The sequence below is a fragment of the Barbus barbus genome (genome assembly GCF_936440315.1).
Source record: "Barbus barbus genome assembly, chromosome: 19".
NCBI lineage: Eukaryota > Metazoa > Chordata > Actinopteri > Cypriniformes > Cyprinidae > Barbus > Barbus barbus.
In genome coordinates, this window is record NC_136747.1 from 14,386,433 (window position 1) to 14,506,125 (window position 119,693).

General features: G+C 37.8%; 3 protein-coding genes across 6 annotated transcripts; 1 reads left to right on the forward strand and 2 right to left on the reverse strand.

Moving 5' to 3' along the window:
- Positions 1-786: 786 nt before the first annotated feature.
- On the reverse strand, positions 787-16,075 carry smap2 (small ArfGAP2). 2 transcript variants are annotated; one of them, XM_079442357.1, is made up of 11 exons: positions 15,534-16,075; positions 6,984-7,117; positions 6,799-6,884; positions 6,626-6,704; positions 6,474-6,533; positions 5,880-5,952; positions 5,684-5,805; positions 5,398-5,569; positions 5,012-5,310; positions 3,791-3,885; positions 787-2,153 (listed from the first exon to the last, which is right to left on the reverse strand). In XM_079442357.1, exons 1-11 carry the CDS (start codon positions 15,634-15,636, stop codon positions 2,147-2,149), a joined length of 1,230 nt encoding a protein of 409 aa, XP_079298483.1. In that variant the 5' UTR covers positions 15,637-16,075; the 3' UTR covers positions 787-2,146. The 2 variants fall into 2 exon arrangements, with proteins under 2 accessions (XP_079298483.1, XP_079298482.1); XM_079442356.1 differs by lacking the exon at positions 787-2,153 and having other exon boundaries at positions 3,623-3,885.
- A 671-nt stretch (positions 16,076-16,746) lies between these two features.
- col9a2 (procollagen, type IX, alpha 2) lies at positions 16,747-35,624 on the forward strand. The gene is made up of 32 exons (XM_079441464.1): positions 16,747-17,667; positions 19,060-19,134; positions 19,898-19,933; positions 20,034-20,096; positions 20,728-20,781; positions 21,063-21,098; positions 21,332-21,355; positions 21,676-21,729; positions 21,946-21,999; positions 22,322-22,372; positions 23,278-23,334; positions 23,638-23,691; positions 24,793-24,846; positions 25,015-25,068; positions 25,831-25,884; positions 25,973-26,026; positions 26,122-26,175; positions 26,265-26,318; positions 27,614-27,667; positions 28,141-28,185; positions 28,322-28,375; positions 28,458-28,511; positions 28,597-28,650; positions 28,830-28,901; positions 29,300-29,335; positions 29,465-29,509; positions 29,602-29,634; positions 30,990-31,136; positions 32,082-32,136; positions 33,749-33,937; positions 34,035-34,112; positions 34,195-35,624. Exons 1-32 carry the CDS (start codon positions 17,596-17,598, stop codon positions 34,398-34,400), a joined length of 2,076 nt encoding a protein of 691 aa, XP_079297590.1. The 5' UTR covers positions 16,747-17,595; the 3' UTR covers positions 34,401-35,624.
- A 23-nt stretch (positions 35,625-35,647) lies between these two features.
- col16a1 (collagen, type XVI, alpha 1) lies at positions 35,648-113,899 on the reverse strand. Of its 3 annotated transcripts, XM_079441320.1 has the most exons (71): positions 113,403-113,899; positions 108,562-108,655; positions 104,647-104,715; positions 102,935-103,052; positions 96,041-96,164; positions 94,823-95,104; positions 94,235-94,315; positions 91,886-91,960; positions 84,346-84,378; positions 82,782-82,817; positions 82,254-82,310; positions 81,825-81,860; positions 81,062-81,106; positions 80,880-80,918; positions 80,720-80,782; positions 79,922-79,966; positions 79,693-79,788; positions 77,565-77,603; positions 77,388-77,432; positions 77,070-77,105; positions 75,146-75,271; positions 74,359-74,394; positions 64,756-64,791; positions 64,525-64,635; positions 64,126-64,170; positions 63,463-63,498; positions 63,313-63,357; positions 62,656-62,706; positions 62,447-62,578; positions 62,271-62,306; positions 62,090-62,197; positions 61,721-61,843; positions 61,063-61,116; positions 60,920-60,961; positions 60,744-60,779; positions 58,881-58,934; positions 58,716-58,784; positions 58,343-58,396; positions 57,816-57,842; positions 56,735-56,791; positions 56,536-56,577; positions 56,252-56,323; positions 55,273-55,326; positions 53,579-53,620; positions 51,133-51,249; positions 50,902-50,943; positions 50,294-50,371; positions 49,204-49,248; positions 48,265-48,309; positions 46,834-46,887; positions 46,699-46,752; positions 46,522-46,575; positions 46,081-46,125; positions 45,657-45,710; positions 45,285-45,320; positions 45,010-45,072; positions 44,671-44,742; positions 44,493-44,546; positions 44,206-44,250; positions 43,949-43,993; positions 43,475-43,528; positions 42,972-43,025; positions 42,292-42,342; positions 42,122-42,211; positions 41,974-42,009; positions 41,656-41,700; positions 39,297-39,494; positions 38,934-38,997; positions 38,463-38,639; positions 38,293-38,370; positions 35,648-38,195 (listed from the first exon to the last, which is right to left on the reverse strand). In XM_079441320.1, the coding sequence occupies exons 2-71, from the start codon at positions 108,635-108,637 to the stop codon at positions 37,999-38,001; spliced, it is 4,830 nt and encodes a 1,609-aa protein (XP_079297446.1). In that variant the 5' UTR covers positions 108,638-108,655; positions 113,403-113,899; the 3' UTR covers positions 35,648-37,998. The 3 variants fall into 3 exon arrangements, with proteins under 3 accessions (XP_079297446.1, XP_079297448.1, XP_079297447.1); XM_079441322.1 differs by lacking the exon at positions 55,273-55,326; XM_079441321.1 differs by lacking the exon at positions 82,782-82,817 and having other exon boundaries at positions 113,403-113,706.
- Between the last annotated feature and the right edge of the window lie 5,794 nt (positions 113,900-119,693).

Here is a 119,693-nt window from a genome sequence, read left to right on the forward strand (position 1 = left end):
AAACTACTTAATTACTGTAACGTGAGTATTTGTAATTCGTTACTTCACACCACTGGTTGTGAAGCACACCATATCGTTATACCAATGAGGAGAAATTGAGAAGAGATGGACAGAGATAACGGACAGCTGAAGCTAAATGGCAGTATTTGAAAAGACTTCTACCCCAAAGTACAGTACATCCTAAATTGTTATCAGGAAAAAGTGATTAAAAAGCCTACATTTGAACGATAAATGGATGTCAAACTCTTACCTTCTACTAATTTCCAACATGCAGATTGTGTGCCCTGCCCCCTAATGGTTTTTGCAATTGGCAGCAACTATTGAAACTCTTGAATACCTACACTATATTGACAAAAGTACTGGGACACCCCCTTCTTTAGAACAGAAAAATGCTTATATGCTTTAACATTTAGATTTGTACTCATGGAAATTACTAAAGTAGTCAAACCTGTTCATTAGAAGGGGGTGTACCAATACTTTTGTACCTTTATAGACAAATCAGGTACATATCCGCCATACAGGCAGCTACAATAACTATTGTTGAATCACTGCTCTTAATAAAATACTTTATTCACTAATTAACATTATATCATAAAAGTTGAATGAGAATATGCAAATTGAAATAAAAATAAAATACATTCCAATGCATATAAATCTGCACAACCCTCATTTGTAAAGAATTTCTCCACCTCCCAAAGAGTGTTATTGTAGTGTGTGGATGATTGTTATTTTATTTATTGCATTTGTACCACTAAAGAAAATATATATAATCACATCACAATGCTTAATTGCAGTCAAGATGTTTATTTATCATCTTATTTCACATTCAAGCCTTTGTAACGCATTTCAAAAAAAAAAAAGGAACTCAAATACAAACTTTGCAAGTAACCCACATACTGTATCTACACATTCACTGTGAGCCACAATGATGGGATCACTTCAGCATAACAGACACTTACATGACGTTACATCCTCTCACGTGAAAGTTCACAGAGGAAAAATGTTCAAGACCTCCACAACGTAAGCAGATGATGTTTTAGCACCGTTTCACCAAAGAAGTGATGAAAACCATTACACAGCTGTCGGAGTCTCTTCCTTGAGTGTGGAAACAAGCCCTCCATAGTCCAAAAAGTAAAAAAAAAAATTGATGCATACTGAGAAAACAGCAATAGAGGTTTTAACATTTACCACTAGCTTAAAACAAAAGCATTTATTTTATGTTGAATAAAATGTGCACTGTATACATAGCAGTTGCATTTTGTAGAAGACCTCTAGAATGATTGCTTCTCTACTGATTACCTATGTGCCAATGTAATATTGTAAATCAAATTTTAAACAGGACCCCGTATTGCTTTACATAAAGCACTACAACATTCTTTAAATGACCTGATCCAAATCACTCAAACCGGACAGATACATTCAAGTGGAAGGTTGAAAGCAGATCCACCTGGCGAGATGAATCTAATCAGCAGCAATAGTTTTCAGCCCACTGATACAGTATGACATCAGTTTGAACGTCCAACGATTGCTGTTTTGGAATGTCTAGCATGCACACGAATTGAATGTTGTCTAATCAAATTTCTCAGTGAATGATACATGCATACAAGCTGCAATTGTAAAGTGCCATTATAACAATAGTTTTAAATTAAAGATAAAACCTTGGACCATATATATAGGGTTATGTCTCATATCACAAGGTATGGTATTTACAGGATCACATGTGCCTAATTATGAGAAAGGAATGGTCTCATTTAATCAGAATAAACAAACCAAACATACATAACCTAAAAAATGCAGTGCAGATTAAAATTAAAACTTTTTGCACAATAAAAAAGACATTCAGCAACAAATGATGTGATACAAACACCACTGTACATCACTGATGATTACATATTGGCCAGTAGAGGGCAGTGATGTGCAAGACCACAATGACAGTGTCATTTCAGACCATATATTCACCAAGGTATAAAAAGCATAAGTAATAATATTAGCAAACAATTCTTCACATTCAGGTCTACAGTGAAAAACACAGCAACCAAATATTGTAAAATGTCGAGGCCTAGTGCAGTGAACTCCTCTTATACACTGCCACATATTGAGGAAAAATAAAAACGCTTCCTGGGTAGAACGTTTGGAGTCTCTATGGCTATGACCTGAAAATAAACACAAAAGCACAGTCATGTTTAATGCATGAACACCTGCTTAACCCTGAACAAAAAAAAAAAAATTACACAAACTAATCTAAGATAGATTTCTGATCTTGTTCAGGCTTTGTTTAAACTGGTCTTGTTGGTATCCCAGCTAGGCTAGTTGTTCTAAGTGCCTACAACCTGTTTGAAACCAGTAAACCAGACCAGCAAACCATCTTAGGCTGTTTATCAGCGGTTTTAAAGGGGTCCTAGCTTCTTCTTTTCACATGCTCTAGTTTAAAATAAGATCAAGAGTGAACCTCATCGCATTTGGTTACTTTAGAAGCAGACGTTAGGCTCAAACAAACAGCGCACAAAGTCAATAAAACCCCAAGCTGACTGCTTCGAAAGAACTTCACACAGTGGCCATGGGCAGCAGTCAGAGTGAAACATTCATTTGGTCTTGGTCCAAACTGCAGCCTCAGTGTCCCAAAATTTGGTTCTCTCCGCCAGCGGCGACCCTGCACTCAGTAATGAGGAGAAAAGCAGTGCACAATACAATCAATGGTGCCATTACACTCTTGAGGTCAAACCACAATGCTCTGAAATGACAAACAGCAGCATGGATCCATCTAGAACGTATCGTTCCAAAGATCTGTGCCGACTGCTGAGCACTAATTAATCTTTGGCTGAATGCGAATGTCCTGCTATGAGATGGATGTGAGAACCCTCATCCTCCCAAGTCTTTATTTCTCCTGAGTTGAGAGCGAATGTGACAGAAAGCAAAGTCAAAATGGCTTAGTTGTACCCTGTGCATTAGAAAGACGAAAATAGGAGAGTATCATTGCAGAACCTGATAGCACAGACACAAAATGAACATTTTCCTCAGCAATATCAAAGTTTAAGATCCTTACTAACTAAAATGGCTTCTAGCTGTTCATTTATGACAGAAAACATGCTTATGATGAGACATAGACTATGTTACATATTTAACTATATGATAAAGTGTTTCTGAAATGAAACAAGCTTTGTTAACTGAAACTAAAGATGCTGTCGCATTAGCGTAATTTTGGCGAAACGCTGTGGGCCAAAAAGGGTAATTGTATATTGTGAAGTATGAAGCACAGAAAAGTCACACCAAGCAGGTCTCTGTTGGCCAACGTGGCAAATTCACAAGCAAAATCTGCAAGGCGAAATCAATCGCCCTCAAGCAAATAAATTCCAGATTGTGAGGATTCCTAACCGGATTTTGCATGTGAAAATTCGCCCAGAAATGGTAAATGTGATTGCATCTTAACACTGATCAAAGAGAGAACAGAAAACCAAATCTTCAAGCGGATGGAGCAAAAACACATCATTTGGGAACATCAAAGCTGACATTCGGCTGAGAAGTGCATACACACTCTACCTTGCGAATGCCACTTCTATTCTCTCTCTGAGTATGTGACTGTTTGAAGGTAAGCATGAGAATCTGTCTCTGAGAATGAGGGAGGTAGAGACTTTGCTTCGGTTGCGATCATCTAATCGACTCCCCAAAGTGTCTGCTCCTACAATCTGTTCCCCTTCTGCTGTCAGTCAGTCGTGGCACCAACCGAGCCCAACCAATTCAGACACGCTGTCCCACTCTCTCTCTATGACTTCATCACTTCCACACATTTGACCTGATCATTGGATTAGAACCGGGAGCAGCCTCCCCCCCATATCCCATCATGTTATTGGCACCGTAGAAATTCATTCCTGCCATGTGTTGAGTCATCTGTGAGAGAGACAACAGAAACGGTTATTACTGGCAATTAACAGAAAACAACGATGACACTGCCATTTGTTGATTTCATTTTGTTTTCCCTCATGTTGCTCCAAACCTTTTTTTTTATTTTATTTTTTTTGTGGAACACAAAAAGAGAAACCTTATACTAGTTGTTTTTGGAAATACAGGATAATTTAGGAGACATAAAGAAGCTTTCAAGCTTCAGAAAGAGTGAAAAAATTATCATAAAGTATCATCTTCATAAGCCACAAGACAACTTCCTGTTAGTAACAGATGAAATTTAAATCACTATTAACCCTGATCTTGTCATATTATGTTAACAGCCATAAGAGTAAGAATAATACTCCTCAAAAGTTTGGAAAGTTTTGGTTTGATATCATTTTTGATAGAAGTCTCTTATGCTCACTAAAGCTGAAATTATCATAATCATAAATACAGTAAAAACAGTATTAATTTGTGAAATATTATTACAATTTAAAATAACTGCTGTGTATTTTAATATATTTTAAAGTTTAAGTTATTCATGTGATGGCAAAGGTGCAAAGCTGTGATCAAGAAACATTACCTATTATCAATGTTGAAACAGTTCAGCTTAATATTTTTGTGTAAACTGACATTTTTGTCAGGAATATAAATAGAAAATTCAAAAGAACAGCATTTATTTGAAATAGAAAAATTAGTAACATTATAAATGTCTTTATTTTTTCAAAAGTTCAACACGCTGATAAGTGAGTGGCAGTTAGGACCTCACAAACTGCATATGAATAAGAAATAAGAAACCAACCAAACTGTATCATTTACATTTAAAATACTTATAATATAGCGTATTAGTCTTATGGATACTTTTATTATGCCTTTGTGGGTTTTTTTAAGCTTGAAAACTACAGTCTCCATTCATGATAAATACATGGGGAAAAAAACCTGTACATTCTTCAAAATACCTTCTTTTGTGTTCCACAGAAGAAAGTAAGTCATACACGATTGGAAGAACATGAGTAAATGATGACAGAATTTTACTTATAAATCTTAAAATGTTTTGGGCTATCACTGAACAAAGCATAAAATATTTGCTGTTTCAAGTCAGCATGGTAATTGTGATTTCGGTGCTTGTTACCTGGCTGATGTTCCACTGCAGCTGTTGGGCTTGCTGTGCTCCATATGCCTGCTGGGGAACTGCTGCCATGCTTCCCATCATCCCATTCTGCATTCCCATTACGCCCCCCTGCACCCCTGCCATGTACGGAGGCGCAGCTGCCACTCCGGTGTGCGGCATGACACCTGCCTGTCCCAGTATGTTCATCTGTGGAGCCATCATAGGCCCCATCATGCCCTGCTGGGCACCCAAGGCCTGGTATTGGCCGTATCCTGCAGCAGGGACATAGCCCATCTGGGTTGCTCCCATGTACATGCCAGCTAAAACAGAAACAGATTAACATGCATTAACAGTACAAAGCGACAGAAAACATTTCAAATATGCATTCATCCTGAAACTAATCTCACCATGAGCAGCCATGTTTGTTGGTGGTGCTGTACTGCCATACAGGGACAAGATTGAGTCCTTAGACATCTTTTTTCCATTATCCTCACTTTTGGAGGGGGGATCCAGAAACAGGCTGAGGTTTTCGGGCACTGATGCAGCTACCCGTCCAGTGGGCATGGACCCTGAGCTAGGCTACGGGGGTGGGGGATAACGCTTAAACTACTCGGTTGCATTACATGCATTAATCACTCAATAGATAGATCCAAGATAGTCAAAGGACAGTGAGAATGAAGTGAAAATCTTTACCGTGCTCCTGGAGGAGTTTGAGCTGCTGGCGGCAGCAGGCAGAGAGCTAAAGAGGTCGAGGGCGGGACTAAGTTCAGTGTATGGTTTGCCATTGGACATGGTAGCTTGAGGAGCAGGGGCATCTGAGAAACAAAGTTTCAACATCAAGCATCTATATAGTGACTGTACGTGTATGGTGTGTTTGGTAGTTTCTTACCTAGTCCTAGTAAGTCATTAACTGACTGTGACTGCTTTGGACTGTTTCTGAATTGTTGTGACTCATCTTTTTTCTATAAGAAAAACAAACAATGTTAATGATGGAAACATCATTTTGTTATTTACATGAGAGTCGTTCAGTGAAGACGTCAACTTGGAAGCCTCCTTTAGAAATTTCTAATGTGATTTTAAAATGAAAAGGTTTTATGGTTGTGTTCAGTTTATGAGTACGAGTATGCAGTATATGGTTAGAAAGTTTCTTCAAGTAATATTAACCACAGTTTTACCCGTAAATCAAAAACTGCTATTCTAAAAACCCATTAGAATTCCAGAATCCCTAATGCATGGCTAAAGTCCTAATTCTCTTCCAGGTTTTATGTCTATAAACTATTGGTTCTAAAACAGGGGGTCAGGGCATAGAAGTACTTAGATTAATAAATTGTTATTAATATATTAAAATAATTCAATTCTAATCCAAATTAGATTAAAAAGTAAAATTACACGTATTACAATATTATTTGTATAATTTATTATAATAAAAATAATAAATAATAAAATTAAAAGATAAAATAATTTCACAAATACAGAAACCTACCAGCTTCATCTTTTCAAAAACAACAGGAGCCTCTTTCGTCACTGTCTCACTCTTTTCTTTCTGACAATGCAAAGAAAATTCATTTTATTCTTTTACAAAGTAAAAGATTAAATTACAATGACAATTGTTAATTCCAATATCTCAGGATTTACCCTGAAGGACTGGATGTCAATGCATTTATCCATATATTTCTTCTTATCATATTTGTCACGGATAAAAATCTCAGCAGCTCTGTAAGGTGTAGCTTAGAAAACCTTTAACATGAGGGGAGAATAAGCTTAAACATGCATGCACACACATACTGTACATAAGTGCTAAAGGATACTGGTCTGTTTCTGGCTGCTGGAAGCACTCTGGTAAAAAAGCCTCGTATAGTCGCCGAGCTTTGGCATTCCCCATCTCCTGAACAGACTAAGCACAACACAAACACATGCAAGTCAATCAGCCATGTACATAGATCATACATAAATGCAGCCCTTTCTACTGGAAACCTTGATCCATAAAGCTTACCTGTATCTGCTCATGAGTCCACTGGTCCAGGTTTACAGATTTAACTCGTGATATGTGCACGCCAAGATTCCGATGGATTCCCGCACAGCGGATACAAATGAAGATTCCAAGATTCCAGGATGCCCATCTGGGACCTGATGGGCAAAGAAAATTACAGTTTAATCTACTTTTTTTTTTAAGTTCCAGGAATATGAAATGATAGAAAATGCTTAATTAATACTGAAATGTCACTTTAATTGAATTCAAACGTATTTCATTCCATCTTTAAAAACTTTAATTTGATTAGTCATTATGGAAGGGCAATAATTCCTGGAATTATTAAAAAAGTATTTTCAAATTGTGATAATCACAAAATTTGACACTAAAATTAATTTTTAGGAAGTTACACAATTGTTGAATTGTTTTAAAATTCAACAAATTCCTCTTCCTGTCATTTCAATTCAACTTCCTGTGGGGTGTGGCCAATTCAATTCGAATGCCATTCTGTGAATTGAAAGCGAGACAGTTCTCAAAATCAGAATTCAGCCGAACCCAGGCTGAAGCAATTTAATGAGTCAGTGAAGGAGAGAATGGACAGAAAAACACAGACAGAAGGGAGCGAAAGATAGAGGGAGCCTGCTGAGGAGTGATATTTACATTCTCCTGTTTGGCATTAGAAGAGAAAATAAGAAGCTTCACGCACTGCAATGACTAATCCAGTTTGGGCGGTCATGTGGACACGCTGGCACAACGCTGATAACGCACACACACCAGCCCCTGCAGCATCTGTAGTCCTTCCCACTGCTCTTAAATCACACGTGTATGAAGACATACAGGCACACAGTCATGATAAAGCCCACACTACCTTCAACAAAGTCATATGAATCAGAACCATGCCTCAAGGTGCATATATATGTGCTGTTATCACCATTTCCCCCATTTTTCTACTTCAAACACATTATGTAACCATACTCTCCTGAGACATGAGCTAGCTTCAAAGACAATGCCTAAGACTGTCTCTGAGCACAAGTATCGAGCTTTCCTGCTGACGCAATATCAGTTTTGGCCAATAGGTGGAAGCACCACATTAAGTTATTGTTCTGGCTGGTCTCCTGATGTGATGTCACAGAGGATTGTTGTGGCAACATTTCTGCTTAATTGCTTAGAGTTCCCTGGAATAAGCACACAGCATCCTGGGATGGTCTGCTGTTTACCTGCTGTTTACACAGCGCACCTGCTGTGCTTATATTCATCTGAGTGGATCTAATTTGACACAAAATAGACAGTTTGCCTCTAACCTTGAGTAAGCATCAATATGGCACGCCCATGGGCTGTCCGTCTGACAGTCTCATGCGTATTGCATACAAAACTCAAAAGCACTTTTAAAAATAACAAGATCCATTCAGATTGTGCGGAAGAAGTAACTGGATTTGACAAATGTTGCTTTGCATTAAATCTCTGAAAAACAATTTTGTTTGAGTAGGAAAGGAAACGGAATCATTTTAATGATTCCATTTGTTCAGAAACTCTATGGAATGATTCTTTTAGTAGTTTTATTAGAAAAAAAATACTTTTATTGAGTAAGAATGAATTCAATTGATCAAAAGTGAGAGTAAATTTTTTTATATTTATTTTAATTTAATATTTTAATATTTAACATTTAAGATTTCAATATTTATTTTCCAAATTTTGTTCTTTTGAACTTCCTATTTATCAATATATATATATATATATATATATATATATATATATTAAAATGTACCAGTTTCCACAAAAAGATTATGTGACTGAAGATGTAGTAAATTATATATATATATATATAGAGAGAGAGAGAGAGAGAGAGAGAGAGAGAGAGAGATAGATAGATAGATAGATAGATAGATAGATAGATAGATAGATAGATAGATAGATAGATAGATAGATAGATAGATAGATAGATAGATAGATAGATAGATAGAAAACGGTTATTTTAAATTATATTAAAAAATACAATATGTTATTATAAAAACTTGTTACAGTGTACATTTAAATACGGAGTAATATTTATTAACTACATGTACAAACTATATGGTTAGGTTTTGGTTTAGGGTTACTTGCATGTAATTATGCATAATTAAGTGTTATTATAATAGTAAATGCATGGTAAAGTGTAACAAGGACACCTTAAAATAAAGTGTTACCTAAAAATCTAATATTTTTTAACAGTAAACAATACGATAGCGTATTATATTCCTGAATATTTGCTAAATATTACTGAAAAAAACAATAATGTATATTTTTGTCTACACATTGTCATCATAATATAGTGTGAATATAGTAAGTGATTCAATAAAAAGAATCAACTCATGAGAGTCATTTGTTCAGGAATTGGACTACACTGGTCATGAACCTTAAAATAAATAAAAAATATTCACAAACAGAACTGCATAATTAATTTTCAAAGTTATACATGTGAAATAAGTACAAATAAATGAACTAACAAAAGCACAACTGGACTTCTGGTTGAGCCATATAACTAACATACATACATTTATATATTGCACTATTCTATTATTGTGCTTTTATCTGATGCTATTTCAGATTCACTCACCGCTAAACAGCACATAAAACAAATAAACTGTGGTTGGGTGCTTTAAATGTCGTTCAGACAGTCTCTTCCTGTCTAAATGGGCGGAAGTGGACCAGTCTGTATTCTGGAAATCAATGGAAAGGCTATAGGCGAGACCATCTAACCTTGTTTGTTTTAACAATTTCCAATCATGCCAAAATCCAATCATGAAACCTGAGCTCTGATATTTATTCTGCTAGAAATGTGTTGATTTCGCCCTTAATGGAGCACCAGGGCTTGGGTTTACGTCTACAGTATGCTCACGGTCACACTCACATCTGAGATTTGGCACAGGCTCTAATGTGAGATGGCCCTGTGCCAGAGGAAAGGGATATTCCCAACGGGACGCATGCTGGTTCGCTACAGCTGTATAAAACACAATTTTCATGAGCTCGTGTGTGCTGTGGGCCTCTTTAGATTACCTATTCATCCTCCACCTACAAATATCCCTCCTCTCTCTCTCTCCCGCTGAACCCTGCATGGCTAAGGGGTAATCAGCTTGAGCGGTATTACTGGAGGACGTCAGCTCAAGCACAGTGAGAGAGAGTGTTTTCATGTGGGATGGAGGAAGGACTGAAGAACATGTGCGGCAGTAATAAACAGTCATGTGGAGTCAGGCAGGTTTCAGGGTGAAGCACAAAAGAGATGCATAACAGAACAGAGAGATTCACACGTGCAGATCACACTTATTAGCCTGTTAGAGAGAAGCACCAGTAAGAGCCCGAGAAAGGACACATGCCAAGCCACCTGTTTATTTTAGTGGTACTTGCTAAACCAAACATCACCATGCTTGTACTTACAGTTTAGGATTTGAACCGGTGGGAAAATCATTCTGCAGTGTTAATTGATATGGATATGTTGTTTTTTTTTCTATGTGATTAGGATTGTGATTTTTGACCTGGGAGATGACGAAACAAGAGAAAAGCATCCCATTGACTTACACTAGAGGAGAGCTTGAGTCTTACTCAGATCAACCTAGCAGCAACTGTGTACCAAAATAAGAAAGGGAAATTACTTTAGGGATAAACAATAAGGATGGCCTGATGGTCCAGGATGAGTGTAAGAGAGTTGTGTACAGATACATGTGCTTTGACGTGTTTTTTTTTAATGTGGTAGGCACAATAGTAGAGAGGAATGAGCATCACATATAAATAATCATATTTACACATAATAATAATTTTAATCTTTTAAAGTCTCTTATGCTCACCAAAGCTGTGTTTGATCAAAATAAAGTAAAATTATTACAAAATGAAAACTTATTGTTTTCTATTTTAATATATTTACATTATTTATTTCTGTTATGAATTTACATCAGACATTACTCCACCAGGTTCCTGTCTTCAGTGTCACACGATCCTTCAGAAATCTTTTTTTTTTTTTTATTCTTTTATTCGTCAGTTACTCCAATGTCCAGAAACATACAAATACAGTCTCAAACATACATTAGGAGGAAAAGGGAAGAAATACAATACACATTTCAAACATAACAGGAAAGTAATTACATCCGGTAGAAGAAGGAATCAGGAGAGGTTGTTAACATAATGCCAAAGAGGTGACCGAATCTTCCAAAAGTCATTAGACTTTTGATGCATGTCATAAGTAAGCTTCTCAAGTGGAAGTAATACAGATATTTGAGACATCCACATTTTGAAAGAAGGCACCTGAGAGGATGACCACAGTAACAATATGCATTTCTTTGCCAAATAAGACTAAAATGAAAAACAAGTGTTTAGCATGAGAATCAAATATTGTCTCCACTTCAATAGATAACAGATACAATTCCAGAGAGAAACATAATTGCAACTTAAGGAGCTGTTGTAGAAATGTATGTATTTTAGTCCAAAAAGGATGATTTTATTGCAATACCAAAAACAATGAAGAAATGTTCCCTTTAGCTTTTTAAAATTAAAACAGAGACCAGAAGAGTTCTTGTAAATTTTCTTCAAACGTACCGGTGTGAGATAGATTCTGTTAATGAATTTATAATTAAGTTTGTGAACCCCCAATGAGGTACATTTAAAGTACAGACTGTATTTAATCACAATTAAATAAAGGCAGGCAGATAAAAATCTGAGCTATACTGGCAGAGACAGTTTTTAATATTCCTCGACACACTCCAGGCAACTGTTGATCTACAAGAAAGAGTGAACACCTTCCCCTCCAGCTTGACAGGAGTCTTTTTTACAGTGTCTGTGTGGAGATTTACAGGAAGCTGTCGTATTGTTGCTGTTAAAGTTACATTAACATGCTGTGATCTACAATGTGTTCCTCTGACAGACAGCACTCTAGTCTGCCAAAAGAGGGTTGCAAGAAAAGACGCATGAGAGCGCTTCTGAATCAAACAACAAGGACCACTCAGAAGAGAAACATGGATTTGGTTGATCCTGCTGTGAGAGGATGTGTACCAACAAACACAGAGATAGTGGACAGACACACTCTTTTTAATACATAGAAACTAGACAAACCTGTTCAAGATGCATTAAGCCACATGGATCAACACGTCACACGTCTTTGTAAACAAGAATCTGAGAAGCTCTAAAGGGGTTCTGTACTAACATTAAAACATTATGGGGAATCGCAGACTGGGCTGTGAACTAAAGACCCAGTTTCTCCATGGGTTGAGGGATTCTTGGCCTGTCAGGCTGCCAGTTTTTCTGGGAAATGCAGGGCTTCTCCTATCGCAAAATAACCAGAGGACATGATGAACTGACTCTGGCACTCTCAGAGCAGATGGACTTCTATTCAGGATGAAAATTCATAAAGACAAGGCTTGTTCTTAATTATGTAGACATGAACACTCTGTCTGTGAGCGGCAGTATTAGGACTGCAGTCTGACTCTCGTGCTAATCTCCAAAGCAGACACGACACCTGGAGAACAGGGCTGGTTGAAGCTCTGTTATGGTGTCTCTTATTAATGGAGGATGTCTGCAACGCCTAGCAGTAAGGATACAACAATACTAACACCAATCTTTAAACCAAGTATTAATTCACATGGTGAATGTGAACTGCAAAAATTATTGTGGTCCGAAATAGCAGTCAAAGATGCGGATTCAAAAGACCCTCCCCCGACCAATATTTATACTTAGCCTATAATTTATATATTCATTCTAATTCCCTTTATTCATCCTAATTTTGTGATATTAGTCATATCGTTAAATAACAAAATACAGTCTCAAAAAAAGGTTTTCAAAATGACTTTAGGACTAATTTCTCTGCTCTGTCAGCTTAATTAATTTACCGCACAACCCTGTATTTGTCAGCCTTGGTGTGGAAGGAAAAACGCTGACATTTTTGGATGTCAGATTTGGATGGCAATTTAAAAAAAAAAACATTTTATGTAAAAAATGATCATTAAACCATTTTTATTTATTCCATATTTATACACTTGATTACTTTGGTAGGGTAGGGTTTAATATAGGTGCTACGTATTTTGTGTTATTTTTAAATTCAAAATAACATTCTAGTGACATTTGACATCTAGTGCCGCGGAACATTTTATTTTGAAAGTGTCACAAAATGCACAAGCAGTAACAAAACATTTTGTAGAAATATTGCAACAGGCACGTTTTTCCAATGAGCCTGGGTTGGAAAAGAAGTGCACTGGCTTCTCAGTGAGAGACTGAGAGGGTCTATAAGGGACAGCCATCGTGTCCTCCAGCATCACATCCTCAATCCACTCCAGCCTCTGCGGCGAGATCTCCATGACAACCGCAGAACAAGAGAATGCAAATGAGCCTCATACCAAGGTGTTCTGGGAGAAAAGGTCACACGTAAAACCACTTCCGTTCTCTGATTTCCATTTCATTCAGCTGTTTAAACACAGACTGCCCCCCACATACAATCAAACTGCCACTAAACAATGAAATAAAGGAACTGAAAGGACCACACACAATAAGAAATAGATAAGTGTAAACGATGACAGACGTGAAGATAAGAAATAGCCCTTTAATGGGAGATATGCACAGTTCCTGCTGTTCCAGCAGCACAATGAATCGATCGTTAAAAAGACGGCATCAGTTGATTATTATTATAGCTACTTGTATTACCTCCATGATTGCAGCTCAACTTTAAGTTACAGATTACTGAAAGTGAGCTTCAACCAAAACAGGAAGAAACAGATACCTAGTTACCACCACACAAAATTGCTAACATAACAAGCTTAAAGGAAACCATCAAAGGAAATCTAAACTGTACGAAATCTCAGTTTCTTTAGCTTCCTACCACAACAACACAATATCTGGGCCTATTTCTGAGTGTGCTCACAATCGTTTACCATGGACAAAAAATGCTTTTTTAATAAATGTTCAAGCAATTTTCATAACCAGTGAGAAATATTCATGATCTGTAACGTTTCTCAATTTATCCATTACTGGCAGGTGTGGCATAAAAGTGAATTTTGTGCCCTGCAGTCAAAACACATGGCAGGGCAGTACCAACACAATACTCTGTCTATCACATGACACTCTTCAACAATAAGAACAACCTTCCCTATTATGAACAACTCTTGTATGCTATGGAAACTGTGTAGCCTGTAAAGAGAAACACAGCCTTATTTCCACACCTAAAACTCTTCAGCACAGGGAGGGCTGGGAACAGATTACATCTGACCAATAGCAGCCGGCCTCTCAGAATAAGGAGAAGGGCAGAACTGTGTCCCTAAGGGCAGGAGGTCAAACAGGGAAGTCTGCCAACATAAAGTGTTTGACAAGCAGAATCACAGAAGCAGCATTGTTTGGCCAGCGAAACTGTGATTTGTGCAGTGTTAATGTGAAATTTAACCACAACAACAGTATCTTCAGTGCAATCTCAAACTGAAAACAAAATGTTGTTTCAACTCTTCATCCCATGGCCAAATCAATACAGTGGTTATTTAGAAAAACAAACAATCAAATAAATAAATAAATCATGTCTATAAGCTTTAAGAACTGACAAAAAAAAGAAAGAAAAAAGTTGTGCTGATCCAAGAATTAGTTGCAAGAACAGGTGTATTGCACAAGGCCTACCTCCACTAGTGTTTTCTATAGCTTATACCTTGTAGCTGACAAAGTGGGAGGATAAATGATAGATTTGCTTTGTTGTTTTTTTAAGCATGCGAAAAATAATACGATGTTTTCTGTTGTCTCTAAAAATTTAATAAAGGATAATAACTGTATTTTTGTCTAGTGACATGTTAATGCACCTGCAACACACCTGCACAATGTGTGTGCGCCGATAAATCCCACCAAAGAAATGGCGATTCATTAAAGTGAATCGGTTCTTTCAAACAGTTCTTTTCAAAGAACTAGTATGAAAACGATTCAGGTAATTATTTTAATGTTTGGACTTTAGCATGTCATCACGTGGGCCTTTTTATGTTTTGAAACATTTAATGAGACCATCGAGACACATTCCTGGTTATGATTTTGAATTAAAAGTTTTGTTAATAAAGGTGTTTATTGTTTCATATACGTCCCAATTCAGTGCAAAACAAAGTCTTTTTAGAACGTAAATATAATTGGGATTTACGTTAAAAGTTTTGTAAAATGCTATTTTTAAACCAACTCGATTCATATGCTTGTTGATAAAAACAATCACGTCATACTCATGTTTACTGTTAATTTTGTAGCATACCTCTCTCATTAGCCTATTGTTGGATATGTCAAGAGACAATTCTTAGTAAAGTGAGCGAATTGTTTCCACGTGACTCGGGGTTGTGTTTCATTAAGCCTAAGCAGATCGTAGAAACCCCTTTACAATAAACTTGGGGAAACGTGCAACCCAGACCGGTTCAACCGATTCATCAAAAAGATCCGGTTCATAAAGAACGATTCGTTAACGAATCGGACATCACACCAACCAAACTGATGTAAAACACACAGGGCCTAACCTAACCTCTCATACACAAACAGTGAACATAAATTCAATTTCTAACCATTTCTTTTTTATTTGTTCAATGCAAAGATGCTGTGAAATATGAATCTTACCTTTGGCGTGACAATCAGCGCAAAACTTGTTTTCCTCTAACGCGAGAAGAGATGTGAGAACAGCCTGATAGCGGTCAATGTCTTTGACTGATTTACCCGTCATCTTCAGAAATCAGTATCTCACTGTATCTCGCTGCTCTGTAATAATAGTCTAACACCGCTGAGAAGATGTTTGTCCGGGAAGCGGATCGCTGACTGCCACAACAGATGAAGAGAAAAAACACCACTGTACTGCTGGCTTCCGCTAATCTTACCAGGAAGAGGAAAAGGCATTGAACCACTGCTCATAAAAAAACTACACCATATTCCTCGCTGGTCCTTGACACCCAACTTTCCACCCGCAGTATCAGAGACGCATATCGAGCACACTTGAGTAACGTTATTACTCTCGCTTAGTCACCGCACTGCTTCTGGTCGGCATGTGCTGTTTAAAACATCCAGTGTCTAAAAACATCGCACAACTAAATCCAGCATCTGATAATCTGATGTTCGCTGTTCAATGAAGTGAATTACAACCTCTTTGTGTAATTTGTAGAATATGTGAAATTGCGCCACCCTGCGGGGAGAAACGACACTGCGGACATCCATGTCCCTGATGTTTAAAGATATTTCTTAATTGCTAACTGAAGGTTTTGAGTCAAAAGTGAAATTATTCAAATATTTGTTTCCCCTTTCAGTGGTTTTATATTGCATTCAAACACTTTTTTTTTACTTTGTGCTATATAGATTTTAACAAAAAGGTTGAAAAGGTTTCTCAGTTTTTTTTTTGTTATTATTATTTTGTTTCATGTGTTAAAATGTATTAATTACAAAAATTGTGATAAAATTTTTTTTTGAGTGTTTACATAGTTTAAAAAACCCATTCTAGATTATTATAAGGGCAGATCCCACTGTCACAGCTCATCAGTGTTGTTGTCATTAACAAAAACTAGATAAAAACTAGTAAAAACATTTTTGTTCATTGAAATAAAACTGAAATATAAAATTAGATAAGATTAGAAATGCAGCTATGGCGACTACATGGAATAAGGCTGTTACTAAAAAACGAAAACTGAAATAAAAATTCATTATAAATGTTTAAAACAAACAAAATCTAAAAAATGACAAAAACATACAACAAAATTACTAATATTTAAACAACATTAAAATAAATTAATAAAAACTAATTTAAAATATTAATAAATGTTATGTTAGTAATTAGTAATAAATTAGTAATACTAAAATAACACAAAATAGTACAAAATATCAAATGTCATGTGTTTGACCTGTAATATAAACATACTGTATATTTATTTTACATTTTCTTTTAAATAAATCCACCCTCTCTAGTAAAAAAAAAGTGTGACAAGATCTTGCCTAATGCTTACAACTGACAAAATTATGTTGATTTTGGATATTTTCTTGTCATTAGACATATGCCAGTGGGGAACTGACTTCATACATGCATTCAAAACCATCTTGAGTTCAGCTGGTTAAATGTCATATGCAAAAAAAAAAAAAAAAAAAACAAAACAGGAAAAGTTGCTAGAGTTGTTCATTTTGTGGCTTCCTAAAGCAGTATCTGTTTATATAGCCTCAAAAACAAACATTCCAGTGTCCAGAAGCTCCACAGACTGTACACTAAGTCAACGACTGGATGTTCAGCGTACATATTCAACAATCAATAGAGGTATTCAGTAATGGGGGCGTGAGAAACACGCAAATGCAGCTGTGTCCAGTTAGCTTTCTAGAGCTCTGCTGGATGCATGGACAATCATCAGAAGTCTCCGCCTCCCAGTGTGTGATGGCTTCTCAGGTCTGTCTGGTCCTCAATGCGTTGGGTTCTCTGAGCTCTCTGAGTTCTCAGGGGCTGGCTGTAGGGCTGGGTTACACCTCTCTCATTCCTCCCCTCAGGTCCCAGCCACTGTGTTTTTTCCCCCTGTCCTGGGCAGCGCGCACACTCACATCCACACACCTTTCTTTTCCCTGGATCCACCATCCTGGGCTGAGAAGCCAGGAGAGAGGGTGGCAAGGTTTGGAGAAACCGTTGGGCCGACTGGTTTTTAAATAGCGATTCTTCACCATGGATAGATTCTTGATCATCTTCAGAAGCCTGGTCCTGTTGCAGGTGCTCTGCTTGGCCTTATCGCAAGTGGTGAGTTTGGCTGCGGTTATCTACTTTTTCTTGGTGCTGGATGATCTTGGGAATGAGGCCATGCATCTTGGAGAACATGTTATGGATTGAGATGTGATTCACTGTGGATTGGACTGGATTGTCAGTCAAAATGCCAATAGATAAAGTTCATTTTGATGAAATTCATGTAATTAGTTCATTAGTTTGATAACAGTTTGACCTGTATATTGGAGACTTTTGATCCTCAAAGTTGCAAGACTTTTGAATTTTTTGATCTTCTGAAAGTTTACCCGAGTGGATAATATTGATTTCTACAACATGCAGATACAAGAGGCCTGCTAACTTCAGTCAGTGTTATCTTTTGATTCTGAAAAAATGTAAACAATTCAGATCAGTAAATGAAATGAATAAATGGAAAGCTGCTGAATAAAATATGAAGCGAGGAGAAAGGAGAAGGTAGAAAAGGAGAGACTACAAAGAGACCATTGAAAATACACTGCTGCCAGAAGCTGCTATTCAAACAGACAGAACCTGAAACTTTTCTCAGCAGAATAGCACATACTTGTCAGATTTAGAAGGACCACCTTAGCCCAATGCTTGCATGCAGCTCATATGCATAAAATGCAATAGATTAAATGAAAGTGCATTCATTTTTATTCAACCACCTTATCAAGTAATGCATTGAAAAACAGATGCATCTTTGATGCTGAATGGGGGAGGGTCTGTGTAAACCTTCCCAGCCTTTCTTTTCCCACCCCGGATACCCTGATTGCACAGCTTCTGCTTTTAATTTATTTTTCATCATAAACCTTGTTCTATATCAAATTTGAGCAAGTAAACATGTCTGAGGCAGTGTTGTTATCGTTAACTAAAACTAATAAAAGTATTTTGAGTAATTGAAATAAAGCTGAAATTAAATAAAACCTTCAGTTAAAAAACTTAACCAAAAAAAAAAAATGTGGCCTAAGCAACTAAGACTAACTAAAATGAAAAACTAAGACTAACTAAAAAAATCACATAAACAAAAGCATGTAAAATAAATACTAAAATTGAAAATATATCAAAATATTCATAAATACTAGTATAGTATTATAAATAATAATAAAATTATACTAGTCTGAGGTCCCAACAAGCATTATCAAACAATATAGGCTGTATTTGTTTGTTTATTCTCCACAGTTAGACTTGGATGCTAAAGGAATTCACCTAATTTTGTAAATTGCCAGAAATGTAGCTAATTACCATATGAATATAAATTAATAATACGACAACATGAATTAATTCTTAACATACATTTGGCTAGTTATGTGGAATTAAATATAGAATGCTGTTTAGAAGCATTTGTCAGTGCATATCAGTAAACAGCCTTTAGTAAGGATTAAACAGAAACTGTTTTAATGTGTTTTATTTTAGACCGGTCCACCCGGACCGCAGGGCCCCCCTGGTCCCTCTGGCCCCGCTGGAACTCCCGGTGCCGACGGCATTGATGTGAGTATTGGAGTATCGAGCTGGTACAAAGACAGGCATTGTGCACCTTGTTTCATGAGCCCTGTATTCATCTGCACTACCAAAATCTTGCCAACAGAGGGCGCAAGAAATAAAAATAATCAGACAGAAAGGTTCTGTTAGCGGTTGCCTCTTTCCCATACTGAGAGAGTGCTAGATGTTGGTTATTTGATACAGTTGTGGCCTAGGCTGGATTCAGTATAAAGACACTCAGCAGGATAAACAGGCCCGACTGATCCATTGCATATCAAAAACAGAAACAGAATCCCCCACGTTCCTTCATAAGCTCTATTATTTCAGGATATTTCGATTTTATAACCATAAACAGTGATAAATGCATACATATATTCATCAACACTTATAGTGGTTATTGTATATAGAATTCTGACACAAACTCAAAATACTGTAAATCTGACCTTATAAAGAGGTCAGGGTGGAGAAGAAGCTTGTTTGAAGAAGCTTATACACATCTTTTTATTTTACATTTTATTTACCTATGCTAACATGCTACATTTAGCAGAGCCCACGAGAATTTTGAGGTTATGTTTAGGAAGTTCATGAAATACTGTACTGTACTTTAATGTGTTTTAGTGTATGTTGTCAATCAATCAATATAAGCCACTGGATTAATTTAATTGTATTATTTAATTTTATTTTGCTGTTAGTGATTTGTCTCCATACTTTATATTGGCACTGTCTGCTCTCTCCCAGTTCTCTGTGCTCATGTTTTTTCTCTGATTTACAGGGTGAAAAGGGTCCTCCTGGACCTCTTGGACCAGCAGTAAGTAGTAACCACAGCTGATATTTATATATTTACACTACCATATGAAAGTCATACTCAAATAACTGAGAGTATTTGTCATGTGTGAACCACTTTACAGGGTCAAAAGGGAGAGCCAGGTGAGCCTGGTCCGGATGGATCTCCCGGGGATGATGGCATTGATGTAAGTAACACCTACAATTAAGGAATTACAATTATGGACTTTCATACGGTTATACATCAGTCATAATTTAGTTGGGACAAAAAAAAAACTATTTCTTCCTAAGTTATTTGGAGGTGAATAATAACGTACATTTCAGCATCCTGTCTCAAGTTTTCATATAATTAAAAAACAAAGCAAACCTGGAGCTCATTTTGAATGATTACATTTGTTTTATAATGAACAATGGCATTTGAAATCATGTTCTGGTGAAGGTTATTCACACCTCTACTCTAAAGTGCTGGCATGAGACTGAGAAAGGAGATGTAAGTCCTAGACTTTCTCAGTCACATGCTAGGAAGCAAACATTCCTAATTGGATTTTCTGGTTAATCTGCTCTGGAATGCCAATCCCTGTTTTTTTCTCCCACTAGATTGTGAATCTGAGGACCTATCTATGTATTTTTTAAATGTTTTGGTACTGAATGAGAATATGCACATGGATCTTCACATATTACTGTAAATGTTCTGCTTATAAATGACCTGCTTAACTCTTCGCATCACCTTAGAGGTGCTAACATGACCCAGTGAATGATTCCATATAAATAATTACTGCCTGAGTATAATTCAGTAGGCTTGTTTTTCTCTGTCTCCAGGGTTTGATTGGGGCTAAGGGTGAGAGGGGCCCTCGTGGTAATCCTGGACCAAAGGTCAGGAAATAATATTTTCTTTTCTTTATGGATGCAGAGTGCACACAATGTATATTCATGTGGATCATCATTTGGCCAACAAACATACATAAAATATCAGTTAATATTTAACAAATGGTAATAGAGGACAGCAACTGAAAACAATATTATGAATAACATGAATATTATGTCTGCATATTGAGGATATTATGAATAATATATAATCTTTTCAGTCAATGTTATTCAAAAAGTGTATAATGAATGGAATCTAATTTCGTATTATGTTTTATTGATTTTCACAGGGTCAGCCAGGGCCTGGTGGACCACCAGGGCGGCCTGTAAGTATAAAATAATATGTTATGAATTTGTTGAACAATAAAAATAATGGTGTAAGACCACCACTTGCAGTTACTCCTGCGGTTCAACAGGTGATGTTGTAATACAAAAATAGTAAAATTCCCGATTTTTGGAGTTTGAGTATTTCTACAGATGCAATAAACTGTATTCCAGTATTAATGGACTACATTCGAGATCTGTTACTAATAATGTTTTTTTTTCTTTTTACCTTCAGGGACCTGGACTGTCTGGACTTCCTGTAAGTAACCCAGTTCATAAATAATTTTGTTTTGCTTCCTTTGCCTTTCCTTCCTATTTTACTTAGGGCCCACACACTGATGGCTGTTATATAAAACCAATTTGGTTTGCTTTTGTCCCATGCCGTTTCAGTGAGAATGATTGGTGCTCTTATCTGTTTGCTTAAAACATTTTGCATGTGCTAAAGGCAAAACCTTCTGAAACATTATGGGATCTTAGCCCACTGAGGTTTTGTCTGTTCTAGATACAACAGCATACTCTTATTAGTGTATTAGATTAATAAACATGTATCTCATTTCACTGTTCATTATCTCATTACAGGGAGCAGCAGGCCCCATTGGGCTTCCTGGACAAATTGGGTCTACTGGGCCAAAGGTGGGTCTCACTCAAATATATTTTCATAATAACATGACAGTATATACATCTTTCATGGTTAAGAATGCTGTTCATGCTTAACCTTTGTTACTAGCTAAGACTGTAGTTTTGAATATTTTTAATTATTAAAAAAAAAAAACATCACTCAGCAAACCAATGTAATTAAAAGGATCACTGAACTGATGCCTACTTGAACTCAAATCTCTCATTCCATAGGGGGACATGGGAAGTCCTGGAGGTCCAGGATTACCCGGACCTCCTGGAAAGCCAGTAAGTCACAGAATGATTCATTTAATTCACTTTGAAATGTAGTCTTCTCAAATCAAACTGCAAAATCCAATTCTCTGTACAAAGCTGTAGGGCTGATAATAATTCAGCGTCAGAACAGTGTAAAATGACATCTCATCTCAGAACTACTGCAATTCTAGGCACACATTTTATTTCATTTTATGCGAAGGCATCCATTTGGGATCTGCTTCAGAGCCGTATTACTTCATAATAAACTCTCCAAACATAACTTTTCCTTCCCAGCCACCTACATTTATATCATCTTTCTCAGTGTTCCTTATCTTTATTTTTTTTTCATTTTCAGGGTCCACCAGGAAAGTTTTTGGGTCTAGAGGAAGGCAGTGCTGACTTCCAGGTAAGGTGACAGTTTCACTCCCAAACCATGATGTGCCACAACTGAATTCCCAAGTAGATTTCCGGAAAGGAAAAGAAAAGAAAAGAAAAGAAAAGAAAAGAAAAGAAAAGAAAAGAAAAGAAAAGAAAAGAAAAGAACAGAAAAGAATAGAAAAATAAAGCCTTAACCCACATTAGCTAGCTTGAAAAAAGAATTATAAAACTTGATTTCAAATAAAAAAAATAGTATTTGGAGGTACAAATTTATAAGAGAACAAATAATCTGCACATGATCAAACAGCAACATTGTACAAATTTGCAAACAGTAGGACTACCAAATAAAACTAATGAAAATAACTGCTTAATACATTTTAATTAGGCTTTTTCACTTGTTTTTTTCCCAATAAAAATATATTTTAAAAATCCTTGAAATCCCTCAAATACTCAGAACCAAACTTTCTCTGTATTTGGTTTCCTCTCAGAGTTTGCCGTTAGACCTTACACACCCCTTATTGATCTCAGTGTTCATAGATTTTCCTAATGAGCTTCATTAAATGGGTGCCATCAAAGGCTTCTGCCCATTAGCACCTCTCTGGATCAAGAAGCAGATCGGGTCCCAGGGCTGTAATCTGCAGTCAGCCTGCCAGGAGTCTGCTCAGCACTGGAGGATCACGTGGCAGACTGCGTGACTGCTTCTCTGGCCTGTATTGCCCAGCTGGCGCCCTGTTCTGTCTGGATCAATCCTTTTCATCAATTTACTGTAATTAGAGGGCTGGTGGAATGAGATCTAGTAATAAATAAATAAATAAATAAATAAAAATCCAAGGAATGTTTCACTCAGCTAAACAGATCTGACAGGGATTGTTTAGCCTATGTGATCTGGAATGTTGCGCTTTTTTAATCCGATGTTGCTGATGTGTGTTCTAGTGTCCAACCAACTGTCCACCTGGGCCGAAAGGTCCTCAGGGCCTACAGGGAGTGAAGGTCAGTAAGTTAACATTTAATATTTTTCTCAAATTTCTTTGTTGTGAGTTAATACGACTCAAGCCTATGGTTAAAGGGCATTTCAAAGGCCTGCAACCACTTTCCCCATGACTGCATTCACAAAATAGGCAACAAACAAACAAACAAACTAAGATTAAATGTTACTCTAGCAAGTCTTTCCATTATGACTGTACAAGTGTTTTGTTGTGTACATGAAATGATGAGTTGACCAATCAGCATTTGAAAAATATTTTACAAAATGGCAGAATTTAATGAGTGATCATGAAATTATTTTCCTCACAGGGACATAAAGGTCGCTCTGGGGTATTGGGAGATCCAGGAAGCATTGGAAAAGTGGTATGTTTTTCTTTACGATGATGCTTGTAATAATAATAATAACTCTTTACAATAATATTCCATTTCATAATATTGCTTAACTACACTAACATGAACTAACAATGTGCTTCTAATGCATTAATCCTAATGTAATGTTGCTTATGAACCTGAGCTAGAAAGATCAAACAATGAAAATGTATAGTTTTATTAAAAAACATTAACAAAGAACTACTGTAACAAATGAAATGCTCATTGTTGGTTATTATTAGTCAATAATGTATTAACTGATGTTAACTAATGGAACATTTGTAAATATTATTATTTATTATTATTATTATTAGTTGTAATAGTAGTAGCATTAATAATAATAATAATAATAATCAAAAATGTTAATTTGAAAATCCTTTTGTTATTTTGTTGGCCTGGCTTCATACTAAACGTTGTGATTGTTCTATTCAAGTAACAAATGGTGTGTACACTGTGTAACCACAGAGGGGCGCATGTGAGCACCTTTTTGAATGATGAAATGACATGAAATGCGTCCCTTTTCAACTTTAAACTTCATTAATCTCATATCATAGTGTGTGACATGCAGAGAACAACAAACATACTGATTGGTTGGTAAGGCTAAATAAACAATGTTTATTATTAAGCATCCAGATCATGCTTTGAGGTGCCCCAGGATTATGTGTTAATGAAGCCCCTCAAGGCATATAACTGCCTCTAATCTGAGTCTGAGTCACAGACAGAACACATTGACCCGGATGAAAGGAAAAAGGGGGCCGGCAGGTACTGAGAAGCTACTGTGCTGTGAATTAATCAGACTTAATGAGCCCCACAAGGACATTAGAATGGACTACAGCGACAGAGCGGCTTTACCCATAATGCAGAGCACGACTATCCAAGCTCAAGTCTTTGGGAAGTGCAGACTTTGAGATTGACTATCAAATTCAGAACTCACATATCTGAAGTGCATAATCAAAATTGTCATATATTTTAAAAAATAATGTTAGCAAGAAGGCCAAAGTGACAAACCACATAATATCCAAAAATAAAAGCGGACTTTTTTTTTTTTTCTTCAGAATGGAAGTGTCTGATTCATCCTTGTATTCTCATCCTCAGGGTGTAAAGGGTGAAGTGGGCATCTCCGGTGAACAAGGAATACCAGGCCCTCCAGTAATGTATTTATTTCTGTTTTGGTTTGACTTTAGACATTTTATAATTTAAGCCTCTGTTGCTGTTACATCATGGCAAGTAATTGTAGCAGTATCTTTTATGAAGGTCCTATAGGAGATCACCTGTGGAATAAAATATGTATGCTTCTCTCTACCACAATAACTTTAGGGTCCACAGGGTCTGAGAGGGTATCCAGGAATGGTGGGGCCCAAAGGCGAGACGGTGAGTCATAGTTCCAAAAATATTACTCGGTATCTCTTTATGGATACATAAAATATGATTTTGACTGGTCTGTATAGAGATATATAAAGGGATAGGTGCCAGCTTCACCTATGTTTTTTTGTTATTTGTTTTTAATAAACTGTAATAAAATAAGATGTTAGATGGAAAACTTACAGTAAAAAAAAAAAAAAAAAAAAAAAAAACCTTAATTAGAAATATAACTGAAATAAAATAAGTTTAAGCTGAAGTGGCAAATTAATAAAAAAGCTGAACAGACATATTAAAAAGCACAAAATTATTAAAACTTAAAATTAAGACTGAAAATCTAAAAATAAAATCTATTTCAAAATGTTAATACATAAATAATAATTAGTTAACAGAGGGGAATAGTCAATCTGCCTCAGGGTTGAAGACAGATAATACACATTTAGCATATCTATAACTGAGGCTGGGTGGTTTTGGTCCATTAAATCTGTGGCTAATTTTATTACACAGTCTTTGTGTGTGAGATGAGACAATAATCTTGCCAGGCGGTTTTAAATATAAGTGCATATAGCTTATTTTAGCTTCCCCACAGAATTATGCGTACGGGTTGATTTGCATGTGTTTTATTATATTCTGAAAAAACCCCAGTGGAACGCAAACAAACATTGCACAACTTCAATTGCATTTGTAAGACAGCAAATCTCCACTGACTGAATTTTTATAACTTTGTTTTACAATCTGTAAAAACTTAAAAGTGATTCATAACCTCTGTGACAGGGACCACGTGGTTATAAAGGAATTTCAGGACCAATCGGCATCCCTGGACGCCCTGTAAGTCGGCAAGACTTGTTTGAATACATTTCATTTTCATAACAGAGCAAAAAAAAGGTCAAAATTATAATCTTATGGTGCATTGCAGGGTGAAGAGGGACCCCAAGGACCACCTGGAGAGCCTGGCGACAAAGGCGACATAGTAAGTATTAGTAATATTATTCACATCTATTCATCCCGCCATTAATTTGTCCTTCTACATGTTAATTTATCAAACTTTTACTGTTGTTCTTGTAGGGAGAGCGTGGAGTACGAGGGCCTCAGGGAGTGGTCGGAAAGAAGGGAGGAAACGTAAGTAAAAAGCTAGCTAATTTAAATGCAATTTAAAATACGTCTCCTAAATTTATGCTCTTAATCTTGTGATTAATGTCCATTGTCAGGGTCTTCCAGGAATTGATGGAAAAGATGGTACTCCTGGCATCCCAGGAATAAAGGTATGGATGGCTCTTTTTCAGCTCTTAAATCAATTCCCACAGAAGCCATCATTATTCAAGAAGACACATGACATATGTAAAGTATAATGCACATTTAGACAGGATGAACAAGTCTTCTTTCATCCCGAAGGGCTTTATTTTATCAATGTCTATGACTGGTTAACTGTTCATGATCCTGATTATTACACGCCCAATTACTAATTAAAAAAATTGCAAAGCCTTGTTCTTGCCATGCAGACATTTCTGAGCGTTTATCCCGTGTTTGATTTCCTGTTGCCGACCTGGACTGTTTACCCGTTTATGAAAGAACTCTGCCTGCCTAATCTGACTCTGCCTGCCTTGCTGATCGGTTTTGTTATCTGTCTGCCGCCTGCCCAGACCTCTAGCCCGAACTCTGTTTATGATTCTGCCCTGCCTACGTGATTGACTTATGCTTGTATGACTATTCTTGTGTGATAATAAAGCTGAACATGGATCTTAAAGACACTGCCTCCTCGTTACAGATCTGCAAGGCAGGCAGAGTTAGATTAGGCAGGCAGAGTTCTTTCATAAACGGGTAAACAGTCCAGGTCAGCAACAGGAAATCAAACATGGGATAACCGCTCAGAAATGTCTACATGGCAAGAACAAGACTTGGCAATGAGAGCAAGGGTGGAGATTAAATAGACCAGTCAATGGGGAACACCTGTGCAGGTAATTAGTCTCAGAGACGGGGTGTGATGGGAAATTAAGTCCGAATGACAGAGTTAATACTCAGGTGAGGGTTCCCTCTGGTGGTGATCGGAGGGAGCCACAGAGGCTGAGTTCGTGACATCTACACTCTAAAAAATGGTGTTATACAGCACTAAAAATGGTTATTTGGTTATAGGGGAACCACTTTTGGTGCTTCAGTGCAAATCTTGGTGCTTCAGTGGTTCTTCACTGGTTCTTTGGCATGACTAAGGGGCTGTACCGCTACCGTATACAGAAACTGTCAAGCTCCTGTATGGTTCTTCAGCGGTTCTTTGGGGTGATTAAGGTGCTATATAGCACCACTGCCGTACAAAGAACCTGTAAAGCCCCTTTAAAGGTTCTTTACGAGCCAAAGAACCACTGTTGGTGATGTTTAGCACCATTTTTGTTGAAGAAATCCAATGCAATATGGCACCTCTTATGGTTCTACATAGCACCATTTGACAAAGGTGCTGTATAGCACCTTTAAAGATATTAAAGATATATATATTTTTAGAGTGTGTATATATACAGTATATATATATTTTATTTATGAATACTGCACTGTCTTGTACTTTTTTTAGGGAGCTACAGGACAAAATGGAAGACCTGGAGCCCCTGGTCTTCAGGGAGACGCTGTAAGTAGAATTTTAAATTTCATTATCCTTTCTATATCATATATACAGTAATTGTCAGCATTAGATGTGCAAGGAACCCTTTCCCATCTTCCTCACATCTGTCCATTGTCTTCCATTTGTTAAACGAGGGTGATTAAAGATAAAAAAGTAAAAGTTTAGTGTATTTTCTGCCTACAGTCACAGTGTGACATTCTTGCCCTGACTATTTTGGAGCCTAAACCACCTTGAAATTGCTCCCGCTATTAACTATTCATCATCATCAAACATGACTCTCCTGGTGACTTGGGGTAATGGAGCATGCTGGTTATGATACAAACCATCACAACGTACCTGCGCAAGCCATAATACAGGCACCCTCAGTAACAGGATGAGTTATTGCAGCCTTGCTCTGATATCAGCACAGAGGACAGACATGAAGGAGGTCTGCAGGGGTCACTGCATTCATTCTTCATGCAATTCTTCATATTTCTTAGGGTTTGCCTGGTATGCCTGGAGCCAAGGGTGGAATTGGAGTTAAGGTGAGATCATGCAGGTATTTTATGAATGCCTACATGGTTTTTGTGGAACCATAGTTTTTGGATGTCTGTTGATACTATACTATCCATTAGTGCTTCATTCTGCCCTTCAACAATTAATTTGTTCTTTTGAGTTTAGGGTGAGACAGGACCCCGAGGTTTGATGGGAATGCAAGGTTCTCCAGGACCTCAAGTATGTTACATCATTCAAGGTCAGTTTTACGCATAATCCCCAAACTTTTTCTGGCTTCTCATTATGTTTCCTATTCTTTCAGGGAGAGCCTGGTCCTCCAGGTGAAGCTGGCATGGAGGGAGTCCCGGGACCAAAGGTCAGTGGCCATCCTCATTAACAAATCATTTCATTAACATTGAAGGAAACGCTCTTTTCTTAAATTTTCACTTCTTGTCCAATAGGGTGACAGGGGCGAAAGAGGACCAGTTGGGCCTCCTGGTATTGTTGGCTTGCCTGTAAGTTTCTTTATTATTTTTTAGACATTTAATTATATATGATTATTTTTCTGCTATAATCAGGGTTCCCAGGGTAAAAAACCCAGGAAATATTGGGTAATTGTTCAAATAAATTTCAACAAGAACTACAAACAAATTTCCTTTCAAACCTTTACTGGTCTTCTCTGTTATACCTGCAGGGCAGTAAGGGAGAGAGGGGACCCATGGGCGTCCCAGGTGCTCAGGGTCTAACTGGAACTAAGGGTGACAAGGTTTGTGACCATATAAACACAGTAATTAAAACACAGTCTTCCTGTTAAAACTGATAGAGTGATGAGGTTTGACCACATGGGGGCAGTCTTCACTCGTGATTTGACTCTTTTCACTAGAGGACATCTATGCACTTAGATAATTAATATCCATGTTTCCAAATAATACCCCTCAATTCAGTATGAAATATGATCTTAAGAACACTTTAATGTTTGTTGTCCTTTAATCTACAATATCCTTGCCGTTTAATACATTGAATATTGTCAGTAAAAGCCAGTTGATTTAATGTGCTCGGAGAGTTTATGGTAAAATAGGATATTACCAACAATAAATTCCCTGCGCCTCACCCATTAGAGCTGACACTGAGAGATATCTGATGTACAATTGAATCTCCTCACAGGGATTCCAAGGCAAAGTGGGATCAAAGGGAGACGTTGTGAGTATACCCTCAGATAAATACATACACGTATTTATGGAGTGAAATAGAAACCATACATCACAGTCCACATCATAAAAGATAACGACTGAAGGTGACATTGATGGATCTCACCTGCTTCTTTCACAGGGTGATCCTGGTGTAGAGGGATTGGCTGGGGAGAAAGGAGAGAAGGTAAATAAGGCTGTAGTCGGATACATTTATTTAATAGATTGGTTCCAGAGGACTTCTGTTCATCTTAAAATTGCATTCTCTCCATCTAACAGGGACAATCTGGGGAGCCTGGACCTAAGGGACAGGTAAGGACAGAGTGAAGAACACTGATAATGCTAGGTGAAATACATAATTTAGTTAGATCCAGCTTTTTTAGTTTGTCTTACAATGGTGAAGGACATGTCAAAGGTGTTAGCTTTTTATTTTAAAATACTGTATGCTGTCCCAGTTTTATGAGCACATTTAAACAAGCCCTCTGACATGTTAACTTTTGCCCTAAACAATGGTGTGAGATAAGGGCAGGACTACTTTTTACTACAAATGACGATTAACACAATTAAATTTAAATGATTAAAAATCATGTTTGTTAACTGAAATAAAGTTGAAATCACATAAAATATAAATATTACATGCATGAAAACTTAAAATGAAAAAAAAAACTAAAATGAAAATATGAAACTGAATAACTGAACTAAAAACGAACTGAAATAAAATAGAACAAGTTGGCTGACTGAAATAAAAGTCAAAATACTAAAACTGAAATAAATATATATGAAATCTAAATTCTAGAAATATTAAACTAATAAAAATGACAAAAGCACATAAAAATGACTAATATGTACTGTAAGCTAAAAAAACATTTTTTTAAATATTAATAAATATAGTCAATACAATTATGAATTAAATATTAAACTAAACTTTATTAAGTTTAAAAACGGCTTACAAATAATGCTAATATAACACTGGTTTATGGGGCATGTTCAGGAAACCTGTTCGGAAACAATCATCAATATGAGTTTGCTTAAACGTATGATTCCTCTGGCCAACAATTTGACATGCAACAAGGTTTGTGCTACCAGACTAATGATTTAAATGGCTATAAGTTATAAAATAAATATAAAATATAGACTATAAAATGTGCAAAAGTAATTATGTAAATTATTAATAATTGTTAATGGTAACACTTTAGAATAGGGGCCAATTCTCACTATTAACTAGTTGCTTATTAGCATACCTATTATGAACATATTGGCTGTTTATTAGTACTTATAAAGCACATATTCTGCACGACCATATTCTACATCTCTAATCCTACCCAATGCCTAAATTTACGTAAACAACAATCTTTGAATTATAAAAGAAATTAAGGCAAATGTAGTTAATGGTTTGTTAATAGCGAGAATCTGACCTTAAAATAAATGGTGACCTTTTTATTTTATGTAGTATATATACAGTATTTTATGCAAAACTGATAAAAAATATCAAGTATCACTTATATTTACATTATTTTTGCTATTCCATTTTGTACCACTAGTGGTAAAGAAATTACATATTTCACCTTTAAAATTATTCTTGTTTCATCTGCATTATCATCTTATAAAACAACCAATAGTGATCCCAGTTTCATTATTTCCTTAATTACTGCCTCCTCTATCAACAGCAAGGTGTGACCGGCGATCAAGGGCACAACGGCCCTACCGGAGATCCCGGTAAACCAGGAGACCAGGGTCCTGCAGGCTTATCTGGTTCACGTGGCCTGCATGGAGAAAGAGGAGTTCCAGGGATGCCAGGAATACAAGGACCACCTGTGAGTGTTGAATAGCATCAACAATGCCCAATAACCATTTCCATCACAGAATTCCCAACCTACATCCCCCAACAAATAATTATGTTTACCAGAGAACAGCATTTTTGCCTCCAATACAACAAAGCCAAAGTGTTACACCAGCCAGACAGGTTGCAGTAGCATGCAGTGATCAGCTCAATAGAGAAACACTTGCAGAAAATAATAAGAACTCTTAGTGGTGAGGAAGACACTTTCTCTTTCACCCTTTTAAAGGCATAGTTCATCAGAAAATGAAATCGTTTACTCTCCATCATGTTGTCCCAAATCCAAATGGAGATGTTTAGCTTCCTGACCTGCTCTTTTTTAAAATAATGAACAGCTGTGGTCCCTATTTACTTTCATTATATGTGACCTTGGACCACAAAACCAGTCTTAAGTCGCTGGGGTATATTTGTAGCAATAGCCAAAAATACATTGTATGGGTCAAAAAAAATATTTTATGCCAAAAATCATTAGGATATTAAGTAAAGATCATGTTCCATGAAGATATATTGTAAATTGCCTACCGTAAATATATCAAAACTAATCTTTAATTAGTCATATGCATTGCTAAGGGCTTCATTGTGATTTTTTTTTTTTTGCACCATCAGATTCCAGATTTTCAAATAGTTGTATCTCGGCCAAATATTGTCCTATCCTAACAAACCATGCATCAATGGAAAGCTTACAGATGATGTTTAAATATCAATAATAAAAAAAAAATCCCTTATGACTGGTTTTGTGGTCCTTGGTCACACATGGAAAAGAGGAGCTTGGACATTTTTCTAAGTAACTTATTTTGTGTTCTGTACAGAAAAGAAAGTCAAACAGGTTTGGAATGAGAATAAATGGTGACAAAATGTTCAATTTTTTGGGTGTGCGAATTGGCAAAGTGTGTTTTCCTCATTCTTATGATTTTGTTTTCAGGGTCGTGATGCTACAGATCAACACATCATTGACGTGGTCCTGAAGATGCTTCAAGGTGAGTAGCAATCATTGTTCTTTCTGTAAATGGCTGCGATCCAAATTGGCTGCAATCAGTGTGTCAGGAAGAGGGCAGCTGTAATCTATTGAGCTAGATCTACACAGTACTTTTCATCCACTGAAATGTATTAACGTGCATCATCACTCCTCAGGGACAGCTTTCCTGCCAAACACCGCCATTTATCAGCTGTTCAAAATTGACTTGCACAGTTCTGTTTTCTCAGGGATTGTCGGTCTCTGCTCTCTGGCCTTCTATTTTGCAAGAGAGATATGTCCTGAACCAGCTCATGATAACCTCTGTTGGCTCCCACCATTTCACAATGTAATCCCTCAGCCTTTCAGCATGAGATTGCAAACATACCTTCACTTGTACATACCCACACACTCACCTGAACTGAGGTGAAGCATACCTCTCTCGTTCCCCATTGGAAAATCGATTAGATGTGGAGATTTGGTCACTGTGACACATTGAGAACTGGTCAACAGATGAATATCCACCTCTGGATTGTTATCTTAATGATATTTACCCAATGTTGCAGGACACCCGGTGAGATGTGACTGTGTGCTAAGCTAAGGTTCAACATTATTTGCAGGCATTCTTTTCGGGGTTGACCACCTCCATCACGCATTTTCGTATATTCCACTGTGCTGCTCTTTCACTGCTGTTCTATGTAAACATGAGCTAGATGGATGTGATTGACCTCTGCGATCATGTTTAGCCTCTTTTGCAGTATTGCACATAAGGGGCTGTTCACACAGAATACGTTTTTCCATTCCACTCTTCTACTTTCCCGTTGTTTTTCTATGTAAACAGGCTAGACAGACATATTTGAATATTGGGTTCATGTTTTTTGCAACATTTTCAACTTTTAAAAAACATGTTTCAAGGACCTGCGCTTTCCCACATTTCACTGCCCTCGTCTTATATTTTTCAAAGCAAATGCGTGTTCATGGTCCTCAACACAGCATTCTAAAAACATAGAGCTCAAGTTAAAAGAACTCACATTTTTACATTTCATTGTTTTTCTATTTAAACATGCAATAGATAGATATGTTTGACCGCTGTGCTTTAGCCTCGCTCCTTTGCAGCTTCTTGCGCATGAGGAGCTTCACACAGAAAATGTTTTTCCACTCCATTGTACTGCTTTTCTGTTGTTTTTCTATGTAAACACGTGCCAGATGAATGCTTGATCGTTGCTCTTATGTCACTCAAGATATGCCACTCAAGATAAAATAAGCAAAAATTTTAAGAAAAGTATCTCAAGTCACTCATTTTTTCCCCCAGTCCTCTGCAGTCTCTAGACCTTGCATTTTTAAATTCCACTGCCCTGCATCTGAAGTTTTTACATTTCACTGAGCTACTTTTCCATAGTTATTCTATTTATGTTTGTGATAAATGGACGTTTGACTGCTGCGATCATGTCTTTTTCAGTATCGCACAAGACATGGCATTCTAAAAACCCAACGCTTAAGTAAAAAAAACAATAATAAAAAATGTGTTTGCAGCATCTTGCACATGACATGATGTTCTAAAAACATGTTCTGCATGAATGACCATTTACTGTATCTGAACGTAATCATTTTATATTGAACTTGCATTCTTCTGACAGAGAAGTTAGCAGCTGTAGCGGTGAGCGCTAAGAGAGCTGTGCTGGGTGGAGCAGGTGTGATGGGACCTCCAGGTCCTCCAGGACCACCTGGACCTCCAGGATCTCAGGGTCCTCATGGACTGCCAGGCGGCCGTGGCATTCCTGGCATGATCGGGGGCCCAGGCCAGATAGGAAACACTGGCCTTAAAGGTTAAAAAACATTCTAAATATAGATCTTGCTCTTGAGAAAATACTGTAAGTCAAGCCTCATTACTGTAAACATCATCCCCATGTTTCTATTTTGCAGGGAAGAGGGGTGCAAAGGGAGAGAGAGGAGATCTTGGACGACCACATCCTGGCCAACCGGGACCACCTGGATTGCCAGGTAAATTCAAAGTCCACCTGTATACTCCGAGTTGTCCAAAGGGAAAGTGGTTTACTCAGCGGCCCATCCTGTTTTCTCACAGGTCCTCCAGGTCTTGATGGTGCTGCACGTGACGGTAGGCCAGGCGAGCGAGGACCCCAGGGTGCAGCGGGTGAGCCAGGCCGTCCTGGAAAAGCTGGTTCTCCTGGTCTTCCTGGATTTTGTGAAGCAGCTGCATGTTTGGCAGCATCCGTCTACACTTCTCCCAGATTACAAGAGGCGGGAACAGTCAAGGGCCCATCCACTTAAATCAAGCCCTCTACTGGGGCATAAGAACATCTGGGAGAGAAAGAAAGAGTCAGAAAGAAACAAAAGGGGGAGAAGCATGGAAAGAGGGGCACACAGGCCTTCTCTTCAGTGGACACATTGTGAGGGGGGAGGGAACAGCTGCTGCTTGATATTGTGAACTTTTGTATGTATTAGGATTGTTTATATATGACTTGACATCTACGGAAAGGAAGTGTTAAGTTGGCAATGTCAGCCGCTGCTGCTCTGTCCAACCTCACAGTACAGAGAAATGTGAGAACATTGCCAGTGACATCACTGATGACATCATCATCGTGCGCCCTGGACTAGAAGAACTGTGAGAATGACATTCAAAACAAAGGTGCTGTTTTTTTTTTTTACATAAAACTACTATTTGTTTTATGCATCTGATCCACACTCCTAAAAGATAAAGGATGATGGTGAGATTTTTACATGCCAGGAAATTCCCCTATAATTAAACCAATAAAAAGTATTCAAAGCTACTTTATTAATAGATTCATTTACCTTGTGCTTCAGTGAACATCTTCCCCGGCTCGAGCTGATACCTCATGTGTACATTATGTCCCTGTTTTGTATTGTTCCTGTCTCCCCCATGAAGCAGTGCCTTTGATCTGCTCTTCTAGGTGAGATGGCAACGTGCTCCCATTAACTTTATCCTCGATTCCATGCTGTAAATCTTTGTAAATGTGTATTAATTTTGTATGGACAGCGTGGGTTTAGAATATAAAACTGATCCAGAGTTAATGAATTTAATCAGCATTCAGGATCAAACTCCAAACAAAGCTCAGACTTTCTGGTGAATTACAAACCTGTATGCCACTTTGAACATACTGTGTGTTATGTGCTTAGAAAAGAACTGATTATCTTCATTAACAGACTATTTATTGTTCTTTTTTGGCTCGTCTGTAAACACTCCAAGTTTTCTTGCCTGATTGTTCAGATTTACCCCAATCAATAAAGAGGACCGTTTTGTAAAACTCAATGTTCTTCTGTATCGTGAACATCTGAGAGGAACAATGATTTTAACTTTTGAAGAACTTATTTTCTCTCCTCTGGACCTCAAACTTCTTTTTAGTTTTAATAAAATGTATTCATTTTGATGTCTTGTCCGTGATAAAGTAGCAAGCATTAAATGTACATGAACACTATCTAATCATAAAGCCTTGATTGGCGTTACTTTTTTTCTAAGCAAAAGAAACAACCTTTAAACTGTCTCCAGACCTTTGTTTAGGGATACAATAGATACATTTCTTTTTATTATTTCACAGGTCTGTGGAATTCTCAATTCTGATTGGAATCTCAGTATTCAGCAATTTTCTAATGATCTCCGTCGTCATGGCAATACCGTCAGTCAATCATCTAGGTAACATACATACACACATACATACATAAGAGTCAGTATATATATCTATCTATCATCTTCCTTGTGTGAGGGACCCCATCCTAAAATTTAAAAGCTAAGTAAGTGTAAAATATTATTTGGTTGCCTAGACCCAAGTTTGAAAACTCCTGCACCAGATGGTAGAAGACATAATGCATAGTACACCATTTGGGACACAACTCATGTTTCTCACATTACATTGCTGATTCATATTCTGATCACTATAGGTTACAACATTGTCGCCCCTTTTCAGTATAAGCAATCTTATTTCTATTTCCAAACCACCACACCATCATCATATATGCTGTTATTTACAAAGTGTTAAATTTAACTGGAAACTCTGTACCCTTGGGCTCAATTTCAAGACATTTCAGTCATCCTTTGTGAATACAAAACTGCTGCTGTTGTTACAAACTGAAGATAGATATATAGATATGTTGTTTAGGGATTGACAAGTGAATGAGTCCATAGAGAACTCTGCTTTCAAAACTTTTATTGCTTCTCTTAAGTTCTTCAAAGAAAAAATTTGCACACAAATGACTTTACTTACAAATAGCGCTATGACGAGATGCATGATGATGGGAGGATTTTTTAAAGCTTGGATAAAAAGTGGTTGAAAGGCCGATCTGAAATTGACATGCTCGTAACGTTCACGTCACGAAAACTGCATAATTTGAGAACTGTGACTGGCTCTGCTAAAAAACTTTTCAGCTATCCTCCCGATATAGATACAGAGTCTTCACACACACACACACACACACACACACACATACAGACCGAGGGAGCAACAGCGAGAGGATAAAGTGCAGAGTGTGAAAGCATCAGACTGGCTGACGCAGCAGAGAATCAGTGAGATGCTGTTTTCTTTAGAGATGACTGAACGGTGAAGGTTGGGTTCGGATGTTTAGGATGACTAGCAAAGCATATTTGAGATTAGAGTGTTCTAGAAGCTGCAAGTGGTACAGTATATCAAAGAAAATTCAAGTTTAAGAGTCCAGAGTGGTGGAGGAGGAGATGTCATCACAGAGCTCATCGAGAGTTAGGTGTCACTGAAATATTCTTATAAAAATAAAATCTCTTTCCGTCCCGTGATACATCACAAAATTGCTTTCTAACCCAAAATTGCATATAAAACCTACCTTTACAAAACATCCATTTGTTTAGATCTTATAAAATTATTCCAAAATATCTGAGACGACCATAAAAAGGGCTGCCATGCTGATGTCCATTTTTTTTTTTCAAAAAAATTACAAAAAGCCATTACATATAAATATGAATATGTACAACACAAGCCCTTGGGGATGTTCATTTCAAATAATTAAGTAACTTTATCTATGCCTAATGATAACCTCAAACTATTTCAGATTAAACGGCTCACACTGTGGAAGGAATTATTCACTGGAAACAGATGGATATTTATGCCACATTGTCTTTGCTAAAGCAGTTAAATAGCAAAATTAGCAGCTGCCAAAAACACCCCCTCACAAAGATATTATCAAAGAAACATTACAGATTCAATACAAGCCCTAACAACAGCACCTGTGGCATTTTCGGCAGAAAATCATTTTGGTTCATACCTCACTTTGAAAAAAATTAACTATTAAAAAATAATGTTGTAACATTTTTTTTTTCTCCACAAACTGAGGTTTGAGTCAAAATAATTCCTGCATGAATCAACAGCATGCCATGGATGATTTTAAGTTGTATTTAATAAATGACCTTGAAGATTGGTGTGAAGTGTCAGATGGAAACCAATATCTTTTATGGGGGCTGGTAAAGAAATGAAAAATTTTGAATGCTGAATAAATCTGGGCACCAATAATGACTGTCAACACCTTATATGTCCGGGGATCTAGAAGTCTATAATTGTAAAACACAAACTCAGAAATGATGCAAGTGGCATTATGGGCAAGTATTTAGGGGTTAAGGCACTCAAGTTTGGGATGTTGCACCAAATTGTAGTGGTGTAAGTTAATGCTTAGCCTTTCTTCACTGGTTCATCAGCAGACGATAATTTATAAATGTCCCCATTGGTGGTGAACTAGTGTTTCTGCATTGCATCATGTGAAAAGGAAATGACATTAATCCTTTGGTTCTCCATGGATCTTCTCAGAAGCCTTAGCAGGTACAGGTAGGTAACTGTGAGAATGTCAATCAATGGGTACCATCCTCCAACTTTTACTTTTCTTAAACCACTTTCTAGTACATGGGACCTTTGGGAAGAGGGCCCTTGGGATTGTACTCCACAGGCATACTCATACAGTCTGACGGGTGACAACGACCATCCTTGCCCTTCGTTCCAGATGGTCCCGGAGGTCCAGGAATACCGGGGATGCCTTGCTGACCAGAAGAACCTGGTGGTCCCATCTTACCGTAACCAGGAGGACCAGGAACACCTGAGAGGAACAGAAGGAAATTACAGTAGAATAAATACCACAAAGTTGGCAAAATTACTTTCACTTTAAAACTGGGTTTAAAAACTTGGAGTCAGACCTGGAGCACCCGGAGGGCCACTGTCTCCCATCTCTCCTACACCCTTATCTCCTTTCTCTCCCTTTACACCAGGGGCACCTGGGGACACATATGAAAACATCCATGTGGAAGACTGGGCAAATGGAACATCAGACTGCTGTAGGAAACATTAGCACATTAGTTCCTCTTACCGTGTGGACCCATGGGCCCTTGTCTTCCTTCGCGGCCAATCTGCCCAGGGCGGCCCGGTACCCCTGGGGGACCTGGCATGCCTGGATTTCCATCTTTCCCTGGGGGTCCTGGTCGACCTGGGGATGCAACCATCTCCACAGGCATCTGCATTCGGGACATGTAGTAGCCCATACGCTCTGCAGGAACAAATTAACTTAAAACCAACCTAAATAAATAATAATTATTAAAATTGTACCCTTGTCCCAACATTTTTTTTTTCTTTTACAAACTGATTTTAACGTGTATTTTAACTTGCATTTAATTTAACTCAGATTATTGCACTCGGATACTAAAGGGCCTTAAAGACTGATGTGAAATTATTTTTTTGGGGGGGGGGTGAATTAAATAATCTTAAGACTCTATCTCTGTGAAATAAACATCTAGAAATAAAGCTTGCTTCCAGATATGTCTGGTTACAAAAGTTCTCTCACCGTCAAAGATCTTTATGACCTGCTGCCTGATGAAGGACCTTAAGTCATCATAGTTTACAACAGCCTGGAAAAAATAGATACAATGTGAAGTTTAAATACTCATATATATCTACTATTCTGCAAAACATATCTTATCCATCATCCACTAAAAATAACTGGACGCGGATGACAACATAAGCCTAATTTATTTATAAATGTCCACTCTCATGTTAAAAAATATGGTGGATTAGGAAATTAAAAAACAAACAAATTGATTTTTAAAGTAGATACTGTTCAGTATGAAGCTAAAGGCGGCATTAACTGTTACTGTCAGTTAATAAACTCTTTCAGCCAGGCTGTGTACCACCAGTGAAAAAGCCTCACATCATTCCCTGGGTTTCCTGGTGGTCCGGGGGTACCAGCTGGTCCAGGTGAACCATTGCTTCCCCTCTCGCCACGGGGTCCGGCTGGTCCTATGATCCCTTCTGGTCCTTTGGAGCCAAAACCAAAGCCTCCTCCTGGTGGGCCGGGACGTCCGCGCTCTCCCGGGGGTCCCCTTTGCCCTCCAACTCCTGCTTCGCCCTGGATAGGATCAAAGGAGCAGCTGTGATTTACTACACAGGTGGTTCTAGGACAATGACCACAGGCTACTCAATGATCCCTGTAATAGCACCGCATAATGGGCTTTATATAGAAACTCATGCTCAGCACTATACAGTCCACAAAATAAAATCTTCAAGGTCCATCCCATCTACTTCTTTAATGATAAGGGTGACATGTATGAATGCAGTGAATGCTAAAGTTGTTGCTTATAATTTAATTCTGGTTTGCATTCAATTGTGATTTTCTACTTCCTGAAAAGCCCTCTGCTGGTTATGTATGTTTTTATAACTATTTTTGTAAATTAGCTATTGATTAATCAATACCGCTTAGTCAGGCTAGACTGCAGACGGGTGAGGGATAGCTTTAATGGCTTGTTTTGTAGCCTGTCTTTGCTTTGAAAACATTGGGGGAAAAAAATTGTGGATGTGACAATACAATATATTGCATATGCTATGGTTCTGTACGTATTGTACAACGTATTGTATTGTATGCCATGGTTCTATATCTTACAATTATAGTGAACAATGTATCTTACAATTGTAAGATTCTGTTCCCTTTCAGCTTCATTTTTATTCACATTTAATGAAAAATGCCATTGTTTCATTAAAAAGGTCCATATTACCCATGTAAACTAATTTACCATACTAAACTTATTTAACTGTTGTTAGCCCCATTTTAAAGGGAATATTGTCGGGATGAATGAATGAATGACAAATGAATGATGCATTTATATAGTGCTTTATTGTTTATTGCTGTACACCCAAAGCGCTTTACAATCATGTGGGGGGGTCTCTCCTCAACCACCACCAGTGTGCAGCATCCACTTGGATGATGCAACGGCAGCCACACTACAACGGCGCCAGTGCGCTCACCACACACCAGCTACAGGTGGAGAGGAGAGAGAGTCATAGAGCCAATCAAGTGTATGGGGATTATTAGAAGGCCATGATAGACAAGGGCCAGAAGAGGGAATTTGGCCAGGACACCGGGGTTACACCCCTACTCTTTACGAGAAGTGCCATGGGATTTTTAATGACCACAGAGAGTCAGGACCTCGGTTTAACGTCTCATCCGAAAGACGGGATTTGTGAAAGAATAACGCATAAATTCTGCAGAAACACTTCTGGATATTCAACATGTTTATTTTATTTTAATTTTGATTAAATTACCAAATCACACTGTATTGATGTAGCTGAGCGGTATTTTAGCATTATTACTATGCTATTATCGTATTTACTAATATTTTGAATTTGTATCTATTGTTTTTATTTTTATTTGTTTTATTATTTTATTAACGTTTCAGTAATTTTAGTTTTTTAATTACTTAATTGTATATTTTTTAAGTTTTAGAAAATGGCCTAAAACAAACAAATATTGGTTTCTTTCACTATGCATTTCACATCTACTTTTTTGTGGATATATATTTAGTTAATGCAGTTTATTGTTATGTTTACAGTTTACTTATATACATTACATTGTTGTCTAATTTTATTGGTTCAAATGTTAATTAATGCTAATAGTTGCATATTTAAAAAAAAAGACACTGCCCCCTAAATATCTTCAATGTAGATAGATACTTTTTGCTAACGGATTGTAAGGTAGGATAGTTTTAATACTTTACAGTTTCTAGTAGCATTCCCAACACTAATGTTGTACATGTAGCAGTCTATACAGAGCAAGTCACTTGTTTACACATTTAAGGGCTTCTGCTAATGGGTCGAGGGAAAAGCACTGCTCTCATCTCATTCACACCTAAACTTCAAAAGCCTGACAATGCTGTCCTGTCACAGTGACAGATAGAAGCTCCTCAATGGCTTTATTATGGAGCATAATGGTGTCACTATGTAAGCTGAGAGTGGTGTTCAAACAGGCTACTGTGGCAGATGAGGGAGGAAAAAACAAGAGTGAAGGCAAAGTGAGGTTAGACAACATGCTCTTGTGATTGCAGATGGAGCCACCTGACAAATTCATGAAACAAATGTAAGCACAAAAACGAACAGGATGTGTTGAGCACACATTGATGGGAGGGGAAAACTCTCTCTTATGCCTGAATAAGATGTATCCAAATGCATGTGAAAAGATGTCAGCATTCAATGGTGCAAAGACATTATAACAGAGATGTGAAAACAATGCATCTTACCTTCTGTCCCTGTGGACCAGATTCTCCTGGCAGGCCTGAGGCTCCCTGTGGTTACAAATAATTACAGGAGTGAAACTGGGACAAATAGTAGAAGTTTTGCAGTAATAATGGGCAAACACATTGCTGTATCAACCAGAATTTGGTCTTATTTTGATGATGAATGTTTCAATATAATAGCTTTAACCAAAATCAAATAAACACTTTTTCCGACCAAAGTGGAAACAGGTTCTTTGGAATTAAGGTTTAATCAAACAGATTTTGAAGTTGCATATTGAGCATAAAAGTTATATATAGGAGCCAATCAAAGGAGATACTTACATCTTTACCTGCTGCTCCATCACTTCCTGGTTCACCCTACAGAAAATAAAAAAACAGGGACAGAAAAAGGTTTAAAAGAATAATGTAATTAGATACTATAAATATTTATTTATATTAATATTATGGTAAACCAACTTTAGTTACTGACCATCAGCCCGGGATGTCCTGGGAGCCCTGGTGGGCCAGGTAATCCAGACTGTCCTCTCTCTCCTGCCTCACCTTTGTCTCCCTTAATGCCCTGGAAAAGAATGAGCAGATACAGTAAAGCATTCAAACAATTAAAAACATCTCTATGTGTTTTAGAAGACTTTTGCTCACCACTCCAGGTGGCCCAATTGGTCCCGGTGGCCCTGAAGATCCGGCAGCACCCTAAAAATGTCCAGTGGGAGTGTTAATTTAGTATCATATTCTCAATGGGGTTATCTGTACAATACCATTCAAAAAATTAGAGGTCAGTAAAATGTCTAATTTTAAAGAAATGAATAGTTTTATTCAGCAAGGATGCATTAAATTGAAAAAAAAGTTAAGTATAGACATTTACAATGTTACAGAATATTTATATTTCAAATAAATCATTTTAGTCATTTTTACTCTATTCATCAAAAATCCTGAAATAACAACTTTTTTTTTCCCCGACATTAATAATAGCAAGAATTGTTTCTTGAGCACCAAATCAGCATATTAGAATGATTTCTGAAGGGTCATGTGACACTGAATAATGACTGCTGAAAATTCAGCTTTGCCATCACAGAAATACATTACTTTTTAAAATATATTCAAATAGAAAACAGCTATTTTTAAATTGTAATACTACTTCACAATATTATTGTTCTCTTGATCAAATTAATTAATGCATACTTGGTGTGCATAAGAGACTTCTTTCAAAAAGATAACCCCCCCCCAAAAAAAATCTTACCAACTCCAAACTGTTGAATGGTAATGTATATGTACAAACTAAAGAAAAGTGGAGATTACAAGATTTAAAAAAAAATACTTACCATATGTCCTGGAGCTCCAGGTGGTCCTTGTGGTCCAGGAGGACCAGGATCACCCTGAAATGTACGTAAAAAATGTTTCACTTATCAAGACGAGTGTGTCAGATCACAATTTAAAGCACAATGCAAGTATGAGTTCTCAGCAAGGAAAACCATATAATATTATATTATAGACTAAGTGTTAACTGTCTTCCTACTAGAAGAGAATATTTCTGAACATATTAGATATTGTAAACATAAGTATGTCTCTTTATCTCCACTCTGTTTATAGAACAGGCTTGGCAGAAAAAAAGAGCCAACTCTATCTCTACCCTTGAGTATTGAGGTTTGTTACTGCCACAGTAAATTGACAACACACATTAGATATGTACAATGGGATCATGCTCTTGCAATACGTTAGCAAAGCATTTGCATCTGTTTGCTTACTTAAAGTATGTTACTGGTATAAGGGTGCAGAAACCTATTGTCAAAGCATTCTTTCATTATCTGAAATCTATAGAGCTTACCTCTAGACCAGACCTTCCCGCTGCTCCAGCAGGTCCCTGAGGTCCTCTTTCTCCCTACAGATACCAATGAAGAGTGGGTGATGTAGATTTAAAGACAAAGAGATATGTAAAAATACAGACTGTTGTGTGTAATTTCTGCATCATTGGAAGCACCAAATGGATTTGCAAAAATAATGATTGTTTCCAAAAAGTTTTCCCATTGTTTGAGACAGCAAATTGTCTTGTTCCAAACTTACACCACAGACCGAGCTCAAAGTTTGCATGTAGAGCAATTCAGACACACAGAACAATGTGAAAATGCAATGTTACTTTTGTAGTTGTCTTTGCTCATTAAGAGAAAGTATTTGAACATCAAAAACATTACAGGCATCAGCTTTAAATACAGGATCAATGGAAATAGTCATTTTTTATTCATTTATGCACTACACATTTCAAATAGAAATAATGACAAGGCTATGAAACTCAGCCACGTACTTTCATTCCTGGGAGACCCGTGTGTCCTTTGATGCCCTTGAAACCCTGGAATGAGAAACAGTTATACAAGTAAGCCTTTTCCAATCAGAGAAAAGTCAAGTCAAGCTCCTCCTTGGAGATGCCTAATTAAAGTTGACTTTGTTCTTTGTTTCAGTCTTTGTTCCAACTGTTGATTTTGGTATTCATGTGTCACTGATAAACTCTACAAAGAACTTGGAAAGTGAAAACGAAGAGAGAAAATACGGCACGGTTAATACCGGCATTCCCCTGGGTCCAGCAGGGCCAGGCGCTCCTGGTTCACCCTGTTTAATTGTGAGAATAAAACAAAGTTAGAAATAGCAAAAACTGAGAATAAGATAGAAATGGAGATACACATATATACACATTATATATATACACACACACACACACACACACACACACACACACATATATATATATATATATATATATATATATATATATATATATATATATACACACATACATATTTGTAATAATATAATATAATATGTGTGGTTATAGCATTTTTATCTTTTCTGACCCTTAAACCTGATTTTCCATCTTTGCCATCAAGTCCTTCCATTCCAGGTGGTCCCTTTAAACAAAGACAAAATACAAAACAATATGATTACTTTGTGAAAGTTTTAATTGTGTACAGACACTAGATAGGCTGAATGTTTGCTATAAAAGGTGTCTATCCAGAGGATTCTGAGACTCACATGCATGCCTGGGGACCCGGGAGATCCTGGGGGACCTGTGGGTCCCTGTGGGCCCTGAACTCCAGCACCACCCTAAGGGAGTAGATAAAGTAAGGGTAAGTGCATGACAGAGAAGCATCTAAAATCCAAAAGTCATGCCATTTTATGACTAAAGCATGGTATGTCATAGTGCTTCTTTGTGAAAGTGACCATAAGTGATAATGCATTTGAATGCAAATGATGAGTCGTTTATCAAATCTCATTGCTCATGTAAGGATTTATTTCCAGCATGAGCGAGGAATGTCACTATATTGTATAATTTCATTTATCAATGCATGTTAAGGCATTGCTGTCACTTGCCTTCTCAGCTTGTGGTCCCGGAGGGCCCGGAGGACCTCCTTTACCTGGGAAACCTGGAGGACCCTGGAGACATGAAGGCAACAGTAAGACATCTGGCTTGTCTCATTAGCATATTCAGAGAAATGAGGCTTATTTCAGAATTAAAGTCAAAATTAATTGCATTTTGGAATCCATTTCACATCTATAATGTGATTTTTTTTTTGTTTGTTTTTTTTAGCTTGAAACAGTAGGGGAAGTTGTTACTGAAAGATGACTGATAATGACTGAAGTCCCACCGGTTGTCCTGGGAATCCTTGGGATCCTTGGAAGCCCTGTAAATAAAAGACGCAATAACTGTTATTATGCGCACTGCAAATTGTAATCACAACAACAAAAATGAAGATGTTTCACCTGGGAATTTATTGAGTAAATACACAATGTTATAAATATTTATTTTCCAGGGGAAAAAAACAGGTATATGTTTAGCACACTTCTTAGATCTTGGGCTTGTAAATTTGAAGACGCAAACAGAACATCTTGCTCTACATAGTGTAATATCAAAGAATAAGGTATCATGAGAATGTGATATCAAGACATATGACATATATAGAAACATAGAAACATAAGAGAACAATTGCTGTCAATATATCAGTAACATGCTTTCATACCTGATCTCCCTTTGGTCCCACGGGTCCCGCTGTTCCAGCTTCCCCTTTGGGACCCTGCCAGTAAAGCAAACATATGTTTTTTAACAACACAAACTCTCACAGTTTTTGAAAACAATGTTGAATCTTTGTTAGAAATACAATCAAAGGAAAGAACAAAAAGATTTTCACAATGAATCTACAAAACGTTTGAAGCTTGTTTGTTTGATCTAAGAGTTATCACTCACAAAGAGAATACAAAAGGGAATCTGGCTTCTAACATATATACTGTGCATGATTATCAGCCATCCAAGATAAGCATAAGGGTTTGTTTTGAAAACCCCAATGATAAAAGTAGTGAAGTGCAGTTGAGGGTCATGACTTCAGGTAAAAGTCTATATATGTGAAGGAGAATAAATAAAGGCATTAAAACTGGATGTTTACTCACTGTAGGGCCGACTGGTCCTTGATAACCTGGAGATCCCGGTGGACCCTATATAAAAACAGTACAAAGTTTCAAAAACTACATCCCCATTCAAAAGTTTGGAGTCAGTAAGATTTGTTTAAAGAATACTTTTATTCAGCGAGGACACTTTTACTACTTTAATTCAGCAAATTGATAAAAATGACACTTTTATTTTGTTAAAAAGACCTCTATTTGAAATAAATGCTGTTCTTTTGAAAATCCAGCTTTGCCATTACAGGCAAAAAAATAAATAACGGTTTTCTATTTTAATATATTTTATTTGTTGTATTCTTTCACAAAATAACTGTTTTTACTGTATTTTGATCAAATGACAAAATTACTGACATAAAATAGTCAGATCCCATTAAAAATGGATGATCTGGATACTGGAAGATTAACATTGTTTAAAGAGGGCATTCTTACCGAATCTCCTTTCTGCCCAGCAGTTCCTGTACTGCCACGCTCTCCTTTAAGGCCCTGGAAAAAAAAAAAAGAGGCATAATGATTTTAACCCACCAATCAAACATTTAGCACAAAACCTTCATTTATGATTTTTTTTCCTGCATCTGGTCAATTGGGCAAAATGTTACTACCACTTACAGGAAGTCCAGGAGGTCCCACGGTTCCAGGATAGCCAGGATTTCCTGGTGGACCCTTTGTGAAAATAATAAAATTACCTCAATAATATAACAAACTGTCATGGGCTCCTTTTTAGTATATTCTTGAGTTACTCACCTGTTCACCTTTCTGTCCTGGAAGTCCATCTGTCCCTCGTTGACCTTGTTGACCCTATGATTAAAAAAGGCATTAGCGACACAGCCAGCAAAAATGCAAATAAAAGCATTTTATATATATTTGCCATATGCAAAAAAAAAAAAAACTATATTAAATTATGCAATTTCTTGTTGGAGTTTTTACAGCCTTCCATTTCACATCATTGTGATCTTAACAGCAAAACAAAACAGTTAATACACCTGCCAAAGCCTGGCATTTATTTTCTAAGCAAAGGCTGAAAGTAAGGGAATGAATTAATGAATCCTTCTTTCCTGCCATCTGTATTCCAGGAACAGACAAATGATGCAGAGTTATTGTTTTTATCGTTACTAAGTAAATTTGCACCCTGTGGGAAGAAAACATATATATATATATATATATATATTTTGTGTGAGGATTTTTCAGCAAGGTCAAGGACAAATGGATTTCAACATCATAAAGACTTTCCCTTAAGAAAAATAAAACTGCATAAATAATAATAATGAATTTAAGAGTTGCCGGCAGCAGGTTTAAAAGTCTCAGATTTGCTTCTTGCGTGTTATATAATTAAATGCATTTCCATGTCCAGCAGGTGTATTTGATCTTACTGGTTTAACTTTAATTTAATTTAAGAATGATTAATGAAAGTAGTCCGTTCTAAACTCTCATCACTGGTCGAGCCGGACTTCGACATGTCGGACCACTTCAACAAAAATAGTTGTGAAATTGTCACAGAGCCAGTGTTTAGACTCTTCAGGAACTTAATAATAGCTCACTTACAGTTGTCTCTGCACATTAAACGTAAATAGAGGAGAGAGTATTTGGCTTCATCTTTAAATAATAAGAAAAAAGTATCGCTCCACTTGCTGTCTCCTTTGCCAATGTCCTTCTGATATTTTCCTGAATCTTGCTGACTGCACAGTCTCCTCAGCGGTTCAGTTATATATCGTTCTATTAGAGGGTCAATTCCACAGAAAATTTCAATTTGGAAAACATTGGCCTACTGTAAATCTTTATTTTCGGTTTTCCATGCTAATAGGAAAAGAAAAAAAAAACTGCACACAATCTCCACCACTGAGTTTGTTGTTTCAAACAGATTCGATTGAAGTAAATTAAAGAAAGTCAGATAAAGCTCACAAAGCTGGACAACATTAAAATAAAACTGACTCAATTCATCAGTAAGCCCCAACCTCTGTTAAACATGTCATTCAAGATGCTGCAAAATAACCTGTCAGCAGCACATACACAATGGCTATGGAGAGATAATTGAACAAGCACCACAACAGTACGGTTTTATTTCTCTGGCATGGCTCTCTTTGTGGCGTACGAGAGAGGATGTGCTGGTTTTCTGAAGTAATTAAACATCTACGTTGTTAGTCTGAGCTGATCGTGAGTTGGCATGCTTTGACTTACAGACAGTCCAGGAGGCCCTTGAGGACCAGGGAAACCAATATTGCCCTATAAAAGAATGATAATAAGAGAGCAACAGTTAGAAATATATTCCTTTATAATGGACAAAAACAAGAAACAAACAAACAAACGCAATCCTGTTACACATGCATCCCAACATTCCTCTTCATTTCTCATAGTCATGCAGCCTGTTTTACTTAGTTCTGAATATTTGGTATTAGTAAAGTGCTGAGAAACTGTACTACTCAACAGAATTGAACACAGAAAACTATTTGTGTGGTCCACTGCACAAGTGGGTCACGATCAACGTTCAATGGGTTTCAGTAAGTCTGTTGCTTTTTGTTTTCAGAGTAGTAACTGATACAAATATGCTATTGAGGGTTGAGGTTATCGACCTGAAATCCTTTGTACTTGATATTCTAGAAATCAAAAAGCATGAATTTCTTTACAAAAAATAAAAAAAGAATCCTCCCCAGCCAGTGCACACAAATTTAAATGGGCACAAAGTCTTAACTCTCATTTCCATGTTGAAATTAGGTTAGATGCAGGTTTGGGACTATTTCGCAAAGCATTATGCAATTCTGAGCCAAAACAGTAGGGGCCTCTCTAACCTCACAGCAAAGAGTAATTCTTCCTTATTGGTCCATTCTAACTGAAAACACTGAACCTAAAAGAAATTAGATTGTGCAAACAAACAATGCATTGTGGGATAAAATGCTAGTGACTAAATTAGGTCATGCAGAACAGTTCACTGTTTGCTGTACTTCTGAAAGAAGTGCTCAGCATTGGATTGTCTCTATATGATAGAATGTACTCTCAAAGACATCTGGGGTCACTTTGTCTCAGTTTCTAAGAAAAGAAGGCTAAAAAGGCAATCCTGCCAGAAATGACCTTTTAGGAGACAATCTGGAGCATAACATGCAAAGCAACGTAGAAACGTACCGGGGTTCCAGGAAGACCAGAAGGTCCTCGCTCACCTCTAGGACCCTACAATGAATAGAGACAAGGATAATGTTATATAGCATTATAACTGGGGCTATATAATAATCATTATGTGTATGTGTAAGTATATATATATATATATATATATATATATATATATATGTGTGTGTGTGTGTGTGTTAATATTTATTTATAGCAGTTCAATGAACAGCTAATATGGTGTTATAATATTGTTTGTTTTTGCTCAATTTTGCCGACCTAATTAGATTCAAACAAAGCCGCAAAAAAACAGTTGTGATTTCTGGGTGAAAATCCCAGCTGTTTCATTACTGGATAAATCCATGGTTTTGAACGAATCGAGTGAACCAATGATTTAGTGACTCATTCATAAGGACCGTAACTTGCTTCATTTCTGAACAAATCAGCTACTTCAATATTAATTTCTAAACCCATTTAAAACCCATTAATTTCATAGCATCATTTATGCAGTTCTAATTGCAGTATAAATGCATTCACACCACCTCTAAAGAGTCTGTGTAAATATACCTAAATACCACTTCAGATGTAGAAAACAATGCTATGGCCACATTGCATCTATATGTGGAGCAATTTCTACGTTGAATCAAAATGTTTGTTTTGATTCTGTTTTTAAATAAATAGTAGCTGACGACAATGACTAAGACCAGGCAGACGTCTCTGCCAACCGGTCGCATCAGCAGTGGACTGAAATAACGTGAAGGCGGTGTGAAGTAATCCTATTATGCCTAGCGCCCACCTACTTGTCTTCCAGCAAATCAGTTAGGACAACTGGACAAACGTTACATCACATAATTAATATTCATGAGGCAAGATGATAAGGTTTTATAAACATGCCCACCACCTTTTCAGATTATTCTTAAGCCTGTGATAACACAAATCTGGGATAGAACTGAGGGTAGAATAATGGAAATTGAGTGTGCTATATTTACTGTATATTGCTTATAATATTTAAGTATTGTGTTGTTAGCTTTGCAACAGTTAGGATGCAGCAGAGCTCTTGTATCCTCTCTAATAGGCACTGGTAGTAATGAAACTCAGCAAGGTCTCTCACCGGCTCTCCTTTGACCCCTGGGGTCCCTGGGTATCCAGGCATCCCTGGTGCACCAACGCACTGACCACTGTTACTCGTCTAAAAACATTGAGCAGACATGAAGGGTTGCAATCAGGAAATGCTTATGACAATATGAAGAGAAACACAAATAATACAATTTTCAATACCATGACAGTAGCTCCCCTAGTGAAAAATATATACTAAAATGTATCTGAAATTCATTTATTTTGTGCTAAGCGCAATACGAACATATTTACATATTTATATGCTTAATAAAAATACCCTGGCTGCAACTGTACTTTTAGTATACTAAACTGGTATAAATAAAGTCTGTTGAAATGAAAATGCTTAATGCACTTAAATTGTGCGGAAGTAGTGCTGAAGTCCAACTAAAGATATCCTGAAGTATATTTGATTGTGCTAAACTGGAAGTATACTTCAGGTACACTTTAAATATCTCGCATCTAAAGACTGAAGACTGCATACAGAGCTCATACAATCCTTATTAACTATTTAACATTACGAGTAGCTTGTAACTTGGGAAGCTTCCCTATCACTGTTTAATGTGAGGGTAAAAGGAGCATTAACCAATCGGTCCACAAACTTACAGGCACATTTGGTGTTTCTTCCCTCTGCAGCTTCTCTAGACACTGTAAAGTTGATCATAGAGATTTAGTAGGTTTAGTACTATATGTTCTAGCATGCACAAAACTATTACAGAAATCAAACAGCATGCCAAACAGAAAGCATAAAACAAGTGAACAAATCAATGTTATCAACACAAACCCACACCTTGTCTAATACCAATCATATCATCCATCATTCATCATCCCGCTCACCCGTTCGCATCCTTCTGAGGGTACAACCCCAGGCTTGCCCTGATCTCCCTTCTCGCCCTTAGCGCCAACCACGCCGGGTACACCTGGTAGGCCCGTGGAGCAATCGACACAACCCTCCTACATTGAAGCATACACATGACACAAAGGGTTTCAAAGACAAAACACTAGGGTTGGCAAAATAAGTGATTTTAGAACCAACTCTGATCAGATATATTCTTCTGCTCAAACAGCACACATTTATCATTGGTGGCAAGTCGTGGCCTAATGGTTAGAGTCGGACATGTAATCCAAAGGTTGTGGGTTCGAGTATCGGGCTGGCAGGGATTGTAGGTGGGGGGAATGAATCTCCAGGGCTCTCTCCACCCTCAATACCACGACTGAGATGCCCTTGAGCAAGGCACCGAACCCCAACTGCTCCCCGGGCACTGCAGTATAAATGGCTGCCCACTGCTCCGGGTGTGTGTTCACGGTGTGTGTGTGCACTTTGGATGGGTTAAATGCAGAGCACGAATTCTGAGTATGGATTACCATACTTGGCCGTATGTCACGTCAAGAAAGATTATGAAAAGATAAAAAATTACACTAAGTGTCTAATATTTATGCATACATCTGATAAACACCTAATCAAACTTTGAAACATCTTAAGTGCACCTGCCAAATGTCTTTTAAATGTATTTTTCAACATCAAACATCATAAAATGTTTTAAAACTTATAATGCTCTAAAACTAATAATGCTCTAAAATAATTGATTAGTTCAAACTAATTTATGGCACAAATATAATCGAATTATGCTGCAAAGGATGCAATATTAAATTAGCATCGAGATAAATAGAGTAAAGAAGCTAATTTTGTTCCTTTACATAAATACACTTTTGTTCAAACATTTGGGAACAGTAAGAATTTTAAAAATATATTTTTATTTAGCATAAACTTAGCAAAAAAAAATTTATTTAGCAAGGATACATTATGGTTTCCACAAAAATATCAAGCAGCACAACTGGTATCACTGATAATAATAAATGCTACACCAAATTAATATATTTGAATGATTTCTGAAGCATCATGTGACACTTCAGACTGGAGTAATGGCTGCCGAAAACGCCGCTTTGGAGTAAATTATGTTTTAAAATTATATATAAAGGGATAGTTCACCCAAAAATGAAAATTTGATGTTTATCTGCTTACCCCAAGGGCATCCAAGATGTAGGTGATTTTGTTTCTTCAGTAGAACACAAACAAAGACTTTTAACTCAAACCGTTGCAGTCTGTGAGTCACATAATGTCAGTCAATGACACTCATGGCTTTGAGAGAAAAAAAATATACACAGACAAAACCAAATTAAACGCTGCGGCTCGTGACGATACATTGAGGTCTTTAGACACGAAACACAAATGGACCATTGACACTCCTAACTGAGATTGTAGATTGTAGTGTCCATGGTCCATTTGAGAGATAGGTGGCGGTAATGCACTTATATGTCTACGATCTGCCGTAAAGCAAGAAGAAGAAGAAGAAGACGTGTCATGCGCCAACTGTTGTGTGAACGAGTTCAAGACAGCTGGACCGGGCAGCGGATCAGAGGTAAAAAAACGGTATAAATACTGTTCAGTTTCTTGCACAGACCGATTGTTTCGTGTCTAAAGACCTCAATGTATCGTCATGAGCCGCAGGGTTTAATTTGGTTTTGTCTGTGTATTTTTTTCTCTGAAAGCCGTGAGTCCCATTGACTGACATTATATGACTGACAGACTGCAATGGATTGAGCAGAAACAAAGTCACCTACATTTTGGATAGCCTTGGGGTAAGCAGATAGACATCAAATTTTCATGTTTGGGTGAACTATCCCTTTAAATAAAAAAAATGTTGTTTTTAAATGTAATATTTCAAAATATGCAGTTTTACTGTATTTTTGATCAAATAAATGAAACCTTGATAAGCATAGGAACATTCTTGTCAATCCCAAACATCTGAATGGCAGTTTGAATAAATAAATAAATTTTTATTAGCTTCGCTATGAATCATAATCTATATATATATACATTAATATGGTTGAATACATATGAAATATGTCAGTTACTGGATTTTATGCAATATGCAACAGGGGTTTCCTGCTTCATCTCGCTATCCACCATAGGGTTCTTGGCCTCAAAAAGGTTGAAGACCCCTGCACTAAAAATTTCCATCTTCCAAATGAAAATGCATGCATTGCATAGATGTCTTGCTGTCGTATGTGCACAATATAGGCGGCAGAATAGAAAAATGAACATTTATTCACACCACACCAACAATGCTAATGCGTAAGTTTCTGTACACATTATATTACCAGATAATACCAGTGTTTCCTTGCATATGCATACTAATAATGTCAAAGAGAGAGAGAGAGAGAGAGAGAGAGAGAGAGAGATACGTTGAACGCATGCAGTTAATACAGATACATTGCTTACCTTGTCTGTGGAAGCTGAATCCTGAGGCAGAAAAACGGGAGGCTGCAAGATGGAGGAGACAGTCAGACATGGCGACTGTATCAAAAACGCCTTTTCACTTCACAACAACTTAATTGATGTGTGATTATTATCAGAAGTTCAGAAGAAAGTGACTATGGTGAGACCAAGGCAATGCAGTACACTAAAACTTATTTTAAAAAGCATTGCTTTAAAAGTACAGTTATGATCTCATTATGTCATTAATAACAAAAATCTCATTTTAATAATGGAACTATTTTGCATGAAATTATTCAGAAAAAAACATCACCAGAATTTAACATGATGAATTATTTCACATTATGCTACAATTATTTATTATGCTATCATTTCAAAACAGTTTACTGACTAATTGCATCCATAAACATGTAAATGAAAATATAATGAATTATGGTTAAACATATTGTGCTAGCTGGCCATTTACAGCATGGATAAGAAATTACTTTCACATCCTACCTTAAAAAGCTTTAGTTTCAGAGCACAAAAGACTTTCAGAAGGACAAAAACAAAAACTCACAATGTGACATGGAACCCTATATGTGGAGTATGTAACAAATCCACAGACTATTTTAAAACATTTTTAAAAATTCAACTCAAATTCCACTTCAACTCAAACCAATATATTTTATATGCGCTTGGCCCTTTTTGTACAGAGGACTGAAATATTACTCTAACTACAGTGAAACCAGAGAACTTGACCGAATATGAGAGCGGCTCTCAGATGCTCTTAAAGGTAGATACTGATGTGCTTCAAGCACGTCATCTCCTCTCACTACTGGCTGGTTTGGGCTCTCCACATCTCAGTAAAGTGGCTTCATTCCACCTTATGCCATCCAATTAATCTACTGTAATTACGGTTTTAATATGGAAATTGGTCACCGTTTGCACTTTTAGTTTTTTAAAAGAACCCTTTGAATTTCTAATGTTATTCGTTAATCTTATTTAATTGAACTATTTAGTGTTTTTGGCACTATAGTACAGAACTAATTTGTGTATTAATAAACTAGCTTTGGGATTAAGCTGTTCACGGGGGCTGTTTCTCGAAAGTTGGCGAACGAGAGTTAAAAGAATAACATGGTTTAGATCTGATTGTGCTCTGGAAGAACTCGGTGGTCGGAGTCTGCTGATAGAAGCGGAGCAAAGCGGCCTGGGACTGAAGTCCGGCCAAATTTCCACTGCAGGCTGGAAGCCTGGAGCTCTGATTTCAGGATGGGCCTTTAGCCAGCTGAGAAAATATGTGTGCGGAGAGACGAGGCCATTAATGCCGAAATCCTGCTTTCAACCAATGATCTAATGGCTCTTTCTGTATGGAACATCACTCACAGTAATGGCTGCCCTAACCGTAACTCAGTGTTTACCATTACACAATGCCTCAGAGACTCTTGAGTTAACTCAGAAAGGGTAATGGGACCTTCAGCGGGCATAAAGGACAACAGAGATGCCTCGCGGAGTGCCGAGCTAAAATCCTTGCATGCTTACTGGTTCTTTTTAGTATTGTAAAAAAGTAGCTGATGTCCTCGTGAATCACTTTCGTCTCCCCGCATCGCTTTAAAGGAGGCCCGACCCGCTCCCCTTCTAACGCAGAAGTCGACCAACCAGGCTCCTTGCTCTGTGTTTATATATTGTAATAAAGCTCCTCCCCCTGTCTGTTTACTCACTGCTTGGCCGGGTGGACCCGGTTTCCCTGGTACGCCATCGTTGCCAGGGATACCCTGTAAGAAGGAACTGAGGTTGAATTGGTTTAGCCTGTGGCCACAATCTGGACACCTCCTTCTCCAGCGGGGCAAAGGGAAAGTAGCCAAAGCCCTGGACCCTCTCCTGGTTTGTGTTCCAGCTCGGAGTAGACATTTACATTTTTTCTTGCCTTTCTCTGTCTATTTTTTAATCTCAGCTCTTCTGAGGCTTGGGAAATCAACACAACACCAGGTTAAAGACCACCCAGTGCTCACGGTGAGATTAAGCAGAAGAAAAATTGCCAGTTTATCAGGGTGATTTAAATGATGATGGGCTTAAATACCATCATAATTCCCATTGTATGTCTAAAACATAACTTATAAAGATATCAAATTGCCTTGAATTAAATACAGCAACCTCACAGTGAGCTTCTGCATGGTTTTTAAAAAGAAAAAAGCAGCATGATCCCCAACTACTTATTTAATTGATTACATTTAATTGATATTTTTGCGCAACATTTTAACTATACATTAATGTTTTAGATTTACAATCTACATTAATATTTACATTTACTTTACATTAACTTTTAAAAGCACAGCCATTAACAAAGCACATCCCACGCCACTATCCAAAAATCCCAGAAGCCCCTTTAAAGCGTGCAAATTTAACAGCAATTGTTTAATATAGCGCTCTTTTACAAACTACATTACAATTGCATGACATTACATTTACATTACATTACATTACATTTAACTGATGGCAGCTTTAGGTATTAAACATTATTTGCTAAATTAACATACGTTTTAAATGTAAACATTATCGGTGCATTTAAATATGCTTTAGTTCAAGCCAAGAGTTACCCATGCAGGCCTTCCCGGTACCGAAGCCCCACAAAGAGAGCAGAATGGAGGAACAGAGAGAAAAAGCAGAGGTATGCCCTGATGCCATTTGTCTCATACTCACCTGTGGGCCGGTGATTCCTGTAAAGCCTTGGAGCCCTGGGGGACCTGGAGGGCCCGGTGGTCCAGGAGGCCCCTAAGGCACATTAAGCACATGAGTAAAGTGAGACAGTCATTCATTACTCATTAAAAGAGTCACAATCACTCTCAGATTTATTTTAATGTCTCTATTAGTAGAGTGTAGCAGTGAAACCCTATTGTAATTGCTAGTTTTTAAAATTTTTGAAACCCAAAATGCAGCGATTTAAGCAGCAAACGGGAGATAAAGAGTAAAAAAGGATGTCAGACCTGAGGACCAGGCTGCCACCTGCTCTCACCACCTGGGACCCCCTGCAAGAAAAGAGTAATCAAATTCAGCCCTGTGAATGACATCGGGTCTCATGATTTAAAAGGTTATGTTTAATAGCTCAAATTCTTTGAATGTTTATGTGTGAGAGTGTACTAATGTCCTCCTGATTAACAACAATGAAATAAAGCATTAGCTCACAGGTCCGCCAGTTCCAGGGGACATATAATTCAAACAGTTGCACTCTCCTGGTTCACCCTACGATGCAGAAAAAAAACAATTTGGTTACAGTGAGTTGGACATTTTCTGAGTAAACTGCCATAACTAGTTTAGATTGTTTCCAGGGTGATGCTGTGTGGTTGCTAAATTATTGTGAATGGCTTTTATGTTGCTAGAAGTTTACTTATTGGAACAAATTATTTATTTAATTTAAATATATTCAACCTACACTAAAAGAGAAAATCACAACTTAACTTAGTACATGATGTTAAACTAAGTTAAAATAAGATTTGTTGCCTTGGCAACTACATAAATTTATATTTTATATATTTTATTTTAATTTTAGTTTCAGTTTTATTTTTAGTTAAATATTAATATTTTATATATTTTATTTAATTTTTTAGTTAAATATTAATATTTTATATATTTTATTTTAATTTTAGTTTCAGTTTTATTTTTAGTTAACTATATTAAATTATGTTGTTGGGTCATGGTCCCAACACGTGCGCACACACACACGTTAAATTGTGTTGTAACATGACATGATGTCGAAATTACAAAAGGATCTGCTGTAGAATTCTATCCTGGCACTCAAAAGGAATGACAGAGCACTTCATCACACTTAGGAAGAATATGCATCATTTGATATCAGCTGCCAATTTCCTCTGTGTTTAGACAAATTAGTCTGGGAGACAACAGAGGACATTAAAGAATTAAGTATTTCCAGGGCTTTTCTATCGAGGTCTCTCTTTCTCATCTCCCTCTCGCACACTTCCTTTCTCTTTGATACTCGGTGATGTTGTCAGATTACAGATGACAGCTGTTATATTCACCAATTAATAACCCTGTTTTAGCTCGAGGGCATTTTTAACTTTTTCAGCACTGTCAAACTCTTCTGTCAGACTTATGCATCTGTTTGTGTCTCCAGGGTGGACACATCACTGTGCGTACAGACGGTCGCTCTAAACATTACTCCTCCTATCCATCGTTCCCTCCACACACATTCTCACTGCTTCGGGGAACCTAGAAATCACCTCCCCAGCTCACTGATCCAGACACTTACCTTGTCACCCTTAGGCCCAGTGGCTCCCTGAAAGACAAGGAGAAACACACACACACACACACACACACACACACACACACAAAGGCTCAGTTAGACAGTATTATTGTGTGTAACTCTCCAGGGCCAGCGAGATGAGTGTGGATCGGGGAGGAGCAGCGAAAGGTGACGTGATGCAAGCAGACAATGTGTTGCTGTTAGGGATCCAGGCAGAGTCGGATATAACCCGAGTCTGTCTCTGGCTTCGCTCCTCAAGCTCTCTGCGACAAAGCCTCAGGTAATTAACATCTGATGCGAGATCAGAGAACGCTAACTTTGCTTTTTTTAATGAGACGAGCTCTGGGAAGACAACAAGCTCTCTCTGCCTTTGTCTCTGTAGTTCATAGAAGTTTGTTTGATGCCATCTCTAGATGGCAGAGCAATGAACAACAGACAATATGCTTGGGTGAATTTGTTAATGACAGAATAAGTATCACAATATGGGAATAAGCTAGAGGAGTTGAGCAAAGCATTGCTGGAGACGAACTTACATGACTCCCATCTTGCCCTGGTATCCCAGGCAATCCTTGTGTACCATCCCTACCCTGTGACAAAGAATATATAAATCATTTACAAGTGCAAGACCAAAAAAACTAAACACTGGCTGTCTCATTACACTTCCTATTTTCTATGATGTGAAATAGTATATTGTGAACATGAATAAAAACACACAAAGTTTTTTCAACTGCATACACACAAAATCTTTACTTGTCACACGATTTCTGAAACCTGACACTCAAACACCAGAACCACGCACCAAATCTGCAAAAGTATACAGTTATTCCCAGCCTTTGAACATAAAAAAATGGCTGTCCCTATGGATGGGGACAACATCTTTGTCCATGTTTTATATCAGGTTCTTACCGGGAGTCCAATTGGCCCCATTCCCATTGGCCCCTGTGGCCCTGGTGGTCCTATTTCTCCCTTTGGACCCTATTGATATCAAGCAATACATTGGAACATTAGTTAGGTCAGATCCATTGTGTCTTTTGGCTTGAAGAGTACTGTGTTATTGCGTTGGTGATTTACCCTTTGTCCTGCTGGTCCAATTGGCCCTGCAGGTCCCGGATGTCCTTCTGGTCCCTGTAGGATACACACGACTGTTTTCACACTTAGTTTCTTTATTATTATTTAGATTTTCATACACATACTGTTCAAAAGGGTTAGTAAGTTTTTTCTCTCGTTTTTAAGAAAATAATACTTTAATTCAGCAAGAATCCTATAAATTGATCAAAAGAGACCGTAAAGACATTTATAATATCATATTATAACAGATAAATGAATCCTGAAAAATGTATAATAGTTTCCACAAAAATATTAGGCAACATTGATAATAAGAAATGCTTCAAATCAGCATATTAGAATGATTTCTAAAGGATCTTGTGACACTGAAGACTGGAGTAATGATGCTGAAAATTCAGCTTTGCCATCATAGGGAAAAATTAAATTTTAAAATACACTCACTGGCCACTTTATTAGGTACACCTGTTCAATTGCTTGGTAACACAAATGGCTAATCAGCCAATCACATGGCAGCAACACATTTAGGCATCTAGATGTGGTGAAGACGACTTGCTGAAGTTCAAACTGAGCATCAGAATGGGGAAGAAAGGGGATTTAAGTGACTTTGAACGTGGAATGGTTGATGGTGCCAAACGGGCTGGTCTCAGTATTTCAAAAACTCAAAAGTTCAAAAAGTGAGCGGCAGTTGTGTGGACGAAAATGCCTTGTTGATGTCAGCGGTCAGAGGAGAATGGGAAGACTGGTTAGAGATGATAGAAAGGCAACAGTAACTCAAATAACCACTTGTTACAACCAAGGTATGCAGAATACCATCTCTGAACGCACAAGATGTAGAACCCTGAAGCAGATGGGCTACAGCAGCAGAAGACTACACTGGGTGCCGCTCCTGTCAGTTAAGAACAGGAAACGGAGGCTACAATTCGCACAGGCTCACCAAAATTGGACAATAGAAGATTGGAAAAATGTTGCCTGGTCTGATGAGTCTCGATTTCTGCTGCGACATTCAGATGGTAGGGTCAGAATTTGGCGTAAAGAACATGAAAGCATGGATCCATCCTGCCTTGTCGCAACGGTTCAGGCTGGTGGTGTAATGGTGTGGGGGATATTTTCTTGGCACAATTTGGGCTCCTTATTGGCAATTGAGCATCGTTTAAATGCCACAGCCTGTTGCTGTACTGTTGCTGACCATGTCCATCCCTTTATGACTACAGTGTTCATCTTCTGATGGCTACTTCTAGCAGGATAATGCACCATGTCACAAAGCTCAAATCATCTCAGACTGGTTTCTTGAACATGACAATGAGTTCACTTTATTCAAATGGCCTCCACAGTCACCAGATCTCAATCCAATAGAGCACCTTTGGGATGTGGTGGAACGGGAGATTCGCATCATGGATGTGCAGCCGACAAATCTGCAGCAACTGCGTGATGCTATCATGTCAATATGGACCAAAATCTCTGAGGAATGTTTCCAACACCTTGTTGAATCTATGCCACGAAGAATTAAGGCAGTTCTGAAGACAAAAGTGGGTCCAACCCAGTACTAGCAAGGTGTACCTAATAAAGTGGCCAGTGAGTGTATATTCAAATAGAAAACAGTTATTTTAAATTCTAATAATATTACACAACATAACTGTTTTTACTGTATTTTTTATCAAATACACGCAGCCTTGGTAAGCAAAAGAGACTTCAAAAACATTTTTAAAATTGTACCGACCTCAACTTGTGAACAGTAGTGTATGTATCAGATGACAGTAGACAAGTACAAATACAGACAATTCAAAGAGAACAACATCTGCAAATGTGCACACTTAGAGGGCCAAATCCATGTGTGAACACTCAAGAACACAATACTTTTTGTACACTTACAGCAGCTCCGGGAAAACCTCTAGGTCCCTGCTCACCCTGAGTGAGAACATCAAAACATTACAAAGAGCTGGTGCATTTAAGGAATAATTTAAATGTAGCTGAGACCTGCACATTTCTCTAAAAATAGTATAAATAAAAACTGATTTTCTGAGGGGTTACAATAGCTGTTCATTCACCTGCAGTCCTGGAAGGCCAATACCTGAAGGCCCAGCATCACCCTAATAATAAATAAACATAAGCATCACTCCACAGTCAATCTTATCATTCTTGCACACAGTTGTGACTGATGCATGCGCATTAGTCAAGTGTGTAACTTTACCTGACTGCCTTTGAGCCCTGGAGGTCCCTGGATACCAGGTGGGCCTGGCCGACCCTACAGAATAAGGTAATAAAGAAAGAGTAAAGATATGCAATGGGGGGTGACAGCTGAACAATTAGGGGGGTTTATCACAATACAATCTGACACTGATTCTCTTACAATACTTGCTGATACCTCAAAACCTGTCACAATACAATTATTATTTCATTAGATTTAGGGTCATGTGAATTATTAATTATAGTATTATGTGCCCATTTAAAAAAAAACAGTTACATTTTATTAACTCACAAATGCAACCAAAATATAATATGAATATTTCATTGATATTTAATTTTGTTAGTCATTTGATCAATGCATTGATCTGTATTAATGTATCCTTATAACCCTATTAATCACACTTATTTGCTTAATGGCATCTAAACTAAGTACTATCAGCCCTATTTTATTTGAATTTTATCATCTGCTAAGCCAAAGTTAAATTGCTTAGAAAAGTGAACCTCTCCTCAACAAGCAGCATGATTTTAAGTATCAGTCATATATGTAACACAAATTGTGTGCTCCTAAGTTTAATATTTGGAGTTAGGACTTGGTTTTTGCAATAGTCATATAAAACACTAATTTATTGAGAAAGCATGCATTTTTACAGAAAAACTTGTACCTGTTTGCCTACTCGGCCCTCGCCTGGCAAACCTGGCTCTCCTCTCTCTCCCTTGGGTCCTGGTAAGCCAATAACATTGCCATTTCCTTCAGGGAGTGATGGACAGCTGTCACACGCATCTCCCTGGCGATGTAGACACAGATGCAATAAGAAAAGACAGAAAGCTTTCAAATTGCAAGTGAGCAGCAATCTAGATGGTCAACCATGCTTATCTGGTGTTTTTGCCTGCAAATTTAAACACAATCATATAAAAGGTGTAATCTATTATATCAATATGATGAATGATTATTAAAATATCCCGTGATGGCGCATAATTTACTGCAATGTAATTAATATGTGACTGCATGATAAATGTTACGTGACAGTGACCTTTTCTCCTTTTAGTCCATTAAGGCCATTCCTGCCTAGTTCTCCTTGAGGTCCTTGGAGTCCAGGTGCCCCATCCACACCTGGGTCTCCTTGTAAACCCTGATCACCCTACGAACATAAAAATCATATTTAATGCCTAGAAAAATTCCTATTGCAGAGTTTAAAAAAAATAATAACTTACTTTCTCTCCATTGAAACCTTGAAGACCTGGTGGCCCCTGTTGAGACATCCATTTCGAAAACAAGGTCAGTGTCTTTTGGGCTTCTCAAATTAAAAATGTATACACTGATACACTAGAAGCAACACGCCACCCTTGCCTCCTCTTATATGAAGTGATCATAAAATAGTCAGGCTTACCTGTTTGCCCTCTACTCCTTCTCCTGGTGGGCCTGGAGGTCCTGGAGGGCCACGTTCCCCTGTGACCTTTATCGTAGATGGGCCACTTCCCACCTCAGAGGTTGTACCTTGGCACGTGCCACATGAGTCTCCCTTAAATACAAGGCACATTATGCACATCCATACAATAATGAAGGAGAGAAAAGCACTGTGTGAAAACATTCACTTACCTTTTCACCTTTTGGACCAGCTGTCCCTACACCGGGTTGGCCAGGACCACCCTGTAAAAATACGATACCACTAGTGAAAATGTACTCTTACTGTCTGTGTTTTTTGTTTTACCAGTGTAACAATTTGAGTGATAAGCTGAAGTAAAAAATAAACATGAATTTCAGATTTTTTTTTCATTTTTTTGTAACACTTGACAGCAGCATTCAAGCTCTATGAAATCATGAAAATGAATGTAAAACTTTTTAAAATTTGGGGCCTGTAAGGTTTTGTAATGTTTTTGATGTATCTTATACACTTATGCTAATCAAGGTGGTGACAAATACAGTAAAAACATTAATGCTGTGAAATATTATTATAATTTGAAATAACTTTTTTTCTATTTGAATGCTTTAAATGCAATTTATTCCTGTGATGACAAATCTGAAATTTCAGCAGCCATTACTCGTGTCTTTAGTGTCACATAATCCTTCAGAAACCTGACAGTTTCCTGGACGTTTACACTAAACTCAGCTAGACAGACTTTTATTATTATTGTTATTATTATTATATTTGCCTCTCCAACTGTGGTATTTGTGTGTCTCCTGGTGCTGTGAGGTTGCAATCAAAACACTTTACAATCAGTGCAGAGTAACAAAGTCTGAGTTGAGCTTAATCACCTTCTCTCCTTTATTTCCACTTGACCCTTTTGGACCAGGTTTGCCCTAAAAACATTAGCATCTGCACATTAATCTAATGCTGAGGTCAGTCATAAATCATGCAAGTTAAAAGCAAATAATATATAAGAATAATAAAAAATGTCTACTTACAGTTTTCCCATCATTTCCTTTGCTGCCTGCATTACCCTATAACCAGAAAGTTGAACACATGAATGTACATGTGTAACAAAATACTGTTTAAACCTTATAGTTTCCTGAAATGACAATACAATTTTATAATGTGATAAAGATTATTTCAATTTGATAATTACCACACACACGCACACACACACACACACACACACACACACTATATATATGCACAGTGGTAACAAAAAGTATTTGGACACATAAGCCACACTTAAGCATATGAATATCAATGCACTGGGGAAAAAATGGCATTGAAAAAAATGCCCTCTAACTTTTCTCAGAACTAACTTTTAGCAATTACTTTTAACCATCTGGTCCCAAGGTCATTTTTAATGGATGTATGAAGTCAGTTTCTCTCCATACAGGTGCCCTAGAGAGCAACTACAGGTGTAGTTTATCACATTAAGTAGAGAGGTGTTCCACTAAATCTGACAACCAAATTATTTTTGTGAAATGCTTTGTTTCAATTACCTAAAATAATGCCATACATATATTTAAGTGTTCAAATACTTTTCAGAGTCGTTGCACATGCATATGTACCTGTTTATTATAGTGTATAACCTTAAAACCATTCGAAAATATAGAAATCCATCATCCTAGTAAATACATTTCCATTAGGTGTACCTTTTCCCCTTTTAGTCCAGCAAAGCCACTTGGACCTGGTTCTCCCTGTACATGAAAATCAAGTAAAAAGAAAGAAAAAGAAAAGCAGAGAATATCAGTGCATATTCTCTTGTTTAATAGACATAAAACGAAAGCCTTGGATGCTTAATTCCCCAATCTGTCATTAGAATATTTTTTTAAAAGGATTTGTGCCTGAGGCTTACATCTGAGCCAAATGCATGGAGTTATACAGATCAGGGATGTCTGCGGTTATGCATGAGCCAATATATGCATTCTTGCATACTCATACACAACCACTGAAGTGGATATCAAAAACTGTTTGCACTGTAATTCAGCGATGCAGACGTTTTTAAATGCTGTGTGCTGGATATCAATGAGCAATCACTCCATCACATTCACCTGCTCTCCTTTCTGTCCAGCACCTGGATCTCCCTTCTCTCCCTTTTGAGCCCGATTCAAAATGCCCATTGGAATATCTCCAATGGTAGGGCAGCCAGAACACGGTTCACCCTAAGAGAACAAAGATGGCAAGACTTTGCAACTTAATTTCACTTCAAAACTTCTCCTAGTGTCAAGCAATTCACAGTGTACAGATTCTTCATCTTTCTTGCCAACGCTTGGCAGACTCACCTTTTCGCCTTTGGCCCCGTCTACTCCTGGCTCTCCCTGTGAAAGAATCACAATGCGCAAGACAGTTTGTAAAAATGGCTCAAACTCTGGATGACATTTTCAATGACTCAGCACTCTTGAATTTGAAAAAACTAAGGCAGTAGTTTAGTCTGGAACACACTGCTATGTGCTGTAGTTGTCACAACACAGCTGCTGACTTTTAAGAAAAAGCTCTGCAACAGGAAGCAGCGATTAACATAAAATGTAAAGCCTATTTCATTGTCTCTGTGTGTGTGTATGTGGTCATAATGTGTATTTTGGATTGGTTAATGGTTTCCCAGATACAGACTAAAAATGGGGCAAATAAAAAAAGCTTGTCTGTTGTTTAAAGTGATAAAATATAACTTAATTCCCTCCATATTTCTGATATTATCTATCAAACTAATCTGACTAATTTGATCGTTCGCTTTTAAACTAAAACCACGAGTGCAACGCATGTGCCATGTGTTAGCATTCATTTGCCGGTTAGCTTGTCATTCGTGTTTCCACTCGTGTCTATTCACACCTATTATTGTTTTCCTTTTTCTCACTCCGTTTCATCTCTCTCTCACTCCGTTTGAACTCACAAGTTCATCAAACAACAGTTTTAAGTAAATCATTCCTCTATCATGGTGAGTAATGGCTTCTCTTTCTCTTGTTATTTGCACTTCATGTCACATGTATAGTTTATCTCTCTCTGCTGGCGATGAGGGATTACCATGTGATAAATGCAGGGATATAGTTAGGCTGACAGAGAAGATTTTAGAACTATAGAGACATGCATCGAAACTTTAACTGAGGACAGTAAGAATGTGAGGGCTGTAGATACGGCTTTGGATGCGACTAGCTCAGCGAGTCCTGTACATTGTTTGGTTCCGGTATTAGAGCCAGTGCAGCAGGGCACCTGGGTGACAGTGAGGTGGCATAGTCGTGGGTCAAAACACCGCTCTTCTTTTCCGATCAAAACATCAAACAGGTTCTCCCCACTCAGTGACGCACCCACTGAGAAACCTGATGAAAGTGCTCTAGTAATTGGCGATTCTATTGAACGGAATGTGAAAATAGAGACACAAGCCACCATAGTCCATTGTTTACCAGGAGCCAGAGCGCCAGACATCTTGGCAAATTTAAAAGTGCTGGCTAATGCGAAACGTAAATTCAGTAAGAATGTTATTCACGTCAGTGCTAATGATGTTCGACTTCGCCAGTCGGAGATCACTAAAAATAATGTTAAAGAGGTGTGTGAACTTGCAAGTACGATGTCAGACACTGTAATATACTCTGGCCTGCTCTCTGCTAACCGGGGTGACGAGATTCATAGCAGACCGCTGTCACTCAATGGCCGGATGTCTAAGTGGTGCCCGCAGAATAACATAGGTTTTATAGACAATTAGACAAGTTTTTGCGGGTAGACCTGACCTGTTGAAAAGAGTGGTGTTCATCCCTCCTGGGGTAGTGCCGCTCTTCTTTCTAGAAATATGGCGCATAGTCTTAGAGTTCGTACTTTACTAACTGGGGCCCAGGTCAGGAAGCAGACAGATTGGCTAAACCGACCGTCTGCTAGCCACCTCATGTCACAGACGTCAGTTAATTCTCAGCACATAGAGACTCCTTCACCTAGATATCACACTATAGAGACTGTGTCGGTTTCCCGAACTAGAAAATACAGAAAATGTCCAAACCAAATAAAGAGTAACAAGCTAATTGATGTTCAACAAATAAAAAAATGTTTACAATACAAAGAAACAATTGATAAAACTTGGCTTACTGAATATCAGGTCCCTTTCTACAAAAGCATATTTTGTAAATGATTTGATCAATGATCATAACCTAGATTTGCTCTGTTTGACAGAAATATGGCTAAAAGATGAACACATTACTTTAAATGAGTCTACCCCCCAAGATTACTGCTATAAAAATGAGCCACGTCCAAAAGGTAAAGGGGGAGGTGTTGCTACAATTTATAGCAATATTCTCAGTATTTTTCAGAGGGCAGGCTTTAAATATAACTCGTTTGAAGTTATGGTGCTGCGTATAACATTATCTAGAGAAACACGTGTTAGTGATAAATCCCCTGTGATGTTTGTACTGGCTACTGTATACAGGCCACCAGGGTACCATACAGACTTTATTAAAGAATTTGCTTATTTTCTATCTGAGTTAGTACTGGCTGCAGATACAGTCTTAATTGTTGGCGATTTTAATATCCAGGTCGATAATGAAAAAGATGCATTAGGATCAGCATTCATAGGCATTCTGGTCTCTATTAGGGTTAGATAACACGTTTCAGGACCTACTCATTGTCGAAATCATACTCTAGATTTAATATGTCACATGGAATTGATGTTAGTGGTGTTGAAATTCTGCAGCAAAGCGATAATATCTCAGATCATTATCTAGTGTTGTGTAAACTCCATATAGCTAAAACTGTAAATTCTACTCCTTGTTACAAGTATGGTAGAACCATCACTTCTACCACAAAAGATTGCTTTGTAAGTAATCTGCCTGATTTATCTCAATTCCTCAGCATATCCAACAGCGCAGAAAAACTTGATGATGTAACAGAAACTATGGACTCTCTCTTTTCTAGCACTTTAGATACAGTTGCTCCTTTACGCTCAAGGAAGATTAAAGAAAACAGTCTGACTCCGTGGTATAATGAGCACACTCGCACCCTAAAGAGAGCAGCCCAGAAAATGGAGCGCAGCTGGAGGAAAACAAAACTAGAGGTATTTTGTATAGCTTGGCAGGAAAGTACCCTATCCTACAGAAAAGCATTAAAAACTGCTAGATCTGATTACTTTTAGTCTCTTCTAGAAGAAAACATACATAACCCCCGGTATGTATTCAATACAGTCACTAAATTAATGAAAAATAAAGCATCAACAGGTGTTGGCATTCCCTAAGAGCACAACAGTAATGACTTTATGAACTACTTTACTTCCAAGATCGATACTATCAGAGATAAAATTGTAATCATGCAGCCGTCAGCTACAGTATCGTATTAGATAGTGTACTATAGATCCCCTGAGGAACAATTCCACTCATTCTCTGCTATAGGAGAGGAAGAATTGTATAAACTTGTTAAATCATCTAAACCAACAACATGTATGTTAGACCCTATTCCATCTAAACTACTAAAAGAGCTGCTTCCAGAAGTCATAGATCCTCTTTTGGCTATTATTAATTCATCATTGCCATTAGGATATGTCCCCAAAACCTTCAAATTGGCTGTAATTAAGCCTCTCATTAAAAAAACACATCTTGACCCCAAAGATCTAGTTAATTACAGACCGATCTCAAATCTCCTTTTTCTGTCAAAGATACTAGAAAAGGTAGTATCCTCACAATTACATTCCTTCTTAGAGAAAAATGGTATCTGTGAGGAATTCCAGTCAGGATTTAGACCGTATCATAGTACTGAGACTGCTCTCATTAGAGTTACAAATGACCTGCTTCTATCATCTGATCATGGTTGTATCTCTTTATTAGTGCTACCGGATCTTAGCGCTGCATTCGACACTATCGACCACAACATTCTTTTGAATAGACTAGAACACTTTGTTGGCATTAGTGGAAGTGCCTTAGCATGGTTCAAATCGTACTTATTTGACCGCCATCAATTCGTAGCAGTGAATGAAGAGGTATCATATCGATCACAAGTGCATTATGGAGTACCTCAAGGCTCAGTACTAGGGCCGTTACTTTTCACGCTTTACATGTTACCCTTGGGAGATGTTATCAGGAGACATGGTGTTAGCTTTCACTGTTATGCTGATGATACTCAGCTCTATATTTCTTTGCGGCCCGGTGAAACACACCAAATTGAGAAACTAATTTTTAGACCAAGATGGCGGCGCGAACACATCGCGAGGCTCAGCGTCTCACCAGTTTTTGCAATTTTGCAGTATTTTTCCTGTTCATCTCGGGTCTGTTCTCACTGAACAGCTTTGCCTTAACATCATACACCCGACAGGAGCTTTTGGATATCGGTCTGCTCTTTTCCAACAATCTTATAACCAATCATCGACTCATCCCGGAGATCTCCAGAACACCCGAGGCAACGCACTCTGCTCGGCCGGGCGGAAGTGCTCACAGGCGGCGCCGAGATCGTAAACAAAGGCGGGGGAAGCGTGGAGGACTAAGAGCTAAGCTAAAGCTAACACCGCACCGGCTCTCTTTACCCAGCATTTTCCTCGCTAATGTGCGGTCATTGGTGAACAAAATGGATGAGATACGACTTCGCATCACCCATAGTAAGAAACTTTTGGACTGCAATGTCATGGTTTTCACTGAAACATGGCTACATAGCGACATACCCAATAATGCTATTGATCTAACCGGACGCTACACGCTCCGAGCAGATAGAACGGCAGATGACTCCGGCAAGACCAGAGGCGGAGGATTGTGCATTTATGTAAACAAAGCTTGGTGTACGAACTCTGTCATTGTTGGAAAACACTGCTCACCTAACCTAGAGTTTCTCATGGTGAAGTGTAGACCTTTCTATCTGCCGCGGGAGTTCACTTCCACCATCATAACTGCAGCCTATATTCCCCCGGATGCTAATGCCAAGCTTGCTATGAACGAACTGCATGCGGCCATTAGTAAACAACAGACTGTACACCCGGGAGCTGCATTTATTGTTGCGGGTGATTTTAATCACTCCAACTTAAAGACAGTGCTCCCCAAATTCCATCAGCATGTCTCCTGCCACACTAGAGGAGAAAAAACTTTGGATCATGTTTACACAAACATCGCAGGAGCTTACATCGCGACACCCCTCCCCCACCTCGGACAGTCTGATCACCTTTCTTTGTTTCTCACCCCCAAGTATTCACCCCTCATCAACCGTGTGAAGCCATCAGTGAAGACCATCAAAGTGTGGCCAATGGGAGCAGAGTCTGTACTTCAGGACAAGTTTCAACACACAGACTGGAGTATGTTTGCTTCTCAGGCTGCCAGTGGCTCTCACACGGACATTGACATCTATACCACCTCTGTACTGGACTACATCAATACCTCCATTGACAGTGTCACAACAGAGAAACAGATCACAACGTACCCTAATCAGAAGCCATGGATGAACAAGGAAGTGCGGCTCTTGCTGAAAGCCCGCAACACTGCTTTCAGATCAGATGACGCTCAGGCCTACAGCATATCCAGGGCTAACCTGAAGAGGGGCATCAAGAAGGCCAAGCACTGCTACAAGCTAAAGGTAGAGGAGCATTTTTCCAACTCTGACCCCCGGCGCATGTGGCAGGGCATCCAGGTCATCAGTGACTACAAACCATGCAACTCCACTCCAACGGTCACAGACGTCTCCTTCCTTAACGAGCTAAATGACTTTTATGCTCGCTTTGACAACAACAACAAGGAGACAGCCACCAAGATCACACTCTCAGGAGACCATCAGACCCTCAAACTCACCTCCACAGATGTCTGCACAGCATTGAGCCGGATCAACGCATACAAGGCTGCTGGCCCCGACGGCATTCCTGGACGTGTGCTCAGGACATGTGCAGAGCAGCTCGCAGGGGTCTTCACAGACATTTTCAACCTGTCACTCACCCAAGCAATGGTGCCAACATGCTTTAAGTCGACATCCATTGTGCCAGTACCGAAACACTCCTCCCCGACGTGCCTGAATGACTACCGCCCCGTAGCACTCACACCCATTGTTATGAAGTGCTTTGAGCGACTGGTCCTGGCACACCTCAAGAACTGCCTCCCACCCACACTGGACCCACACCAATTTGCCTATAGAAGCAATAGAAGCACTGAGGATGCAGTAGGCACAGTACTGCACTCGGTACTCACACACCTGGAAAACAACAACACATACGCACGGATATTATTTGTTGATTTCAGCTCAGCATTCAACACCGTCATTCCCTCCAAGCTGACCACTAAACTTGGAGACTTGGGTGTTAACACCTCCCTTTGCAGCTGGATTATGGACTTTCTGACCAACAGACCTCAGCATGTTAGGTCAGGCCTCACCTGCTCCACCACCATCACACTCAACACCGGCGTACCACAGGGCTGTGTGCTGAGCCCATTCCTCTACTCCCTCTACACCCATGACTGCAGGCCTGTGCATGGATCCAACTCCATCATCAAGTTTGCTGACGACACCACAGTGATTGGCCTCATCAGAGACAACGATGAGACTGCCTACAGGGAGGAGGTACAGCACCTGGCTGCATGGTGCGCTGACAATAGCCTGCTCCTCAACACCAGCAAGACAAAGGAACTCATTGTGGACTTCAGGAAGAAGAAAAGTGGAACGCATGACCCCATCCACATTAACGGGATGGTTGTTGAACGTGTCTCCAGCTTCAAGTTCCTGGGAACCCACATCTCGGAGGACCTGACCTGGACCACCAACACATCCAGCCTAGTCAAGAAGGCTCACCAACGCCTCTTCTTCCTTAGGACACTGAAGAAGAACCACCTGTCTCCAATCATCCAGCGGAACTTCTACCGGTGTGCAATTGAAAGCATCCTGACCAACTGCATCACAGTCTGGTATGGGAACTGCTCAGCTGCTGACCGCAAGGCACTACAGAGGGTGGTGAAAACCGCCCAACGCATCACAGGGACACCACTCCCTGCCATTGAGGACGTCCAGAGAAAACGCTGTTTACGTCGAGCTCGCGGCATTCTTAAGGACTCCTCTCACCCTGACCATAGACTGTTTAACTTACTGCCCTCTGGGAGGCGCTTCAGGAGCCTCCGAACAAGGACAAGCAGACTCAGGAACAGCTTTTTCCCTACAGCTGTTTCCCTACTAAACTCTGCCCAATGATACCCCCCTCACACACCACTACAAACTCTTCACCCCTCCCCATCATTAAATCGATTAAAAAAACAAAACAAAAAAACAACCAATCTACAATGAGTACTATGTACTGTAAATGTTTATTTCTATGCACTTTCAATGTTCATTGCACTAGTGTTTATATATCTTAATTTATAGCTTATTCATATCCATTTGTAATTATTTTCATAGTTTTTGCTCTAGTGTACATACATTTACTGCACAACCCATCTGTATAGTATGTTCATATCACCCATCTGTATATCATACTGATAGTATTTAAACACTTGTAAATTATGTCCATAGTACTACTGCCTTATCTGTATATTTCTGTACATATGTAACATATTGTAGGCACTGTATATCCTGTACCTCTGCTTATTGCACTTCTGGTTAGATGCTAACTGCATTTCGTTGCCCTGTACCTTACATGTGCAATGACAATAAAGTTGAATCTAATCTAATCTAATCTAATCTAATCTAATGGAATGCATAGTCGATATAAAAAACTGGATGACGAGTAACTTCTTACTGCTAAATTCTGAAAAAAATATAATTAATGTGTTAATTATTGGACCTAAAAACCCCTTGACGGAACCTAGGTGTGCTGTTTGATAGCGCATTTTCATTTGAAAGCAATGTTTCTAGCATCTGTAAAACTGTGTTTTTCCATCTCAAAAACATATCTAAACTGCAACCTATGCTCTCAACATTAAATGCAGAAATGTAATTCATGCATTTATGACCTCAAGGTTAGACTATTGTAATGCTTTATTGGGTGGTTGTTCTGCACGCTTGATCAACAAACTACAGCTGGTCCAAAATGCAGCAGCTAGAGTTCTTACTAGAACCAGGAAGTATGACCATATTAGCCCGGTTCTGTCAACACTACACTGGCTCCCTATCAAACATTGTATAGATTTTAAAATATTGTTAACTACTTATAAAGCCCTGAATGGCTTAGCTCCTCAATACCTGAGCGAGCTCTTATCACATTATAGTCCTCCACGTCCGCTGCATTCTCAAAACTCTGGCCGTTTGATAATACCTAGAATATCAAAATCGACTGCGGGCGGCAGATTCTTTTCCTATTTAGCACCCAAACTCTGGAACAATCTACCTAACACTGTTTGGGAGGCAGACACACTGTCAGTTTAAATCTAGATTAAAGACACATTTCTTTAACCTGGCTTACACATAACACACTAATACGCTTCTATTATTCAAATCCATTAAAGGATTGTTAGGCTGCATTAATTAGATCAACAGGAACCGGGAACACTCCCCATAACACACAATGTACTCGTTACATCATAAGAACAATGGCATCTACGCTAATATTTGTCTGTTTCTTTCTTATTCTGTTTCTCAGTCCATGTCCGGATGAGATGGTGGATCGGCGCCGGGAGATGATGTCTCCCTGATCGTCGGCAGAGGCCGGGACACCTGGATGAGCCCGGGGACATAAACCCAGTGAAGACCTCGACTTAAATACAATAAAACTAAAAATAAAATAAAATAACTAAAATTATAATAAAATACCTAACTACATAATACTATTATTGTTAGAAATTGCAACAATATAAAATAGAAATATAATACATTTAAAATTTTAATTAAAACAATAAGTAAACAATAATCTCCTGGCCAGAGGAGAACTGGCCCCCCATCTAAGCTTGGTTTCTCCCAAGGTTTTTCTTTCTCCATTCTGTCACAGAGGGAGTTTTGGTTCCTTGCCACTGTCGCCACTGGCTTACTCAGTTGGGGACACTTAATTACTAGTGATTATTGTCAATTTGATTTCGCAGATACTATTTAAACTAAACTGAGCTAGACAATGACATCTCTGAATTCAATAATTAAATGTCTTAACTGAAAATTGAGTGTTTAATCTTATTTCTATACATTACTGACACTCTATCCTCCAATTTGATACGGTTAAGTGCTTTGACACAATCTTTATTGTTAAAAGCGCTATATAAATAAAGGTGAGAAAAATAAGTGCCTTGTCCAAAATAAGTTAAAAACGGTCCATGATTTTTATTTATTTTTACATTTTTTTTTTTTTTATCATATTAAGTATTGCTTGATTTAAAAAAATAAATAAATAAATGCAAACAAATTGTAAACTCAAAACTCTCTTTTCTTTCCATAAACAAAAAGTTTGTGATGTAACAATGATAAATGCATGAACACATTACACCCACATGTACACATCAATGACAGATATTCAGTGTCCTGGCCTGGCCAGTAATAAAATCATGAGGAGGAAGTTGGATACATACTAATAGTCTGTAATGTTGTTTCTAATTTCTCATGGAAAGAGGGTACACTTAAGTCTGAAATGTACAGTAGCAGAAACAGCCCAATTAATTCTAAGGGTCAGAGAAAGGGTGAGAAATGGTAATGGAAACTAAATTATGACTACTTTTAGTGCAATAAATCCTGATGAAAATTATAAGTGTACCTCAGGGGAACAAAATAAGATGTTTATTTTATACACACACACATTTTTAAATCTGAGGAAAAAAAATGTGAGTGAAATTTATGGAAAAGTCACCTTCATGATGTTAAAGTAGTTAATTTTTTAATCCAGCAGATATATTGACTGGTAAATGCCCAGTTTATTAGCCATTTAATTCATTGTATTTTTATAATGTCCCACCTTGTGCTACAATATTGTACTGTAGATACTAATATTTTTAAATATATGTGTTTGTTTCTATGCAGTAAGAAACAGTAAGTAAACAGCAAACACTTACCTTGTGTCCTGCTTTGCCATCCAGCCCAGCAGGGCCCTGTGTAAATAGAGGCATACAACTATCAGCATCAGTCTCCCTAATCATGACACTAATATCATCCCTGCTGACCGCAGCTTCTCCACTGTAAATGTCCCGAATTTGCACCCTGTCACTTTCTGCATCCCACGCTCTCACACTCTGTCCTACAACTAGGTATGAGGAATAGATTGTGATGGTATTGGAAATCATTACAGAGAAATGCGAACAAGCACTTTATGGTATGCTGAGGATGTTTTTTGGCTGAAATTTTCCCTCTTACTCTGAAAAAGAGAGAGGAGAAATTTTAAAAGGCTAAAAAAATTACCGTAGTCATTGAGTAAAATTAAATCTGACACGGAAAGTGGTCTAAACTTTGAGGGAGGGAAAGCTGATGGATTTCACGGATGATAGGAGAGACCTGAATGTTCCTGAAGCTATAATGAAGCACGATAGAAGATCTGTTCTCCCTGCGAGAGAGTAGTGGAATGGCAACAGCATTTCTCATTCAGCACAACAAAAGCAGGCGAAAAAGACCTCGCTGATTGTTGGCTTATTTCATTGAGCTTGGCAAACATAAATATGGTGGGCCAACTGACGTGAAAAGCATTGTCAGCTGGATATTTTGCAATGATAAAGTGTCTACCAGGCACAGATTTGAGTATTGGAAGATAAAAACAGTTTCACAATGCTACACAGAGACATTTAATCACACATCTGAACAGTGATAAACACAAGCAGTTTGTGGAGTTGGTTTCAAGAGTGAACTCACAGGTGGACCTTGTTCTCCTTTGCCTGGGGCCCCTGGTTCTCCTTTAGGTCCCTGCTTGCTCTGAAATGCCACAGTGTTGCCAGTGGAGTTGAAAGAGACTGCTGGACATGGTAAACACGGGTCTCCCTGAAGTCAGAAAAAAGCATATTAAATGGATTGTTCTCCTAAAATTGGTTAAAAACTACGACTCGACTGGGACTCAAAAAGGTGGACTTGGACCCAGCTCTTTAGTACATAAATAATGCTAAAATAACTTAATAATAATAATATGAAAAAATTACATTGGACATTTGTGTCCCATGCAAGAATGTCATATGGGTTTGGAACAACATGAGATTAAAGGTCCCATGACATGCTGTTTTTTGGATGCTTTTATATAGGCCTAAGTGGTCCCTAGAACCGTATCTGAAGTCTCCTTCCCGAAATTCAGCCTTGGTGCAGAATTTCAGTCACTACGAGCCAGTCCCACAATGAGCTTTCCTTAGGACGTGACATTTCTGTGTCTGTAGCTTTAAATGCTATTGAGGAGGAGCGAGGCGGGCAAGGTGGAGGGTGGGTGTGTGGCCTGCAGCTTGTGGCCACGGTACCATGCGCTAATGTTGACAGTGGATGTATGGCAATGACTCGTAGACACGCAGTCGTTCAAGCTTTTCAGTTTGACCCAGAATCTGATCCGGATGGAGAAGCACCGGATGAAGAAGTTGCAACTCAGCGGCTACAGCAGGACGTCTCCGAATGGTTAGTTTAAAATATTGTGTCTGGATACGGTCAGTGTTTCCCACACATAGACTTTACCTGGGCGGACCGCAAAAATATCCACCGCCCGCTGCCATCAGCTCCCATGTCTCACACACACACGAGCGCGACTTTAGAACAATATTTAGTAACTTTCAGACCCTTTAGGCGGCTTTTTTCCCATAACGGGTACATATAAAAAAAACTATCATTCAGTTTGGAAGATGCCTCCAGTACTGCCCCACGAGTGCGAGGTCTGACTCTCCCGGCGCAGTGTCGCCTCTCTCGACGTCTGTTCTGAGCAGCGAGCGGCAGAGAAGCAGCGCTTTCAGTTTGCCTTAAAGCAGCAGACTCGTCAATAAATCATTTACAAAACAGCGTTTCCAAGCACTTGTCGCTTACTGACTGTTTGGACTTTTAAATATGAACATAATTTGTCTGTTAATATGTGCATAGTTTATTACTCAGACGCAAAACAGTGATATAGCCAAAACCACTGCATATAGTCGCTTTTTAGTGTAAGTTAGATGTATATTGATTTTATCAGACAATGTTGCGATTATAAATCAGGATTTAAGGAGTATAGTGAGAGTGATTCAGGGTTAACATGTTTAATGGGTCGTGTTTACGATTTATACTTGTTTTATGTATGACAACAGAAAATATGTAAATGTGAACAGCTTTATTGGGCATTCAGTTGTATTACAGTATGTGACAGTTCATAGAGTAGAACAGATCTGAAGTGCCAAAAAACAATGCTTCCACTTCCACTGTTTGCAAGCCATGATGTCTCTCGCTCTCCTCGCACGGTCGTAGCTCATTTTCTCATGAGCGGGCAAAGCAGAGAAAGGGAAGGTAACCTTTCCCTGTATGACGACATAAAGGGACGATTCCAGATTGGGCCATCTGAGCTTTCATTTTCTCAAAGGCGAAGCAGGATACCCAGGGCTCAGTTTACACCTATCGCCATTTCTAGCCACTGGGGGACCATAGTCAGGCTAGGGGAACTCATATTAATGTTAAAAAAACCTCATAAAGTGACATTTTCATGCCATGGGACCTTTAAGTAAATAATGAAACTGTCCGTCAAAGAGTCAAGAATATGCTCTGTGACTTTATGTGAATTCTGAGAAGACTCATAAGAAGCAACATACATTTTCATGCAGAATCTGAAATTCAGACTGCTTACTTTGTCTCCTTTAGGTCCCCAAGGACCTCTCGGACCCTGTCAGCAAAACAAACCACATCATTGGGTATGCATGAAGATTAGAAGCGCAGAAGCTCATTGAGTTGCAAATGCAAATTATGTGCTGATAGCTCCAGTGGTAATAAAACTAATTATGGTGCTGATGACAGTAAACACATTTTGTCCCTTACAGTGGCAGAACAATCAGGAGAGTGATAGAAAATCAGGATAATTAGCATCTTCTGTCTTAGCAATTCAGCACACGTCATTGTTTCACACTGACATCCCTCTATAGGTCAAAATGAGAAAAAATGCACTTACAGGTTCTCCAGGCTTTCCGCCTTCACCAGGTATCCCAGAATTTCCCTAGAAATAGAGAGAATATTTTGCTATTATTAGATACACAATTACACAAAAAACAAAGCTAATGGTACATTTTCATTAAAAACACATTTAACATTGTGCTCATAGCAGGAAAACATATATTAGTAAACATACCTTCTCTCCTTTGGATCCTGGAGTTCCACCAGGGAGCCCCTGTGACATAAAAACAACTGCTTAGGAAGTAAAAAAGAGGCAAAATAGAACACCAGCATACTTATAACTGTATGACATCAAATTGTATGTTAATTATTAAATCATATTATATACACATATTATACACACACACAACTGTTCAAAAGGTTGGGGTCGTTAAGATTTTTTTTTAATGTTTGTTATGCTTATCGAAGCTGCAATTAGTTGATGAAAAAAACAGTAATATTGTAAAATATTGTTAGAATTTAAAATAACTGTTTTCTGATTTAGTATTATGTAAAATGTAACTTGATGAAAAGCTGTGATGGCAAAGCTTAAATTTCAGCAGCCATTACTCCAGTCTTAAGTGTCACATGATCCTTCACAAATCATTCTAATATGCTGATTTCTTATTATTACTTTTACTTACTAAACTGTGATACATTTTCTTCAGGTTATTTATTTATTTTATTTTTTTGATGAATGGAGTTCAAAACTGTTCAAAAGTTCAAAAGAATATAATTTATTTAAAATATAAATATTTTGTAGATTTTTGTAAAAATATTTATAAATGTTTTACTGTCAATTTAATGCATCGTTGCTGAATAAACATTAATTACAATTTTTAAACACTAGTGTTTACCTCAAAGTACCTAACATTTTTTTTTTTATTAATTTTTATTTGTATTGGGCTTTTTATTAAGTTATTTTTTTTTTTTTTTTTAATTATTTTAAATCCAATTTTGGTGTAAAATATTTTAACTCTTGTCAGTCTGATCAAAAAATAAGTGACAAAATGTCAAATGTCATTCATCTGAAAATATCACAGTTAGGAAATTTATAACCAGTGGTTCCCTGCATTATTACAGCACAACGCGTAATTACAGTACTGAGCCGCTGCAATGGAGCAGCTCTAATGCTATTAAATTAAAGATGATGTACCACAGAGCAAAACAATTTACAGTGAAAGTAACAAAAACTTGTAAAATACATTTTAATGGGCATAATTAAGTGTGAAAATAACCGAAGATATTATACAGTCAAATCAAAATAAAGTAAACTGTGACGTATTATAACCAAAAATTCTTCATACAGTGGACTACCAGTAAAACTGATACAAATTTGGGACAAAAAATTATTCAGACCGAGTCTGGGAAAAAAACTGAAGTTCAGGTTTGCATGAACCTGGTTTACAGCATGCCCAGGAAACTACAGGCTGTCATTAAGGCTAAGGGTGGCCCGACAGAGTATTGATAGTTGTTCAATATAGATAGAGTTCTTGTCATATTTTATTACCATTTTCTAAATATAGCAAATAACTATAGCGAATAAACTGTGATAATGTGAGAAATTTTAAAGGTGTTTGAATAAATTTTGGTTGGACTGTATTTATTTGATAAAGTTAACCAATTAACATTATACATACTCTTTTGGTTTCTGTAGCCAATATTTAAAAAATGTACAAATGCAATGAAAATATCATTATCCTTACTCGTTATCGGCAAGTACCAAAAATAAAAGTATCGGTATCGGGCGAGTACTGGAAAAAGTGGTATCGGTGCATCCCTACTGGAAATTAAAGGTCCAGTCAGTGTGTTGCATAATTTTTCTGCTGAATACCAAATATCACAAATATGCCAAATTATGGTAGGTCTACGAATACATGCTACAGGAATAGTGGCATACATATGCACTGCAGAAATGCTACTGTAGAATGCAGAGTAGTATACTATAGTTAATATAGCCTGATTATATTATAACAATCTAATTATTTTAGATTTTTGCCCATTCAGTAATGAGAGGAAAATATATTTTTTAAAACTGACCGAACAAAGCTGAAAAGTTAGTCCAAATGCATTGATTGACAATAACAAAAAAAAATACAAAAAAAGTTCAAATTTTTCTCTGAAACTCAAAAACTTGGCAGTTGCAGCTCCTATTTTTGCAACACTGTTTTGGGAGGTCGACTCTATTTTCTATCCAATAAACTCAAAGACAATACACTAGAGAATACATCCAAAACTTAATAACTTTAAAATGTATTAAAACCTCAATTTGGAATCTTAAAAATTGTCTAGAAAGAATGTATTTAAATTATGAATCTGCCTACTGGTGGTCCTGGTTTCCCAACTCCAGGTGGTCCAGGAGGTCCTGGACGGCCTGGTTCTCCTGCAAGCCCCTCTGGACCAACTACACCAGGAAGACCCTGTGAATTAATCAGCGCTGAGAAACACTTGCGGTGCATAACAAGCACTAAAGATAATGACACCACAAAACTAGTTCATTTAAAGTATCCAAGAAAACCGTTAAATAATCCAGAGAGGATCAATCCGTTTTACCTTTTGTCCTTTAGGGCCCACCACACAAATAGGATTAGCTCGACCCTGTGACAGCCAAGACCAATAAAAAATAATTAGCTTGAGTTCATCTCAAACGCTGCATTAGCAGTATCACAATGCTTGCATAACAACCCTTCAACAGGGAATCAAACAAGTCAGTCCACCGATGACTGGAGGCTTAGATAGATAAACAGTTTAAAAGCAAATTCCAAATATGCATTGGTTGGCTCGGCCATATTCGCCATCCCCTTAGCATGCTTTGTGTACGGAATAGAAAAGATTAAGCGTAATGCGACCTGACTATTCATTTAAAAGAATCAATGAGGCTGCATTGATTTGTGGCTCTTTGTTGGTTTATGTAATCTATGCAGCATTAAGAAGATTTAACACCCAAACAGATATCTAATGAGAAGAAAAGGCAGCACTGAGTATATGGGTAAGAGTCTAATGCATAATGCTTTTCGCCATAGAGTGCTGTGGATATATGGAGCCACTTTAAACAATATAAAAGGAAAGAGACTCTTACATTCTTTTAAAATTAAAATATGTGCATAGAGACATATTATGCAAGCTATACAATTGCTTTTTGAGTACACTCCTGCAGCGGGACAATGAAATATATCAACACGTCTGAAGGAGACTCAAGAGGGCACTGGTATATATATATATATATATATATATATATATATATATATATATATATATATATATATATATATATATACACATATATATATATATATAATTTACATAAAGTATGAGCATCTTTGACTTTCACATCAAATGCTAGTCACTTACATCTTTGCCTGGACTTCCGGGCAAACCTGTGGCTCCGACTTCTCCTTTCTGTCCTTTGTCACCCTGAGCAAGTGTATGAGAGTAACAGACAGACAGAAATGGAGATAAGTATGCGGCAAGCTCTAATACACTCATTAACAGTCATACCATCTTCCTTTACCTTCACTCCTATAGCTTCTCCCCAGTTGGCAGGCAGACCCTGAAACGTAAGAGAATGAGTGAATGGGTGAATCAATAGCCAGAAATAGTATCAAGATATCCCTTCTGCTTCAGTGAAGCCTATTGAACAAAAATTTGATCGCCAGCCTCTCTCTCTAAGACAATGGTGGAGCACACACTTACCGACTCTCCCTTCTCTCCTTTCTCCCCTTTAGCTACTTCTGAGCACTAAAACACAGAGATACAGCATGACACCCAAGTGACTAATTCACATTCAGTGGAGGCCAAAAATGTGAGACCACAGAGAAAACCTGGAATTGATCACCTGATTTAAACCTGGAAATAATACTAAAATAACACTAAGACATGCAGCTCATGCAACTTTAACTCAAACTGTTATGTTAATCTAGGGCCAGATTTACAAACAGCTTGCATCAGCGCAAACCGTCTTTTGGCATTAAAATAGTACTGTCAGGATTTACTAAAGATGCACAGTGAAGAATTAAAGCCTGACCTTATTGAATATGCATTTGTAGGAGTTTCCCTTTCAGATGCAAAATTTATGGGAGGAGAGTATTAAAGTAAATCACACAAAAATGATTTACTAATGTTTGCGCTCGTTAATTACTGGTATTTGCGCCATTGTTTAACGCCCCTCCTATCGGCGCTTTTATGGAATTGCGCTCTAATGCTAATTAACTCTGTTTAGTAAATCTGGCCCGTAATCTGAAAATATTGTGTGTATATTCATTATTATTATTAAATATTATATATAAATATTTTTTATTTTATTTTTTATTTTAATGTAGTTATATATTATTATTAGTCTCATTAAAGTAATAGTATAAACATTTAACTAATCAATTTCAATGAATAGAAAATAGCATTTTTGAAATGTTTATTTTAAAGAGGACAGTTAATTCAGGCAAAAACAATATTGACTCACTCGTCCAGGAACTCCAGCACCAGTACAGTCCAAACCCTGTGTGGTTTAAAAAAATAAAAAATAAAAAAATCAGAATCAGGAACGATACCCCATGCACGTGTAATTGTATATAAGCAACAATTTTGCTTTTAAATACTGCTATGTATCAGCCCCCCTCCCCCTTCCTGAAAAATCTTAATATCGTCTTGATGCAGGGTTTTTCATTTATGTTATTAATGTATTAAGAGATTATGCCAGTAATAATGAAACTTTTGAGTAGTCGGCCAAGCTGGATCACTGGCACAGAAGTTAGCTCCTAATGAGGCATTTGTATAAGATGCCAAAGTAAACAGCGCTGCAGTCATTTATTCCCAGCAAGCCTGGACAGAGAATGGGATTTAGCACATAAACATTCTCATTTGGTATGATTCAGTGTTTGACATTTCTTACCCGGTCTCCCTTCTCTCCTTTAAGGCCTGACTGACCCGCATAGCCCTCCTGAATAACCTGCAATAAAATGAAGAATTCAATGTACTCCATGTTCATAACACAATGTCATATGAAACCTATGTTGAAAAGACCAACTTGGATTGAACCAGTAAGCAAAAAAACATTTGTTTATTGTGCCAAGATTTCAATCTTGTACATGCAAATATGGAACAGAGCATGTGACGTGATAAAAGCATTGATCAACTATGCAAAAACATCTGGCACTGGACAGAAAAACTCATATTTCTAAATGCAATTTGTGCATGTGTGTTTGCAAGTGCATTGATAGCTGCTTCTCAAAATGTTCTTATAAAAGTTCCTTCAAAAGCAGCAGCAAGTCTGGCCAGATTTTTCAAAGAAATAAATGCATCTCTTTCCAAGGGCGTGATAACGCAGCACTCATGCACACTCATGCATGCAAATCCTGCTGCCTACCTACACAGCCATTAAACATGCTGCACACATGACAAACTGAATGTGAATACCCACACTCGATTCCTCATTGAGCAGTACACAGCCTGCACACTGGAAAAAAGAGAAAATCAGGTTGCTCCTATCCATGACAATGTCTGTGTGTGTGATTTTTGAAATAGTATTCGCTCCACTCTATTTTAAACCAGCTTCGCTTTTGATGTTGTTACATATGCTGGCCTGCTGGTGGCAGTGCAACATAACGTTAATTGGCATGAGAGTGCAGAATCGGGGGGGCGCGCACGAGGACCACGACTGCGTGTCATTTCAGCTTGCCACGGCCCTCTCACGGGAGACAAAGATCAATAGGAACAGAAGACTCCTCACGGCAATGTTCACCAATGCCAGCTACAAAGCTATAAGGGAGGGGGGACACGCAAAGTCAAATACTTATAAATAGCTGTTAGTTTATAGCGGAAGAGCACAATTAAAACAAAATCCACCACCCGTCGAGTCCTGCTCAGCCAACAGGCGGTTAACGTGCATTGATGTCGTGAGGTAAGAGAGAAGAAGAGGAAGGGGCCCGTCTCTGTGCTTCAGCTCTGAGAACAGTTGGCTGACGTTGCTGGGCTGATTCATTTTTTCCAGAGGTGCACACCGAAGAAAGCTACATGATGAAAATCAATTCTATGAGATTTTCACGCACTCGCTCTGTTCGCTTGAATGAATGGATTTATGGGCGATCCTATATTCTACTGTTAGAGACGATGTCGTTTTAAGAGAGTCTTTGTGCGCTCTCGGTGCTGTAGTAGAGGAATATACTGGGCTTAATACAATTTAAGCTCAAACAGCAGCATTTGCGGCATTATATTACCACATATATTATCAGCAAATTTAATTATCTACATAGCTTTTTATTTTAATCAAAAAGTAATTTTAGTACTTTTAATTTAATCTTTATTTATTTCAAATTTTCATGTTAACTTTGTGTCTGTGTGTGTATGTGTTTCATCTAATTTTTATATATTGTTTCAGCTTTAGTTACATTACTGAAAATGATTTTTAGTCATTTAGTTTTAGTTAACAACAACACTGGTTCGCAACAATCTGAGACAAGGCTGTTGACCCATGGTTTAGCTCTGTGAATTAAATCAAAACCAAAAAAGTCTCACTCGCATCCCACTCAAATACTGGCATTTTCAGACTTTGCTTTTTTTTTTCTTTTTTCTATGAGTCATAAAAAATAAGTTGAGTGTTGAGTGGGTGCAGAGAGGGGAAAAGGTAACAAACAGACAAGAGTTTTATGTGTGAAACATGGGTGTTATTCACATATTGTGCCAGAGAAGCACATTTACCAAGTCCCTCTAATTCCAGGTGGTGTAATATTACACAATATGCTTTGCTATCAGAAGTAAATGATCTCATGAGTTTGTCAGGGTCAGTGTCAATGTTCTTCCCATTGCAACTCAGCACGCAGCAATTTACTTACCAATTACACTGAATTTCTACAGCTACTGCGTGAAATCTGCTTGGGCCACAATTCTTTTTGACAGGTTTGAAGCCTTATAATTGGGACTGCCTATTGCTGTTCATGGCAAATAGAAATATTTGATTTTCTGGTTACTTAATTCAAATAACTTACTTTTTCTGCCAATTCCTTGGATCCAAGAATTGCCTGTAGAACATAAAAACATAGAAATGGACAGTGTTAGAAATGTTAAGACACAATGTCCAAGACTCAATGAATCCAAAGTAGCTACAGATCTAATAACCACGTTTAAGCAAACATGAAGAGAGATTACATTAAAACAGGGGGGATGAGAAGAAAGAAGAGCTGAAGCCTCCTAAATAGGGTCTTGCAATGCCTATGTACATATTATGCCATCTCTAACTTTTCATGCGTTAAATCTAGATAAAGTGTTTGTTGTCATTTTACCATTACAGAGTTTCATCAGTGTGATCAACAGTGAATATGAATCTCTTTTGAAAGAGAGCAAATGGGGAGGAGAACTGGCAGGAACGGAAAGGGGGAAGTGCAGTGAGGAGGGACATGATTTGAAAGAGAACATCAGGGACAGGCAGAAAAACAAAAGATGTGTTTGTGGAGCAGATGTGTAAGTAAATCCTCAAGTCATGTCCGAGCAAAGAGAGCAAACACAGCATCGGGAAGGCTAATCTGTCTGGGTAGGCATGAAAAAGGAAGGAGAAATCATAAAAACAAGAGTATGACAGAAAAGTGCTCAATACCTAATCTCCGGTCATACCCTGAGATCCAGGTAGAAATTGCTGCAAGCGCATGCATGCACGCATGCACACACAATCACTAAAAGCAGGGTTCCAATGAGAACACAAAATTGACATGTTGTCCGTATAGCTACAGGCTTGCACAGGATGGAAGAGAATTGTGATGACCTGTTCCAAAAACCCTGGTGGAATGAGCGCATGAATAATGCAGGAAACTTTGTTTAGCTGCAACCATGCAGCTCTCAGCTCATGAATTTCTCCCTGCCGGTGAGCTCGACAGAAAACGGATGTGATGACAGATGAATGCTATGCTTTTAAGGGACTTTAATGCGAGGTGGATTGAGGATCTCTGTCAGAGGAAGGGGTTAAACCAGAAGTAGGCTAATTCTAGCAGCGTCCAACACAGCCTGGAACTCATTACAGTCTGTCGTAAAACACAGACTGCTATGGTACGAAACAGTAACCTGGGTCAGGGGAAAACATGGGAACTTGTGAGATTTTTATTCTGTCTGCGCATGTGTACCTCCAACAGATAAATAAAGAAAAGGACTGGACGTATGTCTGTGCTGAGCTTGAGCTCACAGCTGTGCAGATGTCTTGTGAAGATTGTATATGGCAGAATTCCACCTTTTAACAAACACATGCACAAAATTAATTTGTGCATGATCTCATGTACACGTCGGCAAAACATGGCAGTTTCTTTAAAAGTGATGCAACTGTGAGTATACTGAAGACATACACTACAGTTTTTTTTTTTTCTTTTCTTTTCATTTATAATAAATATACATTTCTGGTATTGTTCATTTGGGGGTCACACTTGTCACTCAAAAGTGACCTAATTTTTTTGTTTATTTTCAGTAAAGTGAATTATATATATTTGTGTTTAATTCTATTTTTATTTTGTATTTTGTATTATGAGAAAATTTCATGGTACTAATTAATATTTATGCATTAAATATGATCTTTTTTTCAATTGAATTTTTTTTTTTAATAGTTTTATATTACTTTTCAATTAAAGTATTTCATGTTTGTAATGTTGGTTTGAAATGTGAAGTGTGTCTATTTTGCACTCTTGATATTTTAGAGTGTCACCCCTTTATTGTTGTGCACTTTTTTCACATCGTAAATGATTTGTAGATTGTGCACACAAAACAATCGTGATATTTTCGTATTTTTGCATATTTTCAATTCATTTCAAATGGCGGTCAAGTGTGGCTATTTTTTTTTGACCATGTAGCTTTTTCGAATCAAGTCAACATTTTTTTTTTTGTGGTCACATAGTGACTGTCACAAAAGTTTTCAAGTTTCGTACCATTCCGATGAAGTATCAATTTTTTAAAATAAAACTTTTTCTTAATATAACAAATTAAATAAAGTATTTAAATAAATTTATTTGAGACAAAAAGGAATAATTTACTTGAGAAGCAAAAGAACAATTAAGATATTATAAAGAGACCTTTCATAAAATATACAAAGTATGTTTTTCTTATACCATTTCAATTTTAATTATAAATCAGGGTTAGATTAAACAAGTAAATCAGTGTGTTAATGGGGTAAAAAAATTTATCTTATTTCATTATATATATTTAATGTAAGTTTGTTTCTCAAGCAAATTTATCTAATTGTAAAGATGTTTGCTTGAATGTAAGATAAAACAAATACTTAATTATTGCAGTGTATGAATTGTGCATTGCTGTCTAAATTCAGACAATTGCTCAATTTTGCTGGCAAGGTCAAACATTAATTTGTTAGTTCTGCTAACATTTTATCAGGGGGATTAAATGAGCAAATACTGAGACAGGAAGTGGCATTAAGCACACAAAGTGATACATCTAATGTGTACCAACGGAGCTAATTCCTCTGCCACCATGGCAGCAAAGATTAAGAGAGCATTTACACCATAAAACCATTTTAAATCATTTCCACCTCAAATCTCCTACTGTTCTCGTGAGAGAATGGAGAGTGATTCATGTTGAGACGTTTATCCACACAAAGCGGGAGTTGAATGTTGGTGTACGTGTGACTATGTGTAGACGTAAAAAACTGCTTTGAGTGCATTTGGCTCCAATACAGGGCCCTCTGGATGTAATTATATTGCATGTGTGAGTGTATATGAAACAATGCACGTGGCAAGCAGAGAAGATATGTGACCAGTTGGACACCAGCTGAAGTACCTTCACCAACCAGCGTTTTATTAGCCCTGCTAATGAACATGACTCACTGCTGCCAGGAGAAACCACAAGAGCAGGACAAGTTGCTCCCCCCATATACACAGCTTGGGTTAGCAGTGAGAAACTGCTGAGGAATTGTGTTTTCAGGGGAAAATAACATCCAAATATCTGGTTTAAGTGGAAGTCATTGTTATCTGAAAAAGACTTAAGGTTATTCTTGGGGAACACAGAAATGCAAAAAGATGTGATTTTTCAGCAGTCAAATTGTGTTGCTGATGTAAACTTCAGCTTTACTCCTTGCGACTTTGATAGAGTTTTGTTTATAGTGTATGGTTTGCTAGCAGTAGGATTGTTTTAAAGGCATTGCTCACCGAAATTATTTTATCTCTATCATTTACTTGCCCCGTTTTGGCTACAGAAGAGGGACTAAGACTGCGTAACGTAATGAGAACAGGTATTTATTGCCAGACTTTAGAGGATATGGAATGAAACAGGTAAGCGATGATTCTAGGATACTTCGGAGTTCAGGAGGATTGGTAACTTGGATATCCTTCTCTTGACAGGAGACACGGAACAGGAGTTGACCACACACACCTCACCAATACAGTGGGCCAGGACGAGACTCGGGAGCTGACAGACTTGGGATCGCTGGAAGACACACTTTGGGATCAAACACAGCAGGTAAGTAGACAAGACGGTAAGAATCAGGCATAGAGATTAGATTGGAATGGTAGTCCTCTTCGTAGGAACGATTCACGTAGTAAGGTAGTAACGAGACCGGACAGTGGAGTGCTGTGAGGTGTGTGTATTTGTAGCCGTGTTGATGAGTGAACAGATGACGTGCAGGTGTGCTCAATCAATTGCCAGGTGCGTGAGTGCATCGTGACTGGTGGAGAAATGACAGATCCGTGACATTACCTCCCTCTCCTGGAAGGTGCGACCCGCACCGTAATAATTACATCGGGGAGGGGGGATGGGCGCCCTGGAGGCCAGTGCAGGGCAGGGACACAGGGGAAGCCTCCAGGGCAGATCCGGGGACTCGGCAGACCATGGCGGGACAGGAGACTCAGGGAGACATGGCGGGAAAGAGGGCTCGGGAGCCTGGAAGACCCATGGTGGATCTGGGAGCTTGAACAGCCATGGTGGATCTGGGAGCTTGGACGGCCATGGCACTATTATTTTTTCAGGGGGCCTTGAACGAGAAACCATCCCCCCATAGTGGCCATCCCCCTGGCCACTATGATTATCAAAGACAAGGATGTATAGTCCCCCCCCCAAAAAATTATTTGGGACGCTCCTCTCTGAAGGAGCGGGCTCCGGTGAGCGCTCAGGAAGCGCGTTCACTTGAGGACGCTCAGGAGGAGCGGGCACTAGAGGGCACTCGGACTGCGCGGACTCTTGGGGCTGCTCGGACAGCGTGGACACTCGGAGGCGCTCTGGAAGCGCGGCCACTCGGGGGTGCTCTGGCAGTGCGGATTCTCGGGGGCGCTCTGGCAGCGCGGATTCTCAGGGGCGCTCTGGAAGCGCGGAGCTGGGCAGAACCAGCGGGGACACAGGAGAGCTGGATGGGACCAGCGGAGACACAGGAGAGCTGGACGGGACCAGTTGATTCATTGGAAAACGCTTACGAGGAGCAGGCACTGGAGGGCACTTGCGAGGAGCTTCTACCGGCGGGCTTGCCATACTTTCTGATGGCGGGCTAGCCTCATTTTCTGCCGGCGGGCTTGCCTCATTTTCTGCCGGCGAGCTTGGGTTGGCTTGGGTGATGAGGGGAGGATTTCAGCGCTGACTGGACAGATGTTATACATGTGTCTAATACTTTTGCCCCCAGGTCAGGGCTGTTAGAGGGCCACTTACGGGCTCAAGGGGACTTCAGGGAATGTGGGCTACTGCCGTCATTGGGGGAGATCTCGGGAGGAATTCCGACTCGGGATCGAAGACTCTCCAGACATCGGATGACCGTCTGCTTCCAATTCAGGTTGGAGGTGTCTGGGAGCTTCGTGCGTTGATGGTATGTGATACCGAGTCAGAACAGGGTCTTGAGGTCTTGGTCTTCTAGGGCACTGGAGAGGGCGAGTGGCACGAATGCCCTTGCAAAATTCAGCGGGTCAGGATACGAATAGGCCAGGGAAATAAATAGGGCTCGGTCATCCATTCTGTATTTGGTCTGGTCTTCCGTTACAGAAGAGGGACTCAGACTGCGTGACGTAATGAGAACATGTATTTATTGACAGACTTTAGAGGATATGGAATGAAACAGGTAAGCGATGATTCTAGGATACTTCAGAGTTCAGAAGGAATGGTAACTTGGATATCCTTCTCTTGACAGGAGACACGGAACAGGAGTTGACCACACACCTCACCAATACAGTGGGCCAGGATGAGACTTGGGAGCTGACAGACTTGGGATTAAACACAGCAGTAAGTAGACAAGACGGTAAGAATCAGGCATAGAGATTAGATTGCAATCGTAGTCCTCTTCGTAGGAACGATTCACGTAGTAAGGTAGTAACGAGACCAGACAGTGTATTTGCAGCCGTGTTGATGAGTGAAAAGATGACGTGCCGGTGTGCTCAATCAATTGCTAGGTGAAACCAGGTGCGTGAGTGCATCGTGACTGGTGGAGAAATGACAGATCCGTGACAGTTTTACTCCAAACCTATATGATTGTTCTTTTTCCATGAAACATGCAGGAAGTATCTAACCAAATGACTGATTTTCTCTTTTTAAGAGAAAATTAAGATTGTATCAATTAAGATTGATAATAGCAGCCTGCTGTCAAGTAAAAAAAAGTATAATTTTTTTTTCAAATATATCTTCATGAAAGTAATGTTGAATATAATATAATATAACAATAAAAATATTGAAATATTGTAAAATATTAAGATATTATATAATGTAAACAATAACTATTAATTTTTATTGTGATTCCACTCTCTGTGCATTAAATAAAATTACACATTTTATTATATATATATATATATATATATATATATAGGTTAATATATAATATATATTTTAATATATTAGTATAAAATATACACTTTATTTTAAGGTGTCCTTGTTACAGTGTAATTATATATTTAAATACTGAGTAAAATTAAGTAACTACATGTACTTACTATATTGTTAGGGTTAAGATTAGGATTTGGCTTAGGGTTACTTGCATGTAATTATGCATAATTTATTGCTTTTATAATAGCAAGTACATGTAACGTGTAATAAGGTCACCTTAAAATAAAGTGTTACCTTATATGCAGTCAAACCAAAATGTCTCTGGACACCTTCAACATTTCTTACATAATTATCACAGTTTATTCGCTATAGTTTAGAAAATGGTAATAAAATATGAGAAGAAATCAGAGTTGAACTGTGTCAGAACTAATTAATCTTGATAATGTCAGATAACTTTGATAGAAAGCTATGTAATGAATTAGGTTGAATAGCTGTAAGCTGTTAAATTTAAGTACACAATTAGATTTAGTTGATCAATTTAGGTCAACCATTTACCAAGCAATGCTTAATTTTGTACAGTCTGTGGTGTAAAAAGGTTGTATTAGCAACTAAAGAAAAACACTTAAGCAAAACATGGTCAGGTCAATGTGTCTAAATAATTATTAGCCCCAAATTTTTATCAGTTTTACTGGTAGTCCACTGTATGAAGAATTTTTGGGTATATATTTATTTGGACTGGCCCACAAAAAAAAAAGACACCTTATTAACTGATGAGGGCCAACTATTCAAAAGACATTAAAATTACCACTAATAACAGGAGAGAGAAAGAGAGAGAGAGCAAGAAAGACAGCATATAGATGCAGGAGCAAATGTGCATAGACAAGAAGCAAGAGAGCAAATATCAAAAATAAAAGACCTGCAGAAGCAGAGAACGTTTGATTTCAGCATTTCTACGGCCCACTGGGCATTGTTCACAAGAATTTACATTCATTTCCAGTTTCTGCAAAAGAGCTCATTCAACTGTCTTCTAGTGGGATGCTTAATGGCCACTAACTGTGTCATTTTATGTCGAATATATCAGGATAAGAAATATTTATCAGTCTACATCCCATCTTCAGTTAATCTTGTCATTTATTTATGTGCTGTAATACTGCTGAGATGCACCATTCAAGTGTTTTAACAGGGGAAAAGTATGAAAACTCAAAAGGGTGCTGCAAATTAATATATCATTAGTATATTCACCCAAAGAGACTAGCAAACCTATTTTAGGAAGATTACTTCTTTGGGCTTTCGGAGGCTTGCACACAGGAATTGTTCGAGTCGCACCATTTTTTAATTGCTGGGTAATGTGCACAAATGCATTTGATAGATGTCTTTGGTTATTGTATATTTATGTTGTGTTTTAAAATAGCGTGTTGAATTAAAAATACAGCTCGTTAAAAAACGCATCTTGAGGCCTCTTCAATATGTTCCATTCCATTGCATTCTTTCTGCTTTTGAACGCAAGGATGCATCCTCTGTCTACGCCCCCTTAATAGCTCCCACTGAGAGCAAGTACGTGTGTGTCTTCAAACACTTCAAACCATCTCAAGATCAGGATCCCGCATTCCATAACTAACAACCTCTCTCTTAATTTCTGTAAGATCTTTTCATTAGAGGCCCTTTCAGAGACCCTTTCAGTGGCTCATTTTCAAGTGCAGTATCAAGGGTTGTTTTTGCTAATGAATGAGTTCATGGATTGTATTTTAACAACAACATTTCAACAAATTAACTGCAAAAGAATAGAATTTTTAACAGTCAAAATAAATTTACCTGAGTGAAGGGATTGGGCACAAACTCCACCTGGTTTTCTGCGGCTCGTCGACTCTTGGGAGCATCTGGTGGGCACTAAAGAAGCACAAAGAGCTGATTTAGGTATAATATAAATATTAGATGAAAATTTTAAACTTAAAAAAAACTTTGGAAAGGAGAAAATTAAATTTGCTGGCTAATAAAATAAAATAAAATAAATGAGAAACAAAATTACAAAAAAAAAATACTCAAAATATAAAAATAAAAGCTAATATGACTAAAAACCATAAAAGTATACTATACAAATACTAAAACAACACTGGATTTGGTTTAAATAATAAAACATCCTTCTCGTGCACATTTTCTGGTGTGGTCTTTCAAGACATCTAGAACACAAGATGTCTTTTCTTCTGTGTCTCAAGATGCAATCGCTGACTCCTCTCCACGTTGCATTCAGGGGGAAATAGTTGCCCTTGTTTCCATTTTAAACACTGCTTGCAGGGAGCTTTGAGCATTCGCCCCAAAACAACAGAACACAAAGAACTTTGTTGGCTTAAATTCAAACACACACACACACACGAACAAACACACACACACACACACACACACACACAATGGCAACCATGTTGATGTTTTAGTCAGATGGTTTTAATGTTATTCATACCTTACCTCACAGATAGGACTAACATGTAAAGGGAATAATCATCTTTTCAGACTAAAAATGGTCCATTTGGCACGTACCTAATGATGTCTAATAGTTGCTGGCTCTGAAATATCCTCTGATCCAAAATTGCATCAAATTTCGAAATGCCAGCTCAGAGTTGGCTGTACCTATTCCCATGTGCGCTTCCTTTGTCAAATAAGTTTCGCAGGTGACATTTCCTGATCTCTACCTTCTTTACTATTCCAGGCTGTGGGTGGCTGCATGTATGCTTTTCATACAGGCTGAAGTTATCTGTGACACATTCCTGTGAGTCTTTTCAATTCAGCAAGCCTTGCCAATGCTCTGATCAATTCAGAGAGGAGAATCGCACCAAATTCCAAATCCTCAAATAAAGCAGCACTCCCACATCGATGACTCAAGCGCTGTTCCTCCACCACAGCCATCCCGACGGAAGCCGAGTCGCTGCTGGAGCTTGATGCATCAAGTACAACTACAACAATGATTTTTGACAGAAAGAACGCATCCATTCCCTCAGCAAAACATGAGCTTTACCTCCACTGTGATGATTGAAAACATGTGCAAATGTTTCATCAGCTAGGGTGAAATATTACTTCAAAATACTGGGGAAAACACTCACCTTTTAAAATATATTCTACAGTATCTATTTGGACTGTGGTAGGTTCAAACCTTTAAGGTAAAACTATATCTATCCAGGTAACTTACATTCATGGGACCACACTATTAACTCACTCACTGTTAACTAATTGTTAACTTTCACAGCTACTTTGATGCAAACTGCTTCACTTTTAAATATAGTTCACCCCAAAAATGTAATTATATTTTCTCTCTCTGTCTCGCTCTCTATTTTTTCCACTTTTGTCTGTTTTTTAACTGTTACAATTGATTTTATGTTCTTGTATATAAACCTAGGGGTTGGTATTTTTTTTTTAAACGTCTCTTACGCTCACCAAGACTACATTTATTTAATCAGAAACACTTCAATACTTGAATTTCAGCTTAAACATATTTTAGTAAGTTGCAAAGGCAAAATTTTACATCTTCATTTTACATCCTCAAATTTTACATTCTCATACATTTCATGTATATTTTTATTTTATTTTATTTCAATTACCAAAAATTATTTAAAATAGTTTGTGAGTAAACTTTTTCTTTCTTTTTTTCTTTCAAAATACTAAACTCACTTTAAACAGCTTTAACGTAGATAAATAGTTTATTTTTATTATACTTTTTTTTATATGGTAATCCAAGACATGCAGACAACCTTGCAGTATCCTCTGTGCTACAAATGAAATAAATTAGTGACAGATTGATTTATTTACTAATTAAATGTTGATCATGTCAAAATAGCCAATTACTGGACATCGAATAACAGAAGTGAATTGATTTCTTTTTCCTTTTTTACCAATACAAAATATGCCATTTTCTACTTTTTGTTAACATTTCTAAGTTTTTCATTTCCAGCAAACCTTATCCAAAATAAGTATAATTTTTGTTGTGTAGATCTCATTTTAAACTTTAAACCCATTTTAAAACTTGAGAACCTGCTCTCTATATAATGCCATAAAAAGCCATTTAACATCCAATAGTGGGTGAATACTTATAGAAATGAATTCACAGTCACATAATTCAAATTTCACATAATACCATGTATAAAAGCATGTTTTTAACAGTTCAGACTTTATTACCCGAGCTCCAGGTATCTCACAGCAGGCCTCCTGGATAGCCATAAAGGGGTCACAATACACCATCACTTGCTGGACGTCAATCTAAAGAAAGATAAATAGAGAAAGCATATTAAAAGCAGAGCAAGAACAAAGAAAATGAGCTTTTTAAATGCTGGACCCCCACTGCCTTACATATGACCGCTTACATGATCATTTCGCTAAGTGGTTGGATTAACAAACTAATTAATTAGTAATGGTTGAAGCTCGGTTAGGGCTGTTCTTTTCATCTTTTTTTAACTGAGAGAGCTCAGTAGCGTTAGCCCTGAAGAGAAGTGCCCGTAGTCTTCCTGTCTCTCATACATCCAAAGACACACCCCTGACACATTTCCCAGGCAGACAGGATGCCTAGGGCGAAACCCACGGGAAGCCGGCTTATAGGAAACAACTACTTCCGACTACTCTATTAGCAGTGTAGTGCTCAATTATCAGAGACGTCGGAAGCTTCGGCAGTCGCTCATCTGATTGACATTCTTATATGGCAAGCCTCTTCCTCTGTAAAAGGTTCACAATATGGCCTCAAACTTTTGTAGGATCAGCAGAGGTCCTCACCTCCACAGGGGCCGCATCAGTAGCCCTCATACCCAGCAGCGTGTGTCCATTGATGGGTAAATGTCCACGGAGCTCCAGGGGCTTGTTCTCAATGGAGCTGCAGTCCACGTGCAGAGAGGCGGCATCTCTTTGCAAACTCAGAGCCACCTTATGCCAGCGCATGTCCTTCAGGGATTCCACACCGTCACCTTCAAACACGCACCCCACCATGGACCCTTCAGGGTCAGCCCCTCTCGCCCGCAGGGCCAGGTTGCCATCTGGACCATTCCAGTCCAGTGAGAACTAAAAGAGTGTGATAAATAGGGAAAAAGAGAGTTTTATTTAGAAAATGTGATTATGTTGAGGCTGCAGTACAGGGTACCAAATTAGCATGTTGCCATACCTGTTGGCCATAATTTTATTTTTTTTTATCAGATGTGTCTTTGTATTATTTCATGAAAATTAATTATTTAGCTGTTTATCCCGGTGATAGTGCAAATAACCTTTAAGATTAAAATGCTTGTCTTAAGGCATATCTTTTTGAATTTTCGCATTTCTATTTTTTCTATTTCTTTATTTCTGTGCCAAAGCCATATTTCTCACATAATTCTTGCATAGTGTTAGTATTGGTGTAGCATAATCAAGAACTAGCTTAATCTTGAAATATGTTTAAGTATACAAAAGCTCTATTGCATAAACCTATAGTATATTTAAGTCAGAAATGCAAAACTCACGTATATAAACATAAGCAGCATGGCTAGTTAACATGAACTATATGAAAAATAATTCAAAACCTTAGATACTCATAAGTACAACATTTTTAGAACCTAAATGAATCAGTGTTTTGAACAAATGAATTGAGTTAATGATTCCATGACTCATTCATACTTGTTTCAGTCCTGAATTAATCATGTTTTTATTGAGTTGATTAAATGAATGATTCATTTACAGTATAAACAGTCACATGTCTTCACCTACTGGTGTAAAAATTTAATTTTCTAAAAGAGTATAAGTCTTCGCCTTTTTACAATATTACAATTTTTCATTCATTTTTGCAATTTTATTGGCTCATATACATGTCATGGGTAAGTATGCTGCTATCAGCACTGCTCAGTCTGTCACAATATTCAGATTTTAAAAACAATCAGCAATAGCATTTTATGATTTAGAATGCAGCTCTGTAATTAGCAGCTCCTAACGGCACAGATCTATGGACTTGAGCAGAAAGTGGACACATACCTGAGGATAGCCGTGGTCATCTGATATCTGGAACAGGTAAATGTTATCTTTCAAAGATTTCTTCTTCAGCAGCAAGGTGAAGACCAGGGTGAACTCCTCTGGAAGTCCATGAGGAAACACTTGACTGAGGAGACAAGCGTGCGGTTAGACTGCAGTACACGTACAAACAAATAAACATGAAGCAGCTGGGTTGTAAGAGTAAAGAAACAGTCTAAATGTTAGCAGAAGGGGGAGTATCTCTGTATTAATGGTGCTGTGGATACAGATATAGGGATAACCCCTGACACTAATTTTGAAAAGAAATGCAGCTCAGCAAACCTCATCTTCATTCTCAACTTCTATCTCTTGCTGGATAAACAGTTTGCCTGCCTCTTGGTGGGTCAAGGGGAGGCAAACTCCAGGAATGTGTTTACCATCCCAAATACACACACACATAGACTCGGTACTGGAGTTTATTCACACGCAAGTCATGGAACAATGGGAAGCTGACCATAAGCACATAAACATGCATATATATAACAAGCACAACAATGAGCAGGTAGTGTGTTTGTCTCTAAAATGAGATGACAATGATTTATAACAGAGACTTGGAATCCAAAGTAATAACAGTGAGGCCAGCCTCCTCGAGGAAAAAAAAATTAATCAGGACTAAACACGAGAGAGAGAGAGAGAGAGAGAGAGAGAGAGAGAGAGTTTGTACAGGAAGAAACTTGTAATGACAGGGAATGAGGTACATACTCCTTTCGAAGATTTCTTGTTGATATTGCTGAACAAAACTACTCCACTGAAAGGGCCATCATAAATCAAAGAGTCCCATATAGCAGATTTATATATTGAGAATAGAAGTGCATTACATATTATTGGAAAGTAACTAGGTAAGTTCAGTCATTATTACCAATGCCATTAATGGAATTACAGCCAATATGTTTAGCCAAGATTCGAGTGTGGCAATTTATTGACTTATTTCATAATATTTGTGACCTAAACAGTATAAAACTTTAGTGTTTTTAGCCAAGGTAGCGTGTCATGTTGCTCTGTGATATTATCTCAAGAATTACACACTGTTTTGATATGTTTGGGCACGTTTTAATTGGAATCATCTGCTAAAAGTGGAGTAAGTGGAGTAAGATGTTTACTCCACTTTGCGTAAGGTGAATGCACGGAAGGCAGCTGGCCCTGACGGAATACCTGGTCGTGTGCTTAAAGCCTGTGCGGAGCAGCTAGCTGAGGTCTTCACGGACATTTTCAATCTGTCCCTGGCCCAAACAACTGTCCCCACTATCTTCAAAACCTCCACCATCGTACCAGTACCGAAACACTCCACTGCCTCGGTCCCTAACGACTTCCGTCCTGTTGCACTCACCCCCATCATTGCCAAGTGTTTTGAGAAACTGGTTGCATCCCACCTAAAATCCTGTCTCCCTGCTACACTGGACCCATTCCAATTTGCCTATCGCCACAATAGGTCAACAGAGGACGCCATCTCAACAGCGCTTCACTCTGCCCTCACCCACCTGGACAGTCAAAACACACATGTGAGAATGCTGTTCATGGACTTCAGTTCTGCATTTAATACAGTAGTCCCCTCCAAGCTGATCTCCAAGCTCAGCCAGCTTGGAATCAGCACACCCATCTGCAATTGGATTCTAGATTTTCTGACTAACAGACCTCAGTCCGTCAAGTTAGATAACCTCTCCTCCTCCATCATCACCCTGAACACCGGCGTGCCACAGGGCTGCGTACTGAGCCCTCTCCTGTACTCCCTCTTCACCCATGACTGTGTTCCTGTTTATGGCTCCAACACCATAATCAAATTTGCAGATGACACCACGGTGGTAGGTCTGATCAAGGATGACGATGAATCAGCCTACAGGGATGAGGTGCAGCACCTGGCTGTGTGGTGTGCCACCAATAATCTACAGCTAAACACCCAGAAGACAAAGGAGATCATTGTGGACTTCAGGCGGACTAGGAGTCATGCACACACACCCATCTACATCAACGGAGCTGAAGTGGAGCGTGTGTCGAGTTTCAAGTTCCTTGGCATCCACATCTCTGATGACCTCACCTGGTCCCATAACACCTCTACTCTGGTCAAAAAGGCACAGCAGCGCCTTTACTTCTTAAGGAGCCTTAAGAAAGTTCACCTGAATCCCAGGATCCTTGTGGAATTCTACCGCTGTACCATTGAGAGCATACTCACGAACTGCATCTCAGTATGGTACAGCAATTGCTCCGCATCTGACCGCAAAGCACTCCAGCGGGTGGTGAAAACTGCTCAACGGATCACCGGCATCCATTGAGAACATTTATTATAAGCGCTGTCTGGGCAGGGCAAGAAACATCATCAAGGATGCCTCTCACCCTAACCATGGACTTTTCACCCTCCTTCCATCCGGCAGGCGTTACAGGTGCCTACGCTCTCGCACTAGTAGGCTCAGGAAGAGCTTCTTCCCCGAGGCTGTGACACTTCTGAACGCCACACCACCAATCTAACCTGCACCTGCTTATTATTACTGCACTGGTCACAGTACTTTACACACATGCATTTGCACTACTCATATTTTGCACAGACTGCACATTGTCAAAGTTATTACACTATAAACTGTCTAAAGTTGTTACTGTACAAGCACAGTAAACTATTTCTATAAAATATTGCACTACTGCTATTTTGCATAGAATACATTGTTCTATCAATACTTTGCACACTCATCCAGCTGTATTTATTTATTACCACTGTTCTCACGTTTCTGCTGTTCATAATGTGTATATATAATCTGTAACCTATATAATCTACATTGCTCTGTTCATAATGTACATACAATCCCTACATTGCATTCCTATTTATATTCTGTATATACTCTGCTCAATACTGTATATAGCAATTCCACTGTATATTCTGTAAATCATATCTTCACTTACTCTGCACTTATATGTATATAAAACACTATATTCTTGCACTTCTGGTTAGATGCTAACTGCATTTCATTAGCTCTGTACTTGTACTCTGCATAAATGACAATAAAGTTGAATCTAATCTAATCTAATCTAAAAGTAACAAAATCCCATTTTTATGTTCTGTTAATATTTCAGTACTGTTAAAACACTTTTGAAATGTAGTGTGTTTAAATCAATATCACTTTTACTAATGTCACAATCAGAATCTAATAAGCATTATTTTCATACAGACATCCTTGTGTTTATATTAGCAACAATGTATAGTAACTAATACTGCACTACTCTCAATCAAGTGTTTTTTTAATGGACAGTGTGTCTTTGAGCATGATACAAGCTGTTTTTAAAATAAATGTTATGCATCATGAGTTCCTTTGTTTTCAACAATGATAAAATGTTTATTTAAACATATTAGAATAATTTCTGAATGATAATGGGACACACTTATGATTAAAGTAAGAGCTGCTGAAAATTCAATGCATAAGAGACTACTTTCCAACACTAAACTTATTTGAACCGTATTGTATGTGAATAAAATTAATATGCTTTTCATATATATATATATATATATATATAAAACACTAAGGGTGTAATGGTACACAGAAGTCACAGTTTAATACATCGGTTTTGCGGTCACGGTTCGAAAATGCCATCGCCTACATTAATTGTAAAGTTCAAAGCTTCTAAATAGCATTTATTTGTTGTCAAGCGAGCAGTTTTTAATTAATTAGCTATTTACTACAACAAAGCTTCATTATCAGTATCAGCCACAACAAGCTGCTGATTATCAGTTATTCTTATCAGCTCCCAAATTTTTTGCACTTCTTCTTGGAAACAAATTCAAAGACCTGAGTAAACATTCAAACCTACTTCCTACCCTACTTCAAACCTACTTCAAACCTACCCTCTATCTCTCTCCCAGGTGAAGTGAAATTCAAGATAATGGAAAGTAAGAGTTAGACAGTTCTATTACAAGCCATGTCTAAACTAAGAGAATGACTAACTCAGAGGTGGCCTAACAATTTAAACACCATCTGCTGCTATCAAATATCAGAGACTGGCTGACAAGACTTTACTTTAAACTTTATCTCATAGAAAGAGAACATAGGAGACCATTTATGGACAAGAATCCTGTTTTTTCCCCTTCTGCAGTAAGCTGGCCATATCGAGTGAGTTTAGGTGCAGGCTCTCGCTCTCTCTGGCTGAGATGAGATTTAGAGCAGGAGAAAAAGAGCTCAGGTTTCAAATGGGGAAAGCACCTGGGGCTCTGGAAAATCCATTCTTAGAGAGGAACTCCCAGATGATGGCGGGATTTGAGTATGTCTGTGTGTATGTGTATCTTTGCCTCTCCTTTTAAAGTTTCAGAAGGTCAAACTGTACAACTTCCAACCAAAACACCACTATTATTGCAGCTAAAGGAGGTATAGGATAGAATAAGAAAGCATTTTGATGAGAAAAATAGAAATCTATTAACAAGTATGACTACAATTTGTAACATTGTCGTGATCCAGCCATTTTGAATCTCACATAAGAGTTCTCAAGAGACCTCCAACCTAACATCTGGATTCAAATCCCTAACCTTTAAGTAACATTTCTTGAAATGCACCATCAGCACCAATTTAAGCTGTGTTTATTTGCAACTGCCAAGCAGCTCTCTCTAAAGGGAATGTCAGCCAGGGAACAGCCATCATTTCATGACAGGGAGATAAACAGCTGTTCAAGCACTATTAGTGACAACAGATCACATGTCCAAACATCTGAAAACAAATGGGTAACTATCCAGGAGGGAGGAAGATAAAGACAATAAATTATCTCCATGTCCATTATAGCATAATAACGGAGTTCATGTCACTCAAAACCTTTTTGAAAACAGGTTTCAAACTCTCAGTCTTTAGTCATTTTGGAAAAAATTAGTTTTCTAGGTGATGTTTAAATTGCAATTGAAGAATTCATTTGCAAAAACAGATAACGCTGTTTTTCAAAAATCATGTTTTATCATTATGCGTTCCAATTAATCTCAATCAAACTGCAGTTGAGTTATTAAGTAAAAATAACTACAAAATACAGCTAACTAACACAATAAAACACAATAAAAAAAGATAACAGAAAAAAAACATTCTGATAATAAAAAAAACAGCAGTTATTGCAAAACTCTTTTTGCAAATAAACTCTTAATTGTAACTATTGAAATTCTCTAGAATATGATAAAACAAATCTAGCAATTTGGATCAAATTACAGTCCCACTTCCTCCAAACACATCCAAAATGTTTACAGAGGTAGTTAGAGGACAAATACTTATTTGATTTGGCTTTTCACATATAGCACTTGACCCCGAGTTACCATCATCAGTGCTAAATACTTTACAGTAAACTTTATCTCAAAGAAAGAGAATGTAAAACATGATAATTGTCAGTCCTCTGTCATGTGTGTCATGTGTTCCTGCCTCATGTTTCCATATTTGGTTTGTTTCCTGTCCTCGTTTAATGTGATTATTAGTTCATTCTGGTCCAGCTGTGTTTGTCTAATTATCCTGTGTATTTAAGTCCTGTCTGTTCAGTTTGATTTGGTCTGGTCTACTCGTTACTCCCCATTGTTCCTGTCTGTGTCAGCCTTGCCTTGTCTTGCCTTGCCCTGCCCTCTTTGGATTTATTAAAGACTGTAATTTGAGTTTACTTCCTCATCTGTGTGTTCCTGTATCCTCCTCGTGTGTGAACCGTGACAATAATGCTGTCACATATATATATATATATATATATATATATATAATAAGAGGATGCGCAATGCTAGAGCCATTAACTAAATGTTGCATGCAATGTTCATCCACTCAATGACACTTACACCGCAAATATGCTAATAAGAATATTAACCCTGGGTTTAGGAATGTACAGTGTGAAACATCAGCTTATGAATACCTAGGATAAATTGTTAACCCTGTGTAAAGTATGAGCAGTGTGAAACGCGAAGCAAGATAACCCAGGATTTTCTCTACCTGGAGTTTAGAATGATTAACTATTTCAGATGTGAAAAGCTCTTAAGAGATCCACAAGTTAGCCTGTACAACACAAAGTCACGTAACCTTCTCAGACAAAAGTAATTCCTGTCCGAATAGGGCTTTTGAGGGACACCATTTGTGTGTGTGAATTCATGACATACTGTATATGCTGCAGATCGAGGACAAAGCAAGTACAAAAAGAGTATAAAAAGGTTATACGGTCCAGCACAAGAGCGAGAGCTTCAATATTACTCCTCTGACCTATTTGGCTCAAACACTCAAGCTCTCATTTCTGTTAAGTCTACATGAGTGAAACAGGAAATTCTAATAAGGAAGCTGATGTGTAGTCTAAAGCAATGCAAACTGACTTTCTCAAACCAACATACAGTACCAGAGTGCTGAGAGGAAACAGAACCCGTTAGCTTATATCATTGTCATTTTTCATCTACGCACGGCTCAGTAAAAGCATTGTCATAAAACGGATTGTTGCTGTGGCTTGAGGTCTCACCAAAAGCACTTAAAGTTATTGTTAATAAAAAATTTAACAGCATTTCTGTGTAAAAGCACAAACCAACGTGTAATCCACTGAAATGTTTATTTGCAGCGAGATGGACGTAACTTAAGGAGGAAGTCAAAATCTCTCTAGTGACATTATTGCGATTCCTTCATGATGCTAGCGTAAATGTTAGTCCAAATAACAGTCAACAGCCAGGAATTTGAGGCTTGTAGTGACCTGCTAGAATACTTCTAGAAGTTCTGCAATTCTGTCTTATTATACTGTATGTTTTATTGCTTTTAGATACAGGATGAACAGGCTGCATCATCTGAGAGAGAGCGAAAATGTAGGTTTTTTTTTCTATAATTGACCATGAAGGGTCACAGAAATTGATGGACTTTCCTGCTCTTACATTCTCTGAGGAAAAATACAGAGACAAACAAAACTTACTCTGTAGGTTGGATGAGTTGTACTTTCCCAAGGCGAAAGATGACAGGCCCTCTCGGGTTTCGGATCTTCTTGACCTCGCTGTTCTTCAACAGGGAGAAACTGCGTGCCAGATTGAAACCTGCAGATCGGGCAATCAATTAATTTACCACCCCTTTAGGCTAATAAATCAGTGAGCTGCTAGTTGACATGTCCTATGTATCAACTCTGCTGTGGCAGTTTTCAATTCATGTAAGGCCAGAGGAGGGACCTTAACACTGGGAGCATTTATATCTTTCAGCTCATGAACAGAGTCTGCTCCTTAGACTGCCTTCATGGGCAGTTGGGTTTTTATTAAGTGTATTAAAAGGCTTGAATGATTACAGATGGCAGTACATTCACATAATTAAGTAGAGTGAACTTCTTTCCCATTTTTTTGATATACTATGCAAAATAATGAGCCAATTTGATGTGTTTTTTCATACAAAGCTGAAGAAAATAGAAGCCAGCATTGATTATGATATATGAAACGTTTCTTTAGCACACAATTAGAATATTAGAATGATTTCTTAAGGACTGTGTGACACTAAAGACTGGAGTAAATGGCTGCTGAAAATTCAGCTTTGAAATCATGAATTATGGAGCCCCTTAGGGGACATGATGATGCAAAAAAAAAAAAAAAATGAATGCTTGTGTCTAATATGAGGTGGGAAGAAAAATTTCGAAACGAAACGAATAAAAAATATTTTCCAACCATCTCATATTTTTTGCCATAATGCCTCCATAAAAAAAAGAAGATTTTTTTTTTTTTTTAATTAGTGCTGTCAAACGATTAATCATGATTAATCGAATCCAAAATAAAAATATTGGTTTACATAATATATGTATGTGTAGTATGTGTATATAAATACAAACATATGCATGCATATATTTAAGAAAAATATGTTATTTTTATATTAAATATATTTATATATAATATAAAATATAAAAATATTAATATATACATTGTATAAACATGCAAATATTTTCAAAATATATACTGTATGTGTGTGTATTTACATATACATAATAAATATACACAGTGCACATACATATATTATGTAAACAAAAACTTTTATTTTGGTTGCGATTAATCATTTGACAGCCCTATTTAAAATATATTAAAATAGAATTCAGTAAAAAAAATTTAATTGTAATATTATTTTACCATATTCTTGTTTTACTGTATTTTTAACAAAGTTTGAATGCAATTGTCAATCACTCTTTAATGTATTATCTACAAAAATCATTAAATTAAATTTAAAAAAGCTTCACAGAATCCAAGAACAAATCCTGTGTGAATGGCCCCTAAATAATGATAGCTAAAATCATGACGAATATGGATAGTTCACTCACAAATTAAAGGTTTTGTCTGCTTTACAGTAGCTCAAACCCCATATTTTAGTAAACAATAACTTAAATTTTGGTCTGTTGCTCAAGCAAAGCTATTGTATTAAAACACTTGGACTGCAGTGTATATGTAATATGGACTACTATTGTCTTTTTTGGAGCTTGACAAACTTCCACTATTCATATTGTTTATGGAAAAATGCAGGTTGGACATTCAACTAAATATCTATTTTTATGTTCCTCAGAAGATCAAGAACAATATGTGGTACTGAACAACCTGAGATGAGTAAATATTGACAGATTGTTTCATGTTTCTTTAAGGGAGGTCCATTTGCAGCAGTATTTACCTGTAATGTTGTGTCTGGCAGTTTGAGGAAACTTCCATTCTTCTACCTGTATGGACGGGCAGTTGACACCTGTAGAAACAGAGAAGCAGTCAAGTAGCAGCAGACCTTTTTCCTGCCACCAGTGAAAGGTTTAGCGTAAAACAACTTGTACACACGATCATGAGGAGTCCTGTCAAAACTTGGTCCTGAACATGAGGCGAACAAGTTGAGGCGATCAAAGATTGTCTGAGGGGAGACAGACACCATCTAAGATATAAATGGGGCTAAAAATAGCATGCTCAATCACTCTCCCAATCTTACTGCCTGGTGGCAAAGACAATGACAGGTGGTCTGACGCACTCTCGACTGATGGATGACATATGAAAAAGACATAACTTTAAAAAGGTTCAGCCAAAGTACATCCTATGGTATGGTACATCCTATGGAATATATTCAAAATAAATAAAGGAAATCTGATCTTGACAGCAAATGATCACCATCAATTTTCACTGATAACCGTCATTACTTTTTGCCCAAAAATACTGTACGACTTGATGTAAACAACTTTTTGAGGGACATGTTGCATTTAAAATCCACTCAAAATATAATTTTGATTCAGTATGATTTGGTATATATATTTCCATGTCTTTTTTCATGATCCACATACGCTGAAAAGTTCAGTTTAGGACAAGACATTTGGAAAAGAAGACTTTTTCTTTGTGAAGAAGGCGCCTGAGACGAGAAGAGTTTTTAATCAGCACTGTTTGATTGGCTCAAAGCCACGTACATCAATCAAAGTGCATTAGAAAGTTACTGCTCTGTAGCGAAACTGTCACTTAGATATTTGAGAGATCAGATGAGTATGAGAAAGTCAAGCAATAACAGAGAGGAGCAGCTCAGAGCCGTCTCGTTGAGCTTCTAGTGGCGGAGAAGAGCTGGTGATGGGTTTTCTAACTCGTATTCTTCCCCTGTCAAGTTACAAAGAGCTCTTTTTAAATCTACAACACCTGAATCTCTCCACAGCTAACTCAGCACATACAGATAGGGAGGAAATGTCTCCAACAAAAACTTATCTGACAGATAAAGAATTCATTTTGAATTGTTCTCGCATTTTCACTTTTTGAAATCAGCCAGACTTGGCTAAATCCCTTTTCTTCTCAGTTCTACAAAGCCCCTCTGCTTTCACATGGCAAAAAGGCAGGATTAAGATGCGGAGATGTCAGGGAGGAGATAGGAAAGCTGGAGGCGGCTCTCGCTCCCGAGGCAATGATGGAGAGTTGAATGCAAGAGGAGGAGAGGTGCATTTCAAACGCATGTAGAACAGACACGTCATCAAGCAACGCAGTGCTAGAGTTTGAAGTGGAGAGAAGATTTCTGGGGTTTAGGATTTCATAGGTTAAGATTCAGCATTCTTTTAATTTAGAGATATGTACCTGTACGGGCTGCTTCACCAGAGACATTTGTGAGGTTCTTCTTTGTGAAACAAAAAGTAATTTACTTGCCAGAAGAATGAAACATCCATTTTAAAAAAGGGTGGAAGAAACAAGTTCTTCACCTTGCCTGGATTCAGTCAAACCGTCTCATTAACATTATCTCGAAAGCTCATATAGTGCTCAGAAGTGATATACTGCACCCTACTCTTGTTCAGAATCACTCCCGCAGCCTCTGCTCTATTTGTCCCTGATTGCATATTGTTTATTGTATATTTTTAGGTCTTAGCGTTGGCCTGGAGAAACTCATTAAGGTGAAAGTCAATTGGGGATTTGCACAGCTGGGGGTGAGAAAAGTCATCATAGAGACCTACCATCCACCCTATGAAACAAACCCAGGATAATTGGAGGTGGTTGAACGTGGGGAACGGTTTTTTGGGAGGTTAGTCTGTTAGCTTGTTCAATCATGCATCACTTCTGAACACAATTTTACATGGTGATGAAATGGCAAATGATGCAATCAGAACAGAAATGCACAAGAAAGAAGTCATACAAAAGTCACATAAAAATGTCTGAATATGATATTTCCGAATATAATATTTCCGAACATGCACAAAATAAGTAAACTGCATTCATTTTGATCTAATCTTGATTTAAAAAAAAAGACCAAATGTGGATTGATTGAAGTCATCAATTAAATATCATTTGTAACTGTGGCTAAAACATAGGATAGCGGTATAATCATACTTTTAAACTAAACAATATTTTTTGTCATGAGAAGCACTAATGGGAACAGGGTTTATATGCATGCATTTCAGCAGAAGAGTGGCTACATTCAGTCAGACTTGCAGTATTACTATAATAATAAGCTAAAACAGGATTATTATATAATATCATATGGAGGTGTTGATATTTCTCACTCCTGCCCCAAACCCCTCAGACACCCAGCTTGAAAAGAGTCTAACAAGCAAAGGTGCAAAAACAACATGTTCTAAGAGTATAAAGTGATGAATGATAATGGACAAGTCCTTACAAATTTTAAACTGGAGATTCTGCCTCTAAACATGCAGAGCTTCACATTTCCCAAAATTATTAGAGTCAGTCATGTATGAAGCCAATAGTACTTACAGTACAATGGTCTTCAAAACTCCTGAAACTTATTTAAAATTGACCTAATTACATAGAGAATACAAAGTGTCATTCAAAAAAAATAAAATACTGCAATACTGTGGGGCCCCCACTTTATTCAGTTCTGCTGTATGAGAAAGTAAGGGGGAAAGATGGAAAGGTCCCAAATTTCCATAACCATATTGCTGGGACACAGCCCTGGCAGTCTAAAGAACAAGGCATGGCATCACTCTTTAAACACTGAGCCATTTTCCACAGTTCCTTGTTCTTGTAGGATTTTATATCCCTCCTTTTTATTTTTAGTATTAACAGACCTTATAAAAGTACAGCATTTGAAAAGAAATTATAAGAAAACAAGCAATGGTTACTTTGTTAACTCAAATTTGACTAGTCTTCTCTGATCTGTGCTATGAGAAGCACAGACGTTCGGCACACAGCAGATGTATTCACAGAAGGCTTCACTAAAGAGTGCATTCAGCTAACCAATGATAGTCGGGCATTCAGATTGAAGATGTCACACACACACGCACGCGCACACACACACACACACACACAAAATTTATATAGCTTCTGTCATCATTTACTCACTCACTTACATCATTTGCTTCATGTTGTTCAAAACACACGCCTTTATTTCTTGAAACATAAAAATATATATTTTAAAGAATCGTGCTACTCTTGTAATTATGATGCTGACTATCAAGCTTCAATATGCAAAAATACAACAAAGTATCATAAAAGTGGCCCTACAACTTAAACTCCAAATCTTATGAAGCCATGATAGCAAAAAATGATTAATGTCTGTTGGTACAGGCAAGTTCTTTAGAGAATCGGTAACACATGATTTCTGATTTGTCAGTGAATTTCTTTATCTGGTTGACAAACCAATCTGAATGCTTTGTACATGAATCAAACTGGTTCTTGAGTTCAATAGATTCATTGATCCATTTGCAGTGGTTCTCAAGTTCAGTGGATAACCACTTTAATGCCTGGATGTTTCTAAAACAAAACTATGGGTTGATTTGTAAGGACCTGATATAGTTCACAAGCTTTATTAAACACTTTTATGGTGCTTTTGAAGCATTATGTTTTCTGAAGCTTGAAATTGTCATTCACCATGGGGACTAAGAATAAGGACCAGAAGATTTCTTCATGTCTCCTTTTACATTCCATAGTTGGAAAAAAAAGGGTTTAGAATGACTTGAGGATGAGTAAATGATGACAGGATTTTCATTTTTGGCTGAACTACCCCTTTAACTATTCCTGTAAATATTCATAATTTTATGTTGGCAATAGTATGAATTAAACATAAAGAAACTTAGCTGTTTGAACTAGCCTTTGACAAAGTCATCCTTTGATTTGGAGACTAGGCCCTTACCTTCAGTTAATGCCAGGTGACCCCCGTGAACCCAGCAGATGGTGAGAAGCACCAGAGAGGAGCAGATGACACTCATGACTCCCTCCTTCAGCTCCTAACCATGATAAAAAAAAAGAATAATTGAACAGATGAGAAGGAAACTACTTAAGCAGACAGAGACGAATGTAAATAATCAAGAAACAGGTGTGTTAAGAAATACTGCTATAAGCTCATTGGTACGCCTTTTGACACATTGCCATTTTTTTACATTTAAATAAATTTTAAATTCTAAATAATTGCTGGAAAGTGAAAGAAAGCATGTGGGAGAAATCAATACAGTTGTTAAAGGCCAGATTAATAATGGTGCCTATTAGGTTGGATGGGTGCTTTTTTAGAGTATAAATTGTGCTAATGATCCTAAGAATTTCCAATAAAGCTTTGTAACCCATGACGTTTGACGATTATCATTACTGTGTCCATCTGTCCCTCCCAGTAACACTGTCATTTCTCACATACACAGCAACACAATGGTGCACCACAATGAATGCTAAATATATTTTGTATACTGCCTGCTATTGATCTATCTATCTATCTATCTATCTATCTATCTATCTATCTATCTACATGTGTGTGTGTACACCAAAATGCTGCACAAAGATAGTAAAATAAGGAAAGTTTGACTTTGTGGGGTCCTTAAATTGGGAGACACGCTAAAACATGCAGCTGATATTAAAAGTAGAACATAATGCATTGTGGGCTACAACATACACTAAGTCGTCCAAGTATTTTATGCACAAGAAACTCTGCATGTTATGCAGATTACACTACATAAGGTTGGGGGTTGGTAAAATGTTTTTGCCCAAGGATGCATTTATTTGATTAGAAATACAGTAAAACAGTAATATTGTGCAATATTGTTACGATTTAAAACATCTATTTTTACTCTTTTAATATATTTAAAATATAATTTATTCCTGTGATGGAAAGCAGATTTTTCAGCACACGGTCCTTCAGAAATCCTTTTATGAATCACCCCAAACTTTTTAATGGTAGTGTAATAAGAGTAGTAAGGTAGTAATATCATACACAATAATAAAATAGCAGATACAAGATACAGGATGTTAAAAACACAAACAAGCAAAAGAAAAAAAAATCTGTATTTCCTTGCCATAAAATAAAAGAACTTGTTTCTTATCTGTATTAAAGGGGAGATCAGATGCAAAATTCACTTTTACATGGTGGTCAAGCCATTCTCAGATTCTGGCTAGATGTACGTCACACAGGCCAAGGCCCCTCGCACGATTGTTGACTGGCATGGCCGTTTTAGCATAGACCCGCTCTGAGTGAGCTGTAAACAGTCCACCATTGTTTCGACGCCAAAGCAGGAGTAGACAAGAATGTCTCCTAAGCGATTGAGGTGTTTTGTTGTTGGATGTAATAATGAATATAGCAGTCATCATTTACTCCCGACATCTGAGCCGCTGAAGATGCAGTGGATTAGGTTTAATTTTGAAGGGAATGCGCCCCCAATCTACCTACATCTATGTTCACGCGAATCATTCGTGATCCAGCTTCACCTACAGAAGAAGTGAGTATAAGAATTTTTTTTTATGAATCTTTGCAAATCGACTAGTTAGCAAGTTCAGTGGCTAAATAAGGCTAAAGTTAACAGCCTCAGAGAACTGCTTGTCACCCCACGGAAGAGAGGGGCGGGTTGAGCAGTAGCACATTAGCATTTAAAGCAACATGCACTGAAACAGGTCACTGTGAACAGAGCTGTTTTTGACAAGGTTAAAAGGGTGTTGTTTTACACTACCATGTCATGAAGACCCTAAAGAATCATATCAACTTGCATGTGGAAAATGGCCATCTGATCCGCTTTAACGTGTGTATTATGTCCATGCATATGGACGGATTCAGCACCTTTAATTGCTTGTAACAAAGAAATTAAACCAAATGGACTATCAAGCATGCCTCAGATATATTTACATGTGTTCACAGAACCAACACCACCTCACTCCCCTGTTTACAGACATGCTGCTCACTCAAAGTGACCCTCACTGGCATGTCTGGACATGAACCTGTCATAGTGATGCATTAGTCAGAAAGCCCAAGGGTGGAAGGTCTACTCCTCATCCTTTTATGGCTTTCTTGTAAATTTCAGCCCATCGGTGATGTGTGTGCAGGCAACACCTAATCTGCATCCTCTGACTGAGGTCATATAACCTGTAGGCTCTGAACCAGTTGAGACACCAAAAGTGAAGGTGTTATGCGAAAATAACACCACCCCAGAGTATATGCTATCACCTGAAGATGAGAATTGCTCTACTTTCTCTCACCGGCCGTCCACACGTCTGTTTGTATCATTCCGATTCAGTTATTTACAAAACTCCAGCTTGCTTCTCACTGCAAAATCAACAGTGTTCTAGTAAACAAGACAACATCCATTTCAGGTGAGCGAGGCGGAGATACTCCATTACCTGTATTCAATGCCTCTGGGCAATTTCTCATTACCATTCGCTTCCACGCACAGAAAAAGGAATGGAAATTAAAGCTTGTGCTTGTTTTGTTCCCTTTCACTTTGTTTGCCATGCAGCAAGAACAGCTGGACCACGCAGATAAAGGAAATAGTCTCTCTTGCGTTCTGTCTTGGCTCAATGCCCGGCAATCTGAAGTGAATGTCTATAGTCGAAATGACAAAAGCACTAGTTAGGGAATCAAGTATGTGGGCTACAAACGCACCGGAGCAACAATTCAAAGTGTTTCAATGAAAGATTGATAGTTACAATCAATCTATGCATGTGAAAACAATAATTCAGGACCATCTAAGAGAATGGCTAAAAGCGACAATGTGCATTTTTAATAAACAAGCACTTTAATTAGCTATTGTTAAAATGTCTACAGTCATTTTGTTTTGCAGACCGCTGACATGAAGGATGCTGTCAAGAAGGCGCATATTGTGTTGTTTTCATGTCATAGTCTGAGAGCTCAGGGAAAGAGGGAGCGCTAAACTCTCTTTCTCTGTCTCTCTCTCTCTCTTCAGAGCAGTGCAAACAAGGGACAAGCTGTAATTTTAAGCCTATTTTACATATAGTGCTGTCAGTTAATCGCTGGGTTATAAACACCTCTTAAAATCACTATTTTGGGAAGGCAAGGTGCTAAAAGTGTCACTGGTGTGAAGGCCTAATGATATGACATCATAGACAGTCTAAAAGTTAAACAGAAAGTTAGACTAAAACTGGTGCATACACATTTTTTTTTTTTTTGCGAAAGAGAACCTGCAAGCCAGAGAGACACATCAAACACAAGCAGAGAGCAATCCAGAGAGATTTATAATGGGGTCTGTGGCATTTGTAATCATGTCTGCAGCACTGTTTAACCTTCAATTACAGCTGTTTTGCAATCATTCTTCTCCAAAGGAACATTTATCTTTTTTTGTTTTTTTTGTTACAGCGTCTTTCTTCTCACTCAAGGCAGAGACTGATTGATAGAAGCTCGGTTTATAAAACTAGACCTAATTATTGATGGTAATGTGTGGCAAATCCGGCAAATGGGAATAGTATGTGTCTAAAAGTTATGCTGCGAACGTCTCTTCACCTTGTCTTCCCCTGCATTAGCAGCAGATGGTTTTACCATCAGATAGAGCATGCATTTTTTTTTGTTCACTCCCACGGGCTGATTAAAAAATCCCTGTGTATAAACTTGGCAGACATTATTTTGAAAAGGTTTAGAAAGAGATTATGAATGAACTATGGTCTGTGTCAAATTTAAAAGCACCTTGCCAGGGGGTTGCATTAAAGAAGTGTCCTTTAGATTACACTTTGAAAGTTGTATCATAATTGACAAGCAAAATTTGCAATATCAAAAAAAAAAAAAGAAATAGAAATATCAGAGAGAAGTGTTCGATTGCACAGCTGCACAGTGCAGATGTGTCTCCTCCTCCTCATACTGACAGCATCACAGGGATGTGATCATATTCCAAACGTCACCGTGACACGCAGCTGTCCAGACGCGCGCGTGGAAAGAGATCAGATCATTTTTATTTTATATAAGCTATTACTTTAAGCAATACTGCACTGGTTAAATGTTGAAAAACGGAATGAAAAACGAAACAATAAAACATTAATGTGCATAACTAAGTGAAATACCATGGGGTTTTTTTCATCATTTTGCTGTTTTATTGTTTCGTTTTTCATTCCGTTTTTCAACATTTAACCAGTTACTTTAAATAATAAAATACATAGTTTAAATAATAAAATACAGTTGCTCATTACCAAATTGAACATTTCTCATCTCTTGATTGTTTTTGCTAATACAGTCATACTAAAAAAACAAAACAAAAAAAACAATGCAGTTAATTAAAAAGCGCAACGATCTGAATACCCGGAGCGCGCGCGTTATAATGCTCTACCGCTGGGGGGCCAAGAATGGCAACAAGTCAAAAAGTTTTTACCACAAACCAAAGTGGTAAAAAGTGATAAAGGAAAAACCTTTGCACTAATTGCACGTACAAACCGAGAGCACGTGGCACATTAAAACTGTAATGAAAACTGCACCGAAAAACTACTGTACATTTGAATGAAGGACATAAATTAAATCGGCTGCCTATATATATATATATATATATATGTATATATATAAAACATTCATCTTATTTGCATCCCCACACAGCATTAAACGGGTGCTTATATGCATATAGTATATTGACTAATAAATTATTTGTATAGAATAGGTTACAAATGTCCCGTTTCAGTAGCCTAAACAATAATTAATGAAAACCTAATCTATATCTCGGGAGAGTTTGCAAGGATCCTTGCCGTAAAGATTCCCGATATGTCAGAATCAAAAACACATAATTTTACCTTCTGTGATCGTTAATCCAATGAATTATGGCCACATTAATCCACAGAAAACTCTTCTTAGTGTAATCCAGTTTGCTGACAGAGCTTCCAAGAGTCCTCTCTAGCGTGGATAAAGTTTTTGCCTAGGGGTTCTCCTTCTCCAAGTCCTTTCTCCCCTCCCCTCGCCTCAAGAGTTGTTTTAATAAACTTTCCCTTCACTGTCGTTCCTCGATGAATCTCCAGGATCGGCTTGATGACATCATCAGATGCTCCGGCGGAGTGTGGAAACGCGCGGCAGGCTTTTCATTCCGCTGCCGCCTCCCACAAGACCTGCTTTTTTGATTCCTCCTTTTTAACTATGATTCCACGACTGAGGAGCTTATCTGAGGTCATGCCAATGCAGACAACGAGGTAGGGTAGACGGGTCATTTGTGACTGAATACCAAAGGCAAAAAATATTACAAACTACTGCCACAGTGTTGATGCTAACCATATGGTTAAACGGCAATGGGTCGACTGGTCCTTGTTCTGTCTGTTGTTTCAGCTTTGGCGGTAAACCATGTGGATTGAATTATCAGGGTTTCCTGTAACTATAAGTCTGTAGTCATTTAATCCAGTTTACCCTTACAAATATTCACTATGATAATCATAACTTCCTCCATGAACATTGCAGTGTCCAAATATGCATACTTATTGTATGTAAAATAGCAGTGGGCTACACTATAAAAAAATGCTGGGTTAAATACAACTCAGTGCTGGGTAAATATTGGACAGAACACATGCTGGGTTGTTTTCAACAAACTTAGTTGGGTTAAACTCAACCTTGTGAGCAGCAACCCAACCCAACTCAATCGCTGGGTTCATCCATATTTTACCCAGCACTGGGTTGTATTTAACCCAGCATTTTATAGAGTGTATGTCAAGAGTATGATGTCTGAAAAGTACTGAAAAATACACTTATTAAAACATAAACATTTTGCAGATTTATGAGCAGAATCCAGTTTTATTTTATATTCAAAACATTAAAAGAAATTTTTAAAAGAAGTATTTGTAAAGTGTATTTAAACTCTTTGTCATCCCTTACCAAAGGACATAGAAACTGGTAAAAAATACAAATTTTAGAAGAAAATTTCAGACAGCTCATAGAGGCTTTTGCATCTGAACTCTTGATTAGTCATGACTTGATTTTGTCAGCTTTAACAACCCCCCAAAAATTTAATCGAACAAGTAAAATATTGAGCAACAGAGGGCTGCTTAACTACTTTCTCATGAGGCTTTTGTCATCTTCTCCAGCTTTTTTTTTTTTTTTTTTTGCATGAAGGACATTACCTTTGACTTAACCTGCTCATCTGGATCCTTACTATGCCTTAGTTCCCCCAAAGTTCAAGGCATCTTGATAAACAGGATGTTAGTGGTTGCATGGCTGCAGCAGTGACAAGAACATCTGGAAAAATAGGTGCTTGACTATCCTCATGTGCCTCAAGTCTTCCAGACCATAGCAAACATAAGGTATGCAGTCCAAAATCAAGAAATCAGGATGTAACAGAGCGTTGGACTGGAGATGGCCATAATGCATAGTAGTTCAGTCCCAGTGAGTGAGAAGTGCCAGATATTAAATACTAATGCTGCAGCATTGTGTTTTTGAGTTATCCTCACCATATGAAGTCCAACATTCCCCTCTGTGATTTTGCTGTGCTGTTTGGAATGATGATGGACAATCTTGATGTCATCTTGTAAAACATAGATGAGATGATGTAAACAATGTTGTAAAAAACACACCCAGGGGGATGCAAACAAGGAGCAGTGGTGCTGGAGCACAGCCAATACGTGTTTCATCTGCAGTTAGACCATTAAATAATATGACAGAGAGGAATAGCATTCATATTCAGCCTGGGTTCTACATATCAAAGTTTTTATGATTCCCTGTCTGGCTTTGGCATCGGCTTCCAGCCATGTTCTGTAAAGCAGTGGAGAAGGATACGGGAATAGTTTCCCTCACAGAGGCACGAGAAAGCTTCAAAAACATCCAGACTTGTCTTCAAATATTTGTAGAACATATTTGTGAGTAGAATGGTGTAGTTACGACTAAACTAATATCTGTTAACTGTCTTAAAACACTGGATGCTTGCATTGTTTTTAATGCTTTTGTATGGTAGTGTATTATTTTCAATATTTTATTTCTTCTCTTCAGTTGAGATGAGACTACCCATTTTTCACAAATGTGAAACTATGCCTATGTCTTTAAATCTAGTCAGAAATCTAGTCAGATTTTGTTGGTAATTCAAATGCATCCATGAAGTTTTATTGGAATGAGAAATGTAATTGGATAAAGAAAAAAAGGTCAGGCACTCATTATTCTATGAGTGGTTTGATGCCAGTATTCCAGCTTGATATGCATGATGTTATTTCTAACATTTCTCAAAGTTTCTGAAAACTTTTGTGACAGAATAGAGTCATTTGGTCTAATGTGGCTAATCAACCTTCAGTGAAGAGGAAAGACTATGAAGAATGTCCTTTTCCACTTGCCCATAAAGCCTAGGGCACACTGTCAGGCTGAAGATAGTCATTCATAGTGGGTTGTGAATTCCTGAATTTGAATTGAGGTAGAAAACATAAGGAAGCAGAATTACAATGAACTAAAGTCATATACCTACAATAATGTTGACCTGGAAAAGGAGGGTTATTTAAGACTAAGTGTGAATGAACGTCCTATCTAAATCAAATCTTGAAGTTGGAAAGTTTTATAGGTGTCACAGCCAGTCAGGCAAACAGAAAGAACAACTAGAAAGATGAATTACTCCAAGGCACTCATAGTAACAATAAAAAAGTATTTAATTGACTGGGATAAATCATTAAAATGTACATGCATCAGCTTCAAAGCCTTCTTCAATTGTTCTAACAAGTGTTTTTAAACAATTATTAAGCAATCAAAGGTTAATCAATGGGAGTGACTAGAGCTAGAAAGAGTGCCTTGGAGTGATTAATCTTTCTAGTTGATATTTACCTCTAAATATCCAAAGAGCACCGTTGATTATGTGAGAAGACCAGTACAGCATTCTTAGCCCCTGCTGTTCTGTCAAAACGGAAAGAACAGTTGAAATGTCGCCTATAGAAAGTTGCATTTAATCTACAGTATATTGATTTGCATTTAACACATTTGTAGGTCAGTGCACCACAAGGGTATTCATTGAATTGTGGGGTCAATTCAAATTCACACTCTAGTCGGAGCACATCTCAAAAGCTCACACTAAAAGAGCATTGTGATGGGGACTTCTTGATGCTGACTAATCATTGACTTGAACATCAAAGGTGACAAGCTTGAGTCTTGCAGTGTGCACTTAGCCATACACGTCTGCTAAAAGCTTAGACTTACAATTTCTTCTGTAATGGAGAAGTATTAAAGTGTTGTTTTTTTATCTCCTGCTGTCCCATCTGTCTCTTCTCAATGCCTCAAATTCCTTTCCCCATCTCAATCTTATGTTCTTCACTCTTGAGCAAAGTCAGTTTAAAGGAATATGGCCTGGCAATCTCTGTTTTCTTTCTTTCTTTCTTTCTTTCTTTCTTTCTTTCTTTCTTTCTTTCTTTCTTTCTTTCTTTCTTTCTTTCTTTTTTGGTCATTAAATTCCTTTCCATGCAGTTTTGCACTCTTAAGAGTGTGAGGGATGGGGGAGCCATAGATTGGCATGGCCATCATGAAATATATATAAGAGAAAATAAAAATCTCCACCAAATGCTCTTGGTGGATTCTCAAATAGCATCACAATGCTCAAGGACTGGGCACACCTATCCAACCACACAATTGGATTTGATTTCAAGGTTCAGCAGAGAGTGACAGATATGAATCATCTAATATATGAGCTTGAACACAGACCCTTAGACACATATGAGAGCCTTGTGGAGAGAAGCTAAAACTATTTACTTCTGCAACCTCCCTTGATATTTAAAAATTAAAGTACATATACTGTATTTACAGAAACATTGCTGTATAATAGGATTGCAATTATCAATTTCAATCCCATTTCATCATGATGCAGCAAAATACAGTATATGCTAAATATACAGAAGTATGAGGACAAATATTTTTCAAAAAGAAAATATATGGTTTAAACCTACAAATATATTATATATTTTGCCTTAACGATCAATGAAGCTGATTATGAAGTTGCAAACAAGTTATTGGTGACTTCTACATGTTTTTTAAGTCTTCTATATGAGTGTCAAAGTCATTTTGTGTGTGACTGTGAAAGCAAATGAGTAATTAAACATTCATAAGTGGAATATCGTTCATAAGAACCGACTGCCAAGTCGTTTTTGACAGCTCTATAAAAAAGCCAAAAACTAGTTTTCATAATGAAGGCAGTGTAGTCACACATTTCCAGCACAAGAAAGGAAGTTCTGGCCCAGAAAAATGGGCTCAGCACCAGCCCCTAAAATCTGCTGAACCAGGAACCACTAACGGCACAGGCCAAGGGGCGGATAATCAAGTTTGCTTTCAGAACAGCAACCTAATTTGAAAAAGACAAGACTCCTTTCTTTAATCTCTATCCTAATTAATATATAGGTGGGGTGCTATAGAGAAAGAAATCCGCAAGATAAGTGGACAGATTTGTGGTGCATGTTAAAGTGTTTCTTTACAGTGTTAGACAATATGGCTGACACTCCTGCCACGTCCAATGCCAAAGGGAAAAAATAAAAAAGAGCCCACATGGCCAACTGACACATATTCAGAGACTTCCATTTTCAGTCCCATTTAGGCAGTGAGAAATGGAAAAAAATGAGGGGAAAATGATTATGGAACTTGCTGAGACAGGAGAATACAGTCATGACCACAACAGCCAATGGAGTTTGGAGCACTTACAAATGTGTCTCTATTACATAAGGCTGGAAACTCAAACAGTGTCCACAACTGAACCATTGATACATGGCATTTTAAAGTATTAAGCTGTGGATCAAATTTGAACTAAATTATTTGAATATGAATGTATTGGATAATCTGATTGGGGTTAATACTGGAAAATGTAATACTGGAAACTTAAATACTTTCCACGGGTCAGTTATCATGGCAATACATATTCTATTCTATTCTATTCTATTCTATTCTATTCTATTCTATTCCATTAAATGCAGATCCAACAACAGACCCTGCAGAAACCTTGAGTAGATGGATGGGATAGACAGCCTCTTTGGGAATTCCTTGCCCACTCACAATTTCAAGTTTTTCCAGACTTTCTTCCAAACATGCACTGCAAAGCTGATCCTAACCTGAATCCTGATTCTTTATGCCAAATGCATTTTCCAGTCAAGATGTAAAACAGTCTTCATTATTCACAGTCTGTTTTTCACTTCTCTTCCAACTTTAATTTTGACTTAAACCCCGCAGCCATTTTACTAACATTATTTAGCTCCACAAACAACTTCATGCAAACTTTCAATGACTTTTAAAAAGGCTTTTTGTACTGTAACTCACCAGGTATGCTGATCTTTCACACTTTCAGAATGCTATTATTGTGGGCTCTCTCTTCCTGAGCACAAAGACGATAATGACAGCATTTAGAGACAATATAACCACTCTGAAAGCCAAAAGTACAGAGATAAACAACAAGTTAGAAAGTAGAATTGAAAACAGCATAGCGGTATTACGTCTCAAATCTGCCACTTTTTCAGCAATATCCTAAATTCTTATATAGCCTAAGCAGACATTATTGCCATGTTCTGAATATCAATATGGTTGATTTTGGCACAAGTAATCACAGCCTTTCTGATTCAGAGTGTCCAACATTACACAAGTTTCTTCAGTTAATTAAGAGCCTTAACTGGGTATTTAGTTTTAAAGTGATCTTTTTCTTTTTGGATTATTTATACAAAAAAAGGCATAGAATAATGTGATGTAAATAGGGACCCTCATATCGTTCCAAACCAGCAAGACCTTCGTTCATCTTTAGAACACAAATTAAGATATTTTTGATGAAATCTGAGAGCTTTCTGACCCTGCATAGACAGAAACAGAATTATACCACGTTCAAGGTCCAAAAAGTTAGTCAGGACATCGATAAAATATTCCACGTGACATCCGTGGTTCAACCTTAATTTTATGAAGCTTCTGTACAAGAATACTTTTTGTGGGCAAAGTAATGATAATTCAATAATTTATTTTCTTCCCTGTCAGTCTTCAGTCTTTCCTTGCATACAAAAATTTATTCTCATAGTTTCGTAAAATTAAGGTTGAATCATACTACTTTTCTGAACCTTGAATGTGGCAGTTCCATTGCTGTCATCATGCTCCCTCAGATTTTTAAGCCAAATGGATTCTTG

Coding starts and splice junctions, on each gene's coding strand:
- smap2 (XM_079442356.1), bottom strand. CDS start 15,636: ATGACGGGTAAATCAGTCAAAGACATTGACCGCTATCAGGCTGTTCTC. Junction 7,118..15,533: donor CGCTGATTGTCACGCCAAAG/GTAAGATTCATA, acceptor TTTGCCCATCAG/GTCCCAGATGGGCATCCTGG. Junction 6,534..6,625: donor TTGACATCCAGTCCTTCAGG/GTAAATCCTGAG, acceptor TTGCATTGTCAG/AAAGAAAAGAGTGAGACAGT.
- col9a2 (XM_079441464.1), top strand. CDS start 17,596: ATGGATAGATTCTTGATCATCTTCAGAAGCCTGGTCCTGTTGCAGGTG. Junction 19,135..19,897: donor CCGGTGCCGACGGCATTGAT/GTGAGTATTGGA, acceptor TCTGATTTACAG/GGTGAAAAGGGTCCTCCTGG. Junction 26,176..26,264: donor TCGGAAAGAAGGGAGGAAAC/GTAAGTAAAAAG, acceptor GTCCATTGTCAG/GGTCTTCCAGGAATTGATGG.
- col16a1 (XM_079441320.1), bottom strand. CDS start 108,637: ATGAGTGTCATCTGCTCCTCTCTGGTGCTTCTCACCATCTGCTGGGTT. Junction 81,861..82,253: donor AAGGAGAGAAGGGAGACCGG/GTAAGAAATGTC, acceptor TAAACCACACAG/GGTTTGGACTGTACTGGTGC. Junction 80,919..81,061: donor AAGGAGAGAAGGGAGAGTCG/GTAAGTGTGTGC, acceptor CTTACGTTTCAG/GGTCTGCCTGCCAACTGGGG.